The following is a 141106-nucleotide window of genomic DNA, read 5'->3' as shown; positions in this document are numbered from 1 at the left end:
TCTTTTTCAAGTACGCACCTATAACATCAGTAGACGTTGAAAGAAGCTTCTGCAGGAATGAAAATTTACTTTCAGACAAGAGACGCTCGTTTACATTTCAAATTATCAAAAAACATTTAATAATCCAATGCAATTCTGATATTTAGTAATATTATGTTACTAATATTTTGGTGTTATATCCATCAAAGTTTCTATACAAAAGAAAAATATTTTGGTGTCAATATATTGTTATTTTAGGATATAAAACATATTTTTCAAACTTTAGTGAACGTAGAATAAGTATTGCATTGCTTTATATTTTTTAAATGACTCATAATAATTTTAAAGAGCAAAACATTTTTTTAATTCAATATTTTTACTTTATTTAAGGCATTTTTGCGCAATTTTTGCACTTTTAAGGGCATTAGTTGAGATTTTTTAGGTCATCAAAATCCGGGCTCTAATAATAAGAATAGAAATTGAATATAAACAATACAATTCATCTTGAAAAAGAGAGAGAGTGAGAAAAGTTATATTGTGAAACAAACTTAACTAAAATAGTTTTGAAATTTTTGTTACTTTTTTCTTATAAATAATCAATAAAAACCTACATAGGTGTTTCAAACTCTGTTATGCATTTGAAAATTACTGAATCGAATCCAATTTGATATTCAAGTTTTTGAAAAATAATATAAAGGTTTGATTTTAATCGTAGTTATATCTATAGAAAATAAAATCGAAATTAAATGTAGACAATACTATTTATTTTGAAAAAGAGCGAGAAGTCATATTGGGAAACAAACTTTGATGGTTTTGAAACGTTTGTTAATTTTTCCCTCTGAATAATTAATAAAATAAACTACATAGGTGTTTAAAACTCTTTTATGTATTTGAAGTTTATTAGGTCGAATCCAATTTCATATTCAAGGTTCTTAAAAATAATGAAAGTTTTTATTGTAATCGTGTTTATGTTTATCGTAATAAGAATAGAAATTGAATATAGACAATACAATTTATTTTAAAAAAGAGAGATAAAGAAGTTATTTTGTGAAGTAAACTTAACTTAAATGGCTTTTAAGCTTTTGTTAAATTTTTCTTCTAAATTCCGGTGCCTTTTTCTAAGAAATTTTATGTATTTCTGCGATATATAATATAAATTAACGCATTCGTTTTCCAGCAACACGTAAAATTGGACAAAATGCAATATATCGCAGCTAATCAACTACTTGTAATGAAGATATACACAAAATATTAAGATTAAACGCAATCAAAACTATTCGTAAAAGTAGATTATTGTTAATTAAAGTTTAATTCAACATTAGTTGCAATTATAAGCAGAATTGGACAAAATAAGATTATCACTAATTACTTGCAATCGCAACAATAATTAATTAATTATATTAATTTTGTTTCATATTCATTTTAAAAAATTAGCTGTTTATTGTGACTTACGTACAAGTTTATTCAAGGCAACATTTTATTGTGCCTTAAATTATAATTCCATGCACGTATAAACAACAATTATTAATAAATTTTCTCATTGAAAAATATTAATTTTTTATTATTAAAATGATTGCGAAAACTTTATCAGAAACTCTCATAAGACTTAACCTAAGACTGGACTCACGAAAATACAATTACCTTGCCTAAAACAAGCATTGCCAGCAGATTTTTAATTAAAATGTTTTCAAATAAAAGTTTGTTTACTATTCGTTGTTGCAAGAACTAAAGTCCCGCAGTGGACTGATCGTTAAGACACGGTTCCCAGCAGATCACCGAAGTCAAGCATCACTGGCTACGGTCAGTGTGCGGGTGGGTGACCACTTGGATCAGTCTGCGTAAGGACCGAGGGTGTGCGGTATTGGTCCTCGTTAAACTGTGCTACCGTAAAGTGCTCGAATTCGCGCGCAGGTCGTCGGGCTACCGAAGCGGCGGTGCCATCCCTTCCGCAGAGGATCAAAATTGTGATGGCATGTCTTCGGATCATCCTCCGGGATGTTTCCCAGACCGTCGCCAATAGCCCATTGTGCAGCTCTAGTGCGACGTAAAGTAACAACAACAACAACAGCAAGAACTAAAAAATTTTATGACATAAAAGAAGTAGTCAAGGATTTTATTCTTACTTTAATGAGTGCATATGTGCCTAGGTAATCTGAGAAATGGAACAATTTTTTGGCACTTTTATGTTAATCTGCACTTTAGCTAGATATCTACACTTAGTTTAATGAGAGCTTGTGTGCCTAGGTAATCTGAGAAAGGAAAATTTTTTGGCACTTTTATGTTAATCTGCACTTTAGCTAGATATCTACACTTAGTGATAACACATAAATTGCATGAAGTTTCACCCAGAAGGAATTCCGCACTGTAGAAAATGGATACTCAAATTTCATGAAACTTTCTTCGTTTTTTGAAGAAAAAAACTTTTCAATGGTATATTATACAAGTGAGCATTTCGTCAAAGTGTTGAAATAATTATAGAAACTGTTTCGCAAAAGGTTAATTTCGTCAAAAATAACGAAATATTTTGTCATTATTTTTTTTTCAAAGAAAAAAAATTATCATTAGGCGCTCATGCTGCCGCATGTAACGATCTATAATAACATAATCTAACGGTTGATATTGCTGATAATTTTTATATGATCACCATTTATGTGGATTAACGTCACCCCAACAACACCAAAAGGGGCAGATAGAACAGAGTGGTTTAATTACATTCATGCCAGAAGTGGGATTTAAACCCGGAATCTCCTGAGGTCAACTCCTAAACCACCATACAGGCGGTCTAGTCTGCTTTCTAGTTACGTCATTCTAATCAACCATCTCTTACAAAGCACTGTGAGGAGGTTTTGAGTTGAAGAAACATTTTCATCGTATATCTGAGAGTTCGCGTTTCGCCACGTGATTTCGTAACGAAATGATTCTCAAAATTAGCGAAACGCAGCTCAAGGATTGCTGAATAAGCAAAAGTACGAGTTTTATTTCTGAGAGTGTGTTAAACAAACTCGTGATACAAGTTTAAAAAAAAAATATATATATATATATATTATTTATCTTAATATAAAAGTATACCCTTGCAAATAAAGTTTCAATCGAATTCAGCATCCTCTAATCGCTGCGTAACGACTGAAATGCCTTACAACACTTTTTCAAATTCAATTCCTAACGCTTAACCACAGTCAACTCGTAAATGAATAAGTTCGAACAGTAGAGTTAATCGAGGAAAGTTATTTAAAAAATTTATCTTCTGCTCTGGGATACAGGGTGGGGTGAGGGGTTCTCTCTACGCTCAATATTGGAAAAATTGCTAACCTCTTATCCAGTACCACCCCCTACCCATCTTCCTCTTCCCGAACTTAATAAGACAGGACTGAACAAAATTAAAACGTACCGCATGTGTTTAGCGACCGCTTATGCTTCGGCGAGTCTCAGTGGTTGGCAGGTTCCCTTAAAGGGGGTACACAAGAGAAGAATTGTCGTCGTCCGTTCTTTTTCATTATTATTTTGTTCTTCTATCATTTTTTTTTCTAACGTACCCCACCCCAATTCCCACTCAAATATTAAGTTGGGCGTACGTTGGTTAAGGACACTTGAAATTCTCCTCATGCTCGTCAGCGACAATTTCGTCTTCTCACGGTGACTTCCCTTTCTGGGCGACCCCCCACCCCCAACAGAAATATCTGATGCAAGCGTTTGTACCCCCAGATACACGGCGGGGGTGTTGATAGGTCCGACCCTCTGATATTTGAGAGTTTGGAAGGTCGTTCTATTGTACTCCGTGATACTTAAATTAAGCTATGACATTTTTTTTTCTTCTTCGAAACTGTTATATTATTTCATTGTGAACTTTTCTAAAAACTTATAGTATACTGCAAAGACTATAATAGAATCCTCGCAACCTAATTGAAATAATGGTACGCTTACTCCGTTTAATAAATACTAAAATTATTTTTTGGGGAAATATAATTTCATTGAAAAACAAAAGAATAAATTTAACAAAAATCAGACCAATGGTAAAATCGTATTTTAAAACGGTACATAAAATGAAACAGAAACTAAGCACAAAATACAATGTGAATACGGAAAAAAAATTCAAATATATTTTAGAATTTACGAAATATGATAGTTTAAATCGAGTATGTTATATTATTGAGCAATATCTAAAGATGCCTTTCTCAAAATCTTGTACAAAATTGATAAAAAAAAATTTTAAAAAAAATTTAAAAAATAAATTTCTTTAATATTTGTACGTACTAACACAAGTATAAAAAGATCATAAGACGCATGCCAGAGTAAAACTTTCAAGCACAAACATCTTTTTCGATAGCATATTAATAAATGTAATAGAATAAACCTCTTACTGATCGGTCGAGAAAAAAAAGACATTAACTGCAAATCTACAATGAACTCTTTTAAGTATAAATGAGAATTATAAAAGAATTAATAAAGTAAGTTGGATATAGGATTAAGCATTGATCGAACAGACAAAACAGTATTACTTTCAAAGAAATAACATTATTAGAATAATTATAATTGCTAATAATAAATGTGTGCCTTTTAAAATGTTGCTTTAAAAATTAATTTTGATATTAATTATTTTGATATGCAGAACAATCGGGATAAGCCTTTTGAAAAAAAAAATAAGCGTGACTAAAATAATAAAAAAGAAAAAGCTAACTTTCTTTAAGAATTTCGTGTTTATATATCATAAAATTCTGTAATATTTGGTCGAATCAGTATTTTTCTACCTCCTTTTATGCCGTTTATTGAGCCATGACGATTTATTTAAAATTTGTAGGGTTGAACATTTTACGATATATCTGATTGAATATTTACATACCCGATCGGGCATGTAAGGTTAAAAAATACACGCCAGAGAACTTTTACACGCTTCGAGCATGTCGAGCAATGCAATTAGTAAACCCTGGTTAAATATGATTGAACATTTCACACAAAAATTATTACGCGTATGGAAAATTTGAAAGGTGCTTACTCGGTACTGTACTATATTTCTGATGGAATGTTTACGTACCCGGTCGAACATGTAAAAGTGAAAAAAAAGGAAAAAAAAAGCCAGAGAAAATTTTTATGTGCTTCAGGCGTGTCCAGCAATGCAAGTATCGAACCCTGATTACACGTGATTATACATTGTTTAAGAGAATTATTATACATATATGAGTTAAGAAACTGCTTTGTAATGCCAAACTTGTTAATGAGTAATTTTATTTGTTTCACTATGATTAATTGATAATTTCAAGAATGAAACTAATTAATCCTATAAAATTCATTTACTATTCATATTTCAAATAATTTACAGCTTTTAAAAGTACGTATTTTTGTAATAATGAACATCCTCCGTACTGAGAATGTGAAATAGTAATTCTCTTTTCTATTTTATTCCATTAATTTTATTAAACATCATTTATAGGTAATTATAACTCAACAGCATTTGTAGTAACTCTTTTTGTTAGAGGTTATCTACAAGAAAACATCTGTTTCGTTTTCATTTGAAACACTTTATTCAAAAATTTTACAATGGATTTTTTTTTCTATATAATTTTATAGAAATTTACGATTTTTCAGGTCGCTTCGCGGCCGCCAATGTAAAGAATCGGTTCTTCAAAATTGTCCATTTCACTCGGCCGCTTTGTCACAATCAATTACAAACCTTTAAATTGAATCACGTCAGGTCAAGTCTAGGTATATTGAAAAAAAAAAAAAGTTTTGTGAGTTAGTTGGTACAAAAAACTACCGATTTAGCGGTAACATTTTAGTCGCGGCGCGAGCGCTTCTGCATCGCTGAACCTTTCCGAGCAAACCGCGCAACCTTCGGTGCGTTAGGTGTTAAATGCCTTGAGGCAAAATCCCCCAATCTTTTCATAAAATCCAATACAGAGTGAGTTTGCTAATGGTTTACAAATGGACTCTAGATAATGGTGTTCTTTGTGGGGTGAGATTTTTTTTTCACACTTTATTTAGTTAATCATAGTCAGTTTAAAATGTCCTTTCCCCACATTGTTGTGACTTTCAAATCATCTCGCTTTTTTTTTTATGTCCTGGATTGAACAGGAGTGAGTAAATTGGTTGCTTCGCCATTTTTATTGGATTACCGATGCGAAAACGTGTCAAACTTCTATGAAAAACCGCTATATTTGTAGCCTGAGGCCGAATCGAGACTAAAAATATGTTTTGTCAAAAAAGATGAAGGTCGTTTTTTCCCCCGATATCGTTATAATGTGATTTATTTTGCTTTTCATATGTTTTTAAAGCGCGTTTTGATCTTATTTCATTCAGTTATCGATATTTTCTTTTCAAAATTGTAAGTTTGATTTCTTCAATTGATCATCATACACACTATATTTTTATGTTTCTCTTTTATTGTAATTTGTTTTTCGATAAAATTGAAAATTTCGTTTGCTTATTTTATAATAGTACGATTCATTGAATTTATTAGACACCAAATAATATTGAGACATAATAAATATACATTTAAGAGCGAAATCTACGAACTGCAATTCATAGAAATGCAATATTGAACCAAATTACAAAACCACTCTCTTATTTGAATGTTTGAATTATTTTAGAAATTTTTATTCTTCCACTACTACCAATTTTGTAATACTTTCATACCAATAATTTAGGTTTTTCAATTCCATAAATCAATGGTACAATTCTCCCGTGTTTGAATATATGTCAATTCTTTCTTTCTTTCATTACATCTTCGACTGTATATTCTGTTAAAACTAATATTAAAAATACATTTAACGATAAATCTAATACAATCTGCAGATCTTTCTTGTAAATCTCTCGCTAAAAGCGTTCACGTAATGCTAAAAAAATGTCCTTATTATTTTAACGAAGAGTGTATTTCATTAAATTTTGTTATTAAGGGTTAGAATGAAAAAGATGTTTTCCGGGAAACTCATTAAACAATGTGAAGAAAAAAAATTAGTTCGAATTGTTTACTAGATTTGTCCATAATTACCAGTTTCATATAGATCAAAATAAAATGCTTCCAAATCAATTACTTAGATTTCTCAATTCTGTGATCTTAGGATACAATTTTAATGTGTAAGAATGTCATATATTACTCCATACACTGTATGCCTATTCTTTCTTTATTTTATAACTTTTTCGATTGTAGAATATCTTGCTATAATTTATATTGAAAAATATTTGACCCAGTATAAACCGAGTGCAATCTGGAGAACTTCCAGGTAAGTCTCTAGCTGAGGAAGTTCACGTAAAGTGCTTAAAAAAATTCTTGAGTATTTTGCCGAAGGCGGCAGTATATTAAACATTGCTTTTAAGATTATAATAATGATATTTATTGGTCAGTCTGTGCTACTGTAGAACAAAAAATGATCCTTTTTTGAATTATTTCAAAAAAATTTATTTTTCTACTACTAATAATTTTGTAATAATTTTATAATTTTGTAATACTTCTGTATCAATAATTTTGGTGACTCAATTCCATAAACCAATGGTACAATTCTCACGTGTATGAATAACTGATATTATTCCATGCTCTATAAGTCTATTCTTTCTTTCATTACATGTTTGACTGTATATTTTATTTTATTCTAACTAATATTGCAAAAAAATAGGGGGCGTGAAATCTAGCACTATTTGGAGATCTATCTTGTAACTTTCTCGTAAAAGCTAAAAAAATTCTCTAAAGATCACGTAAAACTACAAAAATTCTTCAAAGTTCACTTAAAAAATATATTCTTTTGCCGAGAGTTGCATTTCATAATTTTTTTTATTTAGGGTTAGAATAATAAAAATATTACTGACCAACTTTATAAAACGATGGGGAAAAATAATCTTAGTTCGAATTACTTACTAGATTTATCCGTAATTACCAATTTCATGCAGCCCAAAATAAAAAACTTACAAATCAATAATTTAGATTTCTTAATCATTCCAGCAATGGAACATTTCTCACGTATAAGAATATTTGATATCATTCCTGTTTGATGTTCGATTGGATATCGCTGGCAATTAAACCCACCGAACATGCTACTCACCGAAACACCCTCTTAAAACGTTATGGTAAACCTTTTATAGAGAGCTAACTATTTCGTTTTACTCGAACATAACATATATAATACCTGCCATTATCCAGGGGCACCTTTTCCGGGTCGGCAATTTGAAGTAGGCTCGGGCGACCCTAGAGTAGCATCAAGTCCGGGTGGAAGGGGCTCTTAGACGTCCTCCAATTGTGGTGAAGTAACTCTTAGACTCCCACTTTTGAATCCGGACGAGGACTCTCTTTCCAAGGATTGAAGAGGTAAAAAGGAATGAAGAAGAGAGAAGATCCCAAAGACCCAATGGCTGACACACTGTTATCCGAAAAGCATTCGAAAAGGATACCTTTTCCAAGAGATGCTTAAAAAAAAAGGAAACAAGATGTATGAATGGGTGTAATACTTGCTTCTCGTGCGCTTTACGCGTGGATGCTAAGATTTTTAACATTGATCTGGCTTTTCTGGAATTGCGGAAGGAATGGAGGGATGTTTTTCTCCGAAGTTTTTGGGGAACACTAAATTTATGTCGTTGTGTATTTTTTTTTCTCTTGTTGTAGCACTGTTTCTTTACTAGATTTTTATGCCTGTATTACTTTAGCTATAGTATCTGAAATAAATTTGTTTTTGTGTTTAACCATATGGAAACATAATAGTTGCATAGTAGTTGACAAAATAATGCACCTTAAAAACAGGACAGTTCTCAACACTTCTTTTTGTTTGGCGTATATTTTATTTATTTATTTATATATTTATTTATTTTTTTGCCAGATGGATCAGCATTTGGACGAAATTTTTTATACTAGAGTTTCTTTGTGTAACAACGAATAAAATTATCTTGTTACAATTTTAAAGGCACAGATTTATGATTTCATTAAATAAAAGCGAGAAGTAAACGCTCTAAAGAAGTAACTTCCCTAAATCTTTATGATTTCCTTTATGTATTCAGAATGAGTTAACTGTGCAAGATCAGTTATCTTTCAGTTGTTTTGTTGCCCCATAAAATATGTATATGATGTAGTTTACGCAGTTAAAAGACTACTATCTTTCTCTGTTTACTTAAACGTAACAGATTTTCAGTTCTTAAAGGTTAGGTATGTAGTTGAAATTTGTTTAATACCAAATCTTATTTCTTTTAATATCAAATCTTAATATCATTTAATATCTTCCTATATTGCATGTAAGTTGCTAGCTGAACAAAAACTGAAGACAATTAGTGGTATTTTTAAGTAATCTTTTATTTAAATAAAAATTAAAGAAATTTATTAATAGTCTCTGGAAATCAAGTACGTTACTCACATAACATCTGGAACCAAATACTCATCTCCAGAACACGATGGTCACTTCAGATCTTAATCAAATACTACCCATATTGTTCCCCATGCTAAGAAACCCAATATCCTCGCTTTTTAACCCTTTTTTCCCATTTCAAATCAAATAGAGCTCCATTGCAGTTAATTATTCCATCACCCCCACATGGCCTATCTTTCCTGGTGACACTATTCGGGAGTGAAAAGGTCCTCTTTCAATCTCCAAAGGTATCACTCAACAACAGAAATCGAAGGATACACACGGGGAGAGTGTGTGCTATGTGATCTGGCACGAACAATTCCACCCCAGACCATCTCTTTTTCGTCCCCCACCATTATTTGATGGCTCAGTGTGTGTCTGTGGCAGGGGAACTGAAGGAAAGTTCTGACGTCCTTTTGTAACTCGTCAACTGGCAATGGCAGCATACGACGGAAGTGCCGAAGATCGGGCTTTTGGGGGTGATTTGTTTGTCCCTCAGATCAGACACTTCTTTTGGTGGAGAAATGGATAGATTTTTGATACCTCTCCGGGATTTTAACTGCGACACATTCGTGCTATTTTTGTCCATGTATTCCATGATGAATATAAGACGAAGTGGTTATGAAGATCAAAATGTTCGTTTTGTTTATAATAGCTGAGATACAAGTGCCTATATTTACGAGGAAAAAAAAATAATAAAAACCTGTAAAGTGTACAGATAGTGTTAACAACAAAATGTGATAAGCACATAAACAATTTTTGAAAATATGTAAACTGTTATCAGAGAATGAAAAGAAATGAATTGAATTTAGAATTTATTGTAGTTTATTATTTAAATGTTAATTAAAAATTTTCATGTATAAGTTTCTGAAATTGATCGGTATTGTCACCTTATAGTCAATATGATATTGTTATTATCGATATATGTTCGGTGTTCGGTATCTGTTGGAGATCAAAATAAAAAGCTTTATTTTTTGTTGATTAATAAAGGAATGGAGAAAGAAGTGTTAATTTTAGCCGGAAACGTGGGTTGTTGAAGCTGATTTGAACCATATTATTGTCTTCTTTAACGAAAATGTTAAAAAAATTAATAGTAAAATTCTGAAAAGAGTAGGGCTGAGCTTCAGTAAGCTTGAATGAAACATTAATAACGTTACTAGAAATTTTAATCAATTGTACTGGAAGTCGCATAACTCTCAACTTTCATTTTAAGTTAAATTAAATATTATTGTAATTCGAGTAGGATAAACTTAATCAGAGACAAAATTAGAAATTTCCTTTTCTTTTCCTTTTTTTCTGAAAAAAAGCCTATTTTTTCAATGGTAAAAAATTGTCAAAATCACTTCCAACTTCTTCAGTTTTAAATTTACTCAAGGAGTTATCTTAATCCCAAGAGTTTCATTTAAAATTGATCTTAGAAAACTGATGCGGATAATTTCAAGTTCAATTTTCTTCATTCAGAGTTTTTGTAACAAAATATAAGATTAACGGTAATCGAATTATAAAATAGTCCAGTGTTAAGTGACTTGGATACTAAAGATTAAATAATAAATAAATTCTGAGAATACCTGCTGTTATTTCTGAAGGAAATCTCAAACGAATTTGAACAAAATTGAATTAATGAATGTTAGATGTCATTTATTCACCAATTCTTTAACAAGGACACGAAATTTTTTTTTAAAGTTTTACTAATTGATCAAAATTTACATTGCATTTTTTGTACAAAATTTACACTGTGTGTTGTTGTATTCATTACTTTTTGTACATTCTACATCATGTATTGTCTTGACCATTTAAAAGTATATAAATAGCTTTTTAATATCATGACAATGAATCTTATAATCAGGAGTGACTAAGTAAAATTCTTTTATCAAATCAGCATTATGTGTTGTCTTGACGACCTTTTAAGTATCTAAACAATTTTTAAGGTCACCCCAATGAACGAATTATTGTAGAATATGATTTGGAAATAAATAAATAAATAAAACTTTCCTATTTTACTTCCTCCTTATTTAGAATATTTTTTTATTGAAAAAAGGGATTTTAAAAGAGATTTTCTGAATAAAAAAAAATTTTCATTTAAAAAAGATCTAGCTTTTGATGGTGTCATCTTAAAACACGAGAGATTTCTAACACTTTTCGCATAGAAACTTCAGTAAAATTCTGACATGGAAAGAAAATAAGCTGTGTTCTTAAACTAAATGCGATTTTTTTCCTTACATTCTAAGGGAATATACCTCTTCTGCTGTACTACTGCTTGTTGGATGTTGTACAGTGGATCCTACAATTACGAGTGACTAAATAAAATTCTTTGATCAAATTGACACCATGTGTTGTCTTTACCTTTTAAGTATCTAAACAATTTAAGGTCATTCCGATGGCCGCTATGATCCCTAGTGGCTAAATAAAATCCCTTGTTTAAATCGGCATAATGTGCTGTCTTGACCTTTTAAGTATTTAACCAATTTTTTAAGGTCACCCCCATGGACCCTACGATTATGAGTAACTAAATAAAATCCTTTGTCTGATTTCTTGTAGAATATAACATGGAAATAAAAAAAAAACTTTCCTATTTTACTTCCTCCTTTATTTAGTATACTTTTTTTAAAAGGGATTTTAAAAGAGATTTTCTGAAGAAAAAAAAGTCATTTTAAAATGATCTAGCTTTTGATGGTGTCATCTTAGAAACACGAGAGATTTCTAACACCTTTCGCATGGAAGCTTCAGTGAAATTCTGACATGGAAAGAAAATAAGTTGTGTTCTTAAACTAAATGCGATTTTTTTCCTCCTTTCGTTCTAAGGGAATATACCTCTTCTGCAGTACTACTGCTTGTTCTTAATGTCTCTTCTATTTCAACCTCTTCAAGCGAGTATTATTCACCCTCTCCACAACTTATGTGGACGAAGTTGAAAGAAACCCCTTTAAAGAGCCTCACATTTTTTTTCCTTCTCCATTTCCAGAACAACAAAGAAGAATAAGTTCTTCTTACTGTTCTTGTGTGAGATCATCGTAATGTCTGTGGTTAAGATGCGTCCACCAAAGACTCGACAATTCAATGATGATGAATTCAACCTTGTTGCATGGTACACACCAACAATACTACTTGTAGTCCAATTTTTTTTCTTTCTTCTTTACTCACTAAGTATTTCCTCTCTTAGTTTGGGTTAAAGATGTTTCATTCTTTAGTTGGGACACTGAATGGAAAGAAATGGGAAAATATATTTTCTTCCTTTTTTTATAAATATTAATTTTTTAATAAAAAAAAATGAGTTCATAGCTTCACCATTTTTTTTCTTAGAAAAAGGTGGTTTTCTAAGTTTTTCAAGTTAAGTTTTAGAAAAACGTGAGAAAATTGAAGTGGTAGAAACATAAGGGTTATTTATGTGCAACAAGTTGCATAGAACATACAGTTCAGAATGAGATCTTAATAATCTACGCTTGTAGAATGAGATCTTATGGTCTCTTCGAAAGGTGTGATAATAAACGGATGCGAACAATGAGTTCTGCTCCTTAAATAAAGCCACAGGTATAGCAAGTCAGTTGAAGATTTTTATATAGAAGGGAAAAAAATCTAGACAAAGGGATGAACGCATTCAGAGTTCATAAAAAAATACTCAACTTTTGTAAAAGAATTTTGCAGGAAATGTTTTACTTCTTCTTTTTTTTATTCTTTTTGACAGTATGATTCTTTGCTGCAGGTTTTTTTCTCCAGTCCATGGCTTTTAATTTCTTAGCTAAACTGAAAAAAAGGAATTAAAAAAAACTCATATTAAACAAATTATTCTAATAAGATTAAAGACACGTAACGAATATTTCAGGAAACTTAAACCATTTTCTATATTTCAGTTGCAGAAAACTCTAAACAAATATTGGTCGTCTATGTGTTTTAAGTAAACTAAATTTTTTGCTGAGTCAGTTTTCTGTAAACGAAAAACGTTTAAATCAAATTTTGTTAATATTTGAAAAGTCAATTTATCAATGCATTCATTAAGCGTATCGATTTTCATCTAGGTTACGATGAAATAAAGCAATTTTTTTTGAAGAAAAAATATTTCAAACATTTCTAATTTTTTTAGATTATAAAGCATGTTTTTTTAATTAATTAAAATTGTTGCTCCTTTTTATGTCCGGTCAATTCTTTTGTGGATTTGTAGCTTCTTTTTTCACTTTATGAAAAAGCATCAAAAAATAGTTGTATCTATTTTTTTTTTAAAAATAAATTTAAAAAAATAACTTAATCATAAGAATTTTTGAAATGATTAAACTGTTAAAATAATCCTATAAACCTCACCATGTTTTATCTAAAAAAATCCTTATTTAATTAAATAAATAATACAATACTTTTTTATTATTTTGGGGTGTTAAATTACATCATGGAACAAATTTCTTCTATGCAAATACTTGATCTTGCCTAATTCGGGTGGGGGATTTCAAATCTGAAATTTGTTTTACTCCTGAAGCTGCAGATTTGATTTAAATGTCATTTTTAGTCTATTTTTTGTTGAAATGTACAGGTTTAAAAATGTCATACTTAACGAGGGGTAGCGTAATTTTTACGACAAACTTCTAAGGAAGTTAAGACACATCATCAAGATTAAAAATGCATAGCAACCCATGCCCGGCAATGTTATCGTAAGGGACTATGGATGCTTCCCTATTATGGCCTGTTCAGAAGTACGCGAAGAAACAGTTGATAATAGGTAAGCGCTTCTAACGGCGCATGATGACTTTTCCTGGTAGCTAATTTACAATCCAGCTCCCTTTAACGACTCGTATTATCTTTTTTTTTTTGTTTTTTTTTTTTTTTTTTTTTTTTTTTTTTCTTTAAGATTTTAATTTTGGCTGTAGTTGGCCCCAATTATAATACAAGCATTTATTTCTTTTAAAATTTGTAATCTGAACTAATAGAATATCAAGAATCAAGTTTTTTGCTTTGTTTAGGGGAGCAGGTCGTTAAATGCCACTATACTGAAAAATCACTTCCGGGCGATGGTTCCGATGCAATTTTAATCTAGATGGTGCGTTCTAACTCCCCTAGAAGCTTGTCGTAACATGTTATATATAACGTGTTTTAACTTGTATATTTCGACAAAAAATGAACTAAAAATGTCATTTAAAAAAAAACTACAGTTTATCGAAAGAAACTGATTTCAGAATTGAGATTAGCGATACGAAAACATGTAAAACCTGTTAAAAAATCGCTTTATAAAAAGAAGAAGGAAAAAAATTGTTCGCCACTGTTATTTTCGTTTCAATATTCTTTCTGTTTTAGAAGAACTCATGGCTTCATAATGGATTGCAAAGGTTTTTCCACCTTTGTATAAACAAATATAATATTTTTCAGAGTTTCATCGCTACTATGTCCTCCTGAGTATAGCTGAAAAAACATTTGTCTTTGCTGGTCACCCCGAGTAAACGGAACGATTATTGGCAGACTACGGCGGATATTGTGATTGGCAGATGCCATATTTCCCGCCTTCCAATATGACAGAAATAAGGAAAACCAAAATGACATTTTTCGTTGTGCAAACAATGGACATTGTGTGCACAGGAGGAAAACTTTTAAGACGACGTGTTGCAGAGAGATTGACATGAAGTAAATCCACCTTTTGTAACACTGTGTGTCTCATATTTATAAAAAAAAATACTTCTGTTTCTTCTAAATGCATTATTAAAACCTATGAAAACTACTTAAAATTATATTTATTTTAAAATTTCGTTTGAATTCACAGAAATATTCCTCTTACATTTAGAGGAAGTATAAAGACACTTAAATTAATTTTGAAAATAGTTTAAAAACTTAGGAATACTACTTTTATTATATTTACTCAAAAATTTGTTTTAAGTCGCAGAGAAATTCCAGGCATATTTAGATGACCCATATTTAGATGTCCCATATTTATAAAGACTCATATTTATATTTGTTTCAAAATTTCGTTTGAATTCACAGAAATATTCTACACTAATATTTATATGACTCTTAATTATAAAGACACTTATAGATATTAATTTTAAAAAAATTTAAAACGTAGGAAAACTACTTTCATTATATTTACTTAAATTAGTTTAAATTCCCAGAATTATTGTCATGTTCTCTAATTTGCCAGAGAGTTACAAAACTGATAAAAGCAAGAAGCATTAGTTTTAAAATTTGTAAATAAAACAATTTTCTTTGAATAAATATTGAATGAACTGCAAATAAAATTTTATTTTGGCATTTACTACTGCCATTTATTTTTATTTTCAATATGTTAATAAAGAACTTCGTTTTTTCTGTACAAGACTGATTAACAAAATGTAATAGATTCTTAATCGTTCGTAAGCTAAAGAATCTTTCACATTTGTTTCAGAATTCTTTCACATTCAATGGAATTTTAAGTAAATAGCTTGACATAATAAAGTCGAAATGCAAAACGGGATAAAACAGGATGTTACTGAGGATTTCGGGGATAATTCACCAAGAATTTTATAGAATTGAATAAAAAAATAGATTTATTTAACAAGTTTAAATTATCTGTAAAATTAAATTTATTTCAGAACTCTTAGTGTCTCGACTGTTGTTTTTTTTATATAGATCTCTCCCTCTTTTAATTTCAGATCTAATAGGTGTGAGGTTCAAAATAGGCGTCTTTGAGCTCTTAGGAAACAATTTAAAAATTTTAAAAAATACTTAGAATAAGTTTAAATGAACTTAAAAAGGAAATTTTTCTTAGGCATTTAATTAATTTTTTATAGATGTAATTACATGTCATGTAATTCCTGTAATTTCTTTCCTCTCCGAATTCATTTCAGGGCAGATTAATATTATACATATATAATAAATGCACCTATCCTTTAAGCGATTTTTATGAGTAGATAGCCCATAAAAATTGACATAGTGGAGATAAGATGACAAAGTCCAGAACTGGATAAACTTGGATAAACTAGGGATTCATGAAAAGCTACCTAGATTTTTTCCATTTACCTTCGTATTTCAGATTTGTTCGATAATATTTCATTTTTCATGATTAATAATGATTCCCAGATAAGCGTCTTTTTCTTCTATTCTTATAATTTTTTTTTCTCAGAAAAAAAAAAGTTATAACGAGTATTGCAGTTTAATTTCTAAATCTTTCAAATGCCAAAAAAAAGAGAAAAAAAATTGAATTTATACGAGGCATTTTAAAATTTAATATTTTACTCCCTTTCCCTTAAATTAAATGTTTTTTTAAATAAATAAAAGAAGACAAATTTTGAAAATGTGTAAGATTCATGGTATGAAAATCAATGGAACTAAGATTTATGCCAATATAGTCTTTAAATAGAATAATATAACTTAATAAATAACTGCAAGATATTCAAGGATTTATGAAAAGTTTCACGTTAGATTTTGAATGTGAGGCTAAAATCTTCGCCTTATTCATTAAAAGTTTTCTCAGCAATCCCTTGCATATGAAAATTCTTTATGAATGCTGAACCCTTCAACTAATCCATTCATACTAGGATAGGAAACAACAAGAAGTGCCACGTCTGCGTTACGGTTTCTAAGCTGTGTTCCAGCAAAAGTTTAAACCAGCCTTCAATTCAACGAGTTTCCTATCAGATCCGACGATTAGCAACTTTCGTTACACTTCAGAGGAGGTTGAAGGACCATTCCATTGAAAGGCCCTAGGCAATTATCAGCAGTGAATCTCGAATTGCGCTTCAACCGCGCCTCCTGATTGGATAACTCAAGTGATCCGGCAAAAGATCCGGTAGAGTTGTAAATTTGGTCTCCCGGACGATATTTTAATTCGATGTATTTGAGGACACGGCTTGGTTGGCGAGGATTATGACTCTAATCAAGTGCTACGTGGAACGAAACGTGGCCTGTAAGAAAGGAATCCTGCACGGAGAAAAGTTTTATGGGATATTCAAAAATATGTTGTTTTTAATCTAAACTCGTGATTTCTCCTGTCACGAGGCTAAACTAGGGTCATTTGTAAAAGATTTAATTTATGGCTCACTGCGGATTATTGAATGCTTGCAAGAGAATATTTTGATACACGATATAGAATTTTTCGCCGGAGATAAAGAAAATTTTATCGTCATTATTAGGACATTGTAAATAAATTTCATATATTTAAACGGCATGAAGAATTAATGATTTTTTTTCAGTCAAAAAGAACATACTTGATGACAAAAGATATCGAATATTTATGAATAATTCTAATTTGAAAAAGCTAATTTGTGTGTTCTTGGCTTGTACATTTGGATTAACTTTATGAAAATTTTTCATGTGGGGGACCATCAGAAATACAGCAGTTATCTTTTACAACATGATCTGATACAACAAGGACATAAAGTAACGTATGAGGAGTGCACTTCAAATTGCGTTTTACTGATTAACCCTTTGACGCAGATGGGACACATGTCCCTTTATATACACTTTTTCTGACACTCTTATCACAAGCAAAAATATATTTTGGTATCTTTTAATTATAAAAAACAATATAACTGTCATTAAATAAAATCTGTTAGATTATCTGAATTATATTTGCACTAAAATGTAAAATCCAAACAAAAGTAGTTTGAATTTTTTTAAATTCATATTTGAAACTTTATCAATAATTGATTTTGTAAATTAAAGAAATTTCAATGATGAATAACTGTTCTCTTTGTTCTAAATAACTAGAAATAAGAGCAGGTTTGAAAAATTATATTTTGAAAGTGAGTCGTGTTTGGAATATTTTACCATTATGACGTTATGACGTGAATTTTATGACGTTAATGCTGCAGATTCACTCCGTAAATTCGGCTATCGTACTTTTGGAGAATGGAATAAAAAATTTCGTGAAATTTAGATATCATAGAAATTTTCGATGTCAGGGATATAATTATGGACATATATTTGTTGATATCACGGCAAACTCCGGGATGGCCAATGACACTGTTATTAATGAAATCAAAGATCTACTTATTGTGGCATCCGTGTAGCGCTCTGGGCAATAATTTCATTCACCTTCTGCAATTGAACTACTGTGAGTTGTTCTGTTTTGAACGCATCTAACATTAGCACGGCTGTACATTCATTTTAAGTGCTCATACGTGAGCTTTTTAATCAGCTAAACTCCATCTGCGGAGCACTTCTTATAATCTGCATTCTAACACTTAACTACAGCTGTATTTCTACTTACCTCCATTTGGCAACTCTTACATAATTTCTAAGGTATTTATAAAGTATCTTATTAAGGTATTTAAGTTTATAAGGTATCTTATTAAGGTATTTAAGCTTATAAGGTATCTTATTAGGGTATTTAAGTTTATAAGGTATCTTATTAAGGTATTTAAGTTTATAAGGTATTTCCAAGGTATTATTCTAAGGTACAAAATTGTTTGGGAAAGACCCGAACTGCAAAGTTTGTAAAACTTATGAAGATATCGAACACATACTTACTGTCTGTCCTGTTTATGATGATTTAAGAATTAAATTTTTCCCGATAAATTTCAACTTTGATACCATTAAAAGAAACTGGAACCAAAGGAAACTAAACAAAGGAATTGAAGAGATTTTTAAAAGATTTTTTGAAAACAGAATGGAGGATCTTGCCTAATCCGATCCTTCAACAGTATTCCCTGGATGCCCCGAAATTGGGGCGGGACAGGGTAAGGCCGAGATAAGGTATTTATAGATAATTAGCGTGATCATTCATTTATTCCGAAATCACATTTCCTTACATGATATTTCATTTTTTTTAACCATTTATAATAAGAGATTTCTTAATTTCAAGGACACTTGCCAATAAAGATATCCAGTTGATGTTTAAACAGAGGCACAACTCTTGTGATATCTGAACTAATCCACTATTAATTTAAATAGTATGATATTTTATTTTTATTCGGAAACTCTATTTGTATTTAAATAAATACGTTCTAATTGGAGAATTTGTAAATAAATTTCACATCACATTTGCAATGTCAATAGAGAATTATTTAAATTAAAACTTTAATCTCAAGGTTTCGCGGTTGACTTCTTCGAAGCTGTGCATCATATAGCATTGCAACTCCCATTACATAACAGTTTAAGATGACTTTCATGCAGACCTACGTTACCTGATCCCAAAACCTCAATTAACCCTTTCTGTCAGCCAAGAATCCTCCCTCGCGGGCATCCGAACCATCTTCATTAGCCATGTTTGCTCTGTCATTGAAAACAGAGCATTCCCCGCCTTCCCTTTTCAGAAGAGCGTTGTCAACTTCTTCAGCAAAAGAGAGAAGACTCCCCCCTCTTTTTGTGGCCATCCAAAATATGCAAATGAACATCCTTAAGTGGAGGCTTCGATGCAAGGCAGACAAGGCAAATACGCTGCTCAGCTTTATTGCTCTTTGCCGATATGTCGGGTCCGATCTAAAATTGATGGATGTTTGCTTGCAATCCGCGATCGGCTAACAATCAATAGTGTATTTGGTATTTGTAAAAACGAAATGTGATAGCGGAAGCGTGCTAGGCTTTTCATGTGTTTCTTATGGCAAGCCTATTATTATCTAAATTACAATCAGGTTTTTAAGAATTTTAAAAAGGAATCATAATCGTCTTAAAATTATTAAGTTGATACAAAATTAATGTTATCTTTCATTTCATAATTTTATATACATACATATATTAATCATTTGAATCCCTGTTTTGTTTTTCTTCGAACTGTTATGACACTGGATGTTAACTGTTGCTAACTGTTATTATCCTTTGCGTATCTGAAAACGTATGCGGAGAAAAAATTCTGGTAAAATTACCATACTATATGGTAAAGATATTTCTGATAAAAAAATGTAATTCTGGTAATAAAACCAAAATATGCGAAATTTAAGCCATTTATTTGGTAACGGTTTACTGGATATTCTGGTTCTCAACATTATAGTTCTTATTTCCTGACACTTAGTAAAAATACAAAGAAAATTTAACCGAACAAAAGGTTTTTATCCCATGCTCTAAAGTATCATTATGAAAATACCAAATTTTAAACCATATTATAAAACAATATTTCATTGTTAGTTTCACCAAAACGCTCTGGTAAAAATTACCTCTCTTTTTAATGTTCCCACAGAGCCAAAAACATGGAAAATTATCTCGTAGTTTTGACTATACATTTTTTTCCTCAGTGTAGATATTTTTTGAGGTTAAGTTTCTAAAAATTTATTTTTATACTAATTATTTTTAAATATCTATCGTAATTTCAACTTATAGTTTACAAAAAAATAAGTAAGTAAATAAATTTCGACAAAATTAGATTTTTGTGCCTAATAGTCATTATAAATTTATATAAGATGCAGGGCTATCCTAACTCCATAAAAATTTAGATGAACCCCAACATCAATGCGGAGGTGTGAAACATTTCACTGAACAAATTTATAATGTTGATAAAAGACATGGTGGAAGTAATCATCGTTAGTATGAGGGTTATTGTTTGAAGATGAATCTTTCAAAGCGATTTGGAAAATTTACGAGAAGCTAAATAGTATGGATAGTACTGGCTATGTAATAGTTTTTCGTCATTAAGAAAAATGAGCAAATGAGTTTTCTAAACCATAGATATGGGACGGTATAAATGCAACAGCTATAGCTGATCGATACGAATTCCGCACCCAGCTGGCACCGACCACAGTGCTGACATGAAATAGTCATTGACGTAGACGGATTATTTGTTAAAGTGCCCTGGCTGTCAGGCTAACCATCGGACGTTTTAGTGGTTTTTCTCTCCATGTGCGGAAAATGTCGGTTAGTTCAATCTAAAAAGACCTCTACGAAGACGAATTCTCTCAATAATTGATCCAGGGGTTCCCTTGTCTTCTGCATTGGGTTCAAAATTACAAGGCTGCGGAGTTGAACATGGGTAGACGTAAACTCAAAATTGAGTCTACTGTTCAACGACGGTTATAGAATTTGCCTATGACATTTACAAATATTGAGTTCAAAATTCTGCTGACTTAGAGACAGCAGATTGTGTACAGATTGTAGACACATTGTACCCCGGAGACCTGTCTACCATCCTAAGATACTATTTCAGGTATACTATTCTAAGAATCTTCCAAAAATTATAATTCATTCCCAAAATAGAAAGGATAGGGAGTTTAAATATGAGCCTTCCCTATCAGTAGAGGAAGGAATAATCAAATATTTGGTTGAATTGTTTTCAGTCGAAGAGTTTATTATTGTTGGCTGTTGATTTCAATGATTTTGTTTTTAGGGTCTTCAATCAAATATTTTGTTCTTGTTCAGATTATTATCGTCTTCTTCCTCTTGATTGACCCGACAACCCTTTTCGGGCTAAAGCCTTCTTTAGAATCTTATTCGATTCTTCTTCTTCTTCTTCTTTTTTTTTTTTTTTTTTTTTTTTTTTTTTTTTTTTGATAGTCTGTTCTAGTTGTTGCTTCTCAGTGATTTGATATCCTCATTAATGCATTAAAGACAATTTCAAACACCAAACCCACCAATTAGCATGAAAATATAAGAACAAAGAAAAAGTATGACGTGTTTTTAAGCTAGATACATAAACACTGAGTCCATAATTTTTGAAGATTATTTATGCGAAAGATTTTGAGGAGAAATATTTTGCTAAACATTTATCGCATGTTGTTCACCCTTTTTCCTTTTTTTTTCGTGTTAAATACTGACCTCATACTCACGCATGTTAAACATAAAATCATTTACTGAGTTTAATTCAGTATATCGATTTTTCAATGCCGTCTTACCAAAGTGATAAATTACCTCAAAGCGTTAAAATGCAACACCCCCATCCATTTAAACTTTTTCGTTCGCAAATATGTGAACAGTCCCTTGCGGTGTAGAGCTGCGGTTAACCTGGGATTAACCGTTGTGAGCGGCGTTTGGTCGCTTGAATAATGTGCTGTATTTCATTACTGTCTCTTTAATGAGACGAGTGGCAAGTCCGCTTAGACCAGTCCCCCTGCTGACACGGTATTGTGATTTCTCAATCTCAAGTACTTTCCACAGTGATCCCGAAGAGAATTCTCAAAAAGTATTTTTACACAAGAGTCTCTCTTTTCTCTCAGAACTGTCAATAGAAGGAAATGAAGCAGATAGTTTAAAAATTCCCCACCCCTGCCCCCCAATGGAATTTTATTTAGTTTTTTTATCAAACCGATTAAACTGTGTCGCGTTTTATTTTCTACTTAGAAACCGATCACTTTTTAGAAGGAAAAAATTAACCTTACACGTTTACTTACGCTTATGTAATAATGATTCAACTTTGATCGATAATTCTATGTATAAATCTCTAATTTCGGAATAGTGGTTCCACCCAAAATGATAATTCTAAAAGAGAGGGGGGAACAACCAGACAATAATCTAACATTAATACAAACCAGACAATGCTAGTTATAGAGCTTCTTAAATGTTGTCTTATTTTGATATAAAATAGCGCAATAATTATTATAGAATTAGGATTTGGCGCTTAATGGCGGCTTTGTAGCCCATCCAGCCTTCAGATCTATGATTTAAAACTTTATTCCTGGCCCCAAAGGAATTTTATTTATTTTTTCATTAAACCGATTAAACTGTTTTCATGTTTTATTTTAAAAAAGAGGGGGGGGGGGTTCTACAACCCATACAATGCTAGTTATAATATTTTGTTTCCTAAGTGTTGCCTAATGTTCGTTCGCAAATGCTGTAAATAAAATATTGCTTATAGTTATAGAATAATATTATTATAGAATTGGAATTAGATGCTTAAACACGGCTTGAAGGTGTTGCTTGAAGCCCACGCAGCTTTTGATCTATGGGAGCGATATCTTCTGGGAAGTAACTGTGGCTTGTGCTCAATGCTGATCACACTTCATGCTCTCGGTTACAAAATTTGAAGCCTTAACTTCCATAACCCTTGGGACCGCAGTGTGCTACTTTTGATAATATTTATAAATGTTGAGAGATTTTCTGAAATAAATAAATATTTATTTATTTATTTATTTATTTTTTGGCGAAGAAATCATAGATATGTAATAATAAATAAAATAAAAAATAAGTATAATAAAAATAAAAATGTTAAATTAAAATAATTTACGATGGATGCACCATAAATAAAGCTTTACCAACATTGGTATAGTATATAGATAAGTTTTATTTATCTCTCGTTGATAAAAGTTATCATTTATGTAAAAAAAAATTATGCTGAAATTACTAATTTTAATAAAAAATAAATTATAATATTTTAAGTTACCTTTTTTTTACGAGAAAATCGGTATTTATTTATTTTTTATTTTTACTTTTCATCTAAGTCTCTTCCCAATCTTAATGCGAGACTTTATTCTTAGAACTCATAACTATTATAATATTAATTAGGACTCAAATAGTTTATTAATTATAAATTACTTTTGTTTTCGTAATTTTATGAAATTATTCCTGCACAGGCTGGAAGCCTTAAATACTAAAAGTCTATAGCAGGTATAAAACATGCGTAGTAAAATTTCTTTTTCAAAAACTTATTAATTTTTTTTTATTTATTTAGTTCTATGCACACATTTATTGTGGCAAATTTATTTATTTTTGATTTTTAATTATCTCTGCTCCGCATTATACAATTAAATATCAGTGCTCTCCGGTGCGTAAACTGCAGAAATTTATGATTATTTTTAGAACATAAAATGCTGCATTGAAAATAAAGAAAAAAGCTTATACACTGTAAAAAATTTTGCATCAAATTATGATATCAATTAATGACTCTTTGGATACATCATCCGCAAAACCGATTATTTCGTAAAATCAATTTTTACCGTAAAATATTATGCCGTAATGCTTACAGTAATATTTGGCTAGAGTGATTCTGTGATTTTACCGCAATTATTATGGTAAAGATTGCGGTATGTCTGATTTTTTGCACGGCAACATGTTTCGGGTAAAAATGGATTTTATGGTAGAAAGCACCCTGAGCACCGGTATATTTTACCATAATTTTTATCCAGGATTTTTCAATTAGAAAATGCATGGGGAATTATTAGTTGCTTTAAATAATAATAAACAAATAACAAAAAAAATCATGGTGGTAAAATAGTTTTGAAATGCACCTGACAAAATCATAAAAAGGAAAAAAAAGAATAATACTTCTTGAAAACATGTATTTGGACATGAACAATATATTTATTGCTTCATTCTACCTCTACTTTGCTAGAATTTCTCCAGTTTAGATTGCTCTAATTTAATTAGATGACATAAATTATAAAACTAGCGAAAACAGACGCAAAATTTTTGCCAAGGTTACATTTTTAGTTCGAAACGGAAAATAAATCGGGAATTTTCAATTTCTCCAAATAAAAATGGAGAAATAACAAAAAAATCGTGGTGGTAAAATGGTTTTGGAATCTTTCAAACCAAAAAATGCACCTGAAGAAATCATAAAAAAAAACTACCTTCTTAAAAACTTGTATTTGTACAATAACAATACATTTATTGCTTCATTTATTGCACATGAACAATACATTTATTGTTACTTTGCTATTAGATTAGATCGCTAATTTAATAAGATGACATGAATTATAAAACTTGCGAAAATAGACGCAAAATTTTCGCCAAGTTTACATCTTTACTTAGAAAAGGAAAATAAATCGGGAATTTTTAATTTCTCCAAATAATAGTAAAGAAATAACAAAAAACTAATTGTGGTAAAATGGTTTTGGAATCTATCAAATCAAAAAGTGCACCTGACGAAATCATAAAATCTATATCTTAAAAACTCATATTTTCACATTAACAATGCATTTATTGCTTCATTTATTGCACATGAACACTACATTTATTGCTAATTATACACTACATTTATTGCTATTAGATTAGATCGCTCTAATTTAATTAGATGACATGATTTATAAAACTAGCGAAAATAGAGGTACAATTTTCGCCAAGGCTACATTTTTACTTAGAAACGGAAAATAAATCGAGAGTTAATAATTTCTCCAAATCATGATAAAAAAAATAGCAAAAAAAAACCATGGTGGTACAATGGTTTTGAAATCTTTCAAATGAAAAAATGCACCAGACGAAATCATAAAAAAAAAATTTACTTCTTGAAAACTTGTATTTGCACATTAACGATGCATTTATTGCACATGAACAATACATTTATTTCTACTTTGCTATTAGATTAGATTGCTCCAATTTATTTAGATGACATAAATTATAAAACTAGCGAAAATAGACGTAAAATTTTCGCCAAGGTTATATTTTTACTTAGAAACGGAAAATAAATCGGGAATTATTAATTTCTCCAAATAATAATAAAGAAATAACAAAAAAAAACCCATGGTAGTAAAATAGTTTTGGGAATCTTTCAAATCAAAAAATGCACCTGACGAAATCATAAAAAAAATCTACCTTCTTAAAAACTTGTATTTGCACGTGAACAATACATTTATTGCTTCATTCTGCCTCTAATTTGCTACAATAACAAAAACCAATCAACCGCGATTCATATTTTCCCGCTTTCTTTACAATTCACTCTAAAAATACACTAGTCGCAACTTCTGATACGGGTCATATTCTCAGAGATTCGTACTAAAGTACCCCGAGTTTTGATGAAATCGTGGGAGAGATTCAGTACTTACGGGTCAGCGAGTACTAGCATTTCGAGAGCGGATGGCGTTGTTGGAGCATGCATAATGGCGATAGCGACGACATGGAAACATTTTGCTTGCAGGGATTACGAAAGAATATTTTTTGTATTGTGGATTTGACACCCTACGGCTTGGATAAAATAGCTTACGATAGGGCTACTTTATGAAGATCTGTCAAAGAAAATGTTTTGATGATGCATATTTAAGTCGTATTTCTTCTTGGAAAATTTCGAGCAAAACTGTTATGAATAAAAATGGAGTTTGGGATGGAATTTCACTTTATTTTTAGGCTCTCCAAATTTGTTTTTAGGTTTACCAAATGTATGGTTATTAATTGTTTTTTATTCATGATTATCCCTTTTCCTTACTGCTGAAAAAAAATAGCTACCAGAATATTTGGCTCTATAGGAATACCGAAAAGCTCAGTAATTTTGAATTTCTGAAAAATTAACTATTTTATCAAGTGAAATGTTGTAAAATGAACGATTTTACATTTTGGTAACATTAATCATAAAATATGGTTTTGTAATAAAATTGGGTAAATGTGGTAATTTTATCGTGATACCTAAGTATGGCATGAAAACCATTTATTCGGTAAAATTTACTTTCCAGTTTGTATTTATTACTAAATGTTTAGTAATAACAACTATATAATTTTAAAAACTAGATTTTCCCATAAACTCTTATCACATGAACGGAAGATATTGCTAAATGAATGGTTTAAATACCGTATGGATGGTATTTTCTGCACTAGGAAGCACTGCAAGCTCTTGACTGCCTATATTTCCGGCTTACTGTTTTTGGTATGTTTTGGAGCCATTTAGCTCACAACGTGATCATTCTGTTTTCAGATTCTCTTGAGTAGTATTTCTTATCTAAGTGTACTTTTTACCTGATTTATTATTTATTTTTAAAATAAGAATCGTCATTTGAAGAACTGTCATTTCAAGACTTATTATTATTACAAGAAATGTCTTTACTATACAATAAATACGTGTACTTTTAATAGTTTAATAGATTTGATTAAGCAAATGTTTTTTTGACGACGCGATTTTCGCAAAATCTAAAACTTTATTTTGGATGGAATTCCAATTCATTATTAAACTTGGTAAGTTTTCTGCGATAGTAATTGTTTCTTCTTACAGCCGTGAAAAATGAACAACACCGGTTCAGAGAAAATAGCCTATAAAAATGTTGCTTAGAAAAATTTATTTAATGAATGTTGTGATGATGCATGTTTGCATAATTCCTTGCTTTGAAAATTTTAAACAAAACAGATTTTTATAGAAACTAGAAATCTTATTTCTTACGGAGTTCAGTTACATTTTTAAATTTATCAAATTTTATAGTATATAAATCTACAACAAAGCTAACTCATATATTAATGCTACGTTTTTTTTCTCACGCACATGAATTACTGTTATTTTCTATATAAATTTAACAAGAATTTCAAGCATAGGAATAGCACATAACAAGCACTTGTTTTTCATGATAACTTTCTATTTTTGTTTCCAAGTTCAAATTCATGCTCGTTTTTCGCAATGTTTAGATAAAAAGAGTAATTCTTTTTTATTCATTGATTTATTGAAGTTATACTTCTTATGCGACTTCCAACAAGGAAGCGTTAAACGTTTAACGCTACATTTTTATTGGCCGGGAAATCACGTGGTAGGATCCAGTTTTCCCTCATTCATTTCCATATTGTTTCGGTTCTCACTAACATAAAAATAATAAAAGTCATAAAACTTTTGTTTTTCTANTCTGCTTATTAAACTTGGTAAGTTTTCTGCAATATTAATTGTTTCTTCTTACAGCCGTGAAAAATGAACAACACCGGTTCAGAGAAAATAGCTTTTAAAAATGTTGCTTAGAAAATTTTATTTAATGAATGTTGTGGTGATGCATGTTTGTATCATTCCTTACTTTGAAAATTTTAAACAAAATAAATTTTTACATTTACATTTTTAAATTTATCAAATTTTCTGGGATATAAATCTACAACAAAGCTAATTCATATATTAATGCTACTTTTTTTTTCTCGCGCACATGAATTACTGTTATTTTCTATATAAATTTAACAAGAATTTAAAGCATATGAATAGCACATAACAAGCACTTGTTTGTCAAGGTAACTTTTTACTTTTGTTTCTAAGATCAAATTCATGCTAGTTTTTCGCAATGTTTAGATAAAAAGAGTAATTTTTATTTTTTATTTATTGATTGATCTTTTGTAATTAACGCCTAATTTAGTAAATACAATAGTGCGAATACGCATTACAAAAATCTTACACAATTATATATTTTTAAAATTTTTCACAATAGAAATAATGTACAGGTAACTGTGTTTTAATAACACATTTTTTCTTCAAAATTTTCAATTTTCAACTTTGAGGACTAAATTACTAAGCTATGTTTCTAATGGGTTATTGTTTAAACTTATTATATGAACAGACGTTATAATATGCGAACATAAGTTTTCTTATATAATTGCTTATACAATTATGTGAGAAAACGTATGTTCGTATAATACGTTTGTATACATACTACAATAATTGTTTGTATGTCCTGAAAATGAAATTATGATTTTGTAAAAAATATTGACGTTTAAGGCAAAAAAAAAAAAAAAAAAAAAAAAAAAAAAAAAAAAAAAAAAANAAAAAAAAAAAAAAAAAAAAAAAGAAGAAGAAAAAAGAATGATGAATGAGTTGCAATCATGGGTGTTGGCAAACGGGGCCTCCTAGTCCTGTTTCAAAAATCGTTCTACATGTTGTTTAAAAAATATCGTTTCGTTTACTAAACATTTTAAGGGGCTCATGTAGCAAATTTGAATTAATGCCTTCTGTTATCTATTTTCAACTCAAAATCAATTCCGAATACGAAAAAAAAAATGAAACTGCAGCACTATCGTTACAGTTAAACAACCCACAAAAAGACACCTGTTTACTGCAACAAGATTATAAAATTCCGCACCAGCACAAGTTGTTTACACCAATCCATTTATTTGTCACTTTAAAAGCAGAGGATTAGGCCAACAATATCCTTTTTTGAAAGTTAACCTTTGCCTAAACGCAACCTTTCATAGAAAAGAACTCCAGTAGGCGTACTATTAATGCAAGCAAAGCGTTAAACTTGCATAGTTGAGTGGTCTCATTTAATGACGATGCCGTAACCGAACTAGTAGTTATTAAGGACTCCAAAGACTACATTTAACGCCTTTCAAGACTGAAAAATGGGGGTGGGGGACGCCCGCGGTACTCTGATGCTATTATAAATACCCCCCATCAGAGTGTTGGAATGGACCCCCTGATTGTGGAGGTGGTTAAGGTTTTGTGCAGAGTTAACCTTTGCCGAATCGGCAATATAAAGGCCAGGTAATTCTCTCAATTGCGGCTGTGTATTGCACAAAGCGAAAAATATATTCTTCAGCCAAAATATGTCTCTGGAATTTGACGTTGAATAGACACCACATCGCGTTGGCGTTGAGTTTTTCTCCCATTACACAATTGGCAGAAGTCTTGTGCGACATTCATATAATCATTTTGAATTTTTTTTTTATGACATATCTATACAAATTCCTAATATTCTCATATCTCTTTTTAAAATGTCAAACATCCCCGAGGAATATGGATTCCGTAGCGTATTTCACAAATGCTTGAGTCTATTGTGTCTTCCATAGTTCTGGATAATTCAATCTTAAAGCTGCATGTTTAATTCAACTTCCTATTCTTCTATATCAGGTGCAAATTTTAGTTGAAAAATATCTTTATTTCCTTTCAGTGCCAGTATTTAATAATGAAATAGCAAGAAGGGGTGGGAAAAAAATTCACAATTATGGTTCATAAAAAAAATTAACATCACCAGGGCCACTAATTATGGCGAAATGCAACAATGACAAATTTTTATCATGTCTTACCAACTTGTGCCCGATTTCATTTTGATCTGATATACGATCGTGGGTGAAGGTTATCTCATTAACTAAATTCGCTTAATCCGATACCAAACCTAATTATAATTGCTCCGTTAATTACCGAATTAACTTAGCTAATCAGAAAAATCCATTTTAGACAGGCGTCTAGTCTTAACGATTTATTAGCAAGATTTAAGACCGAGTAAGGAAAAAGAAAAGTAAGAAAAAATTTTTCCCGCATATAAAAAATACTTTCTCAAATCGGCGAATTTGTGACTCTAATTTAGAAGGGAGGATTTTGCACTTTTTTTTCGCTCACTATTTGTGACTCCTGTAATGCGATAACTTATGAAATTGAGAGCCCCAGTCAAAAAGCCAATCCTATTATAGAAAATTGGAGTCCAAATCGGTGACTTAGAGAGAAAATCGCGTTTCATGCATGCCAGGGCATTCACTGCACCTCCAGCATGCCAAACTCGAATCCTTCCAAGCCGTGGTAAGTTGTGTGTGATATAGATGTATGAACAGTATGAGGTTGAGTTTATCACCGAATGCGTGTTATTTCGTTTGTGTGAAATCTAATAAAATTAATTTCTACACGTAATTGCACTAAAAAGAGCAAATGAATAAATCAAGTTATTACAATATCGTAAATTGAAATTTATTAAGTTTTTAGCGATGAAACTCGAAAAATATTTAAGACCCAAAAGGAATCACTCAAAACTGATTTCATTAAAAGCTTTTTTCGATACGCTTTTAATTTAAGAGCAAAATTTTCTTAATTCTATAATGTAATAAACAGTTTAAAATAGGATTTTTTTTTTTTTTTTTTTAAATCAGGCATTCGCAACTTATAAGGATCAGAGATATTTCTTTTATGAGTACAAATAGTACGAATTCGCCATCAGAATGATCAACATATTTATTTTTCCTTAAGTTAAAATATTTTGTAATTTTTTTTTTAATTCAAGAATTTAGATAATTCATTAGTATAATTACTAAGATTGTTTCAGAAATAAATATTTAAAATACGAACAAAATTTTGTCTAAAATAAAAAGGAACGTTGTTATGATTAAAAATTTAAGATATTTATTTATTGGATATATTTTTTTCGAAAATTTTTTTCATTTAAAAATAGAAATGGTGTTTGTAGCTTTGCTAAAAAAAGTTTTTTTTTCATTGTTTTTCTGCTCATTACTTTTGAATATTTGTTTAAATTATTTTTGGATCAGATTTTCAATCTGAGATTATTATAATTATTATTACAAAAGGAATTTAAGATGATGCAAGTTGTATTTAATGCACCAAATCATTAATTTTGACTAATATCTGTATTAAAGATAAAGTTGAAATATTTCACAACATGAAACAATAGAGAAAAGAAAGCAAATAATAGAATTTTCGCCAGAAAGGACAGCTTACTGTTTCAAATTAAACTCACTTAACAATTTTAGGTTAGATTTATTGTTTTTCGATCAGCAAGTAAATTCTTGATTTTCCTTAGGCTCAATATTAAAGAGAAAATGGAAATAAGACACTACATGAAACAATGTAGAGAATTTCACAAAATTTTTAGAGGGAAAACCAGGGGGGGGGAAAGCAAGTAAAAGAATATTTGCAATAAAGGTCAGCTTACAGTATCAAATTAAACTAACTTAACAGTTGTATTTTAGATTTATTATTTTTTAATTAGTAAATAAATACTTCCTTTTCTTAAAGCACAATTATTTTCTGCAACATTCTTTCGACGGTTAATTATTACGATATTGATTTTAAGAATTTTTTTTTTATGTTTTTGGATGAAATCATCCACAATTCGAGAGGCATGAACCAGTTTTTTCGATTGTTAAAAAATCATTAGCAAAAAGGCTAGCTTACAATTTAAATAAATAATAACAATATAAACAAATGACAAACTAAGTATCGTTTTTTTTCCATTAATACAGTTTAAAGTAGGAAAAATAGCATAGTTAATTCATGCCATCGGCCCTAGTCAGAAACTTTATTTCCCAAATCTTTTCATTGATTTCTCAAATTAGATGACCAATTTCGTTAACTAAAATTAAAGAAAAGCAATTATTAGAGACTATAATTTTTCCTCATCGCACGTAAGATATTTTATCCATCGCATTATTTCGATAAAATATTATACAAAACAACGTAATTTCGGTATTCTTTTAAAGAATCTTATTTCTTAAATCGGATTCACGTCATATTGTCCCCTTTAATAAGTTTATTTATTTTTTATTACCATGTATTTACAACATTTAACAAAAAAATCGATAGTGAATGCATCAGTTCTATTTAAGCAACTAACAATTCATCAAATAAACACAATGGAATTTTTAATTTAAGGCTAAATTGATTTTTATTAAAATATTTATTTGAAGTGCTTAAGAACTCGCTCTTTAACAACTATTAGAGAGTGCTGCTTCATAGAGTAGACATCACATTTATACTGTGCGTTATTTAATAGAATGCAATTCATTATCATAATTTAAAATATTATCACATGCACTGCACATTTGATATGCAGTTTTTAGCTTTTAACTCAGGTTCCAGGTTTAGTGTTAACTTTGGTTCCGAACTCAGAGGACAAAGAAATTATGAATCAAGTATCAGGGCAAACATGGGATTTCAGAAAACTTTTTAATTGATGTTGTTGTTGTTGTTGTTAATTTACGTCGCACTANAAATTTTTTTAAAAAAATTAACAAAATATTCATCTAATTTTAAATTAATTTTAAACTAAACTAATTTTAACAGTTACCTGCAGACAAAAAAAGGTAAAAAAAGGGGCGTGGTCAAAACTGAAATGGCCATAACTTCATCAATTTTGCTTTTATTCCAGAATTTTTTTTAAAAAAATGTTCAGTTAAATGCCTAAATTTCAAAAATATAAAATGTAAAATATCGATTTTTTGACAAATTTTTGCTTCTTTGAAAGTCCCTTGTCACCTTAAGCGCAATAATTTTCTGTAACATTTTTTCGACGTTTAATTATTGCGATATTGTTTTTAAGAATTTTTTTTTTAATGTTTATGGATCTCAAATCATCCCCAACTTGAGAGGGATGAGCCAGTTTTTTCAATTGTGTGAAATCATTAGTAAAAAGGTTAGCTTACAATTTAAGTAAATAAAAACAATATAAGAAAATGGTAAACATTATAATGTAAGCGTGGAAGTTTTAAATTAAGAAAATTTAGAAATGTTGTTTTAAATAGCCTTTCAAACTTGCCACATATTCCCCAAAGTTGTGACTATTAACACAATTGACTCCAGTTGGAAAATTTTTTTTATTTACTTTTCATACTATACTGAATTGTTTTGTGGAGAATTGTAATATCAGGCAACAAAATTTGTATTTTATTTCATGTTCTGATTATAACGTCACTTGATACCATTGTTTTTTACACAGTCTGTTGGAAATATACATTTATAAACAATGTTGATTAATTATTGTCCTAAAAATGATTAATAGTCCATAATTTCATAAAAAAAAATTTAAAAAAACTAATGGTGCAATTAGTTTGTCGTGTTTTTATTTTTAAACTAAGTATTTTTTTTTCTTCATTAATACAATTTAAAGTAGGAAAGATAGCATATTAAATTCATGCCATCGGCCCAAGTCAGAAAATTTATTTTCCAAATTTTTTCATTGATTTCTCAAATTAAGGTAACCAATTTCTTTAACTAAAATTAAAGGAAAGTAATTATTAAATTCTATAATTTTTCCTCATCGCACGTAAGATATTTTAATCATTGCATTGTTTCGATAAAATAATATACAAAACAACGTAGATTCCGTATTCTTTTACTTTTTGCAGTAATTTGATCGGGAATTTTTACAGTGTAAGCTCGTCACAAACTGTTTCAAATCCAATTTTCTTCCTAATTATAAAAGATACACATGAATATTATATTATGTATTTCTTATAGAGGCCATTGATTGCCAATTAAGATTCTGTTTGTGGTCTGGAGATGTGAAAGTAGTATTTATTAAGCCAAACTCTTACTTTTTAAATTAATAACCATAAAAAACTTTCATTTTTAAGTTGGAAGTAAAATATAAAATAAGTATTAAAGAAACTAAAACTATCAAGTTAATTCAGTATTTTATTATAATTTTTTTGAAACTAATGACAAAATATCTCTTTAAGATCTAATAAACTAAATATTCTAATTATGGTTAATGAAATATTGGAAATCAAATTAATGCATCAAAGTTCGATGTCACTGTTCTCCTGTTTATGTAATAATCTAATAATCTGTCTTGAAATTAACAATAGTAGATTAGAACATATGGTATCACACTAATATGTGTTTTGTGTAGTTTCTTATATAGTATATTTAGTTTTTATTTATATTCGATTAAATATAAATTTCATTGCTTACGCTATATTTTATTTTCCTTCTGTTAAAATTTTTATACTGAAATTATGGTACAATAACCGACAGCAGTCTGTCCATTCAATTAACCGTAAAGTTTAGGGTAAAGAATATTTTTACCTTTATATGGTTTTGAAAATGTTTACAATTAGTATGGTTAAAAAACTACAAATACAAGACTATACGGTTTTTTAACCGTTTAAAACTAGCATGGTTCTAAAATTGCTAAAAAAAAATTTAACAGGACATTGGAGATAGTGTAGCAGCTTTATGGCGCCTTCATTTACGCGTGAATGAGAGTAACGTAATTCTAATAATCTTAGGTCACAAATTAGGGAGTGCAGGACACTGGAAACTCTTCTTGTGAAGGGAATAGAAGAATAAATGCAGTGTCAACGCTGGGGCTGGAATCCGCGTTCTATCGGTCAAGAGATTGACAGATTAGCCCTATAACATCTACTCAGCTGCAGGGAACAAAGTGGCTTGATCAGGTGGGCCTAGTTGGTTGTTTAACCGCATTAGGTGAAAGCATTTAATAAACTGTTTTTATCACAGTTGACAGTTTGAATATCATCTTATTTATGGTTATTCGACTGTTTTGCTTGAATATGGTGACATAACAATTTAATAAATTGTTATTGAACCATTTTTTCTGAAAATTTCAGGCAGTGCTGATTAAGACATTGTATTAAAATATAAGGGCAATTTTTAGAAATATATTCATCTTTGTGTGTATATCTTGTTTTAATAAATCATCAACATAATTTTTTTTTTCCGTTTTTCATAAACTTGATACTCTTATTTGACTTCTTAGTTGGTAAAATTTTTTTTTAATCTGTTAAAATGTATAAAAAGAATTTTGACTTCATGTATTTCATTTCCCGGTGATATAACTTATCAGATAAGCATAGTCAAAAAAATTCCGCAATTCTGGAGCTTTACCAAAGGATGCAAAATTTACTCTAGTACCATGAATGGAATTGCGTGTTTGCCTTCAAAGCACCATGGCAAATCAAATAATAGGACACGTATGATTGACATACGGATGGATTACGTTTGTCAATATCATAGTGAAGCGATTGTATTGAATTCACGGTTATACATTGGAGACATTTTCACCACAGACCAAAACCAGACCCTTAACAAATAGGGAGAAGAAAAAAAATCGTTTACTTGCACATCTCTTTTCGAAAAAGCGTGGGTGTAGGATGGGGATGGAACTTTAATACTCACGAAGGGTGATGGTAGGAAAAAAAATCCGTGATCTCGAATTGAATTCCATCATGTTTCTAAAAGGAATTATTAGTCGGGAATTGATAGGTGAGTATTAGGGATTGGATGCAATAGAAGAGAAAAAAAGATTTGGGGTAAAATGACAAAAATAAGGAATTCTATATTGGATTCGGTCTTTTTTGTGCTCCGATGTTTCGCCGTTTGCCTTCGGGGTTAGAGGCTGACGCTACACAGGGGAGTGGAAAGGAGTGACGAAGGATCGATTGGCTTGCCTTTGGGCGCCATGGCGCAAAAGGATGGAACTTGGAAGAAAAGGGAAAACTCCTTTTGAAGATCTTTTCGGGATGGACATCTTCGATTGTTCTAGGAATCGAACCAAGCTGGCCGCGGAAGCGTATTTGGATGAAAGTTGAAATGTTCTGGCTTTTATGTATACAAATAAAAAAATAAAAACATTTTGGAAAAAAATTAATATTTAAAGATAAGAATTTACACAATCATGTTGATTCAAAACCGTAAGCTTTTCATTAAATAAGTATTTTAGTAGTAATAAAAAATGGTAAACATGCAAACTATAATAGTAAATAACTCGGCAGCAATAAAAACAATTGAAAGAACAATAAATATTTGAAAAAATATGCAATTCAGTACCTTCATATGTATCTTTGGGCTTATCCTAGCTGAAGGGGGATTTCAAATTATATCAGGACATTTTTGACACTTCAGGACTCCCAGTAACACAGTTTTGCAGATCTGCCGAGATTCATAGAAGATTTATGTCTATAACAGATTGATCAATAACAGAAGATTTCATTGTCACTAGTCCTATGCACACCCAAACTAGCCCTTTCTCCCTTATATATGTTTACACTATGGAATTAATTACACATGTAAGCGCAAATGTAATATAAGGAAAAGTCAAGAGAGATTACATTGCGCAATCGGAGATATTGCACGTAACGAGTGTGGGGGGGGGGAGTACAGTACTCGCTGAAATTTATACAAGAACTGTAATGCAGTGCTTACTTGTATTGACAAATTGATTCTACGAGCTCAAGGATAAAACATAGCTAGCTTGTTTATCCCCCCCCCCAAAAGCAAGTACTCGAATTTCCATAGATCTTCCTCTTAACTTTCTACGGAATGCCAGTAGTATGAAATGTTTGAAAATTAAACGATTTCTCATAAGCTATGGGTCTTGGATAACAACGCGAGTAAAAAAATAGAATGCTTTGAATAATTTTTGATCTAATGATTGGATTTTCGCGTACTAAGACTCAGGGTTATAACTTGGAGGGCCTATCCTTGAATATGCTAATTATAAACGATATTTTTAGTTATGAAATCAGCCAAAGAAACTAATTTTCTTAGAATAGTATTTTCTTTCTTTTCGACATTTTTGGATTCCTCAACCTCAAAATATGGTGAGAGGGGGTAGCCGCAATCTGCAAAATATGGTCCCGACAGTTTAGTCAAGAGGGCGGTCTAAAGTTTGAAACTTTTAATGTTAATTTTACTTTCAACGTATTTCGCCATAAGTTCATGCTTAAGTAATTTGAGTTCGTCCTTAAAAAAGAGAGTAGATAGAGTTAAGGGAATGATGGCAGATCGGGAGGTAGAATCAGTAAATTATTGATTGGAATGTCAACATGTCTCAAGATCCGGTAAAACAAATCATCGAATTCATTCTTGTAAAGAACAAATCATCGAATCCATTCTTGTGAAGAACAAATCATAGAATCTATAACAAGTGCTAAATAAAACATAATTGGTGAATTTCATATTCAAAATATTCCAGTCTGAGCAAAACGTCCATACTACTGTCTTGAGTAAATTTTTAATCACGGTCAACTATCAAAAAGTTTATTTTAAGATGTGTAAATTTGGGTACATGCTTTTTTTTCTTCAATATATATGCATATTTTCAAGGAGGAAAATTCATTTTACTTCAATGCATAATTTGTTTTTATGTGTGCTTAAAGATTAAAGCATACGCTTTGTGAATTTAAAGATTAAAAATTTACAAAATAAATTTCAATACATTTTAAAGGCTATCTCATTTTATTCACCTTCTTTCAATCTATGGATGTATGTCTGTCAAAAACTTGAAATTTAATGAGCAGTAAAATTTTAAAAACCATTAGATNAGCAATAAAAACAATTGAAAGAACAATAAATATTTGAAAAAATATGCAATTCAGTACCTTCATATGTATCTTTGGGCTTATCCTAGCTGAAGGGGGATTTCAAATTATATCAGGACATTTTTGACACTTCAGGACTCCCAGTAACACAGTTTTGCAGATCTGCCGAGATTCATAGAAGATTTATATCAATAACAGATTAATCAATAACAGAAGATTTCATTGTCACTAGTCCTATGCACACCCAAACTAGCCCTTTCTCCCTTATATAAGTTTACACTATGGAATTAATTACACATGTAAGCGCAAATGTATATAAGGAAAAGTCAAGAGAGATTGCATTGCGCAATCGGAGATATTGCACGTAACGAGTGTGGGGGGAAAGAGTACAGTACTCGCTGAAATTTATACAAGAACTGTAATGCAGTGCTTACTTGTATTGACAAATTGATTCTACGAACTCAAGGATAAAACATAGCTAGCTTGTTTATTTCCCCCCCCNCTTGTTTATCCCCCCCCCCAAAAGCAAGTACTCGAATTTCCATAGATCTTCCTCTTAACTTTCTAGGGAATACCATAGTATGAAATATTTCAAAATTAAACGATTTCTCATAAGCTATGGGTCTTGGATAACAATGCGAATGAAAAAAAACAGAATGTTTTAAATAATTTTTGATCTAATGATCTGATTTTCCCGTACTAAGACTCAGTGTTATAACTTGGAGGGCCTATCCTTGAATATGCTCAGTATAAACGATATTTTTAGTTATGTAATTAGACGAAGAAACTAATTTTCTTAGAATAGTATATTCTTTCTTTTCAACATTTTTGGCTCTTCAATTCCAAAATATGGTGGGAAGGGATAGCCGCAATCTGAAAAATATGGTCCTAGCAGTTTAGCCAAAAGAGTGGTCTAAAGTTTGAAACTCTTAATGTTAATTTTACTTTTAACGTATTTCGCCATAATTTCATGCATAAGCAATTTAAGTTCGTGCTTAAGAAAGAGAGTAGATAGAGTTAAGGGAGTCATAGCAGATCGGGAGGTAGAATCAGTAAATTATTGCTTGGAATCTCGACATGACTCAAGATCCAGTAAAACAAATCATCGAATCCATTCTTGTGAAGAACAAATCATCGAATCGATTACGAATGCTAAATGAAACATAAAATGGGATGAATTTCATAATCAAAATATTCCAGTCTGAGCAAACCGTTCATACTACTGACTTGAGTAAATTTTTAATCATGGTCAACTATCAAAAAGTTTCTTTTAAGATGGGCAAATTTGGGTACATGCTTTTTTTTCCTCAATATATATGCATATTTTCAAGGAGGAAAATTCATTTTACATCAATGCATAATTTGTTTTTATGTGTGCTTAAAGATTAAAGTATACGCTTTGTGAATTTAAAGATTAAAATTTTACAAAATAAATTTCAATAAATTTTAAAGGCTGTCTCATTTTATTCAACTTCTTTCAATCTATGGATGCATGTCTGTCCAAAACTTGAAATTTAATGAGCAGTAAAATTTTAAAAACCATTAGATATTTCAGTTTTAAAGTATCCCTCATTTTAGGTGTAAATAAATACTTCTTTTTAAATATTATAAATATACAATTATAAGTTATAAATTCACACTTTGGAGACTTATGGAGACTGCATAACCTTTGCATGATAAAATTGTTTTAACTATTGTGTAAATTACTTCGACTTCAACCATATAAGTGAGTAAAAGTTAGCAATTAAAGTTTTGATGAATTGTCAAACAATTTTTACCTAAGTTTATTATTTACGAATTAAAATTTTGAAAACTGGTAAGAGTGAACGAAGCGGTAAATTATTAGCTATGATTGCACAGCTAGCTGCGAAAGCTGCTGGGGGGTTGGCACGCGAACTTGTTGACAAAGATTTCTTTATATAGGCAATATTTTTAGAAATAAAGTTATGGTTAAAATACAAAGTTTTTATTTGCCCTTAATTTTTTTAAATTTATTATTTTACGTTTTTAGAATTAGGAATCAAATCGTTGTTGTTAGCATTTTATAAACCGAAATCATATATTGTCACTTTCTCATTTAATTTGAAGTTTATATAATTTTGAAAGTTAATATTGTATCTTAAGTAACTGTAGTTTCACTATGTGTATAAGTATTCTATTTGTTTCAAAAAATATATTGAAGCTCCAAGCAGTAATTGATTTAAGTTTAATTTAAATTTAAGTCGTTAAACAAAAATCTGACATATAGATTTTTTGTAAAGTAATTTATTACATTTATAACTAATCTCATCCCTTAATCTCCATGAGGCTTATTGCTTTCATTTTTATTACTTAATACTCATTATTTCATTATTTCATTCTTATTAAATAATACATAAATTTATGACACTCTAGCTTGAATAATTGATAATATTTTACCTAGATTGATGGAAAGCAATGCCGTATATTACGTATATCTACATTCCGTACATTACCGTATATCTACATTCATAGGTTATACAACTTATTTCTTTCTTTTGTATATTGAACAAATTTATTAATAAGAATATCATGGCTAACTGTTAACAGCAATGTAACAAAATATCAAACTTTTCGAAATTTTCCAAAATAAACAAGTTAATATTTTCAATATTGTAAATAGCGTTACTAAAATGTAAAGTTTAATACAAATCTGAGCAGTAATTATTTTAATTTAATACCTTATAATTTATATAAAAGTAAGCAAAAAGAATACTCGATAAGCCTAATTCTTTATTTAATCATTTTTTTTTTTGTTTTAGTTGCTTCCATGTGCGTATTTTTTTTAAAATACCGAATGGATTTTTTAAACTTAATTTCGAAATTTTTCTAGAAATATCATTCTTTTCGGTTGAAGTAGAGTCTTAAAACTTGCTTATGGAATAATAATATGAGTTTGTATATTCAATTTATCTTTTAAAGATAAACTATTAAATGTTAAACAAATTTTCGATGACTAAAAATCAAACAAACCGCCTTTATCTCGTTTATAGCACAAACATTATTTTTTCATTTTTTGAGTTCAAAAAGTTAAATCCATGTAAGTTCCTCGTTCAAGTAAAAGAGTTCTTAGCATTCTTATCCTTAACGGATAATTTTTTCTCAAATATTTAATGCGCAAACATATTCAGTTGAGTGACATAAAATCAAAGTTATTCCTAAATGTCATCAACAGTTCTTGAAAAAATCTCGATACATAGATATGCCCTACAAAGACTTTTCATCAAAAACTTGTTGGCGGACCAAATAAAACAATTTTCAGAAGAAAAAAAAGATTGTTTGTTTAATAAAAAGATGCCGAGAATTTCTTGAATAGCCCTGGCGAACATCTCTTCAGAATCGGAAAATGTCACTTATATTTCTTAAAACAATGAGAAATATTTATTAAAAGATTTCCTCCTGGTGCAGCAGCAGTTGCATCGGGGTCCTCCAATTTAAAGTAGCAGGAGAAGATAAGGAGCAACCCCGATGAAAAATAAGTTCCTTCCACATTAAGTTTTATTCCCCTGAAGGTTCAGTCTTCTAGAAAAGCTTCGCCTTCTGGAAAATTTTCTGCACGAACTCTTTTCTCGCAAAAGTTTAAGCCTGGAAAACTTCATAGAAGAAAACCGTGTGAGTCTGGAAACAAAATTGTTCAGAACCCTTCTTTTAGTTTTCCAGGCTTCAAGCCCATTCCCTTTAGCAGCCTTAGAGGCACAAAATAGTACGGAGTTGAAAGAAGAAAATTCCATTCAAGGTTTTCCTCGCGCTACATTTACTTCGTATTTTTTCTGTAGTCGTCAGTTGTTGCCCAATTTGTTTATACCAGCCTTCCTTTTTAAGAGGGCAAAATCAACACAACTGGCGATATATATGTGTACTTGGTTTTTCTTTGTGCTTTGCTGCAAATTTCGGTTATTATCTTCATGTTGTATATATTCTCCCATTTTCTTCTTTTAGAATTCCGGAGATAATAATTTGGCGCAGAAGAATAAGTAAAGCGTGTGAAAAATAGTGTGTTAAATTCAATACTATTTTTAAATGCACTTTCTGGAAGTGTTTAATTTAACTTTAAGGAATATAGTTTGAATTGAAATTATTTGAATTACTTCTTCAGTTTGGAAAACTGTGAACTATTATTTTGTAAATCATGGTTATAATCTTGGCTTATATTTATAATTATTATTATAATTATAAATATAAATATATTATTTTTTTTTTGGTTAACTAACTTATTTACTTCGTATTTTTTTCTGCAGTCGTCAGTTGTTGCCTAGTTTTATTATTACAAGGTTCCCTTTTCAAGAGGGCAAAATCAACACAGCTAGCGATGTATATATATTTGCTTGGTTTTCCTTGTGCTTGCTATAAATTTCGTTTATTATCGCTACGTATTGTGTGCTTCCCATTTTCTTCTTCTAGAATTCCAGAGATAACAAATTAGTGCCAAAAAATAAGTAAGACATGTGAAAAATAGTGTGTTAAATTCAATAATATTTTTAATGCACTTTCTGGAAGTGGTTAGTTCAACTTAAGGAATATAGTTTGAATTGAAATAATTCCAATTAAAATAATTTGAATTAATTCTTCAGTTTCATAAACTGTGAACGATTAATTTTTTTTAATAAATCATGGTTAGAATCTTGGGTTATAATTATTATTATTTATTTCAAATTTTTTCTCTAGCCATTAGTTGTTGCCGTATTCAAGCTTCCCTTTTTAAGAGGGTAAAATCAACACAACTGTCAATATTGGTTTTTCTTTGTGTTGGTTGCAAATTTCGGTTATCTTCATGTTGTAAGTTTCCCATTTTCTTCCTTTAGAATTCCGCAGATAACAATTAGCCTCCAAAAAGTAAGTAAGGCGTGTGAAAAATAGTATATTAAATTCAATAGTATTTTCTTAATGCACTTTATGTAAGTGTTTAATTTAACTTTAATGAATATAGTTTGAATTGAAATAATGTGAATTACTTCTTCTGTTTTCGAAACTGTGAACTATTAATTTATTTGTAAATCATGGTTAGAATCTAGGATATTTGTTTCAGTTAACTAAATTGAATGAAACTTCGAGTTTTGTTTTCTGTGCAAGTTTGTTTATGTAAACTTCCTTTTTTCAGAGAGCTAAATTAACACAATTGACAATGCATGTAATTGTGTTTTTTTTTTTTTTTTTTTTTTTTGAGACGGAGTCTCGCTCTGTCNTTTTTTTTTTTTTTTTTTTTTTTTTTTTTTTTTTGTGTGTTTTCTGTAAATTTCGGTTAGTTTATTTACATTGTGTGTTTCCAATTTTCTTCTTTAAAAATGCTGAAAATATAAATTCGGTATAAATGGTGTTTGAAAAATAGTGTGCTGAATTATATAACACAGCCAGCCCCGCTTAAAGGAAACACCATTGATTACTGTTTATTGTATTCAAGTAAGCGAGTAATTCGATTGTACGGGATCTGCATTAATCTATCTTAAATCCTACGTTTTTGAGAAATTTTACTTTGAAATACTATTTAAGGCATAGTATATATCTTTTGAGATTTTTTTAAATTATATTTAAATTATTTTTGAGTAAATTTATATTATTACTAGTTTTGAGAAAAAAACTCATTTTAATGATCAATAAGCAATTAAAATTAAAACTGTTAATGTAAGTATCATAAAGTATACATATATCACCTAATTTAATGTAAAAATAAACCAATGCTAATGAAAAGTATAATATACATTTTATAATTGTATTTTATTTCCTTTTGAAGAAATCTAAGGAATGTTTTGACAAGCATTTAATTGAACATTCTTCATAATTGAAGCGACCACGTATTGTTATCTCATCTTCTTAACCGATAAACGAAAATTCCATTGAAGCATTTCTTAACTTTTCTTTAAATAACTTTTTCCCTTTATTCTTTCTGCAACTAAGCTAAGAATGGTAATCTTAAATAATTGTTTAAATGCGGAAATTCAAATCTATAAAATAATTCATTTAAAATAATTTTGTTCCATTCGCATAAGCGACTCACTCGATTATCCGACATGCAATTAAGTGAGGGTGACTATATGCTTTTTTATGCATATTCTTTAAATGTGTAATTTAACTTCGATGAAAATTTGTTGTATCAAAAAAATTCACATTATTTTTTCAGTTTGAACATATCTGAAACATTTATTAATTTGTTGACCATGATAATGGGTCATGTCCTGTTTTACTTGATTAGCTAAATTATTGTTTTTATTATTAGTTTGCATTTGAAAACTTAATAAAGTTAGTTATAGTTTTCACCGCAACGTTTGCTTTTATAAAATAAATAATAACAATAATAATGGTGATGAAAAAGTGAATTTTTTTAAATTTGAAAATAGAATTTCAAAAAGATTTTGCTGCATGGAAGAGATATGCATTTCCTGTTTCCGACAATTTATCTGTGACCTCAATTATAGTATTATAGAATTTAATCTATTATGGAATTTAATCTATCATAATACAATGAAGAGATTGTCTGCGTGCCTGTGAGTGTGTATCTCTTTTATAAATTTAAAACCCCTCATACTAGTGTTCTAAAATTTGGACAGTGTGGAAAGGTGTAATTTAACTTCGAGGAAAACACTAAAAATAATAATAAATAAAAAAAGTTTAAATTATTTTAGCTTTGTTAATTGCGTTTTGCTATTAACTTTCAATTTTTCGCATGATTTCGATGGGTTGTTCAATACTAATTTATTGGTTGTTGACTTTTTTTTCACCCACTAAGGGGAACGGCCATTCAGCTAGTTCCTTAAATGCATGTTTAGAGATTATTATGTTCTTTAAATGAATGTTCAGTGTTTGTTTATAGACACCAATATTTGTTATACTACGTTAGTTAGGCCCTAAAATAATGTATGCCACTTTTTTAATAATTAGTTTCAGTTTATGCGATATTTGTCATGAAGGACAAACGCATGAATATGCTCATAATTGGGACAATGTTTAGAGTTCGCATTTTGGATATCGGGTTTCCGTCTCTTGAATTCAAAAATAATTTTATATATTTCCATAGGTAATAAGCATTTAAATCATAAGCCCGTTGTGAAATTTTTCTTCTTCTTTTTTTATATTCAACTGTTGTCGCAACTGGATTAGAACTGTCGTCTGCTGGTTGGTTGCTTGTATGTAGCAATGAAGAGTTAGAGACGAAAGCCAGCTCTCAAACCGGCGAACTGTAAAAAGTTATTGTTCGCATTTGGTAGAAAAAGAAAAGACAGAACGATGGAATAAGCAAATTGAAAATATGCTGTTGTTACGAACCAAATTTTGCAATAATACTAACGATCACTGATATCTACTTATTCGGATTTGTAAATATTGGTTTTTGTGTTCATGAACAGGTGTTTTTTCCGAAGGAATAAATTTTTATTCTGATCATTTTCCATAAATTTTCAGACAGAACAACCAGCGATAGAACTTGACGCAACGAAAGCAAGTGGATTAATCATTATTTTTACTTGAGGAAACTTAGTTCTGATATCAGATGCTCTAAAAATTTGTTAAATTTTTTTTGGGAGAGTAGATCTTATGAGTATATTCTATAGTCAGAAATAGATATCTTAAAAAAAAAAGAACATATTAAAGCTACTTATTTTCTTTCTTAAAAACCATTTAGTTCATAAATCTCATTAAAATCATTTTTCACTGTGGGTATATAATTGCTTCAAGATATATTTCAAACAGCGATTTCTAAACTCAATATTTTAATAAATAAAAATACATAAAATTGTATTTATAGCTTCAAAAAAATCCTATTGATACAGATAATGAAAATATTTTATTACCCACTTTTTCATCTGTTTCTTAATTTTTAAGCATAAAGAAACCTGGTTACAACTTAAAAACAAATTTGGGAACACAACTTTTTTCTCTTAAACGTTAGTGAATAAATTTTATCGAAAAGCAGGCTTTGATTATGTTACTGCCTTAATTACTGTAAATAATAAAACTTGAAAACCAATAATATTCTAAGACGAATTAATTATCTCTTAATTAATTTTACCAAAGTACTAACTCCATTAGTACGTTACTAATTCGTCATCATCCGCAATCAGTTATGTAAAAGAAAAAATTAAATAAAACATCACGGCACAATTAAAAATCGTTTAAAGTTTTAGTGTTTCTTCGATTATGAATAAGAGCAAAAGCATTTCTTTCTTATGAGTGATACTTCAACTTCAAAAATAAAGTTACATATTTCTAATGTGGCACATTTAAATTGTATGCCACTGTGTATACTCAATTGTCGCCAGATTTCTTTCCAACTCCAGTGCTCTCAAAACTCGTTAAATTCCTCCGAGTGCAGCGTCAAGTAGCCACAGGAAAGACCACAAAATCCCAGGGCTTGTTTTTCTTTGTCTCGAGCAAAAACTTCTAATTTTTCCGTTTTCTAAACCCCTCAACCAGCCCTTACCACGACACGTTCCTCAAAGAGCGGGATCCATTGATAGAGTTCCTTTTGCAAAGATCATTATTAAGCACTTCTGGTAAAAAGAGCGGGATTGGTGGCGAGGTTTTTAAATCGCCAAGCGTTGGAAAAAGAAGGGATTAAAAAAGCAATAATAAGTAAAGCACAAGTCTCCAAGATGGTGAAGAATTTTAAATCGAAATTCGTTTACGCTGATAGGCTTCTTTTCTGTAATTCCAAAAAGGTGTCGACGAGCTCTTCATTGGTGAAGAGCTGTACTGAGTACGAATATAAAGGGGTTTTTCTTTTAAAAGCGACGGCTTTTCAAAGAATTCTTAAAGAATAGGAACTTTTTCGTGCCTTCTCCTTTTTTTTTTCTTCCGCCTTCTCCTTCCAGTTGAAAACTAAACCTGACGGAAGATTTGAGAGAGAGGTGGGAATGGGGGGGGGGACCGAAACTAAAAACAAATATAAATGGAGGGCTTTAATTTCAAGTGCTTGTTAGTCATTTCTATGAGAACGACTTCGCAACGTTTTTCTTCAGTTTCACGTATATTATTAAAAATAATTTTTAGCAAAATTTCTGTCAGCGCATTTCATCTAATTTGTAAGAATTTTCTGAGATAATTAATTAAAAGACAGGTTTTAATTGATGAAGAATTTCTAACTGCGACGGTGTAATTTTTTTCTCTCATATCTTATTTCTCTTTTCGGTATATCTCCAGAAATTCTCGCATTTTATCTTAATTAGGGAAATGCTTTGTTTACCAATTTATAAAGTTTGTGTTCGAGTTCATAAAAGGGTATTTGTGTAACTTTCAGAAGTTCCAATAAGTTCCGAGGAAAAAATCCACACTAATGAATTGAAGTCTTAGAATTAAACACAAACTGAAATATTTCCTTAACAAGCTGAATTTCTTTAAGTATAATTACATTAAACAAAACATTTAGTTTAAAAGTTTTAATTTTCAATGTAACTGGTAATTTTATTTTTCAAAAAATTTAAACACATGTGTACGTTAATTAAATAATGTGAGGCATTCAAATATTCCTTTGAACTTAATTTATTGCTATTATTCTGTAAACAAAGTTAAAAGAAATAAGTATTTATACTCTTTTCAGAAATTTTCAAATTCTAACGTTTCTAAAAATTCAATTAAAAATAATTATTTCTGCATATTTTTGACAAACAAGCACATAGAACATAATTTTCGTTTCTTTAATAAACAAAAGCGGAAACAACAAAACAAAAATTTCATTAAATCAATGTCATTAGCATTTAAACACTGTGAATTCCGTATAAAATTAAAAATGTTGAGAACAGGAGAATTTGACATTTTTAAATTCAGTTGAATATTTAATTATCAAAGGCTATATATCAATGAAGTTGTAATTATATTGCACAGAGGACAAAATAAAAAACGGGCTATCTTGAATAGCTTTTGATCTAAGGAACGGATATTCCCGTTCTAGGGCTTTCAATGGCTCACGGAGGTGATTTCGAATATGCTAATAAATTTGTGCAGACAATATTTTAAGTTACGAAATGAGACACAAAAATGTTCTTTTTCTGAATAAACAAATTTTTCATTTATTTATATTTTTGGTGGTTTTAGATTTCTGACTTCCAAAATATAGGGGTCACCGTAATGTAGGAAATATGGATCCAATAGTTTGATCAGGAGAGTGGTCCAAAATTTGAACCCTTCAATGTTAATTTTTCTTTTTGCGGATTTCACCATGTCTCGAGAACTTTTCAAAAGAATTAAAAGATTTTTGCTATTATAAATTCGTCTATCCAAAGATAATCCATGCAAATTATAACTATAAATATTTACTCTATAACTATAAATAATTGCAAAAATATAAATATTTATTGTTTTTTTTAAATTTTATTTAATAAAAGTTGTCAAAATTTTGAATAGTATGGTATATAAATTCTTACATCATTTTAAAGAAGGTAATTTTAAAGGGCAAAATATAAAACTTGAGCGAAATCGGTCGACTAGTTCCTGATAAATCGAATTTTAAAAATACGACCTTATCAAAATTCGATTTCTTACTGATAATGGAAAGCATAATGACTTCCATGATCAGATACAAATTCATTTGGATAACACATTGATACCAACTGATAAGACATTGTGTGCCTTATCAATGTCAATCGGTCATTTGCATTTTTAGTCTGACTGTTGGAAGTATGCCATTAATGGGATTAAAATTTAAGAGGCAATTTCATTTAATTATTAAATATAAGAAAAAAATGGTCACGAAATAAAAACTATTTTATTTAGTACCTAACTAGATTAACTTTGATTGTGGTTAAAACAAATTTTAAAATCGTTGGTACAGGTTACTAAAGCTTAATTGTCATATGCCACTTTTAATGAAAGTTACTTCATTATTTTAAGGTTAATTTCCAATTTTTCTGTATAACTACTTTGACGACTTATAACAGCTTTTACTGCTTGGTAAGTTTAACAAAGATGTGATTTTCTTAAAACTCGAAGTTGAACTGTTTTCATATACATTCAAATCCTATTTTTTTTCTTAAAAACAATGTTAACTTTTATATATATTCTATTTCTATGCTTCTAGAAAGGTGCTAAAAGGAATAATTAAGGATAAATTAACATTTATTTTAGGTACATTTAGGTTAAAGAATTTAGACGAACAAGAAATAATTTTGAAATATGTTTAACTTAACTTTCCCACAATAAAGAAAGGGTGATTGTTGTTTATAATATAATAAAGCATAAAATGTAGTACTTCTCATTCAAAGCAGTCAGTATTAATAGTTAATCTGACTGCATTTCAAATTACTTGTTAGAAAGTTGGTGGGAAATATTTTCAATAATTTGTTAAGATATTTCGTTGTGAAAGGAGACATACATTTCTCAAATTCAAAGTAAATAAGCAATATTTTCACATAATATTGTTCCAAGCTGAGAAACTAGAATATATTCTATGTAAAAAAAATTATCATTACCTGTAAGTAATACTTTTGAGTAAATTTTACTGTAAATTAAGCGACTGTAATTTTTCTAATGACTTGTCAATTTGCAAATATTTTTTTTTGTTTAGTTACTAGCTAAATATTTGTTCTCCGTACGGGTATTTGTACGGTATTTATACGGGTATCCGTACTGGTACGTATATAAAATAAAGTAAATAATCAATAAATTAGTACCAAGTAGCACTGAGAAATTATGTACAACACTGAAAAGTATATACCGATACTATTACTATAGTTAAAATAATTCCTAATATTTATTTGTTTATTATTATTCGTTGCTCTCTCAGGTGACTTTACGTCATTAAACTAAGCAAAACATGCTTTTTAGTAGTCCATCCCATCAGAACAAAGATTAACTCTATTCAGTATCATTTGGCCTGATGCTATTGCTCGCGGCCCAACTCCTGATAGTTCAAATTTTGAAGCAATTATATAATATAATTTCATTCATAGATAATTATAATTTTATTACAATTATATAATTTTATCCGGCAATTTATACCTTTCTAGGGGTCGTAAGACACCGATTTTCACAGTATTTATGTATAAAAAAAAAGAAAAAAACTGCTCACTATTGGTGCTTTTTCATTAATTACCAAACATATCGATATCAAAACTTCGAACATATATTAGGATATTTTATACCTTTTATATACCCTCCAACATTTGAGTGTTGTGCGAAATATATTTATTAGTGGTACCGAACTAATATCAAAATTTTAAAAATGATTAGAATCGTTATGACACTTCGATAAGGACTTTAGAGCATACACCATTTTTAAAAGTTCTTTCAATTCTAATTTATTAAAATTTCAAAACACTATCCTTGCTTTTATTAATACACTATTTGTAGTAGAATTCCTTATTATAACTGTGCCAAATACCATAGTACCAGTAGTGCGTATTATCAAGGTTAATAAAGCGTCAATATTAGCTTGGCTATTTATTTACCGTTCCTCTATATGAATAAATACCTTTTCTAAATTAACAGTGCTTTTTAGCGCATACCTTATTGTTTTATTTCAATTTATATATAGTACTCAAATTAGTAAAACATCATTGGCGTCAATATTTGTATGGCGATTTTTTCGGTTCCTCTATGAAAAATTATTTTCCTTTAATTTTGCCTTTCAATATGAAACTAATTTTTCTAATTTAAACTACATCGATTTATAGTTATTTAATTCATTGAAATACGTTTTACAAGAATTACTATAAACAAAATAAGCAAGTGGTTTTAGATCACTTTAAGAATACTAATTTGGTGACGTAGTTTGCCCATGCTACCATTTTATCGTTGATCATTGAATTTATCTGATATAGCGAATAAAAAATGAAATAGATGTCCGAACCAGAAGCTGAACTATGTCACCGAGTGGAATAAATCCATCAATTGTTGTTTACACCTTTTCTATTGGACCCTTCATATTCGCAGCCCATAGAAACATATTCCTAATTGTTACTATCTCTAACACAACTGAAGTGATGAAAGCTTAGATATTTCTATTAAATGTTTGAGCACGTGCATTAAACACTTTTTTTTAATCAAATAAAGCTATAAGTTAGGAAACATCACTCATGTCATTTTTAAAATACTTGAAAAAAAATCGTCTTTTAAACTATAGATTACAAAAACTTACAATTTATAAAAATGGCTAGTATTTAACCAAAGATAGAGTTCCATTTTTCAAATGTCTCTTCTGAATGATTTAATTGAAAATTTCAAACGAGTTTTAGGATCGAGGACTAAAATTTCCCTCTGCATGTGCTGTTCAAATGTCGACGATGGAACAAATGGTTCTGGAGTTAAAAGAGAGAGACACACATAGACACACAAACTTTTCATTTTATTTATTTATTTATTTATTTATCACTAAGCATATTGTTTTCTTACTCTAAAGAGTAAAGAAATACTTCACATTCAAAAATGTTTAAAAATTAAGTGGGAACTTTCAAATTCCAACAAAAGTTTCTGTTTTATAATTTTTATGGCATTAAAAAGGCATTTTTTTAAAAATTTCATTTGAACTAACTATCTTGAAAATAATAATGAAAAAATTTTTAAAAAAAATGCTGAACCATTTGTATATTTGTTTGTCCAAGTTGAAGCTTATTTTAATTTTGACATTACAAAAATTTGAAGTACAATAATTTTGTAAGTTGCTATCTTCTTCTTCCTTAGATTTTTTTTGTGTAATTTTTAAGATTTTAAGAGTAATTTTCGATCAGTTAATATGCATAACTTTTAATACTTTTTTATTACATTGATTTCAACGTTTATAAGACTGCAGTATTTTCACTGAATTTTTAAAAGGCGCTTTTTATCGGACAAGTAATTTGTGAATATTGGTAATCCTATTATTACACTTTTTACGAACTATTTCTTTTTTATTGGCAACAATCTCTATAACAAGAGAAAACAATAACAGTGTTTACAAAATAAATATTTCCTTCTGTATATATTTTTTATTTTCGTTCCAATATTCTTTTGTAATGGTAATTTATCTTACGGGAAGTTAATGTAGCATAGAATATGTCATATTCAGAAGAAGAGCTCGAAGTCACGTGTTATTTGGATACACCCATTCTTTTCCTCTTTCTGCTGTTTTGTTATTAGTTGCTTTTGCAAGAGCCGCAAATATAAATAGTTATTACTAGAGTGGTTATTACTTATTATTATTTCAATCTGTTGTTTATGAAAGTTTAAAGCTCTGTTGGCAAATCAAAAGATTAATTAATTTTTTAATTTTGTTCTTGTTCTTTTACTCTTGTTCTTTTCGTTAAAAGTCATCAAAATCCTCTATTCTTTTATTATACTTTCATTAATTTATTTAATCGTAAACAATCGTAAGATATACCATTCTTTTAATTTTAAGAAGATCACGGGTATCCACACATGTGACATATGACATCAGAGCCAGTTGATCGCTTATAAGCAAAATGACGTTAACGTTGAGCTAACTTTCTCCACGTAAGTTAGAATGTTAATTGAAATGAAATTAATTATATACTGTGATGTATTTATTGAAAAATAATTCTTTCTCTTCTACGTCTTATACTTAACTTAGATTTTTATTTGTTTGTTTTTACCGTGATATATTTTTGTTTTGTGTACTTGGCAACTTCGATTTATAATTAGTTTGTTTACGTTCTACATGGCTTCATGTCTGTCTTTGTGTTTAGTAAAAAATAAATAGTGAAAGAATTGAAATGTTTGTGTAAAAATATAGAATGTATCATTTAAGAGAATTGATTCTTGATGGACTTGGCTTACTCGAAATATAATGGAAAGAACAGTTGTTGAAGTAAGCAAATGTCACGTTTGAACGACCAATCAGCATCGATATACCTACACTACGTCACTTGTAAGTACTCCATTGGAAAAATAGCAATAGAAGTTCGTTTTTTTTTTTTTTTTTTTTTTTTTTTTTTTTTTTTTTNCGTTTTTTATTTTTTTTTTTTTTTTTAAAAAAAAACAGAAGTAGTGAGCAAAGAAAATGTTTTTGTCTCAATTACATTGCAAAATAATATACATTTTTTTGTTGAGATTTTTCAGTTTTTTCAAAGCTAATAGCAAGTAAATAGGAAGATAAGTTAAAACACAGATATTACATTCAAAATAAAGCTATCTTTTTTTAAATTAAAGCATTTTTTCTTACAGACAAAGCATTTATTTCCTAAAAATATGAAGTTTTTTAAGTGTCTCATTTTGGAAAAATTTCGGTACTTCATCTCACAAAAAAATTCAAAATAATACACTATTTTTTAAGAAAGAAGTTTCAAAAAGGCATCTTGAATCATCTTAGTAACATAAAATGCACACATTGGATTTGAAAATGTACAATTTATAAAATAATCAATTTTATATTTGCTTATTTCTTTTTTTTTTTTTTTTTTTTTTTTTTTTTTNTTTTTTTGAGATTGTATACAGTAGTTATATGTATGGAAAAATAAATAAATAAAAATATTTTTCTTCAACAATAATGCAAATTAATAGGAACAAGAATATTTTTGAAAAAAAAATGCGAACCGTCAATTAATATTCTCTAGTTAAGATTGTAAAGTGTTAAGTGAACCATTACTAACTAGTTAAAGTTTGCTTTCATTTTATTTGAAAAAGAAATAAAAATACGTTACAAAATTGAAATAGACGAGGAAAAATTCTAAAATTTTTACTTCTCTCTACTTTTTCTTCAAATATTAAAGAGAGAAAAAAATGAAAGCAAAGCGTGAATGCTTTTTTTTTCCATATAAAAAAACTATATTATGAAACAATTTCGTTTTTTTTTTTTTTTTTTTTTTTTTTTTTTTTTTTTTTTTTTTNTTTTTTTTTTTTTCCTTCTTAAAAGAATTATTTATGAAACCGCAGTGTGCGGAAAATACTTGTATGTGAAATTAGATCACTGAATCAAAAATCATTCAGAGTTTTTGCTATTATCACTTTATTGCTATTACCACTATTATCAGGTTATCGCTACTTGTCAGGATGTTAGATTAATTAATTTTTTTCTGTGTATTGTAAATATTTTTTCACTCCCCCCTCAAAAAAAAAGTAGATTACAGGCACTACACTTTTTTAATTCCTCAATTATTGCATCTAACGTAATATGCAATAAGGAATGAACAAGTTTTTTTCAAAAATTGTTCAAAAATTACCTAAATAAAGAAAAAAAAATTCAAAAGTGACACGTACTTTTTTCCGCATATTGTCATCATAAACATCATAATTAGATCCGTTGCTTTCTAAAAAGGGTTCGCCGATCGCAGTGATTAAACACGAAAAAAGAAGGTGCTACCACCATCAAAAGTCACGTGACCCTGTTCCACCCCCTGATCATCGCGTGGGTGAATAAAGCAGGGGGAAAATAGATATTGACAAAAGCCCAATATCAGGCCCGGGGCCACCCGATAGTAATCGTCGGGGGGACAAACAAATTGGCCCTCGGCAGTAATTAAGGCGCAGGCGCATTTGTAAGCTCTCTCCTCATGTTTAGAGTTTGGTATGCAATGAAAAGGAAATGGGGACGGATAAAGCAGACGAAAGATCGTGATTGTTCGATGGATTGGAACCTCCCTTATTCTATTTCGAATTGACCACGTAGTTGTAAAATCGCCCGCTTTATTGCTGCTCTGATTTTTCCTTTTTTGGGGAGTGTGCCTGCATCATTTCACTTCAGTTGAGCGTTAAAAACGCTAGGGGTGGGAGATAATGAGTAGTACTTTAAAACAGATTCCTGCAGACATTGTTTAAATAAGTTTGAGGATTTCAAACAATATTGGATTTGACATATGAGTGCCATTGGATGAGTAATGATTTTGAATGTTTGACTTTTATCTCAATCAATATCCCAAAATGGTAATCGTGGAAATTTTAAGTAAATTCTAAACACTGTTTTTTTAAAAATTCATTTTAAAATAATTTTACGCGTTTCAGAAAAAAGGAACGGAAATGTAATTAAATATCATATCAATACAATTTAAGTATAAAGGGTTCAAATCTATTAATTTTGCTTTTTCTTTTCAAATAAAAGTCATTGGAATAGTTTAGTGCGACTAAAATAGTGCAATCTACTTATTTAATGTTCTGAAAAGAAATTCTGAAAAAAAAACTGTTGCACAGTCGACAGATTGTAAGACATGGCTCCCAGCAGATCACCGAAGTCTACCCGAGGTCAGCAGGCTGGTGGGTGACTACTCTGATCAGCATGTGAAGGGACCGAGGGTGTGTGGTATTGGCTCTCATTAAACTGTTCAACCGCAAAGTATTCGACTTCGAGTGCAGGTCATCTGGCTACAAAAGGGGACCATTCCTCTGTTGAGAATCAAAATTGGGATGTCAAGTCTTCGGATCATCTTTAGGGATGCTTCCCAGACAGTTGTCAATATCCCATTGTGCATATATCTAGTGCAACGAATATCTAGATAAAAAGTACTATACTATCTAGATATAAAGTACTATTTTTTTTGTGATAGAGGTTTTAAATCAAAGGTGTTAAATCGAAATGAAAAGATTTTGAATTGCTTTTATTTTATTTGTAATTTTGTACAGCAAGTAAATACATTTTAAATTTTCATTGATCTTATACTAATTATAACCAAAGATATATCTGAACATTCTTCGTTTATTAAAGACCATATCATGGTATTTTTCTGTCCAATGAATATGCACGAAACAGTAAAATAGCAATAAACTTTTCGAGATATTTATTACACATTAAAATTTTTTTTTTTTTTGCAAATTACTTAACTATTTTAAAGAATTTTTAAACAAATCCAATTTCTTAAAGGTTTTTGTTGCATAATTTTTATTCTATAGAAACATTGCTTTGCCTTATACTTCTTTTTTAAACTTTTGATTGAACAGAAGCACAGTAATACTATGATTTATTCGAATAAAACTGATTACGAATGTGGGCAAGGGATTAGTAGTATTCTCACAACACTTTAATAATCTGGATATATGTAGATTATCTAAAACTTAATCAATGATATTCAACTATAAAATGAAGTTTTCTTATCAATAATCATTAAATCATAGAATTGTTTTCTATGTAACTATGGAAAAGAACTTTCATAAACTACTAGAAAAAATAATAAGCAGAAGAAAAAATTAGTATTTGATTACTGACCTTGTTTGGCATAGATGATTCTTTTCTGAGGAAGAATAAAACTGACAAGAATGAATAGGTATAAAATCGTGTTTCTACAATTAAAGTTAAACTTCATTCGTCATCAAAATTTATTTTATGAATAATATTTGTTTTTTGCGTAAGAAAGTAAAGTAAAGGAAGAAATTGTTCCATAACTAAAAAGAGACAAAAATAGCATACGATCAATGTGTTCTATGCATTATTTTTTCTCACAATAACGAAAGTCACTAATTTTTAATTATACAACTTTTTTTCGCTCTATTACAGTTTGAACTTTGTTTCCACGTTCATAACAATAAAAAAAATCGTCTGTTTCATTTGAAATATATTTTTAAAATCGTCTGTTGCATTTGGTTTGTGTTTTTAATATCGTCCGTTATATGTAACGATAGTTCCGGTAAAGATATATACATTATTTTTTCTCACAGAAACGAGCGTCACTAATTTTTAATTATACAACTTTTTTTTCACGTTATTATAGTTTGAACTTTGTTTTCACGCTCATTACGATAAAAAAAATCGTCTGCTTCATTTGATATGTATTTTTAATATCGTCAGCTGCATTTGATTTGTGTTTTTAATATCGTCTGTTATATGCAACAATAGTTCCGGTAAAGATATATACAGTGCAAAAAAGGGTTTCTTAAAATTGAGCAAAAATTTGTCAAAATAGATCCGAAACAAATAGTAATCGAATTTGAATACAACATCATATACTCATATGCAATTGGGTATACTATAGCCTACGTCACAGATCGTGTTATTCCTACTAAATTTAACTAGTAAACAGCATTTTCTGCGAACCTGATTTCTAGCAACAAGTAAAAGCATCAAACGAAGTGTCTTGTTATAAGTTGCTACTCGCCAGGTTGGAATTGTATTAGTCTAGTTCCTTTGGAAATAATCTATATTGTTATTTTACCGAAGTTTATGAATTTAGTAAACATATTTAAAACTCAGTTTATTAATTAAACTAAAAGGTAAATGTTATTCCTAGTAAGTGGAAGTAGTTGTGCTTTTTTCATATTATACCCAATAGAATATTCGACTATTTTTTTTTTTGTTTCTCAGCTATTTTGACACATTTTTACTTTATATTGAGAAACACTTTTTTGCAATTATATATATTCAGAAATATCGCATTAAATTATACCAAAAGATGCGTCGTGAAGAAGACTTTTGGTTTTTCATATGAATAGTTTTCTATTTTATATCATTTTATTTTTATATTATTTTATTTTTACTTTATTTGTGTTTATATATATACATAATATTTCTTAAAATAAAATTAGTTTGTAAACATAACCGACTTTTAACGGACAGAATTAAGTTAACAGAATGGAAACAGATAGAAATTATACATCATAAAATCATTTAATAGAGTTTCCAAATATTTGAAAATTAAAAGATAATTGTCCTTTTTTCCCAAATAAAAACATACATGCATACTTAAACGTCGAATTTTCGTTTCTGTTGTATCCAGCGTAGAAAACATCAATCATTTCTCGCCAATTCATTCCGGAATGCTAATGAAATACTGGTGATATTCTTGGCGTTTCTCTAATTTTTGACATTGATAGCATGCCAATATTGGTGCTCTTGGAAATGAAAATATGTAAGTGAAAATCGTACTGTGTAAAAGTGCGAAAGTCTGATGTAAGATTATTCCATTTTAGTTGCTTAGATTTAATTTACTCCCTTTAAATCGCATATGAACCCTTGATTTTGTGTTAACCTGGAGTAAGGAGCTCCTTCATACAAATTTTTTTTTGTAGTTCAGCATCATATTCAAAGAAATATTACAGCACAGTTTTTAGAGTGTAGTTCTAATGTAATAGAAGAATATTGAGAATTTAAAAAAAAAGGACTGTTACATAAGTTATTAAAAAAATTCTATTTCATTTAATGTAAAATATTCATGTCATACACTCTACATCATCTCCACCAAAAATCCAATAAAGTAAAAATTTTTTAAACTTTTCAAAATAATTATTAGAATTGATAAATGCTCGAAAATTTCACCTCCACAATAACATGTAAATATATCATTGTTTTAAAAGTTATATTTCGAGATATTTGTTTCCATTTGCACATGTGCTTTAAATATTCCACAATTAGCATGTTTTCTTTTATTATCATGTTTCTACATGCATTTGAACCAAATTTATTATTATTATCAATTTTTAAAGAAAAAGAAAAATTTCCCGTATTACATAACTCGAAAAAAAAAGAGTGAGTCATAATTCCCTGTATTCTTACAATTAACGAAAAACCGCCATTTTTTTCTTTAATTACTCTTTTCCTTCTTTACTTAAAAATCTTACATATCTTCCTTACATATCTTACAAATCTTACATATCTTCTAAATCTTACATATTTTTTTCTTTCTTTTTTTTAATTTTGCACTGAAATTTCACAAAGTGTCTATATTCCTTGACATCTTATGGCTTTTTGACTCAAAATATCTATTAAAAAATTTACTAAGTGTTATTTCCTCCCAAATATTATGTTGTTTTAATTTTAAGTATAAAAATACAATCATTTATGCAATAAAAATAATTTTATAAAGTTGTATTTATAGTTTTTGTAGGAATTGATTGGGATAATACAATATTTCTGAAAATTGTTAATATTGTTGCTTAATTTATCAAAGGTCTCATAATTACTTTCTTCATTTAATAGTACGTATTGAATTCTACAAGTGTAATAGTAGTTCGCAAAAAGTATTTAAGTTTATGATTTTTTTCTCATCTTACTTACAAAAACAGTTCACAAATGGCTACCTTTTCTTCAAAAAGAGTCAGTTTGGAATAAAAATGTTCCCTTTATAGAGGTATATAATAAAAATTAAAAAAAACATTCACACAACTAAATAATATACATCTTGTAATAATATACACAGTGTACAGACAATTAATGCTCATATTCTGTCTGAAAACTGAGAATCAGGGTTGCGCATAGCGTCGAAACAGCTGTATGCTCCCTCTATCTCTATGTGTCTTTTTAGTGCCTGCATTATGAATTGATTTGCTGTTTTAAAATCAAAAAGAGCTGAAAAGGATGATGTATTGCATCAATGAATGTTTGTAAAGTTGCTTAAAGATATCAAATTAAAATAACTTACTGTTGCTGTTCTGTATCTCTCATCTTAGATGGAATTTTTATTTTTTATTTTTTATTTTATTATATTTTTCTTTTTGCAAAACGAGTTATTTTAAAATAAATAAAATTATTTATAAATTTTTTATTAATGTTTTTCTCTAACAACCATGTCTTTAATAAAATATTCATTGCAGTTACGCTATAAAGCATTATAGTTACTTGGAATTACTTATTGTTGTTTTAATTTTCATTACCTTTGGAAAAATAACTGCTATTTACACTGTGAGAAATTCTGGATCAAATTGAGGTAAAAAGTATCGGCACTCAGGTTAATTTTTTCCTTCAAATCTATTCTTACTGCAACATGTTATTGAACAAAAGGTCTGATATATCGTATTTTTTACAGCAATTATTTTGGCAAAATCACTGAATCACTTTATTTAAATAAATATTGCTGCAAAAATTACAGTATAATATTTTACTGTAAAAACAGATTTTACGAACGATGCAAAGTACCAATACTTTATATTGTAATTTGATACAATGTCAGTGTTCTTATGTGTGGTTAAATCAATTTTCAATATTTCAAAGAAAATATTAAAAATTTTGATTAAATTTTTGAAACAAAACCATTTTTCTACAAATTCATTCAATATTTATATGCGTTTTTAAACTGTTTGAAAAAAATGCAAACATTTGAAATAAAATTTATATTTCTTTTAAAAGGAAAAATTTGTTTTTATCAAAATTCTTATAAAAATTACCACTTCCAAAAAAAAAAAGTAAAATTGTTTTGAATTAGTAACTTTAGTTAACGTTGAAACCGAACACATCCTATCTATTGTTTCCTTTATTGTTAACTGTAACTATATTAAAAACCATTACTCCAGCAAATAAATATACTTCATATTAGAATTTTTTAAACATACTTATATAATAGACATCCGTCCAGCTTTAACTTGTTAACATTTGTTTGATATTCTCTAAGCTCAAAATTAACATACTAATAGACAAAGAAGGACAACAATTTTCTGGAATGCTTATTTTTAATTTCTCTTTGTAAATATTATCAAATTATTATATTTACAAAAATCATTGGAAAGACTTTTACAATAAACATCAATGGGCAACAAATTTACAATGCAACAATTCTCTAATGAAATTTGGAATAATATCTGTACAAAAAAGTATTCTTCGTTTATGATTTGAAACCTTAAACCCTACAAGAGTTAGTGCGGATTTTACATTGAGTAAACAAATTTTGTTATTTTCTTTTGGATGTAAAAATACATTTTAATGACTTATATATAAAATATATAATTGCAATGCGTGTAATCAAATTTCAATACTGCGAAATCAGCTTATTAATGCAATAATTACATTAGCACTTTTTTCCCTTACAAAATACCCAAATTTTTAAATTTTTTTAAACTGTTTTATGATTTGCTTACAATAAATTAGTTAAGTTGTGTTCCACAGTAAGTAATAAAATTGTGTTCGATAGAAATTAATTAAACTAGCTGAGTGTTGTTTATTGCTTTTACTAATTTAACTTAACTACAAATACTTTGAAAAAAGGGACGTTACAATAATTAAAGCTAAAAGAAACTAATTTCTTTTTAATTAGATTTTTAGCTAAAATTTTTTAGTTTATACTGTTTCTAATCAAAAGAAAAATCTTTAATTTCTGTTCAATAAAATTATTTAGTTTATAGAATTTCTAAAACATAGTAATGTTATGTATCAAGAATTATATACTGTTTTCAGTACAAAAACTATTAACTGGAGAGTTTTGCAACAAATTCTTTTATTTATAGAGTTTAAATTAATTGTAACAGAAAGAGATTGTGATTTCTAACTTTTATTAATTTCACCACATTAATTCATTTCATGCATCATGATTTAAAATTTTTGACATCACATAAAATGCTGCTTTCATTAAATACTACTAAAATAGATTATATAGCAATTATGTAAGCATTTTTTTAATGAATGTACTTAAAAGATAGATATCAAATTTTAAAAAAAATTTATAGAAATATTTTTGCCACAAAATCAATATTTTAATATCAATTGTAAAATATCTTTTTTAAGAATTGAATGTAATAAAATGAGGAACAGAATTTAAGAACATCCGATAAGTTTTTATACTGATGTCCAAATTTATAAATTAAAAAAAGAGATAGATTTAAATTAAATTATTTTGATACCAAAAAAAATTTCTTTTTGAATTTTACATTAATAATGATTATATTACAAATTTCTCTGATGTAAAGTAGTAATAATTCTAATAACATATTTTTATTATTTATAAATAAATTTTATACTAAAATAATACATTTATTATATTTTATTATTTAAACAAAATAGTTACCATTTGTGTTCGTATTAAAGAGTGATAAGTGTTAAAGCATTTAAATATTTTTTATTAAATTGTATTTGAATATTAATTTAAAATCGTTTAAAATATTAAATTACTATATTATTCATAATCACGATTTTCCTAACACAATGAGAAAAAAAAGTATATCCAAAATTACCAGAATATTTTACTACATTTATAGTATTTTTTTGAAGCTATGGAAACAACAAAATGCTCGGTAACTTTTATCGAAGTGCTTTTGTAATGATTTTGGTAAAATTAAATATAAAATATGGTTTTAAATTATGTGATAAAATTTGGTAATTTTATCTTGATACATTAGAGCATGGCATAAAAACCCTTCATTTAGCTAAATTTACTTTTCAGTTTTGTATTTTTTACGAAATGTGTGGTAATAAGAGCAATAATTTTGAAAACCGGAATTTTCGGTAAACTGATGATAACAAATGAATGATTTGAATACTGCATAGTTTGGTTTTATTTTTTCAGTGAAAGAACCACGCTTTTAAAAAGTACAGTTTTTCAACGTTAAACTGTACCTCAGTATTGTTTCCCGATGGGTACCTTCTGAACACGTTATTTTTCCCCAAAAGCACTCTTAAAACACACTTAATGATGTGACTTGATATTATTACATTGCTCACTATTTTCAATTGAAGAATAATATCACGAAAAATTGAAAACAGCATGGAAGTAGGAAAAAAAAATATATTATACACTAATAAATAAGATATATTCAACAGAAAAATGCTTTTTGTGAAATTTTAAAAAAACACTGAATCATCAATCAAATAGTTTCAATTCATCTACTATTGCTGAACTATAATTTAGTTTAAGTTATATAGAATATTTTCCTCTTTCTAATATTAATAAATATAATTTTGAAGTAGTATGAAGCATCTAATTTTGGTCACCGCAAAAATATTTGATATAACATAAGACAATGTTGAATTGTTCTGTTAAAAAATATCATAAATCAATATTTAAACTCTCAGCATTTAGTAAGAATGCAAACGCTTTTTGTACATTTCTTGGTTTTTCGGTTGAAGAATAATTTAGAAATTTTCGCTGACCAATAATTGTCCAGTGGTTTCACTAATGTAGATTGTATCCTTTGTTTCAATTAAAAAGAATATCATTTCATTTAGTATACCATCTTGCTCTCATGATCGAACTAGTTTTGGACGATAAATTGATTTAATAATTTCACGTGCGCGACATCATCAAAATATATGTACAATTTTCATCTCACTGAAGCTTAAAGAGGAATCTATAAATATTTACAAATATTGTTTCAGTTTTGAATTCAAGGAGATGTGATTACCAAGTCCTACCTTGTAATTGTAAATAAGAAGGGCACATAGCGGCATTGGTAACTGCGCTTAAGTCTAGATTTCCGGCCACAGCCTGGCCATACCCACTCATGCCATTAAGGGCTCCTTGCAGAGCTGCCGCGGCTGACCCACCACCGGTCAAGGAACATGTAGATTGTTGGGCCAAGGCGTGATGGACACGAGCAACTGCTGCCGAACTTTGAGCACAGGAGTCACCCAGGCAGCTGTTTCTGTGCGCCCCACCACCGCCGACCGAAACTTGCGGCTGGTGATGCTGTTGTTGTTGTTGATGCTGATGGGAAGCCTGCTGCTGCAGCGCCGAACTCTGGAGGAGGTCGCCGGCTCCGCTGCTGCCGTCATCTTCGGCCGACCCTGTCGAGCAGGGCTTGCCGTCTTTGACGAGCACCGGCACCGCGACTTTCCGTGGCGATTGGGACTGGGATTGCTGCTGTTCGGCCATTGCTTTCTCTTTGGCTTGCCGTTTGCACTTGTACCTGTGATTCTGGAACCAGATCTTGACCTGCGTAGGCGTGAGGTGGATCAGGCTGGCCAGGTGTTCCCTCTCCGGAGCAGAGAGGTACTTCTGTTGCTTGAACCTCCTCTCCAGCTCGTAGACCTGGGCCTGAGTGAAAAGAACCCGGCGTTTGCGACGCTGAGTTAAGGGGAACTGGACACCGGCCACTGTTTTTTGGTCAACTGCCGACGCTGCAACACTGCAAGCACTCAAACTGGACATATTCATATTGGACATAGACATCCCCGTTGAAGAACCCATCAGCCGGGAAACTGCAAAAGAAAACACTTTTGAGACGCAGATCAAAATACAAATGTAGCAGTAAAAAACGTTAAATAGTATACAACTATAGACATCAAATACATTTTCAAAAAAAAAAATCTTACAAATAAACTATAAAAAACTAGAATGTAATAACGTAACCACAAAAAAATCGATCTCCTCCTCCCTCCACAGCAAATAGTTTTTATTTTATTTCTTTATTTTTTTACTTTATTTCTTTATTGTTTTTTTTTCGTATAAGAGAAGAAAGGATTAACTTTGTTCTTTATAGGAATGTTACTAAACAACGTGAAAAAACACAAACAATGCTACATAAGCAGGTTCCGTTTCCCTTTTTTTCCGTGTTGTAACTTGTTAATAATTTTTTTCTGCGTTTTTGTTTCCCTCTGTCGTTTTGTGTTTCTGCACTGAAAAAAAATATTCGCTGTATATAGTATATATATATATATATATATAATGATAAGAATAAATTTTTTACCATCATACATAATAAAACATAAGAANCATGGATTTTTTTTTTTTTTTCAAGTTATTTAGCTTTATTTATTTTTGCACATTTGTATTTAATTCGAGTTTCGATTTCAATACATAAGCATAATTTCTTAGATACAGTTAATAGGGAGAGATACAGTTAGATACAGTTACTAGAGAATAATTACTAGGGAAAAATATTAACTTCTTATTATATTTTTTAAATCTTTTGGATAGTGCTTGATTCCTGAAAAAGAAGACAAAGTACTGCAACGCAACAATGACTGGTCAATTTCAAATACTTTCTCTCGTGCCGACTTTAGTGCTGAAATGAAATATCCACAGTGGTAGGCAGATTATGGTGCTTTGAAGTCAAGCTAACAGTGAGAAGCTTTCCTCCCCAAGTTAAATGATTGCTGCTAGTTTCATTCAAAATATCTTTCAGGCAGGCGAATTTCTTTAATGTTTGATGCAAGAGTTTTCCTTTTGTTTTGGCTTGGGACAAAAATACAAGTCTACTTATAGAAAAATTGGTATTCGCTAATCAATATAGATCCAGAATTATTATCAATGATGTAAACAAAAGGAAATTAAACTTGCGACTGACAAATGAACTAATTTTTTAAAGATGAATTTCAATGTATTTGGGAATTTTTTAAAGTAAAATTTAAGGAGAAAATGAACAAGTTAAATTTTATTTTCTAGCAGCGAGTGAAGTCGATTGTGCACTTGAGCAATTGAGAATTTGCAACTCGAGAAGAAGGAGACCCCTGAAATCGCATGGTTTTCCATGATGCGTTAACATTACAGCTATTAGGCTTGGTTTACTATCACTCTGAAAAATGCTCAGATCAGATTAAATTGTTTGCCTGCAAGCGATGTCATACGCCTGCATCGAACCTGATTGGTATCTGTATTGTGGCATAAGCATTTGCTACGATTTACCCATGCTTGACGCCAGCTGCAGGTATCCGATTTGGCTTCACCCAAATAGTTTTTCGAACTATAATGTTCTAATTTACAATAAATACAATAGGAAAAAATTCAGTATAATTTTTCCGTAATTTCATTAAGGAGAAAAATATTTTTTGAATTCGAAATAAATAATCATATAAATTTCCTTTCGCGTAGAGAATTAAAATTTTGGAATATATTGATTAGATATTTTATTTTTTTTTTAAAAAAAAAGAAAAAAAAAAGCAAGAAGACTCGCATTTTTCCAATAAAAATAAATAAATTATTAAATAAGGGAAAAACTTTGATGCATAATTCTTACGCATAATTTGTTTCTTAATGTAACAAGAACGAATTCTAAAGACAATACATGCACAGTTTTGGAAAATAAGACTCTTTAATGCTGTATAAGAAAGAGAGAGGCAAGAGATCAATTTTTATAAATTCACTCCCCCCCCCCAAAAAAAGGAATCTAACTAACGATTATTTTAGTTTAATGAATACATATACTAATGCTTGATGTGTGAGTAATTTACCCAAATTAAGAAAATAAAATAACTTTGAAACGTGTAAATGGCAGACTGAGAAAATAAAAAGTATGGTCAAATTTACCATGTTTCTGGCTTATCGGAAAATCAAAATGCTCGATAATTTTTTCCGAAGTGATTTGCTAATGATTTTGGTAAAATTAAAAATAAAATATAATTCTGTAATATATGATAAAATTTGGTAAACGCAGAAAAAATCGGTAGCTTTATCATGACAACTATTTATTCGGCCAAAATTACTTTTTAGTTTTTTTTTTTTTTTTACCGAAATGTGTGGTAATAAGAACTTGAAAACCAGAATTTCCGGTAAACCATTACTAAATGCACAAAAAATTATCAAATAAATGGTAAAAATACAGTCTACTTCAGTCTTATTAACCAAAATTATTATTATTATTATTTTAATTAGGAAGGTCGTTATTATACAGTACGGTAATTTTACCCAATTTTTTCCTCTGTTTCTCTGTGCATAATCATGAATACTAAAGTACTTAATATTACTTAATACTATGAGTGAGAACTTTTTAAAGTTGCAAATAAAAAGCAAAGTTAAGAAACTACTTTTCTATCAAAAATATTTTAAAATTTACTACTCAATACTCAAATTTGTTATCAGGCAAGTGCATATGGAAGTGGAAAACAGTTTTGTGGTTTTGCTAAAATCTTTTAAGACAGTGCAACAGTGCATATTACCTCCTTCCCCTTCAAATTCCTGTATTTTTCAAGAAACATTAGTTTCAAAAATATTAACCTAATAGTTAAGGAGAGAAAATTTACAATTATTACTTCAAATGAAGTAAGAGTATTTAAAAGGAAAACTTAACTTTCTAGTCTATATGCAATAATTGCTGTGGTCACTTTTTTTATTATTATTATTAATTGAATCTATTTTTCATTTCATCCAATAGATTAACGTTGATAAATTAACTTTGATAAAACAGATTAACTTCGAAAAATTTCATTTCACTTTCACAAAGAATGACCTTGAAAATGCTACTGTATAAATTTTTAATTGTTGAATACTAAATAAGTTCTAAAATTATGTTATAAATAAATTAAAAAAGAAATGAAACTGTGATTAAATTATTGTGACTCGGTGAAACTTTGAAAAAACAAGTGGGAAATAAAGTAAAAAATTTTATTTATAAATTTTGTCATCGCTTACATTAATATTATTATTTTGAAATCAATTTTATTTTTGTCTATAGAGTATTTTTGTCCTCAAGGTTAATACTTCCAGTTCTCATTTGTACTTTTAAAATAATTTCCTTTTCTGCCAAAATCAATTTGTTTCCTAGCCCGATTTAACAAATTTCAAGCAATTATTAAATAAAAGATTTACAATCCTATCTTTTAATTCCTTCCTAGAAGTTTAAGATTATCGACGCGAAGTATATCTTAGAATCCTCGATTGGGAGAAAACAGAAGCTCTCTGTATAATTGCAAATTATTCTAGACACGTCGCGTCGAAAGCTATAATTGGTGGTAACAGCACAAAACAGGAGAGGAGTTTTCTGAATGGGATGGGGCTCGTGAGGAACAGTGAACAATAAAATAAAGAATTGGGGTGGAGCCTGATGGAATTTTCATTAGGGGGAGCGATGTGTATAACCAATTTATCGATGTGGAAGTCAGATGACTAAGTTGAGTGAGGACAAGCAAATTCAGAGGGAAAAGATTGAGTCCAGCTATAAACGAAACATTTAAAGGGTTGCCCCGCAATCACCACATTGATTAAATAGTTTTAGAATTTTTGTCAGAAATGAAGGTAATAAGTACATGTGTTATTTTTAAGACTCGAAAGCCGTCAGTTATCTAGTTCACTTACAGACTAAATTATTTGCCCCGTAAAAGAGCGGAATCAAGAGTTTTCCACACTTTACATAGGTGATGTGAGCATTAATGACTTCAATATTGTTAAAATTCAAAAGTTTGTATCTCTCATTTCATTATACTAATTCCCACTCAAATGCGATATTATCTTAAATCGCTCGATTCTTTGCAACACAGATATTAAATTGATTGATGATTGATACTATTCATCAACAACTTTGTTGATTGTTTGATAGTATTAACTTGATTTTTCGATATCAAACAATGAATAAACAACATTATGTTAGTTTAAACGTACAGAAAAAGTTGCTGCGGTTCCAATAAAAAACTTTTTTTTTTCACTTTTAATATTGTCTAACATATTAGAGAGGTAATTTGAGAAATGAAACAATTTTCGGTATTTTAATGGATCGCCATAGATAATGTGCACATTATCTAGATTATATAATCTGTAGAATAACTGATTTCTGTGCATGTATAGTGGCCACATGTACATGGGAGTCAGCAGAAAATATTTAAGCAAAGAAACAAAAAAAAAAAAAAAAACTATTACCAGTAAGTTTTAATGCGGCATATAAAAACCATCTTTTAACAGCTGACTCAATTTTGGGTTTATGACAACTAATGTTTAACTCCGTAGCCTAGTAATTTTGAACCCAATCCAGAAGACAAAGGAACTCCTGGATCAAGTATTTTCAGAAATTTGCCTACGTGGAGGACATTTTGATGGAACTAACCCACATTTGGGTTACATGGAGAGAAAACCACGAAAATCTTCCACGGTTAGTCTGATGGCAAGGGGACTTTAACCCATGATCAATCTACCACTGAAGATATTTTACGTCTACACTGTGGTCGGTGCGAGTCGGGTACGATATTTGAATCGACCAGTCATCGCTGAGATTTGAACTCGGTGCCCCTCATTGAAAGGCGAGCACTCTATCCCCTGAGCGATCACGGTTCTTTTGAATGTGGCATTAAAATAGTTAAAATCAGTTTGATTTTCCAACAGGAAAAAAATTTCAAAAGCTTCTCTGAGTTTCTTCGAGGAGTTTTTAGAAATTGTCCTCTTATTTCTCTCCTTTTCCTACGACTGTCAAACAGTTTTTTTCCGTACCGCCTTCCTTTTTAGTGATTCATTAGAATTTTGTAGAACTTTTTTTTTTCTTTTCTTAAATATTAATTTCTACCCCCAATTGTGAATGACATGTCTTTTGACTTTTTTACAAGGGTACTAAAACTGTAAATTGAGAATTGTCATTAATTTATTCTATATATAATTACGTTTTTTATGATTTTTTCTGAAAAAATATTCCACTTAAAATTCTAAAAAATTCTTGCATTATACAGGTAAATTTATTTTTAAAAACATTCAAATAATTACTAAATCAGAAAGGAATTTCATTTTATAAGAGGTCAAAAATTAAAAAGTGTAAATGGTTAAAGCTAGGTTTAGAAAAAAAATATAATTGGCAAAATAAAAATTATACAAATTAAAATAGTTTTTAATTAAAGACTAATAAAATACTAATTAAAATAATTCTTTTCAAGGAAATCAAAATAATATTTACGCAGTTAATTGTGATAAATACGAAGCAAATTGGATTTTGTGACGGTTTCCAAATTTTTCTTAACTTGCAACCATTTTATTAATTAAAAGTAACATTTAACTTAAAATTTATACAACAATAATGGGAATTCATAAAAGATTCTTAAATTTTAACTAAAATTCTTTTTACAAAGGTGAACAATTTTAATAAAATTAATTAAATGTGAAGAGAATGTAAAACGCTAATTAAATTCTATCGCAATTCTTTATCCTATACAAAAAATGTATGACTTCCTCGAATATTTAAGAAATAATATTTTTGATACTGTTACAATTTATGTTACAATTATATACTACTCGCAACTTAAACAGTATTAAAAGTAATCATATACTTGACTGACAAAATACAATAATTTTGTAATAAATTCCTTATGCGCTTATCATCCTTAATTAAATTAAATATTTGTTTCATTTTTTCTTCATGTTCTTTTGAATTATCTGTCTATACATCAAAGAAAGTTTATATAAGCAAAATAAATTACTATGGTAAAATAGTTTTTCATAAATCATTAAATCGATAATAAAAATTTTTTTAGGCATTAATAAAGAAAGAAAAGACTTAATTATTTATTTAATGCTCATATAAAGCCTGAAAAGGAAGTTGCGTTTGAATTTTTTTTTTAAATCTACCGATTGATAGAAAGTCATTAGTAAACATTATATCATAGTTAAATATTCATATTACCAATTAAGGCCACAAAAACTTAATTACATTTTTTTCAATAACAAACAAATATAAAAAACTTCATTTGTATTAACATTATAAAAAATTCTAAGGAAATAAACACAGTTAATTGAAAAATTTCTAATTGCGTTTTTGTAAGTCTGTGAAAAGCTTTATTCAATTCACTAACAAATTTGATCAATAAGAATTGTTTTTGTGCTATTGACTAGAAAAGCAGGGTATTTACACTTTTTTTTAGCATCCAGGTTCTTTTTTTACGAGTGATTAGATACTGAAATATTTATTTTAAAAATGTTTTGTTTGTATACATATTAGAAATTAGTTTTTAAATGGAGGAATGGGTTTGATTTAAAATGGGCGATTTTTTACTGTGTTCAAAATTAAATTAAGCCATTTGCAAAAAAATTATTTGCAATTAAAAACTGTTTTTCTATTTTAAAAGCGTTCATTTCTTTCTGTTCAAAGTAATTTGTAATCTGAAAAAGTATTTATTGTGACTAATACATGATTTTTTATGAAGAATTTAGAGATCATACTTAAGATGAATTAATTTAGAGATCTATTTTTGATTTTATTGCGGAACATTTCAGTTATAATTTCAATCATAATAATTACATAAATTTATAACGTAATAAAAGCTGTTAAATATTTTAGAATAACAGAATTTTGTTAGAAAATTCTTCTGCACAAACTTTCAATTTAAAAAAGAAAAAAATCAACGTTTTAATGATTAACTTGCATTTAATGCTTAGAAATAATATTATATTATTTATACTTGCTAAATATTTTAAATTCCTGAAATAAATATTGAGAAAAAAACACGGCCATAACTATAAGAATATGGTAAAATTTACCGTGTCTCTGTAATGGGAATACCGAAATAGATCGTCAATTTTTAAGGTGGCGCTTTGGTAATGATTTGGTAAAGTTAACAATAAAATATAATTTCCTAATATGTGATAAAATTTGGTAAATTTGGTAATTTTATCATGATACCATAGTGTATGGCATTAAAACAGTTTATTCGGTTAAAATTACTTTTTAGTTATGCATTTTTTGCTAAATGGGCGATAATAAGAACTATAATTTCTAAAACTAGAATTTTCGGCAAACCGCAACCATATGAACAGAAAATTTACCAAATGAATGGTTTGAATACTGTATATTTAGGTTTTTACGTAAACTATGCTTACATAAAGCATGTAATGATAAAGCATATATAAAAATAACCATACTCTTTTATGTCACTTAAAAATCATTATTTATTTCAAATCTTTCAGTCAGCTGTATTAATCCTATTGCTTTTGCTACTAAACGTCATTCGAATCAAACAAAATTTTTTATTCAATGTTTCCTTAGATATGTCAATTGATCTTAGATGATATATAGTTGATTTCTTAATTCATTGAATATCAAATAATTTTAAGTTAATTCACTTTAAAACTACAATTCTCATAAAATAATGCTACTTTAGTGGTATAACTACTAAATAATTTTTCAGAAGTATAAAAAAAGTAATAATTTTTCTGAAGAGTATAAAATACTATGCCCTTAGTGATAGAATTTTTGATAAATATGTCGGATAGTTTTTAATGATTTTTTATTTGTCTATTTTACTTAGGTGCGAATTTTTTTGTCAAAAGAAAATTACTGATTACCTTACGTTTATGAAAAATAAAAATCTTAGTTTGGCATGAATTTGGCGTACTGTTTGAAATGGTGAGCTCTTTGACTAAAAAATGTTATACACCCACACGGCTTGATTTTTTTCCTTCCAATACTTCATTATCTTAACAATGAATTACAAAGTTGTACTTTCTAAGTAAAAGTCACCCTATAAAAGCAAAATGGCAAAGAAATTCACAGTGGTTACTTTCTCAATTGTCAAAATCTTTAATAAAAATAATTAAAGTTTTCGTCTAATAATAGATGTTGATACAATAACACCCTGAATTACTTCTGCCTAACAGTTGGTTCTTCATTTCTTAAAAAGAAATTTTCTTGTTTTTTGACCATGACTTACATTTGTAAAAATGTAATACTTTGTATTAAAACAAATTCTAAAGTCATAATGTCTAATAATGAATTGTATTTATTAAAAAAAAAACTGAAACAATGTTCCTTAATAATAGCTATGAAAAATATGAATTACGCTGTTAAGATTTCCGAATCAAGTAAAGGTAAAAAGTATTGGCGCCCATCCATTAAACCAATTTTACCGTAAAAAATTATTTTAACCGTAAAACTGCACAAACATAATTTTTAAAGTAATATTTAATTACAGTGACTCAGTGATTTTTACAGTAAATACTACTGTAAAAATTACGGTTTATCAAATTTTTTTGTTCAGTAAAATTTCGCACTAAAAATTTATTTTACTTTAAATGGTGACTGACTACGGATAATTTTTAATGTAATTTGATCCCAAATTTTTACAGTGTAATATGCGTAATTGGACAAAATTATATATTATTTTTCGATTGATATTTTTTAAAAAAGAATGTAAATTTTAATTTTTGAATTTTTTTTCTATATTTTTACTATTTATAACTAGTTTGAATAACATTTTGCCTTACCAAAATTGAAAATATTAAATACATCTTTCACATAAAAAAAATTACAATTAAGAAGAAAAAAAAGCTTTTGCTCAAGCATATTCAAGGGTACTAAAACCCATTTCCATTAATTTGCTTTTCATGAGTTTTTTATTCTTTGCTATATTTTTACACTTTTTATTATTTGTTTGCGCTACATGTCTTTTTAACTGAAATTTTAAAAACATTTTCTTTAAAAAAATCTTTAATTAAAGAAAATTATATTGCACAAGTGTGTTAAACGTTATGAAAAATAGTATTTAGGAATTGTTATTGTTATTTTCATTATTATTTTGGAAGACGCTTATATTTTGAATTTTTTGCTTAATTTGAAACTCTTATTACTGGTTTGAACTAAACTTTGTTTTACCGAGATCAAAAGCTTAAAAAATCCTTCAAATAAAAGAAATTGTATTGGACAAAAAACATATAGCTATGTTATTAAAAATCATGGCTTCAAGACTCAATTTTTCTTTTAATATTTGAAGAGCAATATATACAATTAATATTGTCACATATATGCAATAAATATTTTAATGCAACATTGAAATAATTTCTCTCCAATATACTCCCTTTTTAAAATAGATAATATTTTAAGACGAATGTTAATTTTGCGATTTGTAATTTCTGATGGCTATGTCTTTACATTAAGTTACAGTAAAGTTAATGTTAGATTTTGATTAACATTTTTTGAAAAAAATCTTGGTTTACAGCACAAGTGTAATAATTGTGTCATCTTTTTTTTCGTTTTTAAAATTATTTCGTTTAAAATATTTTATATTTCAACATTTGAAAAATTTAAATTTATTATTATAAGTATTTTTATAAAAATTTACTTGAGATAAATTACGAACATTTTAAATCCAAACAAACTATTTACTTCTTAAAATGTCACTTATATGGTTGTTACTATTTCCTATCTTTAATAATAAGACGATATACATTAGCTAAATTGGAATTACACATTGTAATGAGAATTGGAATTACATATGAATTTTCTACAAGACAATATGGCAACAATTGTTTAAAATAATATTTAGAAGAGTAATTAAGAGATATCTAAAAAGCACAAACATTCTATTCAGTGGTTAAATTAATGCTTGAAAATAAGGAAAATCTAAATAGTAACAAAAGTACAAAAAGTGATAATTTATTTTTGAATTTTCATTAATTATTGATATTTTTCATCTCCATTATTTTTTTTTGTTTTGTTTTTTACATTATTTTTAAACTATGTAATTTTAAAAGTCAAAATATAACATTTAAATACGGTTGATCGAATAGTTATTGAGAAATAAAAATTTTAATATTTAACTTTTTGCAAACTTAAATTTTAAAAAAATTCAATTTATATCATTTAAACGTCTCATTTTGCCAGTTAAATTTACATAGTTTTGACTAAAATAATGGGTGATAATTCTTCGACCATTATTGAATACAATAATAATAAAATAACTAGTACTCATTAATTTATACGTGAGATTATATTTAGATAAACAAGTTTTGTAATTTTGCAGAAAAGTTTTCGAGTAGTTTAAAGTGTTTTTGAGCTATGGTAAAATATGCAAAAATATAATTAATCTGGCTCTTAATTCTAGCCCCAATAATTAAGCTAACCCTTACAAAAGAAAATGAGGTTATGTTTCGCACCAAAAATAACCTTATTAATAAACCTCAATTTTAACCTAATTTACACCTTACAAAATCAACCTCACATATAACTCAGAAATAATTTTAGTTTAGATAGGGGGGAATTATTCACAACTCAAATGTACGTATTTGCTTGAAGTGTTAAAAAAAATAATCCGCACAGCTCTAAAAAAACCTCCCTAAGCTGGTTGCTCTAAGGAAGATTTCCATCAACTTCAAGCGTGAATAAAACAACTTCATACACCTTTAGAGGTTGATCTCTTGAGGTTGTTTTTGAAATCAATTTTGAGTAAACCTCAAATCAACCTTGACACCTCTAAACAACCTCAAATAAACCTCAAGAACACCTTAAATTTATGTATGGGAACCAATTATTTTCTAAACAAATTATTTTTTTCAATCCTTGATAATATTGAAATTATGCAACAATAAATAAATACGAAGTGAAGTCCAGAGTAAATGAATAATCTACGATCTGAATTATTGACAACGATTTTTCTAAAACTAATTGTTGGTGTTGATTGAGAATTGTTGGTGTTGATTTTATTCTCAACTAAAGTTTAAATTCAAAATTTGTTGAATTTTCGTTTCAAAATATTCTTAATTAAGATTTAATTCAAACTGAAAAATTAACTGTAAGAAACAAAAATATTCTCTCTCATGTATAACAGTTTATTCGGGTTATACATTTCCATGGAACCAATGTAAGCAAAAAATGCTTCATAATAACTATTGTTGGAACAAATTAAATTATTTTAAATGATGATTGGGCATTATACGTCAAAAATTTTGTTATTTTAACTTTTAAATTCATCTACAAAAAAAAAATTAACAAAAATGAAATTAAAACAAATTTTATTTTTGTTTCTTGTATAAGTAAAACATAGAAATAAATTAAATTATCGTATCGTAATCTGAATATTTGAAAAAAAATACTTTGAAATTATTGATTTGAATTAAAAATACATCAGTGATTGTTTCTGAAGAAATTTCATTTTTTATATACCTCACTCTATTTTTCATTTAATAATGAAAATATATTAAAAATTTTCTCATTCTTATTTTTCCGAATGAAAATGAAAGAAGAGCTACAGCCGTTTAGCTCCGTTTCAGCTCTTCTTTAATTTCTTCAACTAACCTATTGTTTTTGGGAGCTTCTTAAGAATGGCAGGTGGTTTTGATAAATTGTTTTCTCATTGTTGAATTGTTTACAATTGCTTTATTCTTAACTAAATTTTAAATCTGAGGAATTTGCCTTTCAAATTTTTACTAATTAAGCTTTTCTTAAAATTAAAATATTATGATTAGTAAAAAGAAAGTTTTCCAAATTAAATTGTCTCTGTCATGCATTGTCTTTCATTCTGGTTATGAAGCTCTACGAGACCAATATAAACTAGTATATTTCATTCGATCTTTAACAAAAAAATTAAATTATTTTAAATGACGACGTAATAATATTCACCCAAGACTTCATAAATCTTAATTGTTTATTTTTCAAATTCATCCTCGCAAAAATGAATAAATGATTTGCTATTCAAACCTATTTTATTTTTAATTCTCTCTTGAATAAGACGTAAAAATTAGTTTAATTTGCGCGCCTAAATCATAATATTTAATACAAAATGCCTTGATATAGCAATTCAAAATACTGTAGTAATAGTCTTTGAAGAAATTTAGTTCTTCAAATATACCTCTCCCCTTTATTTAATAATGAAATATATTAAAAATCTTCTTCCTTTTCTTACTCTTTTTTTTCTTCTTCTTCATAATCCTTCGTCTTCCCAAATGAAAATGAAAAGAGGAACTAAAACAATCGACCTATTGTTTTTGGGAGCTTCGTAATCATGTCAGGAGGTTTTGATAAATTGTTCCCCCGCGAATTAAATTGGAAATTGGGGGAAAGGGGGAAAGCGTAGTTAACTTAGAGGCCGTTAATATTGCTTTAATTATGGAACAGCCGGCGGCAATGTTTGCTTTCTGGCAGCAAGCTCCGTGATGAAGTGCGCTAGCGACGAAGCCTCAAGTACTGCTGACGAGATCCAACCGCTTTTAAACTGCACCCGTGTTCGTAGACGATTCACGGAAACAAAAGAATGGAATGCTTAGAAGCCTTTGTTGCAGTTTTACAATTCGGGGTAATGTAAAGCTAGTGCTAAGAATGTAATGAAAATCTGAATTTCTAAAATAGTTTTTATTGTTATTTTGCGATTTTTTTTTTCCTTTGAAATTTTACCGCAAAAAGTTTCCTTGTTATAAGTGTTCAGGAAAAGCAAAAAAAAAAAAATGAAGTCGGTCTTCTTCACAATCGAGGAAGAAAAAAAATGGAGGAAAGTTTAAGGTGTGTCTTTGTATAGGGTTAAGTGAAATCATATTGGCTTAAGAATAAAGTTGCGAAAAATAAAATAAACTATAAAATATTATCTTTGAATAGGATAAGTCTGATATGATTCTCACATGATTCTTCTGATATGATTTTTCAAAATGAAGTTTAAAGCATTTAAGAATGTGAGTTTTTTTTTTATGTTATAAGATTTTTTGTTATATATATGTTTTAAGCGTGCCGTATTTAAAACTCATCGCTGAATAGCGTTTCACATTAAACTTTTTTTANTTTTTCAAAATGAAGTTTAAAGCATTTAAGAATGTGAGTTTTTTTTTTTTTTTAATGTTATAAGATTTTTTGTTATATATATACATTTTAAGCGTGCCGTATTTAAAACTCATCGCTGAAATGCGTTTCACATTAAACTTTTTTTAAGTTTTTTTTCCGTCTTAGATATGTAATTTACATTTATTTTTGATTTTAACTTGCAAATCCATGTAATTGAAGTCAAAATTGGAATAATCCGAGTTTTTGTAACTCTCTTTTTTTTCCCCTCTTTTTTTAGCATCTGAAAGTGTCATTATTTTCCAGCCTGTCATATTTATCGCAAGGACTTTTTTTTTAAAAATCTTTTGAAAATATTTAGAAAGTAAGCTTTGAAATTTGAGTCTTACAAATAAATTTTCATTGTTTCTGCTGGTGTTAATTTTTCAAACATTCTTCTTATTAACAATAATTCAAAAATGTCATTATTAATAAAAAGCCTAATCTTAATAATTTTTGAACAGTTGCAATTGTGAAAAAGAATTGTGTTATCTATATTTCTTTAAAAACAGATAAAATAATTTATTTTTATATAGAAATTTTGCATACAAATGAAGTAAATGCTAAAGGCTATAAGTTTAAAGATTAAGATTTCTTTAAATGGATCAAATCTAGAATATTCATAGTTTTAAAATACTGATTTTTTCAATTCAGTTTTATTAATCTCTATTACATAACATTAGCTTCAATAATCTTAATAATATATATAATAGTTTCCCTAATTTTTGTCACACATTTTTTTTTCATTTGTCCTCATTAAACATGCTTAAATCATAAGCTAATACTATTGCAATATCTTTCAGGGGTCAAACAACATCATAGATTTAAAAGCGTCAAACCGTAAATGTTAATGTAATATTACTTTAAAAAGTGGGGAGTTGAAGAATACAGAATAGGTGAAAAATGAGGAGGCTTTATTTGTTCTATTATTGTTCTTAAATAATATTTTTCTTAGTACAATAGTAAAAAAAAAGAAAATATTTTATTATAACATGTATTTTAATACTTGTTTCCACTAAAAATTTCATAAGTAGTCGATGTACAAACCAAATTTTTGCGACTATCCAAGTAAATTATCCATATATTTTTAAAAGTAGTAAAATTTATAAATTGTAATTTACAGCAAAAAAGGTTAGCAATTGAGTACAAAGAGGGGAGTTATGGAATACAGAATAGGTAAAAAAAATGAGGAGGCTTTATTTATTCTATTATTATTCTTAAATAATTTTTTTTCGTACAATAGTAAAAAAAATATATATAATAAATTATTTTACTATAACATGCATTTTAATACTTGTTTCCACTAAAAATTTCATAAGTAGTTGATGTAAAAACCAAGTTTTTGCGACTAGCCAAGTAAATTATAAAAATATTTTTAAAAGTATTAAAGTTTATGAATTGTAAATTAGCACTAAAAAGTTTAGCAATTGAGTACGAAAAAAAATTTGAATTGAAAACAATAGTTTTTACAGTTGTAGTATTAATTTAATGATTTCAAAGCTAAAAATTGAAACGAGTAAGTTATGTTACAACATTCTATCGTAACGCGTTACATATATTTCCACAATTGGTGTAAGGACGATATTTTCAATATTATTTTAATTTTTCTATGAGTCATTTGTAAGTTGCTTATTTTGCGATAAGTTATCTGTAAGTTGTTGTCCAAGTTTGAAATATATATATGTGTTTCCAATGCTTATTAAATTTTATAAAAATTCAATTTGGCATTTAATAACTATATTAAAAGCCAAAATGTAAGAAAAAAATATTTTATTTAAACAAATGAGGTTGTTAATAACACAATATGTTGCGGCTTAGAGGGGGGGTTATGGTAATTTTTAGATAATTATTGGATGGCTTGATATGTTAACACAATGCTTGAGATAGCCTCATACAATTACAACAAAAAATTCTAATTTACTTAACACTCTTTATTTCATTACTAAAGTTTTAAAAAAGGGCGATGAGTTGAATAAATATTTTATTCCATTTATTATATTAAGTATTTACAAATATGGTATAGACATTTTTGAATTAGTATAAATATAGGGTTAAAAAATATCTGGTAAAATTACCGTACTGCATGGTATTGATATTTCTAGTATTGCAAAATCACAATTCTGATTAATAAAACCAAATATACGGTATTTAAACCATTCATTTGATAATTTTTTCGTTCATATTGTAACGGTTTACCGAAAATTCTGATGTTCAAAATTATAGTTTTATTACCACACTTTTAGTAAAAAATACAAAGCTAAAAAGTAAGTGTAACCGAATAAAGGGTTTTTATGCCAGACTCTAAGATAAGATAAAAATTACCAATTTTTACAATATATATCAAAATATTATAACACATTAGGAAACCATATTTAACTGCCAATTTAATCAAAATCGTTACGAAAGCGCTTCGGTAAACAATACTGAGCTTTTTGGTGTAGGATTCTTAGGTAGAATTCTTAATGTAGGATTCCAAACAGTCCAAGTCAAAGCAGTTCAACGCTGATAAATGTGCAATATGTTGCTACCTTAATAAGGTGTTAAAATGAACCATGTTTCCATTCAAATTGAGCCATGGTATCTAGTAATTCAGTTTAGAAAGTACAGGCCTCCCCTGATCACATTTTATCCTGTCTGGGACTTACCAGGCAGGACCTGGTTCAAGCTCCCCTGTTGGTGCTAGACTTTCTCAGAGTGAACGAGCTCATGGATCTGATCTAGCTCTGCTGGTCATGGGGATGAGAACAAGAACAACAACAGAAAGTACAATAATACAGTTCAACTTAAAGCCATATTAGGGTTTTCAAGAAATTGGAAATTTAATATAATTTAACATTCTCCAAAATTTCTAACACTTCCCTTCAAGATCACCCAAAGAGCTTTTAGCCAGTGCTACTATCTAATCATTATATTTAATAGTAATGATAATAATTACTATTAAAAAAATTCCGAATGAATCGTTTTTGTTTTTAATGAAATAATAATAATAATAAAAAAATACATGGCAACTTTGAACCTAAAGCTAACACTCTTGACGAAACAGAACGATTATTCAAAAGTGAAATGGAACTTAATTTCAAGAGTATTTTTGGTAGCCACTTAAACTCATCCTAACCCTGTTGTTACAATCGGTTTATTTTCATACAGACGAATCGTCGCCGACAGCCCAAGGTTATAATTAACTCATCACAAGCATCCTCATTTCAAAAACTTCCGCCACTTCAAATATTCTAGTTGAGTCGGTAGATTGATTCGTTTTACAGTATGGCATCTAAAAATATTTAAGAATTAAGTAACAAGTTGGTGGATTTCTTTTTACCTCGTACCTTTTTTTTATTTTTAGTTTACAGGCTGCAATTGGTAACTTATTCTCCAATTTTATAACTGTCGTTGAACAGCCGACCCAATTTTTTGGGTTTACGACTACTAATGTTCAACTCCGTACCTTGTAATTTTGAACCCAATCCAGAAGACAAGGAAGCTCCTGGATCAGGAATTGAGAGAAAATTGACTTCGTGGAGGACTTTTTGATGGAAATAACATGCATTTGCTTTACATGAAGAGGAAGACCACGAGAACCTCCCATGGTTAGCCTGACGACGAGNCAGATAAAATTTATTAACTTTACTATATTCTTCAGTTGAACCCGATCCAGAAGACAAGGGAACTCCTGGATCAAGCTTAGGAAGAAATTTTGCCTTCGTGGGTGACTTTCTGTAAAACCAACCTGCATTTGCGTTATGTGGAGAGGAAAACCATTAAAACCTCCCACGTTTAGCCTGACGACGAGGGGACTCTAACCCACGATCCGTCTACCACTGAGGATATTTCACGTCAGCACTGTGGTCGGTGCAAGCCGGATGCGCAATTCGCATCGACCAGCCATTGCTGGTATCGAACCCTGGTCCACCTCATTGGAAGGCGAAAGCTCTATCCCCTGAGCCATCGCGACTCTATTCTCCAATTTGTTTAAAATTTTATTCCATTTATAAAAAAAAGCTGATCTGTCATTGTGAATTATTGGGATTCGATCCTCAATGATGACTTCAAGCATACTTAGCTTCAGATCGATGGGAACCAGCTTGTGTGGGAAATAAAGTTGGCTTGTGCGCGATGCTAACGAAATCCCTACTGTAAATACCATTAATACAGTTTCGGGATATTCCCAACTTACATTTTAATCAGTACTTTTAGACGAATTTTCTCTGAAGAATTCGATTCGCTTGACAGATTATCCGGTTTATTGAAGATGTAATAGCATAATGTGGTTTATTTATTGTGGATTTTAGGCATTTCTTCTTCCTTTGAAAATCAGTATCGAAATTCTTTCAACTTATGAAACAAGACAACTGAATTCCTTACATTTTCTTGGTCATAAGATCATACCTTTCTTAAACTCCTGCATCATTCATTTCCGACATTATATACATTTCCTTCACAGCTTTAAGAAATTTACGGATTTTAAATCTATTGCTGCCATATTTGAAGTTTATTTACCAATCTTTTTGAATAAATGAGACAAAACACATGAATAAGGTTAAGTTCTAATGTCTAGATAATCATTAATTTAATTGCAAAGACATTACTAAGCAATTTAGCTAATTCCTTATAGAGAGTTTAGACTCGTTGCTTACAGATTGATAACTCTTTCCTTCGAACTGATTGAATTTATGAAACAAAACATCTGAATTCTACACATGTCCTAAAGTGCATGGCCTTTAAATATCCTTTATATGGGTTTAAAATATTTTTACAAATTTCTGGCTTATTAAATGTGCATTTTGCGCTCTTTTATAACAGGTTTTCAGTTTTCCCACCATTTTTTTTTTTTAAGAAATACCTGGACTAGATATTTTTCTAAAAGCGTATTTAGTAGTGCAGGCAGGAACATTGTCAATACAATTACAAACGTAAAGTGATATTTCTCCTTTTGTTTATCTAAAAATATAGTCATAGCAAATTCAACTACTAGTAAAGAGTGCTAAGATTCATTTCGCCGTTATTGTATATAATACGGCTTAATAAAATTAAAAAAACAAAATTGCATTGTAAGTTCACGTGGATTTTTTAAAAAAAAACATGTATATGTTGTTAAATAGATACAACAAAAAACAAAACTGAAATAAGTCTTCTAAATATAAACAGATTAAACGTAGTTTATCAACAAATATGACAAACGCTTTAAAAAGCACTATACTTCACACTCTATAAATAATATACTCTTTAAAATCTTCACATATTTTTTCTCTCATTTGTTTACAATTGCTTTAATTGTTATAATAGTTAAAATATTACATTCATTATAACTAACTAATATGACAATAAATAACTAATGTTCGTTGCATCTTGGTATATTCATTTATTTTATTGCAATTGCATTTATTTTTTGTGCACATTAATTAATATATAAATCATTTGAAATAACCAGATTAATAAGGGGAAAATATTTCATTAAGATATATGCAATATATTTTAATAAAATACGTGTGCAAGTAAGCATATTTAAATTATATAGATGATAATTTTAAATTCTACATCAAAACAATCAATTTATAATGAAAGTTGTTTAAAACTTTCTGCACTATTTAAACCTTTATTAAAACCTTGTGCACTTTTAAATAGTAACGCATGCCTTAAAAGTGAATAAATTTCAAACCATTTATGAATCATTATTCAAATTTAATCCAAGTGCGTGTTTTTAAATAACACAGATTATCTTTTAAAACAGTTTGCATGCCTTAAAAATGAGCGAATTTCAATACATTTATGAATCAGTATGTTTAATCAAAACATCAAACTTGCATTTATATATTTAAACAACATAGACTGTCTTTTAAAACAGTTTAAGTTTGTTTAAAAGTAATCAATTTTAAAACAATTTACTAAGAGATAGTTCACTTTTAAATAGTAACGCATGGCATAAAAGTGAGAAGATTCTAATTCAATGATGAATCGGTATGTATACCCTGGAGCTTAAGACAGTGAATTTATCAATCGATGATACGATTCATCAAAAAAGATGACCGCGAGCGGAGAATGTATATATATATTGCTTTAACGTTACATAGGAAATCGATAATCCCTTCAACGTTTGTGGTAATCGATTTAGTTGTCGTATGCATCAAAAAGAACTTTTCAATCGCTTTGGCTTGTTGCTTCAGTTTAAACAATTATTAGAAAGCATTTTAAAGCACTCGAATGCAGATGCGCGCAGCCAGTAATATAATTTCAATTTTTTGGTTAAAAAGAAATATATTTTTATGGATGAGATGGAAAGATTTACCTTCAAATAAAATGAAACATTGCAATTTAGCAAACATTTTATATTTAATGGAACAAACATTTTATATTAATTAATTCAAATTTTATTCTAATTGTTGTTTTAAAATCTGAAGATTTATGTTAAGACAAAGTGTAAATTTTAAAGATATATAAAATTTATGATCACCTTAGATATGGATGCATGATTGTAAACAATTAGATTATTTTTCTGTTATATAATGTGACTTGAAGATTAAAGCCTAAATTTATTTGAGCTTCTTTTTTTTTCAAACTTAGCATAATATACGCATTGTTTTTAAATCTTTTTTATTATGGGGAAATATTGGTAATTTATTAAAATATAATCATAAAAAGAAGAGTAAAGAAAAAAAAATTTCATTTTTAAACATCAAACCTAGCTGAAACTATAATGTTAAAATGAATATTGCATTCAATATTTTAATTATAAGTTCCACATTGTTTACTTCTCTTTCTGTTAATAAAAAAAAAGGTTTAAAAGTAATAAAAATCTGATGAATTTTTATTGCGTTTTTAAATTTTTGGCAAAAATTTTAAAAGCTATAAAAATTATTTAGGTTTCAAGTTTTATGAATTCAAGTTTAGCCAACAGGATTTTTTCAAAACACGTTAGCTAAACTTGAAATACCTTTCTATAAACATAGTTCTTGTTTCACTATAGAAAAAAAAATGGTAAAAGAAATTATTTAAATGATTATAATGAAGTACAATAACCAAAACGTCATAAGTTGAAATGCAATAACTTAAAATGCTGTAGCCACATTTAAGAATCAGAATTATGAACACATTACGAATTTTTTTTCATAAAATATGTTTTGTAACATTTCAAAGTGTAAAAACGAAGAGTAAACCTACATATTATTTGAATATGATTATCAAACTTGAGTTTTTTTAAAATATTTGTAACAAACTTTAATTAAATTGTTTGAATACTTATCATTAACGAAATGGCAATAATAAAAGAACACTATGGAATAACCTAGTGAAATGCTAGTCATTAAATTAATTAGCATGCTTAAAATTATACAGCATATTCTTAAAACATTAGGACATAAATGAAGGACTATTCTAAATTTGTCTCTTTTATACTTTAATTTAGAAAGTTAGATTTTTTGAAACGTTTAAATATATTTTATGAAAATTGGTTAAAGACAATTATTTAAATAGAAGTGTATAAATGTTTCAAAATAAATTCGAAGAAATTCAAAGTAGGCAAACACATTTTTTATACATTATTATTGCTTGAAAAACATTGTTTGTAAACAAAAGTTCGGACGGAAAGCATTTTCAATACTTTTCTTTTGTAAGCATAATCAATGGCATGTGATCAGAATATTATGCAACAATAACAATATATATTTGAGTATCAATCAATATTTAATTTAGATATCGAAATAATCAGTTTAGAGTATCAATGATATTAATACAACTTGAGTATCATTATAATCTGATTTGAGCATCAATAATAATATTACTGGAGTGACATTGCTAATATAATGTGAGTATCAATAATAATACAGTCTGAGTATCAATTACTATTAAAACTGAGTTTCAATAACAATATAGTCGGAATATTATACACCATAAAACCGTTATCTACAATGAAACGGCTTATGCCTCTTACTGATGAGTGTTCCAATTACGAAATATAACGGACAAAATATCAAAATGTAATAACAATACTTGAAAGCGTTTACTTTTCAATAAAAAAAACGAAAAAAAGAAACAGAAATTCATTAGAATCCAAATCAAACACTATCAAGTCATTTTTGAAACGCGTTTCCTTTCTTCCAAAATTTTGACAGATCAGGTTCAAGGAAAAATAAAAAGTATTAAAAACAAACCACACAATCGAACCCACGTGCGGAAAGATTTGTATGTAGGTTATAATATGCAGGTGCTGTTTTATGTCAGATAAAAAGAACTTTCAGCAAATATTGACTCTTGCTCTCAAAAACAGTAGCACGGTGGCCTCTACTATGAGGAATCAAGTGCATAATTGGTTCCTGTTTTCGAAACTTTTATGGTTTTGGCTATCAACCAAACGTGTGCAATTAAACGGCTGACTAAAAAAGAAATCGCGCTTGAAAACGAAATAAGCTTATTAAGTTGATTTGTAAAAATCCCGAAATGGCTCAACTATAGAATTAATCATATGAAACGTTTAGAAACGTAGTATAAGATTCAAACAAATCTACAATAAATATAAGCGTACAAATTGAGAGAATATCGTAGCTAAGTATATTTACATATATATAAAATAAAAGGTATAGACGCATTGCTTGTATTAGCATTTTTGAATACTTTATCAAGGAGGGGTAGTTATTGATAACAATTCAATCAGTTATAAAATTAACAATTGCTTAAAGATATTTATTTAGCATCATTATGTTAAAATAGTAAAATATGCAGATGAAAAAAAATTCTGAGAAACACTGACCATTGCTTTAAAAATACAGTAACTTGCTGACCTTTGCTTAGAAGAATCAAGTGTATTCTGTTTCCGTTTTCACTTTTTCTGTTTTGTTTTGGTTTCTGTTTTTGAAACTTTTAGGCTTCATTTTCAACTGAAGTGTGCTGTATAACTACTGATTTGAAAAGATATTGAGTTTGAAAGTGAAATATGCTCTTGTTGATTATTAAAAATTCGTAATTGCACTAAAGACAATAATGGCTCCACTATTATGCGAATCACACGAAATTTTTATAAGCAAAGTGTATGCTTCAAGCTAACCTAATTATAAAATTGTTCCAATTAAGGTGACACGAAAATAGAGAAAACAAGTTGCACCCCCTCTTTTTTAGCATTTCAAAGCACTGTATAAATTTATTGCAGTTTTGCTTATATGAATAGAAATGAAAAATCGCTCTGAAAATACATTAACTCTTATTGTGTTAACATAATAAAATTTGGAGAATCAGAAACTTTTATTAAATATCAACTATTGCTTTAAGTATTCAGATTGCTTCCAAAACCTTTGCGTCTAGTATATATATAAATATATAACACAATAAAGACTAAAAAGAATAAAAGAAAAAAGAGGTTAACGTCGAAAATTAAGAATAATAGTAAGTTTTATTTACTGAGCATAAGCTGCAAGTACATAGAACCTAGAAAATAAGTTAAAAATACAAAGAAGACATGGAAAGAAAATACATATATTTATATTTTTTTTTTAAAGAAAAGAAGTAAAATTAGTAAAAAATAAAATAATTTAAAAAATAAAATTGAAAAATATTTAAAAATTAAAAAAAAAATACGGAAAAGATATAATCTCGTCATTGGAAAAGGTATAATATAAAAAACAGAATCTATTTTATGTTTGATGTGTTTTATTCTACAATTTTTGATTTCATTTCAATTTTTTGGTGCTCCTCACACTATTGTATTTATATATATATATATATATATTGCTTTAGCTACATTAATGCTATATTAGAAAGCACTTTTTTTGCGGATATAATCCTGTGAGCTGATGACAAGATAATATATTTTCCTTATCCTGTTTTCCGGCTTGTTAATTTTAATTTTTTTTTTTAATTTTTAAATATTTTTTTAAAAAATAATTTGCGTTTTAATAATTTTTCTTCTTCTCTTTTAAATTTTTTTTTATTTTTCCATGTTTTCATGTCGTCTTCTCTGTATTTTTATCCTGTCTTGTTATCCCAAGAGGAAAAATAACCAAAAATGCATGTAGTTTATCTTTTGTAGTTTACTGTAGTTTAGCTTTTGAGATAAAAATGCGTACTGTATTTAGTTGATATAGCAAAATTAAATTTCATATTGAATTGTTTCCACTACGATGCCAACATAATTTTTACACGTAACATACTTTCCGAATTAAAAATTTTCATATCATTTGCTTAATTGTAATTTTATTCTACCTAAAATGCCTTTAAAAATTTCACTATTCTGTGTTCATTGTTTCTGAATGTTTTATAAGTAGATGGTAGTAAAACTGATCCAACAATTGTTTGATGATGGAAAACATTAACCCAGACTATGCCATTTTAATGCCTTTTCCTTTTGAATTTTAAATATTCGCAATTTATGCCATTATAAGTTGGAATTTATATCAAATTGCTATTCATTCTCAGATTATATTATACTTTTAATAATAAAAAAACGATAGAATATTACCTTAAGACATTTGAATCAATCCTTAATAAACAATAATCATTCATTGAAACAAGGGATTGTTGCTTAATTTATTGTTTTTCTAAAACGGTCTTGGTAAGAAAGGTTAACATTTTTCAATTCTGAAAACTAATTTAATTTGTAAAATTAAATTAATAATGTCCAAGGCCCAAATAATAGAATTATGCAAATGAGAGTTTCGTTAGTATGACTAGAACCATAATCACTTCTGAAAATATGTTTTAGCACTAATGATAGTACCTGTCTTAAGAACAAAAATGATCTCTTATAATGCGCTTTTAGTGCATACATACTGTAACTATAAATAAAATAAGAGATTCCAAACGATAAATTAATTAAAATTTTTAGTTTACAAAATAAATTTTTAAACAGAACAAAGGATAAAAGAACAATTATAGTATATTTTAATCTGGTATTATTTACCAACAAATAATAATGAAAATAGCTGACAAATAAATATCGTTATGCTTTTATAACTAAATTATTTAATAATAATATTTTTATTTATTTATTTATTAATCATTTATTTATTTATTTATTTATTTATTTGTTTATTTATTTATTTATTCATTATTTATCTATTTATTATTTATTTATGTATTATTTATCTATTTATTATTTATTTATTTATTATTTATCTATTTATTATTTATTTATTTATTATTATTAACTTTTATAATGGCTATGCGAGATTTTCTTTTTCCTAGATTAAATGTAAAATGTAAATTAGACATAAATTTTTGAAATATTTTAAGAAGAAGTAAAATTTTTAAAATAAAAATTTTTTGTAATTTTATTCCCATTTTAAATGTAATAAGCATTATGTACCTAGTTATCTAGGTAAAATAAACATATGTATAGTATATAGCTGTCAATATAGCATAAACAGCAAAAATGAAATTAACAATATTTAATTTAAAAACATCATAAAATATTATTATCAATTGAAGAGCCTATTATTTGAAAATAGTCTTTTCTCACATAAATTTAGATATTTAATTATAACAAAGCACATAGTGTAACTATTGAGTAAAAAACTAGTTGCATAAGTTATAAAGTCATTTTTTTTGTTGAAAAAAATACATTGCATACTAAGGTACTAATAAATACAAATATTAAAACCATGAAAATATTGAATATTAAATAGAATTATATTTAATATTAAAATATTAAGCATTAAATATAAAAATATGGACATAATAAGGTTCTAATAAATACAAACATTAAAATTATGAAAATATTGAATATTAAATATAAATATATTTAATATAAAAATATTAAGCATTAAATATAAAAACATTAAAAGTTGATTCTAAAGTATTAGTGATAAACATATGTAACTAACATATGTATTAGTGATAAAGCTATATAAACAGTAAATAAAAACATGGTTAGCTATAATTTTTTTTTAAAAAAATTGTGATGAATAGTATTCAAAAAACATTTTCTGTTGTTTAAAAATATGCAATTTCCCCTATATTTTATAGAACGTCAGTTTCTTAATTATAATGTACATTTATGTACTATGCCCCAATAAAATAGTATATTTGCTGTTCAGTAATAAAATCTTCAATACAATAATTAATGCACCTGAGTAAATTTATGTTTACAAGTGCTGATTGTCGTCTATTTGAAAAAAATAGTATGAATATAAAGAGACATAATTTATAGTAAGGTTATAAGAGATCAAAAGGCATCGGCAAACAGCTTTGTAAACAATACAGTGTTTACAAATCTTTTGTATGCTTTGTTGAGCGTCATAATCTATATTTTTAGGCTTCTAATTTGGCGAAAATTAGTTGTGCGGTTTATTTTATTTTGTTTATATATTTAAGTTCTGATGGGTATTATAATGATCAAAGAGATAATATTTATATTAAAAAAAACTTTAATTTCCGTTCACTGCTAAAATTTTCATTCTAAAATTATGGTAAAATAACTGGCAGCTGTCTGTCCATCCGATTAACCGTAAAGTTTCTGGTGAAGAACATTTTTTTCGTTATGGTTCTGAAACCATTTATAAAAAGTATGGTTATAAAACCATGAATACAAAACTATACGGTTTTTTTGACCATTTACAACTAGCATTTTTCAAAAACGTGAGAAAAAAATTATTATTATTTAACTAAATATAGGAGCTCTGTTTTTCGTAAGGTAATGGGCATTGGAGAGAGTCGGACACTGGAAATTCTTCATATATTAAAGGGAATGGCGGAAATATTATAGTGTGAACACTAGGACTCGAACTCCAGTTCTGCCGATCCTGAGATTGACAGATTAGCCCGCTCGGCTATGATGTGCAAGCAGTTGCAAAGAACTAAGTAGCTTCATTAGGTGGTTCTAGTTGGTGAGATATAGTTCTGGTTGTTTAATCGTATTAGGTGGAAGTAGTTAATAAACAGTTTTTCTCAAACTTAGCAGATTTATTACCATTTTATTTATGGTTATTTGACTGTTTTGATTAAATATGGTAAAATAACCACTTGTTATTTAACCATTTTTTCCGAGAAATTTCTAACAGTGTTGGTTTAGGTGAATCTTTCAAACATAAAAAAAATAAGTAAAATAAATCAAATAAATACTGTACAACATGGACCACAATTAGAATAGATGCTTAGCTGAAATACAAAATGAAAACCTAAATGACTCGCTGTTCTCGAAATACATTTGGCTATATCTATAGTAAAAAGTTTAAAAAACTTTGCATTTACAATGTAATTATGTTACTCAATAAATAAATTAAAATTAAAAAGTTATTGGAAAACTGCACACTTAATTTTTGTAGTAGAGTCTTATAGAACAGAGTTAAATACCATTCATGCCAGACACCATATATAGAAATGTAATTTTCTGTATTATTAAAAAGTGAAAAGGAAGTCTCGAATAAATTAGATATTTGATGAACTAATAAATTGCTTAAATGTATCATAATATTATTAAAAATATATTCCAGCTCTTTTTTTTATAATTTTCGATACTTCGAAGTACGATAATTAAAATTATGATATTTAATATCTTAATTAGCTCTCAAATTTTCCACAACATACAAACAGTTTCAATAAATATCAACAAAAAAATAGACATGCTTCAATAAAAAAATATGCATTTAAAGGAAATAATACAATTCTTTTTGAGTTAATAATTATATCGTCTGTTAATTTATAAACTTCTGTTTTTGTTTAATTTAAGGTACCTAGAAAATTTTGCCTTTCAATTTTGCTTTTAAATTTAACTCAAATTATAAATCAGAACACTAAATACCTCAAAGAGTGAATCTCGAGTCTCAATGTAATAAAATAAGTGACATTTTAAGTAAGAAAAGAATGCAAATATTTTAAGCAAACGATTCCATGAATAACAAAATCAGCAATTACTTTCTCAATCAAATATGTATTTTTTTTTATTGATTAAGATATTAATACATTCATAACTTTTATTTTAGCTTTTAAAGTCAGCTCTATTTATAAATTATTACATTAAATATCCCAACAATTGTGTTCTTGTCTTAGTTTAGTAAAATAGGCAACATTAAGAGAGGAAAGAATAAACTAGTTTGAACAAACGATTCTATAAATGACGTTTTTTGTGATAGTTTTCTAATTTAAAATCTTCTAACACTAAAAAAATATTTAAAAGAAAAAACACTTTTATGATCATAACGTATAAAATTAATTTTAATAAAAATAATAAAATTAATGTAATAAAATTTGTGACATTTTAAATAAGAAAGGAATATAAATATTCTAAGCAAACGATTCCATAAATAACAAATTCTGCAACCACCTCTCCCTTTTTTCGTTAATTAAGATATTATTAGATAGAATCTAACTTTCATTTTAGCTTTTAAAGTTAGCTCGGCTTGTAAATTATTACATAAAATACCCCAACACATGTAATCTCCTCTCAGTAATAAGTAACATTAATGAGGGGAAAATAAACTGGTTAGAAGAAACGATTCTTTAAATGATATTTATTGTGATCGTCTTCTAATTTAAAATCTTCTGACATTGAAACTACGTGAAATTTTGCTGAAAACTACATGAAATTTATGATATTCAAATTTATATGTTATTTATATCAAAAGTATTTGTACGTTATTTATACAAAGATATCTTTTACTTTTTCATTCCATCTCACCCACGTCGTTTTAGGTTCGTTGTTTTCCCTTCATGGCATGTATCGGGGGGGGTAAAGTGTATCCTAGGTCAGCAAAGTTACCTGTTTCTGCTTCCCTGTACCCACCCCTCTCTTCTGAATACAGTCCAGTTCGGCAGCCGCACACAAGGCTCGTCGGTCAATATTTACTTTGGAAACCCCCTTTCCCTCTTCTATTCCATCCCTTTGAAAGTCCGTCTTTTCCTCTTTCTGTGGGTTCCGGGGACATCATAGATATTTGGACAGGCGAATTCTAAGGTCAACGCTGAAAGTTAACGCCCAAGTATCTATATAAGCGTAAGCTTTTAGCAATTGTTTGAGATTTTCTGACCGACTTCAAACTTTTAACTTCAGGCATTTCAAGTTTAATGCATACAAACACATCTCGAATCCTGTATAGAGTCATTTTTGCACGATTTAAGCAAGATATAGATGTTTAGAACTTAATTAATTGTATTTAAACAAATTTACTTTGTAAAATATTCTGCTTTTTTTAAAAGCTACAGCATCGATTTATTTTTTTTAAAATTAAAATATCACACAGAGAAAAAAAATTCTGGTGCATAACCGCACTGTATAAAGATGATAATTCTGGTAAAAAAAAAGCCATAATTCAGGTTAATAAAAACAAAATATACGGTATTTAAACGATTCATTTGGTAATATTTCCGTTCATATGGTAACAGTTTGAGGAAATTCTGATTTTAACAGTTATAACTCTTATTATTACAGATTTAGACGAAATTAAAAAACTGAAATGTAAACTTAACCGAATAAAAGGTATAAACGCCATGCTCTAAGGTATCATGACAAAATTAACAAATTTTACCACATTTACCAAATTTTATCACATATTATAAAACTATAATTTTATTGCAATTCTTCTGAAATCATTACCAAAATGCATCGGTAAAAATTACCGAGCTTTTTAGTGTTCCCATAGAGCCAGAAGTACGGTAAATTATACCTAATTCTGGTTTTGCGCATAGCATTTTAAGTTAAAAAAATTTTATTCCTGAAATTGGTATTGTGAATGTGTTAGGTAACTTAAATAGAAAAATATTTTTTTTAAAAAGTAACGATTCAATATAATAATTGTCATAAAATAATTAATAATAACATTTTAAATTTTATTTCCCCCTAAATTCTAAATTCATTAAAATTTAAGTCGTAATTACTATTTTGTTCATTTTAAAAGAAAAAAAAATATATTGGTGTACCCCTAGAGAGAAAAAAAGAAACATGGTAAATTTTATCATATTCTGGTAATTTTGACCATACTTTTCTTCTCAGTGCAGACATTATAATATTGTTTTTATATTTGAAATAAAGATTAATTGAATAATACTTTCATAATATTTACATTTATATATTGTTAAGAAGCGTTTACGCAAACATGTATAACAATTTTCACAATTAATTATAATGAAAAAATTCTAGATTTTATAATTTCAGGCAATAAATACAACGACACATAAAGTTTACAGAAAAGATTTATTAAATGCAATATTTCTAATAACATTTAAATTAAATGTTCAAGTTTTGTAGCATGAACACATAAGTTAGTAAATTCCGTATAATTGAAAGCATTTAGTTAACTGAATCTATAATTAATAGAAATATTGTATCATTAAATTCAATTTAATTGCATGAAAATAAGTTGCAATCCAATTTAGAAAGCATTAGTTGGTGATTCGTAAACTCTATTCAATATTAGTACTTATAATAATGAAGGCTAATAGAATTTTGATTTTAAACCGATAAATATTTGCTACTTAACTGCAACAGGTGAAATAAAAAAGAGACTCATTTTTAAAATTAGATGATGTAGAATAAGTCTAGATACAAAATCCATAATTGCAATCCTACATTTCCGTAGGGATGATGTGTATAGGCAATAATTTCTCTTTATTTTCAAGCAAAAAACGCATGCTTGATTTTAATTAATTAATTTTTTTAGAGAAAATAGTTTTTGCAACATGATTTTCTTAGAAACGTTTCTTGTCTGAAAAGAAATTCCATATATTTTCGATTTAAGACTTATTTTAAAAGAATGTCTGTGAGGTGCAGGCTCAGAGAAGTACATTAATTTTGATGAATCATTATTCTGAAACATATTTCCCTTACTCGAACTCTGAAAGAAATTCCGGATCAAATTACAGTATAAAGTACCGACACTTTGGGTGTATAATCCGAAAAATCTATTTTTCCGTAAAATATTATATCGTAATTTTTAAAGTAATTATTACTGTAAAGAAAACGCTATGTCAGATTTTTTTTGTTCCATAACATGGTCGGGAAAAAATGGATTTTACGATATAAATTACCGGCATCCTGAGTGCTTTTACCGTAATTTGATCCAGAATTTTTTACAGTTGAATCAAATTTTCTTGAAAAAAAAAATCGGTAATAGCTTTATAACATCTTTACTTGGTTTTTTTTCTTTCTATTTATATATTCTCCAACTCATAAACAAAACCTTTAATTACTTATATTTTTCTTTTATAAATAAATTTAAATTCTAAGGTAGAGTTTGTACCACTTTCCCAAAGTCTTCTATTGTAAAACACTTTATTAAGTGGTTGAATTTAAAAATTATTTGGTTGCTGAGTTTTAAGATGTGAATTATGTTAAGATGTTAAATTATTTTTAAATTTTTTTAATTTTGTAGATTTTATTTTATAATAATTTTTTTCTTATAAAGTGATCTATTTTACAGGTATCACAACCTTCACTGGATGCAGACGATAGAGAATGCGGGACTGTTACATTGTAAAAATATTCCGGATCAAATTCCGGTAAAAAGTAAAGACGCTTTGTGTGCATCATCCGCGAAATACCTTTTTTTTACAGTAAAATATTATACCGTAAAAATTACAGTAGATCAGATTTTTTTTTCCTCCGCAACATGTTTCAGTAAAAATGGATTTTACTGCAAAAAAGCAACCTTGCAAACCTTGAGTGACAAAAGTAACAGTGAAAATTACTTTCAAAATTTTCTTGGTGTATTGCATTATATTACAACAAAACCATCAATCTTCCCTCTAAAGGGATGATTTTTTGGATGCTAAGAAACTAAAATGTAATGTCTTTTTTTTACCGTAAAATATTATACCATAATTTTTACAATAATATTAATTTAATTAGAGTGGTTCACTGATTTTTTTCAGTGACTTCAATTATTGCTTTAAAAAAATACAGTACATCAGATTTTTTTTCCGTAACATATTCCGTTAAAAATGGATTTTCCTGCAAAAAGTACCGGCAGCCTGAGTGACAAAAGTAACAGCGAAAATTACTTTCAAAATACGTATTGCATTATATTACAACACAACTAGTAATCAATTTTCCCTCTGAAGAGATGATTTTTTGGACGCTAAGAAACTAAAATGTGCCTTCTAAAAATACGAGAACTGAATCCGGAAAAGGAAGTTCAATCAATACGGGTTGTTAAAATCATCAGTCACAATTTCAAAACCCCTTCCGTATTTTAATATTAACTTATGTAATAAATTTCCGGACTTTTTTCGATTAGCATGCACCTGAGTATGACAAAGAAATAAGAGATAAAAAATATTCTCAAAAAAAAAATATCATGAGCAATCTACCACTGCATGTTCTTTCAAAGCTTTCTTTCTTAAACTCTGTTACATTTTGTTAACTATATATCCTACAGGCTATTTTAAACGGGTAAATATAAAAACATTGAAGAAGTCAACGACCGAAAATTCTCACTCTTTCATGGTAGCTCCAGCAATATGTTTCCGCATTGTTCTTTTTTATTAAATATTGGTAGAAATACAAATAGGAAGACAGAGAGATACGTATGGAATAGGAAATCGAATATCTTTCATGAAATGTTCTAAAAAGAATTTTTTCCCCGTCCTATGGTTCCTCGATATCTGAACATGGGGAAAAAATAAAGCTCTCCCGGGTAGATAAAGTTCAAAAAGTCAATGACCATAATTTATAAACTTAAAACAAACTTTCACCCTTTCACATTAAGTTAAACAGCAAATTTCCTGATGGTTCTTTTTGTGTACCTAAGTAGGAAAAATAAGAAAATTCGCAGAAAAAAAAATTCGAATATCCAGTATGCGACGATCCCTCAAAAAATTCTTTTCTTTCAAGGTACCCCATACTTTCTTGTCACTTGATCTAAAATCAATATGTAATAACTTTGCCTTGTTTGAGAACCTGCACCGCCTGAGAAGCACACAAACCGATGGAGAAGAACCTGTCTTTGGCCCATCTCGCTCTACCTGTAGAGTTGAAATTTGAGATCGTGTGTCATGAAAGCCTGAAATGTTAAATTTCAACTCCTCCCCCCCCCTCCGTCCCAGCTCCAATTTTTTTTCTCTATATTTTTCTCATAGAGGCTCAGCAAACTCTCTATTATTTCTAAGAGAATAAAAAATGTACACGACATCTATGGGTTGATGACTTTTTAAAAGGAATTTTTTTGCATTCGTGGTTTTCTGTTCCGTATTATTTTACATGATATGTTAACGACGTGAAAATATCTGAAATGGTTCCAAGTGAAATAATTCGTTTCAAGCAGTACCTTCAATATGTTTATAAAGAGACTTTTTTTTTTAAAAAAAAAGGTAAATAAAGTAAGTATTTTTTTGGGCACGCCACTTTTTAAGTCACTTTTAAAGTATTTCTTAAAAATTAAAAATTCCTTAAGTCAAAATTACCAGAAGTCAAAAGGGCAGTCAAAATTACCCGAATATGGTAAAATTTACCATGTCTCTAGTTAAATGGAAACACCAAAAAGCTCGGTAATTATCACCAAAGTTCTTTGGTAATGAATTAGAAAAAAATTATCAATAAAATATTGTTTTATGATATGCGTTAAAATTCGATAAATGTGATAAAATGCGGTAATTTTATCACGCTACCTTAGATCATGGCATGAAAATCATTTATCTGGTTAAATTTTCTTTTCAATTTTTTTATTAAGTGTGTGGTAATAAGATCTATAATTTTGCAAACCAGATTTTTCAGGAAAGCGCTGCTATACAAACGAAAAAATTACCAAATGAATGGTTTAAATTTAGTATATTTTGGTTTCATTAGCCAGAATTCCGTTTTTTTTTTAATACCAGAATGTAATGTTAAATGAATAGAATGTTAAATGTCGTTACCATACAGTACGATAATTTTACTAGAATTTTTCTCAGAACATATGTTACCGTTAAAGTATGAAATCCGTTATTTTATAGAATACCTAGTTATTCCATGAAATAACTGATCGTGTCCGTTAAAGTGTAAAACTCTCTTGTATTTCATGGTTTAACTAGTTATTTCATAGAATAACGATCTGCAGCCCGTTAAAGTGTAAAATAATCTATAACTTAATGTTCAAAGAGAAAGAGAAAAGTCTAAAAAATGTTTAGAAATTCAAGCGAAAAAGATGAAATTAATGTCGGATAAATCTCATTCTGAAGCCTCTGTGGGGTTTACCGTCCGTATCCCAGTGCCTGAAGTTGACAGAGGAAAAGGTGATGCCAAATCTATTTTAGCTATCATCATAAAAATAACCGAAGAAGGATTTTTCCAATTGGGTACAAGAAACGGCCGCATAAAACAATTATATTCCCGATCCCAGTTCAGTGTCTGCGAACAAAAATTAATTAAAATCGAAGAAGTACCGGATGTAGAAATATCGCTCCGGTCGGTTGCTACAGCTCAAAGTTTAGGTACTGGTCAGGGATTTAAAAAATGTTCGTGTAAAACCCAGTGTGTCAACAAAAAATGTTTTTGTTTTAGAAATAATGTTCTTTGTAATTCCAAGTGTCATTTTAGTAATCCTTGTTGTAACAAATGATTTTATGGTACGTTTCCATAAATACCATTTATACGCTGCATAAATTAGATAAATTGCTTCTTTTTCATTTTAATTGTCTATCATTAGTTTATTTATAGAATACCTAGTTATTTCATTTTAGATAAATTGTTTATTTTACACTTTAACTGTCTCTCATTAGTTAATTTATAGAATACCTAGTTATTTCATAGAATAACTAGTTAAGGTGTCAAATTAATAACATATTACACACTTCAACGGACACGATCAGTTATTTCATGGAATAACTAGGTATTCTATGAAATAACTGCATTATATACTTTAACGGTAACATGTACATAGTTTAAAATATTCGTATGTAATTGATATTTGTACTTATTTCCTCACATTCTTACATGAAGAATAATATTTATACATATTTCCTTACATTTCCTCATAACTCTCAAAATCGGTATACTTCTATTTTTTATATATATATATATATATAAATGTATGCAAATCTTAAACTTTGTAGATAGATCGATCAGGACATTTGTACGCAGTATAATCATTTGTATATAGTAATTAACGATATTTTTAAATAAGTTACCTTATAAGATTGAAGTATAGATAAGCTGTGTTTTGAATGTATATAATTAAAATTAGATGAGTTTATTTTAAATTCTGTAAGAATTTGTTACAGAACAACAATAACAAACGGTGCATATTCAAAACCAAAATGTTGTATTGAATTTTTCAACATGCGCAAACAAAGAATTTATTTTGTAGATTAAAGGAAACGCTTATAAAATACAGTATAAGTGTTTTATTTTTTTTAAAAATTACATTAAAAGTATAAAAAATAACTAATATTACAGTAAAGTAAAATTTAAAAAAAAAAAATTTAAAAAAAAAATTCATTACTATATCTCATTAGATTTTAATACAGTCAGACCCCGCTATAGTGAACTTTCAAGGGACCGAAATTTTGGTTCACTATAACCGGGAGTTCACTATATCCGTTACGCAGGTAATTTAACTAATGGTTCCCAAACTCCTCCCTTTTATTACACATTATTTCAATAAATGACTGAAAAATATTATTTAGTAGGGGAAAATGTGTTATTTTTTATTACTGTTCGTCTCGCTTACAAAAAAAAAAAGAAGAAAAAAAAAAAAAGAATTAATAATCTTTAGCTGATGAGCAATCCTGACAGAAAATGCATATTGATCCCACTGACACCTTACAGGTGCATTATCTGCCAGGGTTGGAAATATCTGCTTGGTTTGTTTAGGGATGGGAAAGTGAGATAAAAGAAGCTTATCTCTAAATTCCCCTCTATAGATGGCTTTAAAAATCGGTATATGTTTTTATTTCAAAGCAAAAATTTCAAAATTATTACAAAAAAAATGAAAAAAAAAATCAGTTGAAAACAGAAAAAAGTTCATTATATCCAACTTCCTCACTTTTTTGGTTCACTATATCCACAAAAAGTAACGTGATACGTGTATAGCAAGGCACGGGACCTAACATTTCGGTCACTATAACCGGGAATTCACTATAAACCGTGTTCACTATAGCGGGGTTTGATTGTAGTATAATCTTATAAGATTTTAATAATATGATCTTGTAAGATTTTAATAGTAAAATCTTTTGAGTTTTATATAGTATAACGTCAATTTTGACATTAATTACGAATTTAAGCTGTATTGTTTTTTTTAAAAATAACTTTGCCAAAATTATAGCTCACCGAATTGAAATTCGCTAAAACAATTTTAATATTTTAAAAAGATTCTCTATGCGAGATATTTACGCAAAAAATTATCGAATCTAAAAATTTGCCATCATTGCCAAGAGTATATACGAATTTAAATACTTTAATTTTCGAAATTAAGAAAAAAAATTTTGAAAACAGAAAACTCTTATTTACTTAAAATTTTGTTTCTCACAATATGTAAGAAAAAAAGAGATCGTTTTGGAGTGCTGCTCGAGTAAAATAAAATTCCCAACCAATTTTTGTAAAAGTTTGTGATTAATTTGTCCGTAAACCATATTTATTTAGATAATTATAAATAACTTATGAGAAGCCGCGATGTCTCAGGGGATAGAGCGTTCACCTTCCAATGAGGCGAACCGGGTTCGAATACCAGCGATGGCTGGTCGATACAAATTTCACAGATCAGAACCTCTGGGGGTAATGATCCAGGAGTTTCCTTGCCTTTTGGATTGGTTCGAAATTACAAGGCTACAGAGTTGAACATTAGTAGTCGTAAACCCATAAAATTGGGTCGGCTGTTCAACAACGGTTATAATATAATATAAAATAACTTACGGGGAAATACTAATGTAAGGATATATTCCGTGAAAAATATTTCGTTAGATAGAATTAAAAACTTCTTTAACTATTTTTTTTTTTAATATTAGTTTATTTTTAAAATAAAAATGCATTAATAAGATTGTTTATTTGCTTAAAAACCCCAATAAGTAGATATAATTGATGTAGGTAGACAATACTTTTTTTCATTTTCTTTAAATTTAGATTTGTTACATAATATCTTTTTAATTATTTAAAAAAAATATTTTGATTTTTGAGCAATATGAAGATGAAAGCAAACTAAGATTCATTACTTGAAAAAAACTGAAAGAATTTTTTTTTTTTGTAGTGTCTAATTTTTTTAATCCAAAAAAATAAAATCGTATTATTTTTTTTTTACAGAAACGTAAAATTATTTTTCTTGAAATAGTAAAATTAACTTAATTAAATTATTAAAAGAAACTGAAAACTAATAACGAATCTCATGGGTCATATTCAAACGAGAGGATTAGCACGGAGCTTCAAAAAAGTCAAGATAAAAATTGTCACTTTAATCATTAAGCGTCTGAAGTTGGCGACGAATATTAAGAACTCCAAATTTTAATTAAGAAGATAAGAAACTAACGCCAACAGCACAAAGAAAAGGAGATGTGCCAGTAATACAAGATGACAAAAAATGCGCGAGAAAAATAAACCATGTGTATTAATATGTGATGGAGGGATAGCTTTACTTTATTTATCGCCAAAAATTTTCTTTCAAAAAAATGCCGAACTGAATTAGAAGGAAAACTGTTGGTACAAAAAATTTGCTTAACTGTTTTTATGCCGGAGTAACAAAACAATGATGAAAGAAAACTCCACTTCGTCAACACTTAAAAGGCGCAAAAAATTTAAAACTTGTGAAAAAGTTGAAAAAAGAGCTGATATAATAATAAAGAGCGTTCTTCATGATGTGATAAAAAATAGGCGATGAAATAAGTAAAAAGAGTGACGGTTTTTGAAAGCCAGGAAGAAAAAAAAAAGCGTCCCACCTCCGGCAAAAGCAATTGCACTCATCAGACGCTATCGCTGTGAAGAAAAAGGGGGCGTTTTGGAGTGCTGCTCGCCACCCAATGAGTGACCCTCCACGGGATAGCTGAGTGGCCCTCTAATATACTCGAAGGAATTACCAGAACCAGGTATGAAGCACCCTTTCGCTGTGCTCCTTCCTTTAACCAGAATGGTTTTCCAAGAGGGATTCTGTAACAGTTTTAGGGCCACACGACTTGCTCTTTGGCTCTTCTTTTCAACGATTGCGATCGCATGTGTAAAGTCACGAGGCATTGCTGTTTAGCGTTTAAACAACGCTGAGAGAAGGGTCATTGTGGTTTGTGTTCCTGTAACAATCGTTGAAGTATCATTTGGAAAAGAGCGAAAGGTTGGCAATCTTTTCTGGAGAAGGTATTTTTGCTCCCTCCTCCAGAGCATCAGCATCCTTTGCTCTCGAGCATCATTCTCTCTTTCTCTCATCTCATTCCGTTGATCCCAAGAGTCTTGAGCTCGTGCACAGGTGAAAGCGAGCAGAGGATATGGAAAAAGGAATATATTTAGAGCAAACCCCCGTTGCTTTATCTGATTCCTTTTTCTTCGTACCGAAACGAATATCTTCAATTCTTTCAAAGAAAAAACTCCAGATAAAACTATTCCGTGAAATGCATACGTTGTTGAACAATAAAAATAGTTCAAATTTAAGTGAAAATGCTATAAATATCTTTTTTAAGGTTTGTGTATGTTCTATTTGATTTTTTTTTACACATCAAATTTTAATAATTTTGAAAGTTTAGTACCTCCTACACATGCTATCAAAGAGGTTTATTTAAATTTTTTTTCCCTTCATACGCCTATACTTTTAATTTACACAGAAACGCATATATTCTGCAGACATTATTCCAACACTCAGGAGAGCAAAATATCCTCGGATTTTTTTTCAAACTGAGATTTGGGACATATTCTACACAAAATAAAATCACTTTTTTAAATTTTTGTTGTAATTGCATTATAAACTCTAATGTTCTTGAAAGTTTAATATGTACTTCTATATGAAACAAAAATACCATCCCTTATTCTATTCTATTTTGTACTCTATTCTAATATTTTTCTACTCAATTGATGTAATATTTTTGAAAGTTTAGTACTTCGATATTACGCAATAAGAGAATGCCTCATTTTACTGCATTTTTTACTCTATATTCTAATATTTTTCCACTCTAATGATACCTTACTCAACTATTTTTGAAAATGTAGTACTTCTATAATACGCAATAAGACAATGTCTCATTCTTCACTATTTTGTACTCTATTCCAATATTTTTCTACTCTATATGATGCCGTACTCTAATGTTTTGAAAGTTTAGTACTTTCTATAATACTCATTACGATATTAATTTTTTTCTATCTGTTGCAGGAATAGCCGTTTTCTTAGCTCTCAAAGTAAAGAATTATCCTCAAATTTTCTTTCAATGGGATCTGAGAAATAACATTAGACACAGAGTTTTCTTTTTCAATTCCAATTTTTTTTTATATGTATAATAAGTTTTAATAATGAAATAGTTATGCTTCGATTGATTTCTGACTGTTATTGACTCTTTAAAAATGCCTTTACATAGTTTTTAAATTACTGTTAGATTATAAGTAAGTTATTTACAAATTATAGCTTGAAATAATAGTTTTTATATTTGGTAACGTTTTTTTTTCTTCTTTTTTTCTTTCTTTTGAAAGTTTTCTTATGGCATGTTTATTTTATACTCGTATTCTTGTAAGATGTGTTGTAAGTCGTATTTTAAACTACATAATTTCTAAAAGATAATGCCAATTAATTCAAAGGGATAATCAATGTAAGGAAGAAAAAAATAGTGGACTCCATTCCTTGTTCGCTAACGCTCTCACACTGAGAAAGAAGTATGGTCAAAACTACCAGAATATGGTAAAATTTACCATATTTCTGAATCGATAATATTTTTCCCACAAGTTTAATTCACACGTTGTCTTAATTTCAAAAATTATTCATTAAGCGAATTAAGAAAATTACTGTAACTTTGTTTAGCATTAAAGTAATAATTAAAAAATTTTGTTAGCATTAAGTACAAATTTTTACGATTACCTTAAAATGATATATTTTTTTGTTTAGTGATTTTGTTTATGATATTCTAATTTTGATACAGGAGTTGTTATTATTTTCTTCAGGAAAAAAGAATTTCAGTGATCAATTAATAATCAGACCAATAATAAGACCATCCTTTTTTCCTTAAAGAAGAAAAAAGAGGGAGAAAGCGAAACAACAAATACATGACTATCAATATGTTAATCATCATTTATAAACTAAGAGGTAAACAGTTTACAACTCAAAAAAGTACTAATCCTAAATTTTTGCTCGTTTAAAAATTGGATGTGAAAAATGACAAATGGAAGTAAAAATATATTTTATCTTCTTTGCATAAAATCTGACACAAAATATTGAAATATCGAATGTATATATAAGATCGAATGTAAAGATGTCGGAAAGTTAATGCCATATTATAAAATTTGTAAAAAGAAAGTTCAATTCATAAGTTTCAGTTTTTGTTACAATTAGACTTAATAAACTAGTCTTCTATTAAAATTAATAATCTTATTCCTTTCATTTGTGACACTGTATTTATGGCAGTTTTATTAACTCAAACTAAGTGACAAATTACTTAATTGGAAGAAATTTATATTTTATTCTTATTTCATATTAATTCAAAAATGGTGTCTATGTTTTGCTTCAATCGACTATTTTTTATAAAATATACTATTTTTTCAATTTGCTTATATATTGCAAAATAGATAATTTTTTGTTTGTACTATGCATTTTTTATAACTTGAAAAGTAAAAAGAAGAGAGGAAAAAAAAGAATTTTCCCGTATTTTCTATTATTAATTTATTAAATTATTTTAATTATTAAAGTTATTTTGTAGTTGCAAAATAAGAATAATTTTTTAAATTTATTTTTGTTAAGTCATATGAGATTTTATAGTTTTTTCATTTGTAGTCAATAGTCAAAATTAAATATTTCATCAAGTTCAAGAAAACTGTATGATTTCAATGTATTAGTAAATAATATTGTATCTTCACTATTGTGTGACAGTGTTTAAATTTATGTTTGGTTTTGAAAATAAAATAAAAAAGAATTATTATTATTTCTTTTTTGCTATTTATTGGATTATATTGAGATTATTTATGTAATAACTGAATTCTCGAACAATCGTTACATGAATTTTTTAAGTCATTATTTTGTGTATAATAAATTATTGTAAAAAAAAACTTTTTTTTTGATTTAAAACTTTTGTAATATATTTAAAAATGTGAAACCTAAATAAAATTTTAACTATTAGATATTTTTTTTAGGCTTTTTAAAATCAATTTATAATAATTTTGTCAGAAATTAATATAATCATACTCTTTTTTCAATTACTATTTATGGATTAATACAGCTTAAAAATATTTATTTAAAGTAAAAAAGAAACATGAAATGTCTAACTATTCATAATAGAATATTTTTCTTAGATTTTCTTTGTCTCTTTATCATTTCTTCTAAAACAAATTTCACAATAAGTTTCGATCATTTAAGTAAAGATTTGGCAGTAATTTTACTCAAATTTTCATTAAGCAAGTAAAAAATTTAAATATTCTTAAAAAAAAGTACGTCAATTAAAAAACAGAAAATTTAGAAGTAAATGATTCAAAGAACATAGTATTATTGATTGTAAGTTCTAGTTTAGAACAAAAACTGTGCAAGAGACAAAATTAAAAATTCACTGAAATTTGCTTAGTTAATTTATTATTATTTTTTTATTTATTTTTTTTATTCATAAGAATTGAACAATAAACTTTTGTTTTGTAAAATCGCGAATCTAAAAGAAGATCGTATTCATTCCCTTTTGATAAATCGAAATAATAATGCTTTTCAAAAACTTAGTGAACTTATATTTTTTGTGTGAATAAACTCCACTTTCTAGATTTAAATGAAATTGAAAATAAAGAAAATTAAAACATTGGCGTTATTAAAAAAGAGTTATTAAATAACAGCATTTAGTCTTAATTAAAAATGTAACATCAATGAGATTCGATAAATAAATCAACACTTAAACAGTTTCTTTTAATTGTTAATTTCATTCATATTATGTTTGATGTTTGTTTTTTTTTCCAAGAATACTAAACATTAACAATACAATGATGATAAATACTTTCAAAGATGCTAAAGGATCCGAAAAAAAAAACATTATAGTAAAAACATTAGCACAATATTTTATGTTCAATTCTTTTTTTACAATATTTCAATCAAATATTACGCATTGTTAGAGTTGGAATGAATTTTAACTGTTTTTGCGAAAGGAAAATATATTCCTCACAAAAAATTCTATACATTTAAAACCTAAGTTTCATTAAAATTTGAATGAAATAATAGATTTAAAAATTGTATATTACTTTTAGGTAGATTTATTTACCGTATTTTGCTTTTTATTTAGAAGATTTATCAAACAGGAACAGACGTACGTTTATTTTTTAGTAAAAAATGATTTAAAGTAATGATTTGAGGAAATATTTTAAGTGTTGGTCTATTGTATCTTGATTCGAATTCCTAAAGAACAATTTCGCATGTTATATAAAAGCAGATATTTTGAAGTAGTTTTACATTATCATTGAATAATTGCTTTCTTCAAAAAATTACTTGATTTTTTCAAAAGTGACAGTGGTATACAAATACTAGTGGTATAGATATACAAATAGAATAAAATATTTTTTTTATACTCAATGAAATAAAATATTTTTAACACGCTTAAATGGTAATTTTCGTAAAAATATGCTATTTTAGTACACTGTAAAAAATTCCAGATCAAATTACGGTAGGAAATACTGGCACTTTGTGTGTATCGTCTGTAAAATCCATTCTTACCATAAAATACTTTACAGTAATTTTTACACTAGTATTTATTAAATTATAGTGACTCTGTGATTTTACGGTAATTATAACAAATATTATTATTATTTTAATAGTAAGATTTCATTATTTTAGTTAATAATAATTAATAATAACATAAATTATTTTAATTGATAATTTTACCGATTTATTAATTATTTAATTAGAGTGATTCATTGATTTCATGGCAATTATAACTGTAAAAATTGCAATACATCTGAAATAATCTTTTCAGTAATAATTAAAGATTATTACTGTAAAAATTACTGTATATCTGATCTGATTACTGTATATCTGTTTTATGATATGTTCTCGTAAAAAGTACTGGCACTCTGAGTGCCTCTACTTTTTACCGTATTATTAATTAGATAATATTATTAATTATTAATTTTAATAATTAATAATAATATTATTGATTATAATATTAATAATATTTTAATTATCATTATTATTATTGTCGTTTTAAAAATAATATTTTATTATTTTAATAATTAATAATAATATTATTAATTTTACCGTATTATTAGATATTTAATTAGGGTGTTTCAATGATTTTACGGTAGATATTGCTGTAAAAATTCCGGTACATCTGACTTTTTATTTCATGATATGTTCCGGTAAGAAGTACTGCCTGTACTTTTTACTGTAATTCGGTCCGGTGTTTTTTACAGTGTATATTTTACACTCCATAAGCTAACTTTTGGTTTTTATGCCATTCCAATGCATTTTTCTTTGAAAATAATTAAAACATTATTTCAAAGAGCATTGTAACATCGCACTTAACACAAATAAGCAAGTTAGACCCTAGACAGTCATTCCGGCCCTATAAGAAAGTATTCTGTTCCATGCCGAAATGCAGCATTTGAATATTAGGCATTGTACTTGTTTATATGGATCTTGCACATAGAACCGAAAACCAAGCCTGTTATCTATCAATGTGTTATCTATCAAGAAAATTCACCTAAGAGTCTCAAAAAATTTTGAAAATTTTCCTCAATTCAAACAATATACAATTAATGTAAGTTTAAAGAAGGAAAAAAAAGGCGAAACAAAGCAATTGGCAAAAATAAACAAATTAAAAAAACACAGATGGTTGTTTCGGTTAAAAAAGCGAGAACCGCTGATTTCGATACTAGTATTTGTTTACTGCACAGAAATTTAAAATTTGAGCTTCCAGATTGTTTAGTTATGTATAGTGTGTTGTCTACGGCTGCAGTTCCAAATTTTTTTCGCCTGTGGAACCCTAAATGATTGATGTACTTTTGGCGGAACCCAAAAACTAAATTAATAAACCTGTCGGCATATTGATTGACGAAGCAGTAGTAATTATTTTAAAAATATGTAACGATTTATTAAATATTTAGAAAATATAAAGTGAAGAAAATTTTGTCATCATATCGTTTTATCACTATTAGTCTTAAAATTAGGTTTTATGTCAGACAGTTAAATTCACAGGGACTGAAAGGACTAAAATAAACGTTGGGATTGTTTATTAGGGAAACATACTTCTTTGTTGAATTCGATGCGAAATACTAATGCAATTTTTAATAAATGTATATCCTTTTCAGAATTCATTCATTATATTGTTATTAGAAAAAGAATTGTTTTGAATATTGTTTATTCACAAACATTTAATTAAATAATTTCACAAAAATAATAGAGATATTAAACTAATAATGGATTTTTAATTGGATATAAATTTAATTACTGGTATCGAAAATTACAACTGATTTTTAAAAAAAGTCCTAACTCTCGGAGCCCCGTGACTCGTTCACGGAACTCTTTTGTTACGCGGAACATCATTTGAGAACCGCTGGTCTACGAGCATTAAGAAAACCTACTGAATTTTAAAGATGTTAAGTAAAAATTGTTTTTCCAACTCTTCAGCTCCAAAATACAGAATGTAACGTGGTTTTGTGCTTGTTTATATGGTAGTTGCTCGTAGCATTGAAGCTACTAATTTGGTTTTCTGACTAGTTTATGCTTATCTAATGAAAAAAAAGTTGATTCAGATTTGTGTTTCAACTTACTTTAAATTAATATCTGCTTGCTCTTTTATATTTTCTATCTGCTCACATCTTGTATAATTAATACAAACTTTTGTAAATAATTATTAAGTTTAACAACAAGGACATTTGCATTAATTCTGTCACCTCTAAACTGAATCAGTTATTCAATGCAACACTTAGATGAAGATTTGATGCTTCATTTTACGAATAACAATTTACGCCTTTAAAAATGTAATTTGAAATAAAATTAATGCTTTTGATTTTAAATTCATTAGTTCATGTTGTTCAAAATTAAGCTACAAAGCTAGGAATTTTTAGGTTGAAATTTAAAAATTATAATTTTACAGAAAGAAAAAAATTTGGTAAAATTAGTGTGCAGTAATATAATAAGATTTCAAATTTAGAAGAAAAAAAAATTTGGTTTATAAATTTTGAAACTTTATTCTTTGAATGTTATTTTAACCATTCGTTTGGTAATTTTTCCGTTTATGTGGAACAATCGTCAGAAAATTCTGGTTTTTCAAAATTGTAATATAACCACACATTTATATTGTAAAAAATACAAAATTGAAAAAGTGAATTTAACCGAATGAATGGCTTTTATGACTTAATCTAAGGGATGATAAAGTTACAACAATTTACAAATATTGTCATACATTAAGGAAACTTATTTTATTGATAATTTCACCAAATTCATTACCAAATTACATCACTAAAAATTACCAAGCTTTCTTGGTGTTCCCATAGACTAAAAAAACACGGTATATTTTACTATGTTCTGGAAGCATGCATAACATTTTTTGTTAAAAATGCTACTCCTAGAATTGGCATTGGGAATGTGTTAGATGACTTGAATAGAAAATATTTTTAAAAAAATGATTGTCAATATAATAATTATAAAATAATTAATAAAAATATTTCAAACTATTTTTCACCTTAAATTCTAATATTCATTAAGATTTAAGCAGTGATTACTATTTTGTTCATCTTAGAAAAGAAAAATCAAGCATTGTTATTTTTCCAAATACTTTCTTATCAAACAATTATCAATTCATTTTCATTGATTTCAAGTGAATGATTTTCTTCCTTCTTGAAAAATTTTAAATGTTGAATTACTCAATTTCTTTTTTTAGTACAGCTTAAAATTTCATTTTTATAATAAAATACTCACATAAAAGGAGAAAAATAACAGAATTCCTAAATTTTACAAGCAAAAAAAAAATTATTATTATTATTATCAGATAAATAATTAGTAAAATTTAAGTGTAATTATTGTCACAAACATTTTTATATTTATATGAAGAAAAAAATTCATTTGGAAATTAGTTTATTAATTAATGCTAAATAGCAACCAGGGATTTCTTTGAATATATTTTTCAGTTGAAATTATGAAAATAGTTATGGTTCGTTTATATAACATTCACGCTGAAATACATTTATAATTTTATGCATAGTGTCCCAGATGAAAAAGGAAAACATTTTTTTTTCGGTTGACATGAAATACTGTAATACTATTAATTAATATTAATTAATATTAATAAAACATTAAAAGTTATTCAAGAAAATTAACGAATATCAGCAATAACGAATATCTCAGAGTACTTGGGGCAATGTTATAAAGAGACAAACTTTTTCAAATGTGAAATCTTATATCGAACTAATTCTTAGCATTATATCCGGATAGTTACTTTACAGACTTACAGAATCTTCATTTGTAAGCTGCAGTAGAAACATCTTATTGCCAGCATTTGAATCATTGTGTTTTTTATTTATTTACTTAAATATATTCATTTATTTTATTTTATTACTTATTTAATTTTTACAAAAAAACGCTCACTTGAACAAATTGATTGAAAATGTGGTCTATCATAATTTTGTAACAAACCCTTCGAATAAATGTAGGATATACTTTATGCAACGCATGAATAAAGCCTGAATAAAAGTGACTAAATTACAAATAAAGATAGAGGAAAGGTTTTCAACAAGGTAACGACTAAAGGTAAAGGTTTTCTGACACTGAATAAAATTCTAGTTTATAGAACCAAAACTATGGAATGTCCTTTTCCTGTACCTTTATTCGTACCTTGTTCAAGTAGTTTTGCTTTATTAATTAGTAGTTTCAACTTTTTGAATAATCTGTGAATATCAAGACAATTCGTTTTGACAATAAACAATTCATTTTGAGTTGAGCAAAAGTTGGCTCATCATATTAATTTTTTAAAAAAATTGTTTAGTTCATTTTCCTAAATCAGAAGAACAAGTTAGAACAGTTTTTTAATTAAAATATTAAACTTTACGATAAGTTTTAAAGTATTTGAAAGGATTAAAAAGTTTAAACTCCTTTATTAAACCAATTATAATTATTAATACAACGAGTTTATCTGCTTATAAATGAAATAATCGTCACTTAATTTTACATGCATCTTAAAATAGCATTCAATTTTTATGACCTTCGTTGAACAGCTGACTCCAATATTAAATTTACGGCTATACCAATGTTCAGCTCCGTAACCTTGTGATTTTGAACCCAATTCAGAAGACAAGGTAACTCCTGGATCAAGTATTGTGAGAAATTTGTCTTCGTGGAGGCAAATGGATTTTCGATGCAACTTTTGATGGAGAGGAAAACCACTGAAACCACTAAGTCTGATGGCAAGGGGACTCTAACCCATTAACCATCTGCCACTGATTATATTTAACGTCAACACTGTGGTCGATGACAGATGCGGAATTTGTATCAACTGGGATTCGAACCCTGTCACTTCATTTTAAGGCGAGAGCTCTATCCCATGAGCCACTACGACTCACATCAGTTATTGTGAAACACCTGATGGCCGAGGGGTAGTTCTGATGTTCAATCCTCTTACCGGGCAAGGTTAACACCACCCTTTAGTGGGGTCGATACTGGCATGCTATGGGATTAAGCACAGGGGGTTTCTCGCTAGCTGACCAACCCGTAGACCAGCTTATTCACCCCAGTGAGCGAGAAATTGGAGCAATTGGAATATGCACAGCAGGACTTGGTTCTTCATGGGCTGTCAAGTTTAATTAATTAATAATTGAGTTTAGTTTAATTAATTGAGAGGTGAAATAAGATATGATGTGAAAGAATTATTTAACAATAGAAATTGAAAGATAAAGTCTCCGAAAACATAACTCATAACAGTTATAACTTATCGAATGTCGATAAGCAATAATCAATACACTATTATAAGGAAATTTCAAAATATTTAATTTCTATTTCGACCATTTTTCCATTATACGTATTTGAAATTTATTTTTAATTTTAAATTAAATAACTTCTTACTATTTTGATTATAAAAAGCACATAAAAATACTTTATATCAATAAGGTAATGCAACAAATGATGTTTTTATTAAAATGAAGAAATTATGAAATCATTTCCATTTACTATCCTACATTCCTACCCTACATAGATAGATTTGTTGACATAGATAGACTATCCTACATGGATAGATTTGTTGACAAATAATTATTCCAACTATAAAATAGTGTCAAAAAATAAGTGTTTGCATTGTTTCACAACATCTTATCTATACAAGTTAAGAAATTAATATAAATTTATGCCGTAAAATAACTACGGCCAACGATGACATTTTACTGTTCATTCAAAAAATGTATTTTTCGGTTGTAGCAATTGCTAGTTTTATAAAGTAAAATTTGTTTGGGAACGTTATATTTTTTTGAAAAGAATACATATATTTACATACATATATTTTTACATATATATATTTTTTGAAAAGAATGTAAAATGTTAACGATGTCATGAATGTCAAAAACGATGTTATGAAGTATAAACAAGTAGAATATTTGAATATCGAATATTTAAATGGTACAGATATTATATTTTAATAACATTTGGTGCAATTGTAATAGTTTCGGTTTACTCATGAATATCAAAACTTGTCTTTTTCATTAATTAAAACCAGAGGTCAATAATTTAAAATGAATTGTCTAAATGCTGTTATTTTCAGTTGTATATCCTATGTATTAACAGTTGTATAGCCTATATATTGCACTTTTTTTAATGTAATGCCTATTAACTACAGTTAAGTAAACTACATCTTCAGCTGATAATGGCAATACTATGTTATCAAATAGTAATTATACTGTAGTTAGGAATATTTCGCATTTAGTGCAATAAGCATAATTGAGCTTATTGCACTAAATTAGCTGAGCTTATTGCATCTCAAGCATAATTGAGAAAGGAGGGAGAGTTCCATTTATTTGTTTGAAAGTTAAATTTTTAATCAATTTCTAAAACAGTTTTCACTTTCAATTCGGAGCTAACGCTTTTCCAAAAGGAATTTAAGAGCAGTATTCAAATTCGTGACATTTCTGATTTATAACTAAAAATATTTTACAACTGTTGAAAAGCAATTTTAAGAAAGAAGGAAAGTTTACAGTTATACTGAATTATTTTCACTTACTTGCAAAACGGGGATCTGGAGTGGTGCTGTACCATCCTGGTGCAGATTGCCGGACGTCACCGTAGTGGGCAGAGATGTCCGTTCCGTTACAGTACTGGGTGGGGAAAGTGTTAGGGTGAGAGAGCTGGGACATATGCATGTAAGGATTGGTCACGGGTACGTTCATGGCTGCTTGAGTCTGGGGACTCCTGTACGTTGAACCTAGTCCGGAATTCTCTGCAGCAACTGCTGCGATTGCCTTCTTGTAGCTTTCTTCGAGTGGGCTTAGGATATCGGTCACGGAAAACGGTGTAGAATGTTTAGGACTCAGTGACATTGCTTCCACAACGCCAGAGCTTCACCAAGAGACCCCTCACTAAGGAGAGACCCCTCGTCCCAGGGAGTTCCTCAAGGACCCTTTTCGCAACAAAGTCCGGCGGCGGTCAAACAACCTCCCCCCAAGTACTATCTACTCGAATGTCTAGAAATCCGGACGGTCTCAGAGATCCGGACTGTTTAGAGCTGCTACTTGTATTGGTCTACTCGTATGTGTGAGTGCGTGCTACGATAGCCCATGGAAGTGGAAAAGAGGGGGTGTCTAGATTAGAGGGGTTGATGGAGGGGGTGTGGGGAGAGGCTGAACAACAGCGTTGGCAGGACCAATGGGGCTCTTGGCGAGTCGTTGACGTTCGGAGGAGGGCGCATGCGCAATATTACACATCGTCCAGCACCATCTAAAATCAAAAATCGTTTTCCTCCAAAACGATATCTCTTTGCAGATGTCTTCGGCTCTGGGAATCGGATTTATCAATCTAATTTCTAGTGGGTGGGAGACGAGTGAGTCTGAGCAATGATGAAGAATAGAAAGAGAAACGGATGATGAGCAATAAAAAGGACGATGAGGCTCCCAGGGTGTTCGGGAAAGGAGGTGGAGTCCACTTGACTCAAACGAACCAATAAGAGATTGAGTCGGGAGACGCTCTCCTATTGGCGTGGTCTGTCAGAGTACTCTTGATCAATAGAAGCAGAGCACGCGTTGTAGCACCTCCCAAGGATCCGAGAGCGGAATGAGGACTATTTTAGTTTAACCAGCTAAAGGGGTTGACCAGAAATTGTAATCCTCGCAGACAAAGTCAATGAATGAGTGATCGCCTTCCAGGTACTTGAAGGAGAGGCTTGTAAGAGGCACTTCACTACAAAACGAAAGTTATCGAGATGCTGCTATTAAAAGCTTTTTAATCGACCGTCCTTTTAAAATGAACCATTAGTTTATCGTATTTCAAGAAGCTTGAATTTTTATATTACGCCTGCTCGGGGTGTAAAATTTCATATTGAATTGCAGATTTTAAAAAATAAAAAAAAAAATTTCAAGATAAGCAAACTGAAGTGACTTTTTGTTGAACAGAAACGAGTTTTGTGTTTTATATGGCATAACCTGTTGCTGTACAGATTAGGATCAAGGACTGTTGCAATTAAAAGTAGCAATAATAAAGATAAATATATTTTGATTGCATTTCTAAATTTTTTTTTTAATAAATGAAACGGAGAATACTAAAACGCAATACTATCCAATGCTTTCCTCACATTATTTAGTAAAAATTATCGCTATTATTTGATTTATTTATTATTATTTTTTTTTTAAGATCAAAAAGACCATTACTATTTTTGTTCACAAAAAAAAAAATATCATTCATGAAATTCGCAGATTTGTTGACATTTGTTTTGCTTTTTAAAATTATTAAAACAAAAAAATGAATTTTTTCTGCAGCAAAAATTGCGCTTAATGTGTGCCAAGAACTGAAAATTTAATCCTGAAATCACTTGTTGAACATGACTTGTTGTCAAGAAATCACTTAACTTGAGTTTTAAAAAGGCTGAACTACAACATCTGAAGTGTTCAAATTTGACAATTGTGTTTAATTTTGTCCATAAAGTTTCGTAATCAATTCGGTTTTGTATACGAAACACATTTGACTTCGATAAACACTGATTGGGGATTGAGAGCAATTATAATTTAAATATAAGTTCTTTTTTCAAATGTTGCTTTGAGAACATCAGACTTCTGCAGTTAAAATTGATTTTTATTACTTACTTCTGTCGAATTAACTCAAGTTCGACTCTTGGATGATAGTTGGTTGATTTATATACTGCATTAAATAGTATAGTAGCATATTAGACATAGAATTATGGTTATAGTCGAGCTAACTATGCACGACTAAGTTTTCCTGAAAAGGTTTTCCGCAAAGGTGAATTTGAACTGATATTTGTCTCCTGTATCAGGTTCAAAATTAAAAGGTTACTTAGACGAACATTAACGCTTGCACATAGCCAATATAGATCAGCACTAAAAGGTCAGTGATTATATTATTGAAAAATTTTCTTGAAGATTATATAAAAATTGGAATTTTTAAGTACACATACTTAAAAAAATAGAGAGATAAATTTATTTATTTTTTATTTCCTCATGTATGAGAACTTTTTGATGCATTAAATACGAATTAACATGATGCCATTATCTGTATCTGAAGGATTTGATTTCAATATATTGCTGAATCTATTATAAGAATATTTACTTTCCATAAGAAATTATTTTCTTAGCAGCATTACAAATTTACAAATATATAATCGGGAAACGAATTAACGAACCTGTATTTACTAAATTTCGTAATATAGTTTTTTTTCATTTTCTCCGATTAAAAGAAGACAAAAATCCCTGTTTAATGAATTAATTATATTCCCTGAAAAAAAAATTTTTTTTTCAGCAGTTGAAATTTTTTTTTATTTAATTTAGTTAGGAATATATAATAATGCTTCTCAAATGATTTCGTATCCATCTCGACCGCACGCGTCTGAATCAGACAGAAATAAATTTAAATAACTATATTGTCTCATGTGATGATAGGCTGTACAATGCAGCAAAAAGAAAAAAAAAGAAAAAAACGGAGTCGGATTTTTGAACCCCAAAATATAGGGGGTTGTCGCAATTCGGTAAATATGGTCGCAATAGTCAGGAGAGCGGTTAAGCTAGTTTAAAAATTTTTGCACACAATTATAAAATTCGTTTAGCTAACTTTTAGTAAAACTTTATTATTTTTTATTATTTTAAACAATAATGATCGAAAAAGTTTTGAATTGTAAGGTATACAATTTTTTACAAAATTTTAAAAAATTTAATTTTTCGTGGCAAAATTTTGGCAAATTTTTTTTTACAATTTTTTTTGCCCAAATTTTGCATTTTGCTACCGTAAAATTACATTCTTTAATATGATGTAAAAAATTCTATACCTTACAATTCAAAGTTTTCTCAGCAATTATTAAATAAAATAAGATATGATAATAAATGAAAAATAATTAATATTTGCTAAAATTTATTTTTTACATGGAATTATTTTTGGATAACCAATTTTCTTAATTGCGTGTAAATTTTTTTTAATTCGCTTAAAAAGCTCTCGGGATTTAGCGAAATACGCAAAAACTAAAATTAATATTCAGGTATCCAAAATTTGGAATGCTCTCCTGACCATATTGGAACCATATCCTGTATATTTTGGGGGTCAAAAATTNTACATGGAATTATTTTTGGATAACCAATTTTCTTAATTGCGTGTAAATTTTTTTTAATTCGCTTAAAAAGCTCTCGGGATTTAGCGAAATACGCAAAAACTAAAATTAATATTCAGGTATCCAAAATTTGGAATGCTCTCCTGATCCTATTGGAACCATATCTCCTGACCTATTGGAACCATAATTCCCAGATTGCTATCCTGTATATTTTGGGGGTCAAAAATTCGGATCCATCTAAAAAAAGGCTTGTTTTTTTCAGAGAAAGTACGTTATTGTGTCCAATTTCGTAACTTAAAATATCGTCTGCACTTATTAATTAGCATATTTGAGATCATCAACTCGAGCCGAATTTACTACAAGTCCCGATTTAAGGAATGAAATTTGCAGCACCTATAAATTTGTTACGTCATTATTTGTTACGCCATAACTGCCTACTAAAAAAAATATGTTTTGCATTTATAGTCTTAAAGTGATTTCTTACTGTATCGAAAATTATTATTTGTCGATAATTAGCTAAATACGAGATAAGATGAATGCTTTTATTCACCAACAAATAAGATTTAAATATGTTAGTGCTAAGTTTAATATACGCTGTAACATAAGGCAGAAGTTACGACCATAGTCCCTTTCCTGCACAAAAGCAGTGCTAAAACTGTTAATAATTTTATTTTATAACGTCGTTGAACAACCGATCCGATTTTGAGTTTACGTACGACTACCAATGTTCAACTTCGTAGCCTTGTAATTTTGAATCCGATCCAGAAGACAAGGGAACTCCTGGATCAAGTATTGGGGATAAATTTGTCTTCGTGGAGGACTTGAGGGAATTAACCCGCATTTGCGTTATAGGGAGAGAAAAACCTCGAAAACCTCCCATGGTTAGTTTGACTACAAGGGGATTCAAATATATTATCAGTCCACGACTGTGAATATTTTACTTCAGTACTGCGGTCGGTGCCAGCCGGTTGCGGAATTCGCATCGACGAGCCAACTTCTGGGATACAAACCCATTTCACCTCATTGGAAGGCGAACGCTTGATCCCCTGAGCCACCACGGCTCCGGTTCAATTGTTAATAATTGTCAGATAACGAGCAATTTTCACAATGGAAAAAGGTACAGATCCATTTTTCTCTTTATATAAAAAGTCGTAATGGCCGCCGATTGCGCTGCTGTTTTGGGTGTTCAACTTAACGTTGCATTTCTTTTTTCTTTTTGCTGCGTAAAAACTATACAATTTTGAAATTTAAAGTCAAAAGAATGTGCAGGAATTATGATGGAATAAAAAAATTAACATTCTATAATTTGATCTAGAATTATTATCGGTTAAATTCCATATGTGCCGATCCTCGGGCCAGCCCGCAGGAATGTTGAAAGCAGATTTTTTTTTTGAAAATTTAATTTATTCAAAAATTAATGCTATTTTAATTTTTTTTTTTTGCAATTTTTTTCTCACTTTTTTTGTTTTACTTTGCATTTTGCTTTGTTACTCAAAATAAATAGGTTCTGAAAAATTTTAATTACAGTTTATAGAAAAATGTACAAGAAATTGAATACTATAAAATAATAACAATTAGATTGTTGGTTCAAAAATTAATTATTTATTTTACAATAATTTTTATTAAAATTATTTAAATAATTTATTAAAATTATTATTTTTATTTTATAAGCTCACGTTCGATTAGACGTTAATCAGGCGAAAATCGCAAGGAATAGGAGAGAGATTGCATGTTGCCAGATAGAAATCTTAACATTCATTGCGATATTTTATAAAATGTAATGAATAACGATAAAAAAAATTGTTTATATAGGAAAATAGGAAATATTTGGACTGTTATAATTCTCTTCAACGAGTAAAATCACTTCTTATTTATTTCCTCGTATTGAATTTCACAAGAGCAGATTCCTTATGTTATTTGCTTTTGCAAGTACAGATGATTATTTTTCGAATCTAGGAAATTGTTTATTTCATTACCATTAGTACATCAACAAAATTATCTCACATAAAGCTACAATAATTATAGATTTTGAAACCAAAATGTCATGCGTTTTTGTGGAAAATATTGACGTTTAAGAAATAAGAAATAATGATGAATGAGAATCAATGACGGTGGTTGGCCAGTGGAGCGAACAGGAGATGGAGTGCCCTAGTTATTTTTTAAAAAAAAAGAAAAAAAAAAAGTTATGTATGCATTTTTTTATAATTTTAACCAAGTTATATCTTTTAATTGCGCATTTTTTAACCGTGGTGGCTCAGGGAATAGAGCAGTTGCCTCCTAATGAGATTAACCGGGTTCGAATCCCGGCGATGGCTGGTAGATTCAAATTCCGCATCCGGCCCGCATCGACCACAGTGTTGACGTCCAATATCCTCAGTGGTAGACGGACTATGGGTTCGAGTCCCCTTGCCGTCAAGTTAACCTTTGGAGATTTTCGTAGTTTTCCTCTCTATGTAGCACAAATTCTGGTTAGTTCCATAAAAAAATCCTTCACGAAGGCAAATTTCTCCCAATACTTGATCCATGAGTTCCCTTGTCTTCTGTATTGGGTTCAAAATTACAAAGATACGGAGCTAAGCATTGGTAGTAGTAAACTGAAAAATTTGGTCGGCTGTTTAACGGTGGTAGTAAAATAAAATAAAATTGCTCATTTTTGAAAAGAAAACTTTAAACTTGTGAGTACATTCTCCTGGTGTGAATTTTTTCTTAAACAGTATATACTGCATATTGTAATATAATTCTTGAGTTGGAATGTGACCTAAAAATAAGAATGCGAAGTCTAATTCACGTCTCCCTTATTTTGCTGCTCTTGCTGATCTAAATCATTTCTGGCGAGAGGATGCATGAAGAGGGAGAAGCTTAACTGTCCGGAGTATCGAAGATAGCTCCTAAATAACACTCGTTTAGAGAACAAGTTGCATCGATGGCCGAATCTAAAACCAACAAGTGAGGCTTTAGACGCCTCTTAAGCATCCCCTTCCCCTGCTGAAAATCTCAATGATAAGAGTTTTCTGGGTGCCAGAGAGAGAGAGTTAATCATTGGAACTTCCATCATCACCATCGATTCGAGTTATTCTTAGAAAGGGAGATTTGGGATTTTTCCATCTTTCGAAACATTGATTCGTTTGTGGGAAAAAGAATAGTTTAAAACGATTGTTTTAAGAAGATGCTTCAAATGGAATGAAATTTGTGAACAACGATTGGGATATTTGGGGAAGTTTGGATACTTAGGGAGTTTGATTAAGGAAAGATAAATTTTTAGTGGCGAAAGGCAGTGATCAGTAATTTGGAAACAAAAAACGAATTGAAACTATGTAAAATACTTATTCTGAGGGCCTAACTTTCGCCTTGAATGTTGAAATCTTTTACATAATTTCTATAGTCATGGAGCGAGGAAAAATAAATTCTTTTAAAGTAGCTAGTAAAGTCACATGGTTTATAAGAAAATTTTTGGTAAAAACAAAAGAGAAAAACTCTAATTTTGATTAATAATATGTACGACATTTAAACCATTCATGCATATTTATGGTAATTTTTCTGTTCATATGGTAGCGGTTTATCGGAAATGTTTTCAAAACTATAGTTTCTATTTCCACACATTCAGTAAAACATATACAAGACTGTGAAATAAATTTTACCGAATAAATGATTTTCATATCATGATAAAATTACCAAATTTCATCATATTTACTTACATTTTACATTTTTTATCACACATTTTTAAGACCATCTTTTCTTGTAAATTTTTCAAAAATCATTAACTAAGCACTTCGGTAAAAATCGCCGAATTTTTGGGGTTCTCATAGAGTTAGAAACTCTGTAGATTTCACCATATTCTGGTAGTTATGCCACATTTTTTCCCCTCAGTGTGCACTGAGTCAAATGCGTAAATAATAGAATAATTTTAAACTTGACAAATGATTTTTAAGTCATTTATTCCCAGAAGACACAATTAGCAAAAACTTTAATGGATAATTTTGACTATATATTTACAGCATGGAGTGATATAATAATATTCCACATTTTCAAGACCAAATTGGGACCAGAATTACTAGGTTACGAAGTGGAGCATTGGTAGTCATAAACTGAAAAGTTCGGATGACAAATTTTAAAGAAAGACACTATGATTCTGTTCCTGTGCATAGTGTTCCTGTGTATAGTGTTCCTGTGGATGGTGTTCCTGTGTATACTGTTCCTGTGTATAGTGTTCCTGTGTATAGTGTTCCTGTGGATGGTGTTCCTGTGTATAGTGCTGTTATCAAATTTATTGGGACATCATTCTGGAATAACGTGTACGATTGTTTAGGGGTGCCTTGAGCGCAGAATTTGTGTTTATGGATGACAACGCCTGTCCTCCCTTAACAAACATCGTAAACAAATTCGTTCAATTTGAGGATAACACCCGTTAAACTGCCAATATTATTTTAATGGCAAAGATTGACTTACAATAAAATAAACTCAAGAAGTATAAAAAATCTGGCATTTCTAACTGAATTGCATTTAATTTTTAAAAAAAATTTATTATAAAACTATTAAAAGTATAATATATTACCTAAAATATTTCAAAACAATGAATTTTTTTAAGAAAAATAAATAATAATTTTTTATCTTTAGAAAAATTTTTAAATGGAAAAAAAAAGTTGAATCTTCTTTTCAATTTAAGTTATTTTACAAATATCCCATTGAAATTATTTTTAAGTAACGAAAAATTTTGAAAAACAATTTTTAAATTAAATTAACTTTTGTTGAAAGCTACTATTTTATTGCATCAAATTTAAATTTCTGTTTTGTATGAAATAATTAAAAATTTCAGAAGAATATACTTAAAAGAAAAACTGAAAAAAGAAATTGAGCGGAAAAAATATTAAAGAATTAATCAAGTTATCTCATAGGTATTGATTAAAAGAGTTTGAAAATTAAAAAAATAGATGTAGATTCTGGTGTGTCTAGACGTAAATCAGGTATCGCTGAGAGATTATGAAAAGTCTTACTTTAAAACGCCAGATGAAAATCGATTGATTACTGAATTATTTACTGTTGCGAAATCCTTTCCAATAATGATTAAAACAGTTTTCTTAAGCTCTTTTTCAAAGATTTTAACTACAGGTTAAGGGCTTTCATTTTTTAGTTTTAATTTTGTTCAATTAAAATTAATAAGTTAACTAAAACTATTATTGCGTTTGTAGTCATAAGGGAAAATTATTTTATTATTCGCATTTTCTTGAAACGCAATTAAAATGCTCCACTGCAAATATTATTTTACCTAAATTATTAATTACTTATTGCAAGCAAATGTGTTTTTATTTGTAAATTTTTCTAAAAAATTACATTCCTTAAATTTTAAATTCCTAAAAGTATTTTGTGACTATTTTTTCCATAAAATTTCATGAAAATTTAGAATGAAGGCTTCTTTTAAATTTTAACATTTTATTACTTATATAAACCCCAATTTTTTTTTAAAAAAAGACTCTTTAAATAAAAAGTTTATTATCGATCAAAGTATGTATATATTTAATAAATCGTTTTAACAAAGTTGGAATTTACATCAAAATGTATGAATTCTGACTAAAAGAACCTTAGTTGTATGTACACTCTTAAAATATTTTCGAACAATACTCTTTTTAGTATAAGACCAAAAATGATTTTTCACATGTTTCAATTTGAATATTTCCTTTTTCGGAAAGCATCTTTATTTTTTATTAGCATTTGTGCCTTATTGACTGCCATTGCTCTGCAATTTTTTACAAGTAAAATACAAGTAGTCATAAGGGCATCCTGCTACTTGGAAAAAAAAGTTATTTTGAAATTACTGTATGTTTATGACATTTCTGGTTAAAAAAAGAAAAGAAACCTGTTTAATTAAACCAAAATATAGAATTTAAGTCATTAATTTTATAATTTTCCCATTCACGTGGTAACAGTTTACCGGAAATTCTGGTTTTCAAAATTATAGCCTTTATTATACACATTAAGTAGAAATGCAAAACTGAAAAGTAAATTTAAAAATGAAAGGTTTTTTATACTTTAACATATCATGATAAAATTACCAAATTTTACCACACTTACCAAATTTTCTCGCTTATTATTAAACCATATTTTAGGACTTTTACTAAAACGCTTCGATAAAAATTACGGAGCTTTTTTGAGTTTCCATAGAGACAGAAACACGGTAAATTTTACCATATTCTGGTACTTTTGATCACATTTTTTCCCTCAATGTACAAATCAGGAGGTCCTTAATTGGAGCTACTATTTTGACACACTTCTGCTGAAATTTGATAAATCCTGCATTACACTGAACTTTTTATTTATGAGATACAATTGAAGATCCGAAATGCGAGGAAACACAAAGTAAATTACAAGTACATTAGAATGTGTCTTGATTTAATAGATTTCTTTAATAAAATTACAATACAATTGCTTAAACTAAATACACTTGAAACTGAATGAAATTGAAACTGAAATACATTTATTTTTAATTTTTATTAATTAATTAATTAATTAATTAATTTTTTGAATATTAATGCTTCGATTGTTAGTTCAAAATGGCAAGATGTAATTAATATAAAATACATAAATTAGCATAAACTTCATTTTAAACTTATAACCATTTTAAAAAATGTTTCCTTGACTTTTTATTACAGGTGAAGCAGAAACATAGTGAGGTAAACATAAAAGAAGCAGAAGATGCAAGAAGGCTGCACAAAAGATGTATTAGACCACAAAAGATCATTAAGAGATGCAGAATGTGTATGATGAGGATTCCAGAACGTGCATATGGAGTTAAAATTACATCATTATTACATCGGATCAAAAATTCCTCAAATAGTGATACTTGTCTGATAATAATAGACTCTAGTAATAGTTCATCAGTGCTCAATTTTTACCAAATTTTTTACCACAAAACAAAATTAGTTTTCAGAATATAATTTCAATTGTTCAAAAATTTAGTTATGGAATGATGCATGAGCCAATCATATGATTATGCAACAGAATTGGATGCTTTGTTTCAAACTATTAATGCGATACCAAATACATGGAGAGATTGCATTAAGTACAGAAATTTGTGAAGCATAATAGTTTACCTCTACGAAAACATGAACATAGTAAACGAAAAAAAAAGAAGAAAAAAAATGATGATTATTCATTTTCCAGACATGAAGAATCCGCAATTGGCAATCAGAGATGGGTTTTTTTTTTCATTTTTTTTTCACAGGATGTATAATAATATTAGATTTTGCAATTAAATTGAATTAGTTTAGATGTCATGAATTTAATTTAAATTCATATTAATTTGACAGATTTCTTGAGAATGACAGAAAAAAAGGTGCTGAGACTCTTTACACTCAATAAATCATTTTAACAGAAGTTAAGTTACTTATTTTTGGTGCTTTTTGAAATAATTTCACATCGAAAAAAATCTAAAAACTGATATAAGCCAAAAATTATAAGCTAAAAAAAGTTATCTTTATTACGGGAACTTTAAAAGTAAATATTTTAATCAACATAACGAAATATTTCCGGTTTTTATTTTCTTTATTTCAAATTAATGAGCGCTTACATTTTTATTTCAATTTAAAAGCAACGCTAATTATATGCTAAATTGAAACAGCTTAATAAGCAAACATAAATAAAACGTTTCTAAATTGGCATAGTTAATTAAAATGAATTGAAAGGCTGGATGTAGTTTATTAGGGGAAAGATATACAGATATTACAACAGTATATAGCAATTTTCTGCATTTTGAAATGCACTATCTTTTCAAGTACGCACAACCGTACTGAAAGCGAAACAGAAAATGAAATCAAATTAGTCGAATTAGGGACGATGATTTGACGTTAACAACGTATTTTTTGAGAGTTGAACCGGTACGTCTATTTCAGAACATTTTCCCGAGATTGCAAAAAGAGACGAGGAAAGAGAGGAAACGTACAAACTTAATCATTACAGCAAAAAGCTCTATATGTTTTACAGTAATGACTGTAAACTGGAAAGAAAAGGGATTCCAAAAAGAAAAAAAAATTCTATTTTTCTCCCGAAAATAAAGGCAACGTCAAGAAATCTTTCCTCGCTTATTTTCGCTACGCTACGAAGTAGTTACGAAAAGTAATTGCATTTTCCATCTTCTTGCTAGCAAAGGGAAAATAAAAAGCTTTTCCCCGGGTAAGGGGGCAGCCTGTTATTTCTTACTCAACCCTTCTCGGCTCTTTGTTCTGGTTGCTATAGCAACGAGGAGACGCCGTACGCGATTTCGTTCTTATAGTGGATTAATTAAAAAAGTTTTCTATTCATGAAGAAAGAAGGGAGCGAGAAGCTGAGAAAGACAGTGCGAGAGGGGGTGGGGGATTCGCAAGCTTACAGCTCTAGTCTGGTAACAAAGCGAGGAACGTTGTAAATTTTCTCTTTTTTCGTTATGTAAAATAATAAATGAAGCTTGTTTCGGTGTTAAGCAAAGTTCTTATTCTGTGTGTGAGAGAGAATTCCCTTGTGTGGCGTGCGTTAGGAATCTTCAGGTTTTTACACTCTTTTGTTTATTTATCTTTGTATTTTACTTTATTTCGTGGCAACGGCAAATTTGTTTTCCTTTGTTCCCACCATCGCTCTCAAGGGACCGAAAAAGAATGAAGGAGTAGGAGAAAAATCAACTCTCCCCCCGGTTTTTTTTCCCGAACGTATGCGGTTAAAATAAAATAATAATAAAAAAAATTGTATTTATTTGTCGTGGGTAAATGTCGCCAGTTTTTTAGATTTCTCTCTTTAGTTTCTGTGCTTTTATTCAAACAAAAAAATAAGTCTTTTTAAAAAGCAAAAATAAACAAGCTGGGGGTTTTTGTTCGAAACTAGTGCTTCAGACACTTCAATTTGTCTCTGTCGCGTTTGAAGATTTTTTGTTCCATCTTTAGAATTGAAGAACATTTTCGAGCAGGTGAACGCAAATGACAAGACTTTCCCCACCCCTTAGTTTTTCAATTAAATTGAAGGGAGTTTTCTCCCTCTTTCTAAGATTCGTTTAAAGTATTGTAAAATTTGAAAGCCTGCTTAAGTTATTCTCCCGTTCGTGTACATTTTCCCACTTTGCAATGATTTCTTGCAAGAATGAATGAGAGTTGTTCAGTTGAGGTGTGTAACTGGAGAAGAAGTTAAAGAAATTCTTTCTTTCTTTCTTTTAAGAAAAGAAATATCAAAGTGAGAGAAAATAACTAAAATGCTTCTTTCTTTAGTTTTCATTTATTTTTTCCTTGGAAAGAAAAGTTTTTGTTCCAATTTGTTTACTTGAGAAAAATTTTAAATTTTTTTTTTCTCTATCTCTTTGATGTTATGAAAAATGAAAAAGAAAATACTTTACATGAGCTAGCATGTATTTGCTTCAACTTAACCTGGTATTAAAAAAATTAAAATGATAATAGAATACTTACTACAGATAAGTAGTGAATAGTAGGTGAGGAAAAAAAAAAAGGTTTTTCTTATATATCCTTATCTCAACTGGGTTTAATGAATAAACACCTGAATAAACACATGCATTACTTCAGTTTAAGTAAAAAAAAAAGAAGTTATAAGGATTTTACCGGCAAAGTTGGAATTCCGGTATTAAATCAAATATCTACTCATTGTATAGAAATGCTAACTATTGACTAGCAAAGTACAAAATGATTATAAACTTCATACATTGCCTAGGTATTGTATATGTTAGTCAAATGAGAAACCACCCTAGTCTAAAATAGGATTATTTCTTATACTTTTAATTGGTATTATTAAGACTTATTAGTATAATAATTTATCTGTGCATCAAGTGGACTTATATTTCAGTTTGTTTTCCTTAAAAAGAAAATTATAAATTCTTGGTAATCGACAATTGGTTATCTATAATAACCGATTAACAAGAATTATAACTCGCAGGGTTATGTGGACTATTGCCTGGTATTCCCAATACTGATGTTTTTTTTAAGATAGTTTGTATTCCTAAGTAGATATAATTTCTTTTTTTGAATATAAGTCGCTTTTGCTCGGTATTCGCTATACTGTTTTTCTTAATCAGGTGTTTTTAACAACCGTTTAATCAGTCGGTTAAAAAAAAATTGGTTTCATAATAAAATTAATTTATTGAATGAAGGAAACATAATATCTCTTTATTTTCAGGTCAGTATACTTTTTATATTTCGTTTTTAAAAAAAATTGAGCTGTTCTTATTTTTGTAGCTTACATCCACCAAAGTAGTAATAAAAAAAAACAAAAAACTGGGGAAAAATCCGAAAAAAAGGGAAAAAATGAATAAAAATTCGGAAAATAAAAGATATAATCTTTTCATCAGCTCATACGATTATATCGGCAAAAAGGAGTGCTTTCTAATATTGTATCATTATAGCCAAAGCGAAATATTTTTTTAATTTTCTTCGTTTTTTTTTCTTTTTGTATTTATTTATTATGTTACATATATATATATACCTTGTAACTATTCANTATATATATATATATACCTACGAGTTCCATAAAAGAGAACCACGTTCTTTTTTCCTTTTGCTGCGCATTCATTTGGCCTGGTTTTAATGCTACTTTAACTAAATTTTAGTAAATATTCTTATTATTGTGGAAAAGAATTTGTTTACACGTTTTATCACAATGGACCCTCAGTCTGTTAACTCTGAATAAAAGAATTCAACAAAAGATGCACTTTATTGAGGGTGTTGTCAGATGAATAGAAATATTTCCCACAAAGAGTTAAGTGCACGTGTGAGCTCTTCCCTGCTTGAAGGCCGATTTAAAGGCACAGGTGTAACAATCTTTAAAATGATCCAGGAGGTTTTTGTGTCATTTATGATGTTTTTTTTCTTTTAATATACATAGTTGTGTACCACCGTAACCAAGATTTCAGTTTAAATGAGATTCAAAGCATTTTTTACATATAGATATTGCAATAATTACATAATTAATTTATCTATAATTGACTTATTATTAAGACTAAATTTCGTTCTCTCAACACTTTTTATTAAATCGCAATTTTTATTTTACATATAATATTTTTTTTTTATCAGTTTTTATTAATATGATTGACAACCATTGTAATTTAAAGTTATGGTACATCGGTAAAATCGGTAAAAAACATCGGTATACAAATGTAGTTTTTAATTCGCAAAAAACGAGTTAAGCTCAAATTTGTTCTTTAGTACTTGCTCAAATTTGAACTAGTTTATTCCAAGATAAAAATTTAGAATATTAAAAAAATTAATCAATGGGCTGCATTTTATAATTATAATTATTTTAATGATAGTTGGAAGCTTATAGTTTTGGTTACTGCTGAGTCCTGAGAAGACAATTTTAAAATATCACACTTCAAAGATGCGTAATAAATAAGGTTTACATCAACATGTTTCATGTTCAAAACAAGCTACATTACATAGCGTATCCAGGATTGAGATACAAATTTTTGTTTTCTTCACATTTTACACCCTCTTAAACGTGATATCTCATATAGTTCTTAAAGTTTTGTCGTTGTTTCATACTGTTTTCTCATATTGTTATCTCATATTGCTTTAAATAGTCTACAATTGTTCATGAATGCTTATGATTATAGGACACATGTTTTGAACTACAGACTAAAAGTTTACATTTTATTTTTTATGTACGCTTTCTCTCAAGAACACGTTCTGAAATTTTTAAAAATTTGCTTTTTTAACTACATTGATTCCTCACTTGCTTTTAAGATAATTGTTCAAACCACAGTTGATAGCCTTCTAAATAAAATCCTCAAAAGATTTTTTGTTTTAGGAGATAGAATTTTTTTTTTTTTTTTTNTTTTTTTTTTTGCAGTCTTTATGCCAAAAAAAAGCCTTATTTTTACCTAAAAATGCCCATTTAAAAAAATATTATTATTATTTTTTTTGCTAGTTAAGTTTTTACACATAATATAACATATAAACTAGTTTTTTATAATTTTATATTAATATTAAAAAAAAAGTTGTCGAAACTAGTCGGATATCTTAAAAGTTTGAAATTACAAACAGATGCAGAAAAATGTTCAGGGAGTACAATTGAGCAAAGAAAAAAAAAAAATCAGCACTTTCATATTAATTAAGGAAATATTAACAACTAAACTCGTAGCAACAAATACTATGCGAGCTCACTCGACTGCAACTACGAAGTTGAACTAAGATATTCTGAAAGGGTGATTCTTTAATAAAGTTTTAAATACTTTTTTTCAAAATTTAAAAATTTTTTTTTGGAGAATTTTCAATGTGTTCGATGCTTATTGAAATTTTTTTAAGTACAATAAATATCAGATAGGAAGAAATGTTATATGGTGGATGTCCAACCAATAAATGTCTGTGATAAGCTCTTATGAAAAATAGTTATCAATTATAGTTTTGAATAATCTAAGTAATCACTCATTATTTTCTTGTTCAAACGTGAACGTGGAATTTATAAAATTAAGGTTGTCAGCATTGTCCTCTAAAGTGAAACAATAACTTTATATAAACTACGTGTTGACGATGTTAACTTGTTTTATAACTGGCGTTGAAAAGTTGACTCAATTTCGTTTTTACCGATTCTCGTAACTTTCAACCCAACCCAGAAGACAAGAGAAGTCCTAGATCAAGTACTGGGACAAACTAGTTTTCGTGGATGACTTTTTTTGAAGAAATTAACCAGCATTTAAGTTGGATGGAAGGGAAAACCTCGTAAGGTTACCTCAACGGCAAGGGGATTCTATCCCATGATCTGTCTACCACTGAGGAGGTTTCATGTCAGCACAGTGGTCGGTGTTAGTCGGGGGCAGAATTCGTATCCACCAGCAGCCGCTGGGATTCGATCCTGGTCATCTCATTGGTAGGCGAGCGCTCTATTCTCTGAGTCACCACTGATCGTATGTTGACGATTATCGCAAAGAAGTGTTCAACTTTATCATTAATTTCAATTCGAAGGTATATAAATTAGAAATTAGTTTGAAATTTAAACTTTTTTAGTCAATTATGAATTTTTTTTTTATTTATTTAAAATAAAGTTAAAAATCTAAAGACATAGCAACAAAAAACGATATTTCGAGGACGCTGAGCATATTACTATAATGCAATTCTATAAAGTTTTAAAATAAAATTCCATCAAAGCTTTATTTGTTAAAACGTTTACCAAATCCAAGGCGATGAATTTTATTTTCGCATCTCTAAGTACGAACTTCCAAATTCGAAATCTTTAGTCAAGATTATTAAAAAATTTTCAAGAGTTCTCCCGTCTCTTAGACATCCGACATATGACGTCATAAACTTATTTCTCTCACCCCAGATGAAATAAAATAAGCTTACTTTACATAAACGAACACAAAACAAACTTTACATTCGATCCACTGCTCGAGTTCAAGAAACACACTGTTCTGTTCGAGAAATACACTATTCTTGGAAGACGAATGGAGAAGGAGGGGATGGAGAAAAAAAAAGTGCTTTTCTGCCAAAGAGGAGAGAAAAATAAATAAATAAGAGAAAAGTTGGTGAAGCGAGTAAAATTTTGTCGTCGGTATCTGTATTTATTGCCCGTTTTTCGTCGTGTAATAACGAAATTACGATTTGCTGGAATAATAATATGACGCATCCAACCCACCGAGAGGTAATCACAATGAAAGAAATGGAAGGGGGTCTTTGTAGCTCACAACCATATCAATACATGGATTCACTGAGCTGATAAATGCAGGAGATCTCAATTGGACTAAAGGGGGCCAACCCTAAATTGCCTGTTTGTTAAATCCTGGATCTAATAATTGAAATGTTATCGCAAAATGGCCATGACTAAATAGAACGATATTACGGAACAATATTTCTTTTGTTGGCATCTACTATGAGTACATCGAAGATTGAAAAATTAACAAAATTAGTTTCGGTACTTATTTATTCTAAATAAATCATTGTGTTATGACAACTCCAACCTAGTTAAAAAGGTCACTCTTTCAAGTGTACATGGTATTATTATATTATAGAACGGCGTTAAACAGCAAATCAAATTTTGAGTTGACGACTATCAATATTCAAGTTCATGGTCTTGATATTTTGAACCCAATTCTGAAGAGAAAGAGTTCCTGGATCAAGCATTGGGTTTTCGTGGAGGACTTTTTTGATAGAACTAACCCGCAAATGGTAGAATTAACCCATAACGAAAACCTCCTGCTGTTAGTCAAACGGCAATGGAGTTTTAACCCATTATGTGTCTACCACGGAGGATATCTTATTTCAGCATTGTGGTTGTAGCCAGCGGGAGTAGAATTCGTTTCAACTAGATACTGCTGGGATTTGAACCTAGGTCAACGTATTGGGAGGCGAACGTTCTATCCCTTGAGCCACCATGGCTCAGTGAACAGTAACAAACCTCGCAAAAATGAATGATAGAGGCAGACTTTAAGACATTAAAAGTCAGTCATTGGTGTGATCGGATACCTTGGAGGAAGCTTGTTGAGGCGGCCTTGGCTTGTAGAAGACTGTAGTGCATTTGAAGAAGAAGAAATCACTCTTCGTATTATTTATATTATACAAGTCTATTTTGAATCTAGACAGCTATCATCCAGTGGTTTAGTTGAATAGAAACACATCGGCTAACCACCCTTTCTCTCTTTGTGATTCTATAGGGGTTTCTTAATTAATAAGAAGGATATTGTAAATTATTTTTATTCATCTAAGTAATAGGTCGTATAATCTATCGAAAATAAAGTTTTTCTTTAAACCCAAACTTTTTCTTCCTTTTTTTTTTTTTTTTTGAGGGAGAGACGCTTATGAAAGAGGCAAGTGCAAAAACGAAAGGGGTTCAGATGCGCAAAGTGTTGGAAGGGGATAACGGAAATTTTTTAAAAAGTAAATTATAGGTATAGGTTGTCCCCTCACCTCATTATTTACCTCACAGGAGTGGAGTTTATGATGCAGTAGTGTCATTGTGATCGGCTCTTGCATTATCTATTATAAATGTGTACTTAACTTATGCACTTCATTATCTTTTTAAGCAATTAAACAAGTGAATTTAGTTAATTTGAAATCTTTAATATGTATGACGCGTACGCGAAGAATACAAAACCCTAAGAATCATTAGTCATTAACTTTTTAAACTTGAGCACAGTTTTCAATTCAAGACATTTTCTGTTACCTAAAACTTAAGAAAAATTGAAAAAGAAGTAATATTAAGGAAGAATTATATCTCCCTATGAACTGCAAATTGTTCGTTTCATTAGAAAGTAATTGTTATTAAATTCAATTCGTAACTTGCCGCATTTTGTTACTTATCGTATAATATTGTGCAATATTCATTCAGTTAAATTTCATAAAGTGATTGTTAAACTTAAGTTTCAAATTTATCTGCGTGCACAGCAATTGATATTCTGGAGTTATTTTCCTTATTTAAGGAATTAGTAATTTCTGTAATTATTAGCGAAAAAATGAATGCACACGCTAGTATATAATATTCAGGATTATAACCAAATTATCTTATATTTATTGGTCAGAGAAAAAACATTGTTCTCATAAGTTTCACAATCTTTGCATTCAAAATGATTTCATGTTCGAAGAACTATTATGGTTTAATGTCGATTAATTTTATTACTATATTTAAAAGTAAAAAAAAATTGCTTCTTAAAAATTTTAAGCGTAAAATTTGATAATAAGTCTAAGACTGTCGTAACAATCTATCAAACATTATTACAATATTTTTTGCTGAATTCATTTTTTTCTGATACAATTATAATGAGTTATTAATCTATACAATTATTAAGAATATCTTCCTAACATATAAACTGCAGATTCTTTTTTCGATTTAAAAAGAAAGTGTTATTAAACTCAATACGTAACTTGCCCCATTTTGTTACTCAGCAGTATTGTACATTATTCATTCAGTAAAATTTCATAAAGGGGCTGTTAAACTTAAGTTTCAAATTTTTGTGCGTGCACAGCAATTGCTATTCTGAAGATATTTTCCTTATATAAGGAATTAGTAATTTCTATAATTATTAGCGAGAAAATGATGTAATGCACACGTCTAGTATCTAATATTCAGAATTATCTTTCATTTATTGGTCAGAGAAAAAAAAAATTGTTCGCAATACTATTATGGTTTAATATCAATTAATTTTAGTATTTTACTTAAAAACTTTAAAAAAAGTGCTTAAAAATTTTTTATCGCAAAATTTGATTTAGAATTAGTAATTTCTATAATTATTACCGATAAAATGATTTAATGCACACGTCTAGTACTTAATATTCGGGATTATCTTTCATTTATTGGTCAGAGATAAAAAACATTGTTCGCATAAATTTCACAATATTTGTACTCACGGTGATTACATGTTCGCAAAACTATTATGGTTTAATATCAATTTTAGTATTTTGTATAAGAACTTTAAAAAAAAAATGCTTAAAATTTTTTATCCTAAAATTTGATTTATAAGTCCAAACTCAAAGAAATATTCTATCAATCTCTTAAACATCATTACCATATTTTTTTATACTGAGTTCATTTTCTCCAATACGCAAAATAAACCCATATCTTTTTCTGCGTTTTATACTTAATAACTTTAAATATGACCACCATCCCCCGAACAGAACGTTGACGTCAACAAGTCCCCTATCTCTACCTTCACCAATTCCAGCATCAACTCTGTCGAGTTCGGGTCTTACAAGTGTAAAATCGTTACAAGGTAACATGAATGAATAAAAAAAGCGAAATTTCTATAGATCCAACAGGGGTGGTGAAAAAAAAAGAATATGTATTTCTTCATATTCCCTTACAGAAATAATATAATCACAATAAGTGTTAAGAAATATAAGATTCCCACACTTAACCCCCGCAGGGACAAGTCACCATCCGCAGTCACAGATTCTGAATTAAACGTCTCCTTATGAATTGGTTTCTCGGATTCCTGATCAGTGACATTACTCAGGATATGTATATGACCTTCGAATTGTTGGTTCATTAGGTTAGTAAATTTCTGTGCATTTCTGTTATTGTGGACTCAGACAAGAACACTGAACTTTTCGTATTTCTGGTGTGTTGTGAACTATTATGTAATTTCCTCTTCCGGGTTTGGGAATAGGGTACTGTATTTTCATATGCAGTACGAAAATTATGGTAGTAGAACAAATTTGACTGTCAATGGTATAAATCGGAGTTATATACAGTGCGCAGAATAAAAAAAAAAGAATGGTTGAATGACTTTTGGTTTAATGATCGGATTTCCGCGTAATCTTAAGAGGGAGAAATTTTGAAGGATAATTCTTGTTTTATTTTTATTTGCATTTTAAAATTTGAAGTATATAAAAAGGAAAGTTCAAATAAAGCATGATATTCTAAATGATGAAAAGTTGTTTTGAAAATATAAAAATGCAAACACATTACTGTAGGATTATTTCCCTACTTCGTACGCCATGAAAAATTTCTGCTAAAATGCATAAAAATTCTGCAACTTTAAACTACATGGTTACTTTAAACTACATGGTTTAAACTACTGTTAAACTACATGGTAATCTATCAAAAGAGACATTTTTTATGTTAACAAATAAAATCTGTAACCATTTTTTGTACAGATTGTGTCTGTTGGGTACAGATTTCTTCAGTTTTGAATATGAAAAAGTTTTGGTATCAAAAATTTATTACTCCTTACCTACGGAAAATATCTGGTGTTTAGCGATATTTTCTGTAGCGTTTTGTTACGGGAAATTTCTGTCAACGTGCTTTTTTTTTCGCAAAAAAAAGAAAAACCTTTTTTAACTGTGGTATTTTTTTATATTTAATGCTTAAAGAAATGCAAATTAAAAATTCATATAAATATCTTAACCGTATTTTTTACCGTATCAAATTGTATAACACTATGCGTAAAATATTGTACTGCACGGATCATCTGAGATATTTATCAGATATAACAAAAGAAAAATTTGTATTACATTTGTTTAGTATTTGTTTAGATGAGTGCGATATAGCCGCATGGAGTCAGACATAAAAACATTCCGTTACTTTCTATCAGTCGTGTACATGTAAAATAAAAGAGAAATTATTGAGTTGTTAATTTCATTCATGAAAGTAATTATTTTCATTGCAAGTTCTTCGCTCTTAAATCTTGCATCATTTCATGCAATGTTTGATATTAAATTTTGGCACAATGAATTGTCGATAATATTTCAGACATCAGAGCATTTCTGTTACGTGTTAATAGCTCTTTTAAATTTAGAAAGGAACCTTTTAAATATTGTGTAGGCATCCAAAGGGGTGGATGAGGTTTCTGATTTGAATATTTATTTATATTGACAAAGGAAGGAGGGGAGGTATGAACAATGCTTACGTAAAATATTAAAATCCTCTTATTATAAAATTTTTGCAAAATGAAAGTAAGAAGAAAAAAACGTAACCAAAATTGTTACTCATTTTAGTTAGGTTAAAATGGTTATAATTTTGTATTAAAAAATGCCTTTTGAATTTAAAACTTAGTTTTAATCTTGAAAACGCAATTAAAATTCCCATAAGAAGACAAAGATGCCTCCTCTGAAAGTTAAAATGCAGTACAAATTCGATATACCCTTTTATGAGAATTCAATTGATGTCCATGTGGAACGGTCCCTTTTGCCGGATGCTACAATTCACTACGAAAAGAGTTGAAAATAGTAACCTAAATAAAACCTAAATAAACTTGAAAAGTTGAAAATAGTAACCGAAATAAAACCTAAATAAACCTAAAAAGTTGAAAATAGTAAAAGTTGTAAATAGTAGCAGCCTTGTGGATGCGTTCTTTACTCTCAAAAATGATAATAATAAGATTTTAGTATTGGAACTATTTTATGGTTTTAGTATTGGATTTAGTATTGGGACCTTTGGAACTATTAGTATTGGATTTTAGTATTGGAATAGCTCTTATGGCAATCAGAGTTCATAATATTAAACTTATTCATTTGTAAATGCGAATAATGTAACGATATGTGAAAAATATAGATTGTCACTAAATGTATTTTTTGGATTTTACCATTGTTTATGCACACTCTTTATTTATAAAAACAAGTAAAATTTAGTTCCTAAGGATTTTCAAATTCTGCAAGTGCTTAACAGATCTTGAAATCAAGTTCTTAGATCTTCAAATTTCAATGAAAGATTTCATCGTCTCACATTAACAAAATTCGTTTCAGCACTTTTTTTTCCTTTTATTTTTTTCTTCTTTTTTTTATAGTTAGGTGAAAAACACACAAAATAATAGAAAATACCACACGCACAACTTCTCGAAATTCTTCAAACAGTTACATTCAATGATTTTTCATTCGGTTTCATGGTCATGGTGTTGGTAAGGGGGTGCTCTGTATTGACCAGGATCTTCCAATATCCTTTGGAAAACAATGACCAATGTCCCCACGTTCTAGTTTGTTCTGTTAAGCACCCCTTGATGATTGGCAAACTGGGTTCCTTCTTGAGAGTAAATAACCTTCTTCCGAAAGATTTACCCTCAGCTTTGAAGAGTCAAACCTGATTTATTTCTTTGTAAGGAATCTGAACGACACGACTTCAATTGTAATGTATGGAAAAAATGAATTGAGCCAAAAATTCTACCTCAAACATGAGAAATCATCTTATATTGAAAGAAACATTAAGCTGGGGGAATACATTCTTAGTGTAAGGAAGTACAAGATAGGTTCTTTAAATATGAAATATTATTTTTTAATCCATACATCAGCTAAGATTTGGTTAACTTTTCAGCTTTGTACACCAATAAAATAAGTATGATCATAACTACCAAAATACGGTTAAATTTACCGCTTTTTTGGCACTATGGGAATGCCAAAAAATGTACTACATTTTTACCAATGCTCTTTGGTAATAATTTCGGTAAAATTAACCTTAAAATATGGCTTGATAATATGTGATAAAATTTGGTGAACGTGACATAAAAACCATTTCTTCGGTTACATTTACTTCTCAATTTTGGATTTTTTGCAAAATGTGAAAAAAAAAAATTTTAATTTTGAAAATTAGAATTTTTGTAAAACCGATGCCATATGAACGGTATAGTTACCAAATAAATGGTTTATAATTACCAAATGAATGATTACCGTATATATTGGTTTTATTAACTAGAAATGTTTTTTTTTCTAGAAGTCTTTCATTTAACACTAGTTGCAATTATTTTTTAGATAGTTTGAAGTTCTAATTGTAACCTTAGTAACTTACAGAAAAAAGAAGAAAATTATAAGTGAAAATTGTGCTTTAATTTAATAATTTGCTTATTTTGTTTGCGGAAATCGATTCTTTTTTTTTTTTTTTTTTTAAATTACTGAGAGGTTTAGCTTTCTGCACGCTTCTCTCCACACCCCTGCTATTGCCTCTCATTCACCTTTGTTTTTCTCCCCTTTAAACGAGATGATTTTGTTTATGAAAAATGTAATATTATAATTTAATGAAAGAAACTTTTGTTAATGTACTAATCGTAAAAAAATGAACAATTACTTGCATAGGGAAAAAAAAGAAACTGTACTTGAAAATAGAGTGTACAAGTTAAAAGCAATTTTACTTCTTAACTACTGTAACAAAAATCTTATATTATATAACAGCATAAATTAGGGAATGATTTTTATTTCCCATAAGAATTTTTTGTTTTAAAAACATTTCGATGTGAATATTATGGTTTATATCTGGCAAAATTTAATCCATTACTTAGAGAGACAAATAAACAGAGCGGGAAAATTTTTAACTCTGTAGTTACATTTAAGAGGTCAGTAATTGGCTTGCGTTTTTTTTTTTTTTAAGAATAAGTTTAACAATTAATAATTTTCGGACAAGTAATTTCATCAAATCTTTATTTTTTTTATTCCATCATACACATTGCACGTAACACCTTCATAAATTGTAGTTTCCACGTCTTATAGATTTTGTGCAGCAAAACAAAACGTAACGTACTGCGAAAAAAAGGGAATTTGTTAAAAAAGCATTTAAAATTACAATAACTTTCAAACAAATTGGAACATTAAGTCAAGTTCATAAATAAAAATGGCCCTTTTATCATGTCAAATTTCAACCTTGAAGATGCATTTCTTCGGCTTGTGCAGCAGCTCGCATGGTATTTTCCCCCTACAAATTTAACAGTTAATAATTCTTGAACTATATAAAGAATGTTTAACTTTTTTATGCCAAGTATTTCCAGCATATTTTTTTTTCGTAATTTGAAGTTGTATAGTTTTCAATCAGCGAAACAAAATGTAACGTTAAGTTGGATACTTAAACCAGCGGAGGTGGCCTTAACGATTCTTAAATGAATAGAGATATCGGAAACACAATATGTCTTTTATTAAATCGTTTTTATTGCTTTTAAAAGTAAAAAAACATTTAAGTATTTCTTTTTCAAATGTAAGTTATTATTGTTTCGTATTATGATTTATCTAATCTTTCAATAGTTTTTCTAATTAGGATTTTTCTTCGTTTTCTATCTTATACGCTAATTAAAGAGCTTGAAAAAAATAGATGCTAAATGATTGAATGTGTTGAATTATAGATGAGGTGAATTTAATGTGTTAACTTTGGGTTTGATTATGTGTTTTTATAATGCGTTTGAGTTATAATATCATCCCCTTTGAGCTATAAAATAATTTAAATTTGCTGTACTCTTAATAAATTCAAGTTGAACAGCATTATTACACCTTTTCATACACTTGACAGCACAATAATGTAGCTCAACTTCAAATTTATATTTTTATTAGAAAAGAAATTAAACAACAATAAATTATTTATTGAAACAAGGTTATTTACAATTAATGTTTTTTTTGTTTATTTAATGTTTAAAGCCCTTTTTGTTTCGCGATGATTGCGATTCGCAGTATTACTCTTAAATTTATATAATAATTAAATTTATATATTACTATAGTACACTTTGTACTTGAATACATAATAATAAAGCTCAATTTTAAAGTTAAATCCTTCTTGGCGAAGATTTTGAGCAGAAATTTTAAAGAATTTATCGAAACAACATTACGCCAATTTTTACTAATATTATTATCTAAAGGGCTTTTGTTTAGTTATTGAAAATTTTAGTTTGATTTATATAAGGATTTTATTTAAAGTATGCAGAATGATTTGTATTTACCAATTTTTAGATATCTTGCACTTAGGGCAATTTCATTGACACATATTTTCTTATTTGTTAACTTGAGTGTGAAAACCTATTCTAAATATTAATCTAAATAATAAAACTTTGAGCAAAAAATTTAAAATAAACAAAGCCTTTACTTTATTTTGATTATAAAAATACTTAGCAATAAAGACGAATTTACTTTAATCCCAACAAGGTATCCCAATTCTGTAAAATATGAAATGAAAGCATAAAATTCTGGCGAGTATCAATAAAACAAAGTATTTAATTAATTTAAACAAAGAATACTTAGTGATTAATAAAAATTTAATTTAATCTTCATAAGTCAGACTCACAATTCCGTAAATAGAAGAACAAAATTTTGGCGCGATCTTTTGGGTGCAACTTTTTCTATGAATGGATTCTTCAAGGAACTTTACAACCGGACGATTTTTCAAACTTTTAACAAACGATCTATTCTCCGCCTTAAGGGTATGACGTAATCCCCATAATCCTTTACACCTTTTGTGAATAGAGAACAGATTATTCCAAAGTAGGGGGCATCATGGGAGAGTGAATATGACTGGAGAATCGAAGAATAAAAGGACCACCCCAAGCATAGCTGGGTGCATTTATTCCAGTTAATCAGATCTGGTCTCTTCATCAAAGTCAAAAAGCCTGAAAGTCAGAACAAACAGTTTACACGCCGACTTTTTTATAATTCTCACAGAGGCGCCGATCACAAAATGGATTCGGGTCAGCCCAGGGGTCAGGCATCAAGCAGAGGGCCCTGACAAGTTTTTGGGGCCCACACACGAAGAGAGAGGGCCCCCACCACGCGCCGCACCTGACCCTAGACCGGTTTACCTGCCCACACATTGAGTGATCAAGCAAACACAGAAGCTGGTTGGTTGATTTTGACAAGGTGTTGAAAGGCCTACCTTATGCTTTTTTAAATAATAATATAGGTGTAATAGAAAAAATCAAGGAATAAGAGTTTTAATTTGAATTGATTTGTTGACCTGTTGAATAGCAACTTCATAGTATTCTCTAAATAATATCTAGAGAGATTTTATGAATTTTGAGAAGTTTCAATTACATCTCTGATTGGATATTCGTTATTAATCCCTCAAAATTAGGATAAAAATACAATAAACCATTTCGTCTAGACTGTTTAAAGACTGAATTTTTCATGGACGAAACCGCATGGATTAAATTTTGAGAAATAGTATTCTATATATTTCTCAAAATTAAAGGCCGTTTTTCGAAAGCATGAAATTATGCTTTTTTGCAAATAATATGCTATTTTCAAGTGCATGTGAGTTTGAAACAATTGCTCATAACTGTTATGTAAAGTTTAGTCCATCTTTACCCAGCGCACACTATGCTTATTATGAAAATAGTGAAAAACGTTAATATGGAGAAAAGCCACAGTTTTGATAAAATTCAAAGCTTTTGAGGTCTATTTTTTTTTTAAATATATTTAAAAACTTAGTAAAATGCTATATTTTATGCGCTCATAAAAATTTGCAAAAAATGGGAATAAGGCACTGATTTTAATAATTTTAATCCAGGTGGAAAAATATAGCTCAAAATGGCGATTTTCAAAAAATTTTAATAACCTTTAAATTTTAGTTTCTTTCCCGTTCAAAAAATTGGGAGTGTAAGTGTAAGACATTTCAATTGTGGATTTTTTATTTCCCTTGGCGACAGAGCTTCGAAAAATCATGTTGACGCAACCAAAAACTTCTAACAGTGACGCATCTGAAAGCTTTATTAGAATTGTTATGAATGTGAGTTTTAACCATGCAAAATTATATCTGTAAGAGTTTGTTTTTGTGATTTTTCTTATCAGATGATTTGCCTCGTTGCTGGCTTGTTAACCAAAAATTAATACACAATTAAACACAGAAAATAAACACTTTTAATGTACCGCTTTTAATGCATTGTTTTTTTTATTTTGATTTTTATAGAAAAGTTTAAAAGAATAAAAAAAAAAAAACATCTTAAATCGTCAAAAATTAAAAAATTTTTTTTCGTAGTTTTCCTTTTCTTTTTTTAATTTTATTGTTTTTGAGTATAAACATTAATACCATAAATTTCAGTTCTTTAGTCTACTTTTATTTAATACATCTGCCAATTGGCAGTTTTTGGTGCATCTTACAAAAAATAGCATCGATAATGCGTTTTAATAATAAAATACTCAAATTAAAAATAAAAAAAATCATTTGATGATTGATTTTCTATTTTAGTGCATGCTGTTTTCAGTGCATTAGTTTTTGCCGTGCATTTTAAAGTTAAACAATTTCATATCAACGAAAATAAAGGGAAACAGAATAAATTTTTTAATATTTCATTGACTAGAATGTTTTCGAATACAGAGATTTTAGAAATAAGTTCCGGTTCCTCGGGGTACTTTCAATTGATACATCAGCACATGAACGAAACGTTTCCTGAGGTCCACAACCAAGTGTTTGAGTTCCATCAGAACAAAATCCCCAATTATTTGCTGAAAAAAAAAATCATATTTTTATAAAGGTGAAAAAGGCATCCGTAATCAAGAACATAGTAAACACAGTTCTATTAAGGCAAATGCTTTCCAATCGGTGGTTTCTAAAGAAGGCTCGTAAAAATATAGCTGCAATTGTGGAATTTCAAGTGATATATCTAATCAAATAAAGAAATGATAAACTTAAATGCGAATATTTATTGCACTGTATCTAATTCGAAATATTAATTTACTTCTTTTTTATCTCATGAATTTTTTCTCTTGTATATTTGATATTCTTTGACGAAAGCTCGTATACTTTGCTTATAACATGTGTTAAGTAAATTGTCACTTTTGTTATCATTATCATTCGCCTAGCCATGCTTTTATCCAATGTATGCTGATAAATGCGTACGAATGTTTTGCCTTTCTTGCCAACCTTTTAACAGAGAATTCACAATAAACTTTATGACAATTTTCCTATATTCAATATACACCTGTTTAACAATTGGAATAAGTAATTTTTTTTCGAGGAGATGCATGTTCACGGATGTCTCAAAAACTTAGTTAAAAAAAAAAAAAAAAAAAAAAAAAGAAAAACAGTGGGGAANAAAAAAAAAAAAAAAAAGAACTCATTGAGTACGTCGTGATAATTTTGAGAAAGCTAATTTTAAAAATCATATTTGATTATTTGACTTCTGGTTTAACATTACAAATATAAATATAGTACTTGCTTAAAACACAAATAATTGAATGTATTTATGACGTTTGTATATAATATCGCATTATTACAAACTTTTAATTATTTTTTGCTCCACATATTTGAGAATTGATATCGCAACATAAATTTATCAATTTAAACAGAATCAACACAAATTTATATGAAAGACGATTGTAGAACCTGATCTAAAACTGGAACTGTCAGACTAAGTGCTGTTCCAGTATTTTTTCCGCTGGCAAATATTATATTAGGTTCCTTTTTCTTCTAATTTAATGTATGTTAAGAGAACTAATTGATTTGTTGAATGAAATTTATATTAATTTTCTTCTAAGAATTATTTTAATTTTGTAGATTTTTGTAAAAAGACGGTTCACGATTAAGTTTTCATTTCTTGATAAGATTTTTAAGCAACCTATAAAGTTATTAAATTTTATTGTTTTCTTGTCTATTATTATTAATTAAAACAAGATGTTCGCAAATTATTTACGAAAAGGTTCGCAAGAAGAAAAATTTTCAGAACCACTTTATTAAAGTAAGGTTTATTAATAGTATACGTATGTATTAAAACGAAAAGCTATTAATTTTAATTTACTGACAGAAATATATATTGGCTCATACGTTTTACAAACGGTCATTGATTAAAAACAAAGAAAAATATTATACAATAATGAGATAAATTTGCAATTTTTTATCCTATTTCAGAGGGATTCAAGTTTTCAATTTTAGAATTTATTTTTTTACGAGATACTTCTTTTTTTAATTAAAAGTAAATATTATTGTGGCTTACACGACTTACAATAGTTACAATTTACGAAAAAAGTCGATTTAAAATTTACTGCTTTTTTGGATGTTGCGAATATGGAAGTTTTTATTGGTGCAGAGTTTCACATGGTATCATTCTGTAAAATATG

The 141106-nt window shown here is 28.7% G+C and overlaps 2 protein-coding genes across 2 annotated transcripts in view; both read right to left on the bottom strand.

The window, feature by feature from the left end:
- Positions 1-61483: 61483 nt before the first annotated feature.
- LOC107436846 (homeobox protein Nkx-2.1) lies at positions 61484-111927 on the bottom strand. The gene is made up of 2 exons (XM_016048663.3): positions 111396-111927; positions 61484-63237 (listed from the first exon to the last, which is right to left on the bottom strand). Exons 1-2 carry the CDS (start codon positions 111709-111711, stop codon positions 62438-62440), a joined length of 1116 nt encoding a protein of 371 aa, XP_015904149.2. The 5' UTR covers positions 111712-111927; the 3' UTR covers positions 61484-62437.
- A 27381-nt stretch (positions 111928-139308) lies between these two features.
- Positions 139309-141106, bottom strand: part of LOC107436837 (uncharacterized) — a gene marked incomplete at its 5' end in the record, with an annotated part of 10974 nt that continues 9176 nt past the window's right edge. The window contains 1 exon segment of the mRNA XM_043047400.2: positions 139309-139495. Within this exon segment, the coding sequence (XP_042903334.1) occupies positions 139347-139495 (149 nt within the window). The 3' untranslated portion in view covers positions 139309-139346.

This window comes from Parasteatoda tepidariorum, chromosome 3, assembly GCF_043381705.1.
Source record: "Parasteatoda tepidariorum isolate YZ-2023 chromosome 3, CAS_Ptep_4.0, whole genome shotgun sequence".
Lineage (NCBI taxonomy): Eukaryota > Metazoa > Arthropoda > Arachnida > Araneae > Theridiidae > Parasteatoda > Parasteatoda tepidariorum.
Note: the sequence above shows the minus strand (reverse complement) of the source record. Positions and strands in the feature narration are given on the sequence as shown.

What these genes read in the sequence shown, in the direction of transcription:
- LOC107436846 (XM_016048663.3), bottom strand. Translation starts at nt 111,711, where the DNA reads ATGTCACTGAGTCCTAAACATTCTACACCGTTTTCCGTGACCGATATC. An exon ending in TCCAGATCCCCGTTTTGCAA is followed by an intron (nt 63,238 to 111,395) that starts GTAAGTGAAAAT and finishes TTTCTTTTGCAG; the next exon opens with TTTCCCGGCTGATGGGTTCT.